We start from the raw sequence: 139,848 nt of genomic DNA, 5'->3' as shown, positions 1-139,848 counted from the left end.
AGAGTGGCTTCCAATTCAAGGTATTTCTCATTTCCATTGTGCGTGGGGATTCTGGGGCAAATGTCTCCCAAGGCCAGTGTTAAACATGCTGGAGCCCAGGACAGACATTTAGGAGGGGGCCAAAAAAGCTCACTAGTAGGTTGTATTTTCTTTACCTTCAGGCAGGCAGGCATGGGCACCCCCCCCCCCCCCCCCCCCCCCGGAGCATGGGGGCCCAGTGCAATTGCCTGGTTTGTCCCTTTTAAAGGCCTGATATCTCCAAAGAGATGTCTGCTGATTTTCGGAAGAAGAGGATCAGATTTTCCTTCCAGTGATAACGTTTCTGCCTGATACTTGCTGGCAATATGAATGGAGAGGGGGGGGTGGGGGGAATCTGATATAGGGAAATGAACCATGAGGCTTACCCCCTGTGCACACGATTGCTCCGGTGCACCTATTCTAGGAGATATCTATCCTGAAAAGTTCAAAGAACAAAATATTTCCATATGGATTTTTATTTCAATGGATCTTAATGGTTGGTGTGAGGGAGAGATTTCAGGCAGGATGCTGGACAAGGAAATGTTTTTGAGAGAGAGAAATATATAGTTGTAAACACAATTTGATTTCATTTCACTAATTCCCCCCTCATGAAATCCCTCCAAATAAAAGAAGAAAAATAATAGAACTGGTATTAAAAGTCGTCTCCACATTTTGTGATCTTAGTGAAAAACAATCACAAGAGAGGCTGAACCCTCTGCACCACTCATTTTTGGTTTTTAGAGAGATGCCTTTTGTCCATTCAGGATCTCAACACATTTTGGAAAATAATCAGAAAGGTGGGTGGTTGCCTCTGGGATGACGGGCCAGGAATCCCCCCCCAACACACACACACACACAAATAGACACTTATTTATCCTAGAGCTATGATTAGAACTGTAGCACAGGGAAATAAAGTGACCCTCACCCCAAGGTCAGTCATAGAGTCTGTGACAGCGCTGACACTACAATTTCTTACATTGTACAATTACAGATCGTTCATTGCGGAGCAGAATAAGAAAACAAAGTACCGTTATTTTCACATAGATAACGCGCACCCGTGTTAAAACGCGCACACGGGTTTATAGCGCGCAAAAAACACAAATGTATGTACAGAAATTTTTATATACCGCGCACACCCGTATACCGCGCATGCTGCCCGACTCTCCCGTCGCCGCCTGACTCTCCTCTGGCCACCCGACTCTCCTTTCGCCCGCCCGACTCTCCTCTCCCCCTTGAAGTCCTGTCCCCCCCCTGAAAGCCTGATGCCCCCCCCCCAACATCCAATTCACCCCCCCACCAGGACCACTCGCACCCCCACCCCAAAGGACCGCGCACACGCACTCCCACTCGCACCCACACCCCCACCCTGAAGGACCGCTCGCACCCCCACAGCCTCCCAACCCCCCCCATCATGTAGAAGCTCCTACCGGTGTCCTGCTGCTTCCTCTTAGCGGTCCCGACTCCCCGACACGATCGGGGCAAGAGGGAGCTCAAGCCCTCTTGCCCCAGCCAACCGCGGCACCCCGACACGATCGGGGCAAGAGGGAGCTCAAGCACTCTTGCCCCAGCCAACCGCGGCACCCCTGACACGATCGGGGCAAGAGGGAGCCCAAGCCCTCTTGCCCCGCCGACTCCCCAACTCCCCAACAATATCGGGCCAGGAGGGAGCCCAAGTCCTCCTGGCTCTTGCGAACCCTCCCCCCCCCCCCCGCTAGTTGTTCGGGCCAGGAGGGAGCCCAAACCCTCCTGGCCACGGCGACCCCCTACCCCCACCCCGCACTTACATTACGGGCAGGAGGGATCCCAGGCCCTCCTGCCCTCGACGCAAACCCCCTCCCCCCAATGACCGCCCCCCCCAAGAACCTCCGACCGCCCCCCCAGCCGACCCGCGACCCCCCTGGCCGACCCCCACGACACCCCCACCCCCCTTCCCCGTACCTTTGTATAGTTGGCCGGATAGATGGGAGCCAAACCCGCCTGTCCGGCAGGCAGCCAACGATGGAATGAGGCTGGATTGGCCCATCCGTCCCAAAGCTCCGCCTACTGGTGGGGCCTAAGGCGCCTGGGCCAATCAGAATAGGCCCAGGATCCTTAGGTCCCTCCTGGGGGCGAGGCCTTGGGCACATGGTCGGGTTGAGCCCATGTGCCTCAGGCCCCGCCCCCAGGTGGGACCTAAGGCTCCCGGGCCTATTCTGATTGGCCCAGGCGCCTTAGGCCCACCAGTAGGTGAGCTTTGGGACGGATGGGCCAATCCGCCCTCATTCCGTCGTTGGCTGCCTGCCGGACAGGCGGGTTTGGCTCCCGTCTGTCCGGCCACTATACAAAGGTACGGGGAAGGGGGGGTGGGGGTGTCATGGGGGTCGGCAGGGGGGTCGCGGGTCGGCTGTGGGGGGCGGTCGGAGGTTCTTGGGGGGGCGGTCGTTGGGGGAGGGGGGTTTGCGTCGAGGGCAGGAGGGCCTGGGATCCCTCCTGCCCGTAATGTAGTGCGGGTTGGGGGTAGGGGGGTCACCGTGGCCAGGAGGGTTTGGGCTCCCTCCTGGCCCGAACAACTAGCGGGGGGGGGGTCGCCAGGGCCAGGAGGACTTGGGCTCCCTCCTGGCCCGATATTGTCGGGGAGTTGGCGGGGAAAGAGGGCTTGGGCTCCCTTTTGCCCCGATCGTGTCGGGGAGTCAGGGGGGCAAGAGGGCTTGAGCTCCCTCTTGCCCCGATCGTGTCGGGGGTGCCGCGGTTGGCTGGGGCAAGAGGGCTTGAACTCCCTCTTGCCCCGATCGTGTCGGGACCGCCAAGAGGAAGCAGCAGGACACCGGTAGGAGCTTCTACATAATGGGGGGGGGGGTCAGGAGGCTGTGGGGGTGCGAGCGGTCCTTTAGGGTGGGGGTGTGGGTGCGGGTGGGAGTGCGTGCGAGCGGTCCTTCGGGGTGGGGGTGCGGGTCCGTGCGAGCGGTCCTTCGGGGTGGGAGTGCGAGCGGTCCTGCGGGGGGGGGGGGGTGAATCAGACGTGGGGGGGAACTATGTAAAAAAAAATTTGTACAACGCGCTCACGCTTATAACGCGCAAGGGTGTGCGCGGTACGTAAAAACCACGTATAACGTGCGCATTATATGCGAGAAAATGCAGTAATTACCAGGAAGAACAGAAATAATAAAAACTGCCTATAAACAGGATGAAATAATATCTCACCGCTGTCATCCACAAATTTTCAAAACAAATATAGCTTTGATTGGTTTTAGAAAAGCTTATGATTTAAGTCTTAACATCTGCTGATTAGCTATTCCACACTAACTGCTTAATTTGGAAAAATTAAAATTAATGTCTTCCTATTTCACACCTCTAAGACTCAGAAAATAAAGAGATAAACAATTTCTCCAATATAATTTGTTTATTAGTAGAAGGGAACATTAATAAGTGATTGTATAATAGCTTATGAATCAAACAGCAAAGTTTAAAAATAGTCTGTGCTTCTTTAGGGAGCCAATGCAATGAAACATAGTAACATAGTAGATGACGGCAGATAAAGACCCGAATGGTCCATCCAGTCTTCCCAAACTGATTCAATTTAAATTTTTTAAATTTTTTCTTCTTAGCTATTTCTGGGCAAGAATCCGAAGCTCTAACCGGTACTGTGCTTGGGTTCCAACTGCCGAAATCTCCGTTAAAACCTACTCCATCCCATCTAAACCATCCCAGCCATTGAAGTTCTCTCCAGCCCATCCTCCCCCAAACGGCCATATACAGACACAGACCGTGTAAGTCTGCCCAGTACTGGCCTTAGTTCAATATTTAATATTATTTTCTAATAGCAATCTTTGTAATAAAGGGGGTAACCTCAAATTTACAGGTGTTACGTAAAAGACAGGCTGCTGTATTATGAACACTTTGCAATCTCTTCCATACATTCTTCATACAACCACCATGCAGTAATCTACATTAAAACAATAACTTACCCCTCCCCCCCCTCTTTTACAAAACTGCGTTAGGCTTTTTTATCGCCAGCCACAGCGGTATTAGCTCCGATGCTTATAGGAATTCTATGAGCGTCAGACCAATACCGCTCTGGCCGGTGATTTTAAAAAAGCCTAATGCAGCTTTGTAAAAGGAGCCCTTAAACAATCAGTTTAAAATGGACAAAATAAAAAAAATGTATAAATTCGATGTAATTGGCTCAGTTTCATCAACACTTTCTTGAACAGTATTTTGGTTGTGTTTTCCAGGAAAAAGACAATTTAATTATTACACCTACATTTTATAGGGAACATTTCACAAGAAAATCTACTCTACTAATAGGTTCTGACTAATCAACAAATTAGGGACCCCTTTTACTAATCTGCAGTAATCACTAACAGGTGCTTACCGCAGCAAAAAAAAAAAAAAAAGCATATACCACAGGGTGTGCTAAGGCGTCTCTCAGTAATTTTGTCATGTGAGCATTGTAGCCCAAATGCTAACAAATAAAATTTTTTGTTTTTTTTCTAGCAAAGAGGGCATGTCTAAGGGACAGGGAGTGGGTGCATCTATGCAAATTGGTTAGTGCATTAGCATTGCCGTGCGCTAACTGATCAGTGCAGGTTTAGCACGTGAGTCAACAAGTCAATGAAGCCGTCCACGCAGTGCACGGTGGTTGCGAAAAGGGCGAACAGAATGCTAGGAATGATTAAAAAGGGGATCACAAACAGATCGGAGAAGATTATCATGCCGCTGTACCAGGCCATGGTACACCCCCACCTGGAATACTGCGTCCAGCACTGGTCGCCGTACATGAAGAAGGACACAATACTACTTGAAAGGGTCCAGAGAAGAGCGACTAAAATGGTTCAGGGGCTGGAGGAGTTGCCATACAGTGAGAAATTAGAGAGACTGGGCCTCTTCTCCCTTGAAAAGAGGAGACTGAGAGGGGACATGATCGAAACATTCAAGATAATGTAGAGAATAGACTTAGTAGATAAAGACAGGTTGTTCACCCTCTCCAAGGTAGAGAGAATGAGAGGGCACTCTCTAAAGTTAAAAGGGGATAGATTCCGTACATACCTAAGGAAGTTCTTCACCCAGAGAGTGGTAGAAAACTGGAACGCTCTTCCGGAGGCTGTTATAGGGGAAAACACCCTCCAGGGATTCAAGCCAAAGCTAGACAAGTTTCTTCTGAACCAGAACGTACGCAGGTAAGGCTAGACTCAGGGCGCTGGTCTTTGACCTACGGGCCGCCGCGGGAGCAGACTGCTGGGCACGATGGACCACTGGTCTGACCCACCAGCGGCAATTCTTATGTTCTTACCACCTACAAAGTAGATAGAAACATGACAGCAGATAAAGGCCAAATGGCCCATCTAGTCTGCCCATCTGTAGTAACATTATCTCTTTCTCAGATCCCACGTGCCTATCCCACACTTTCTTGAATTCAGATAGTCTCTGTCTCTGTCTCCACCACCTCTTCTGGGAGACTGTTCCATGTATCTACCACCCTTTCTGTAAAAAAGTATTTCCTTAGATTACTCCGGAGCCTATCACCTCTTAACTTCATCCTATGTCCTCTCATTCCAGAGCTTCCTTTCAAATTAGACTCGACTCATGCGCATTTTCATTACGCAGGTATTTAAACGTCTCTATCATATCTCCCCTTTCCTCCAAAATATGCATATTGAGATCTTTAAGTCTTGTCCCCAAACACATTATGACGAAGACCACGCACCATTTTAATAGCCTTCCTCTGGACTGACTCCATCCTTTTTATATCTTTTTGAAGGTGTGGCCTCCAGAATTGTACACAAAATTCTAAATGAGGCCTCACCAGAGTCTTATACAGGGGCATCAATACTTCCTTTTCCTACTGGCCATACCTCTCCTTATGCACCATAGCATCCTTCTAGCTTTTGCCGTCACCTTTTTAACCTGTATAATAAATAATAATAACAAAATGAATAATAAGCAATTTTATCGCCCATGGCGAGTGCTTAATATGATGATACAAAATAGTAAAATAATAAAATTAAGGGGTCCTTTTACTAAGGTGCTCTGGCCGTTTTAGTGCGCGTTACAAATTAGTGCACACTAGACGCTAACACGTCCATAGACTATAAAATGGCTGGCGCGCCTTAGTAAAAGGACCCCTAAATGATAACCATAAGATTAAATGAAATGAATGAGTAAATGAATGAATAAATGAATTGAAACTGATGTGCATTGTGTGTGAAATACAAAGCCATGATGAATTATAATAGTGAATAATAATAATAAGTTTATATACCGCAGGACCGTGAAGTTCTATGCGGTTTACAATGAATTAGAAAGATTCTACAAATTGAATGGAACATTCATAGTTGGAGATTAGTGGTTAATGTAATGTAATGTAATGTAATTTATTTCTTATATACCGCTACATCCGTTAGGTTCTAAGCGGTTTACAGAAAATATACATTAAGATTAGAAATAAGAAAGGTACTTGAAAAATTCCCTTACTGTCCCGAAGGCTCACAATCTAACTAAAGTACCTGGAGGGTAATAGAGAAGTGAAAAGTAGAGTTAGAGGAAAAATAAAAATAAAATAAACATTTTAACAAGACAGCATTGATCTAAATACTTTGGAAGGTAGAAGAGAGGAGAGAAAGGAATAGAAGCATCGTGGCAAAGGGTTCCCGGTAGTGGCAGCTGGTCCTATTGCTGCTTAGGTGTAAAAACAGTTGATCTTCTTATCGGATTGTAGGGGGGGCGGATCTCACATTCCTGGCAGGTTCGGGTCTGTGGGTTCTTGGTGGTAGCGGATGGACCCGTTGCTGCTTAGGTGTAAAAGCAGTTGTTTTCCCAATGCTGCTGATATTTAAAAGCAGGCAGATTGATCTCTCCAACAAAATTGTATGGTGAAGAGCACACATGTCTGGCTGGATTGGGACAAAAGCTCTCGATAGTGGCGGCTGGTCTTGGTGCTGCTTAGGTGTAAAAGCAGTTGATCTCCTACTTCTGATAATATTTAAAAGCAAGCATATTGATTTTTCCAACGGAATGCTGGGGGAAGAGCTTACTTGTCTGGCTGGATCTGGGCAAAGGGCTCTCGGTAGTGGTGGCTGGTCCTGTTGCTGCTTAGGTGTAAAAAACAGTTGATCTTCCTACTGGACTGCAGGGGGAGGTGGAGCTCACACTCTTGGCTGGATCGGGTCTGTGGGCTCTTGGTAGTTGCGGATAGTTCCGCTGCTGCTGAGGTGTAAAAGCAGTTGATTTCCCACTGTTGCTGATATTTAAAGCAGGTAGATTGATCTCTCCAATGGACTGCAGAGGGAGGAGCTCATATGCCTGGCTGGATCGGGGCAAAGGGCTCTCGGTAGTGGTGGCTGGTCCTGCTGCTGCTTAGGTGTAAAAGCAGTTGATTTTCCTAGCAGACTGCAGGGAGGGTGGAGCTCATATTTTTGCAGGATCGGGACTGTGGGTTTTTGTTGGGTTGGTCCCGTTGCTGCTTAGATGTAAAAGCAATTGATCTCCCACTGCTGCTGATATTTAAAAGCAGGCAGATTGTCCAGGGAGAGGAGCTCTGCACTCAAACTGCCATCCTCCTCGCCTCCAAGTTCCGGAATCAGTTAACAGTTTACGAGATCAGATTTGGGGGGTGGGATTGTGATGGGGTCTTTTGTACAGATTCGTTACCTAGGTATTTCAAGAACAGGTATGTTTTTAGGTGTTTCCTAAATTCACCATAGTTGTTTGTGTGTGTAATTAGTTTTTCCAGGTCTTTGCCCCATAAGGCTGCTTGATACGATAGAAGTTGTTGATGATGTCTCTTAAATTTGCATCCTCTAGCAGGTGTGTTCTTCTCTTATGTCTATTGGTTGAGAAGGAGAAGAGGTCAGTTATATATTTAGGGGCTAGACCAGATAGTACCTTGAAGCAGAGACATCCCAGCTTGAACTTCGCACGTGCCTCCATTGGCAGCCAGTGCAGGAGTCGGTAGGAAGGGGTTATGTGATCGGACCTCTTCAACTCGAAGATCAACCTGACTGCCGCATTTTGTATCAGTTGTAGTCTTTGCATTTGCTTCTGGGAGATTGCCAGATGGGCAATGTTACAATAATCAAGATGGCTTAGTATTAGGGATTGTACCAGAATTCTGAATGATGAAGCGTCGAAGTATGCTCTAATGGACCTAAGTTTCCAGAGAGTAAAAAACCCCTTTCTGACTAGGGAGTCCACATGGTCTTTCATGGTTAGACCTTGAATGAGTGAGGCTGGATGAAATGTGTAAAACAAATGGAGAAAGGGTGACATAATATGATTAAAAAGTGAAACTGACCCGATGATGATCTTTGACCTAGAATTTGGTTAAAAAAAAGATTGTGCTAAACCTGATTTTGGATTAAATCGTGATATGTGAATGGAAATGGAAATGTTTGGCCCACTTTGTGAGTGTGTGGCCATTAATGGAAAAATCTGAAAATCGTCCACCCCCGCAGTAACAAGGGCCTTTGCTCGTGGGAAAGGCAGACATAAGGACGTGCTTTGGCCACTTTTTTTTGCTGCAGCTTAGGTAAAAGGGCCCCTACGGGCTGGAGACTGAAGTAGGCCGCTGTCTAGGCCTACCTCGGAATGGAGACTCCACACACTATATACTGGTTTCAATAGGTATACATTTATTAACAAATCAGTAACAGCTTACAAGAATAAATCATTCAGCATATAATGGAACAGATGTGATCCTCAGGCCTGAGGGTCCTCTGATGTCTGTTCACCTTACTTCTGCTTATAGGCCTGATTTTATACATTTTTTGGTGGTCAATACCACGTTAGCCTAAATCACATGATACATCTTTATTGGTTGTTTTTCTTATACGTCAATACATAAGTAGATTCATTTATTGGCTTATCTATTTGTGTCATCTTATACGTCTGTCCAGTTTGCCGTAAGGCCTAACCTTTTCCCGCAAATGTCCTTTTCCCTTTACCATATATGCAATTCCGAGTCCAAAATTCCTTCTCTGCTGTGGTAACACATGATATATCTTGCTAAATAATGTTCTTGAGTACTCTGTTTTTCTGACCATGAGCTGTGTTCCTCTTTGCATAATATCCGGCCAGGTGCCATGCATCGGAATTTAAGTCTTGTTTCTTACAAGTTTTTGCTTACCATAGCTAACTCAGAAACAGAACATTTCTCAATCACTATAGGCCAGCTGGCAAGTGGGTTATGAAATATCTTTTACAGTTCATATACTGATTTATTAGAGCAAGAGGGAGGGGAGGGGGTTTTTCTCTTGTGAGGTCTGGTTACTTCACCTTTATCCAAAGGACTTGTTTTGCTTCACCTGTATCACACCAGGTCTTCTTCTTCTTCATCTCATCCTCTTTTACCTCTCATCCCCTCTTCAAAGTCCCTTCAGGTGGCTTTGACATCCGGATATTCGGTCAGAAGGTAGATTGTGTCAGTGATCATACAGCACAGGTATAGGGCCACGTACTTGAAATTGTATATGGTAAAATGAAAAGGACAAGTGCCCACCCATACTATACTAACCCGGAACAGAGCAGCATAACATGTCACAATAAAATTATTAATACAATGTGATAATATGCAATCAATAATTAGGATAATATGCAATGTAAAAGTCAGGTAGGCATGACTGCAGAGCTTACACAAGTGTGTTAGAAATATCAGAATAAAGTACTGACGCAGTGGCGACAGGTGGAGGCTCTTGAGAGGGGAAATCAGCTGTTGGTGTTTCATAGGGAGGTGCATCAAAATCGGCCAAGTCAAGATTATCAAAAATGTTGTGTATGGGTCTCTATTTCGACATTTGGGATAGTTCGAGCAACTAGGCATCTGCAGGGGTTCATAATTTAATCTGATACGTTTTAATATATTCTCCTTTTATGGCTTCATCCTGTTATGAGCATACTACATCCAAAAGGGATGGAGGGATAAATTAACAAGTTAGATTATTTCCATGCTCTTCCAAATAGCTGGGATCAGTGCAGACTCGGCTGGGTCCAGACGCCAGGGGTGAAAGTCCAGGTAACCACATCAAATTTTACGTCATCATCCTTCAGCTGGGCTCATTACTTCTTCTTCACTGCACTTCTCTTCAGCTTAGCAGCAAGAAAGGGGATGGAAAGAATCTGACTGGAAGGGAAAATAACTAGGGAGCTATTGTGGGAGTCAAAACAGGATGAAAATGCATAAAGTCACAATCAAGAAAAACACACAAATCTTGCAATAGGGCTGTTAGAAATAATTATCAACACATGAAAAAATATATATACTAATACTGCATGAGTCCATAAAAGAGTTAAAGTGCCAATTAATAAGTCCATAATTAAAGCTGTAGAAGTTCAAGGTCATAAAGGTCATCCTGTCTTTGGTAGCAACAGTCAGGAAGTCTTTGCTGGTAAGTCTAGGCGCTTTCTCTGGTAGCACGATCCTTCCTTTGGGGCTCATCCGTCATCAGGGTTTCATACGGCTGAAAATTTTTCATCGATGATATTTCAAATAGCATTAGTCCATAATTATGCAAATAAGTCATTAATTAATTAAAAGGGTGTAAACACGGATTCTCATGTAGCATACAGCTTCCTCTGATATGGCAATTGTCTTTGTGAAGTGATCCACAATTAATAAGGCAGAAATATCTGTACTGTATATATCATCTACTTGTTTCCAACAATACCTGAGCAATATTACTAACAGGATAGGTACAGCGTTAAAAGATGACATACAAAAGAAAACAAAAACTTATCTGCTTTAATTCAAATAGACTAAGGTCTAATATATGTAATGGCTGAATTATATTTGTCAGCCTAAGGGAATTATAGTTACAATGGCATATGATGTTCAAAGGACAGGAGTAATATGCTAAACATAAATATGAATTAGCAAAGAGTCAAACCCAAGCCAAAGGATGGCTAAGCTATAGCCTTAGACATATTAACACATAGGTTATATTGAAACATACTAAAATAAAGATGATAAACCCTAAAAATTAAAATAAAATAGGATTTATGGGAGAAATGTCCTTCCCATGGGATTCTATCGAATCATGGGTTCAATTTTGTTTGACTCACTAATATTGACTTTCACTAATATTCAATCAGCAAAAAGACCTAAACTACAATATTTTTGAATTCCAATCAATAGGACTGGACATTTCCTTCAGCAACTTATTAGAAAAGTTCTTAAGCAACAGTTAGAACCATTTTTTTTTTATAAAGCCAAACGCTGATTGTATTGTATTAAACCAGAAAGTATTCCTGTGTGTATCAGAGAATATATAAGAAAAAGAGGAAGTAACATTTCTTTTACAAGTTCCAAGAAAAGGCAGAGAGAGAAAGACTGCTAGAAGTTTTTCAAAACTGTTATGATAAGTAAAGGAACAATAGTTTTTCCTTTTATATTGCTAATTATATTGAGTACTCATAAATAGAAATCTAGCAAAGTCATAGTTGTTTAGCTCATAATATATTTCATTAAGGGAAAAAACCAAACAGAACAATACACATTGCTTAAAGCTAGACAAATAATTTTTCTAACAAGAAGTGAACAACTTTTAATGGGTTAACATTATAGAATATGTTTCTCTGTTGGAACACTCAAAAACTTGGCTTGGGGTTTAAGAAATAAAAAGCAGAAGTTATTCTCACTTCGGTATGTTAGCACAACATTAATTAATATTACCATTTGGGATAGGAGTGGATCATAAGAACCCTATGCAATATGTTCCAATTATTGTAGAGACATGAATAATAAATAAATAAATAAATAAATCTTCTTTCTTTATATTGATAATTATAGAGAGCGCTCATAAATGGAAATCCACTCGTATTTCCAAAAACACTGAAGTTGACATATGTCATAATACAACAAATAATAACTCATGTACTGGAAAACGGACCGACATTAATTGCTAGCATGTATTAAGGTAGCACCCCTCTTGTATAAATTTTTATTTATTTTTTTATTTTTTTAATTTAGAGTACTCATAGAAATCATTCGGTGTTCTCTTCAAATGCACTGTAGTTTTCCCTAACTGTAGAAACCAAATGATCGTTAGTAATGGGAAAAAGTGAGTTGATGGGAAATGCCCATAATAAAAATCCAAGACCTAGAAAGACAAAGGGTACGTTTATTTTTACATTGCCAGTTATCATACTTAATGCCTGTCAGTTATTTGGTTAGACATAATCACTTGTCACGAACCCTTCCTATCTACGTACACAAATCCTTCCTATAAACTTCAATAATCTGCTTATATATTCCCTTCATTGCCAATCTAACATAACACTTTCTATTGACTTCCAGTATTTGTCTCTTATCCCTTCTTTCCAATACTGTTTGTCTTTATATATAAAAACAATAGTGATCTCAAATCTTTTCTGTAATTTTGTTCTTCTCTTTCTCAAAAACAATCCTTTATAATCCAGCAAACTTATATAAATAATTGTTTTAATGAAAGCTTATGGTAACATTGAAACACAGTTAAAATATATACTTCCTCTTTCAGTCTCATTCAATCTCATCCCCCTCACTCCCTGTTTTGTTTTGTTTTTTTTGGTTCGTGACCACAAAAGAACAGGAAACAAGAACCACGAGAGCAGTGCTTTCGCTTTCCCATAAAGTGCCATATATTACACAGGCCAGTACACAAGCGACAGCTAAAATGTAATGCATAAACGGAAGAACAAAGGAAGCCATCAGACAGCATGACAAGCTGAAAATATTACAGTAAAACACAGACTCAGAGCTGTACTAAGGCTAGAAGACCCTCTCTTGTCAGTAGCAAAAAAATGAACCCATAAAAGCAGAACTAATAAGCCAAAACCCATACAAAATAGTGACCACACATGATAATACCACTTACACTAATAAAATCCAGGAAGACAACATATCAAGCGTAAATAAAGAAAGCTTGGCAAAGTAAGATGGTATGTCAGGGAAAGCAACGTCATAAGCAAGCAGTATGGTGACATCATAAGGGGCTAGGTAACACAAAGCACAATGCAGAGAAGAGGTGTATACTTTCGGCTCAACCATGGTAGGAAATATGGGGGCAGAAGGAGGAACAGGATTGTCTAAGCAACGGCTTAACAGAAGATCGGTGAAAAACCAACGGCAGATGGAATCAAGAGGGAACAGGCAAGAGAAAGAAAAACTAGGGCTAGAGGCACAAGACAAATGATCATGGCTAGCACTGGCAGCCAGAGAAGAATAAAACAGGGGGATTCCTAATGTCAGCAAGAGTAGCGGGAGAAATCAGACATAACGGGCATGCCTGTTCAAGATGTGGTTTCCCGAGACAGGAACACTGCAGTTTTCCCTGACTCTAGGAAACAAAATAGTCATTAGTAAAAAGAAAGAAACGTAGGTGGCAATATTAAAATCCTGGACCTATAAAGACAAAAGGGTTTTTTTTTTTTTTTTTTTCCTTGCATTGTCACCTTGTCTATTAATTGGACATATATTTATCTCTTGTGCAAATACAGTTTCTGTTTTCTTCGTGCATTATCTTTCTCTGATCTCCAGTAATCTGTTTATAGTGTATGCGAAATCTGTCTGTGATCAAAAAACAAAAATAATTTCACCTTTATTCACCCCCCCTCTTCACAGCTGTTGAAATGGAGCTCAACAGTTGTGAGTTAGTTTTCTTATACGTCAATACATAAGTAGATTCATTTATTGGCTTATCTATTTGTGTCATCTTATACGTCTGTCCAGTTTGCCGTAAGGCCTAACCTTTTCCCGCAAATGTCCTTTTCCCTTTACCATATATGCAATTCCGAGTCCAAAATTCCTTCTCTGCTGTGGTAACACATGATATATCTTGCTAAATAATGTTCTTGAGTACTCTGTTTTTCTGACCATGAGCTGTGTTCCTCTTTGCATAATATCCGGCCAGGTGCCATGCATCGGAATTTAAGTCTTGTTTCTTACAAGTTTTTGCTTACCATAGCTAACTCAGAAACAGAACATTTCTCAATCACTATAGGCCAGCTGGCAAGTGGGTTATGAAATATCTTTTACAGTTCATATACTGATTTATTAGAGCAAGAGGGAGGGGAGGGGGTTTTTCTCTTGTGAGGTCTGGTTACTTCACCTTTATCCAAAGGACTTGTTTTGCTTCACCTGTATCACACCAGGTCTTCTTCTTCTTCATCTCATCCTCTTTTCCCTCTCAAGACTGAACCATTTAGTCCCTCTTTTGTACAAAGCCATGCAGCCGGGTGCCGTGCGGCAAATGCTCCTCCCCCCATTCAATTCCTATGGGCATCGGAGCATTTACTGTGCCTGCCTGTGCTGCCAGCTTTAGTAACAGAGGGGGTTAATTTTAGTAAATGGGATGAAACCCACATTTTTACTTGATCTAAACACTTTAGCATATTTTTTATCAAAAGAAACCAACAACGTAATATCTGCATAACAATGTAATATCAGAGAGAGACGTACTATGTAATAATAATGTGTATTGTGCTATAAAACTATTAGTATGTGAGATGTATAAGTTATAATATCTGATAAGATAATGAACACTAGCTAATAAATGGGGAGCTAAGACTGAATGGAAACATAATGGAATCGTCCGTGAAAGGAGTGAGAAACTTAGGTAATTGGTTAGACCCAAGCTCTGATATGTCATTACAGGTCCAGCACACAGTTAAAAATGCATATGGGAAACTGTACTCGGTTAGAGGTCAGAAACCTTACCTTTCCTCACAGGCAATGACCGATGTAGTCATTTCACTTGTGCTCTCTGTTTTTGACTACTGCAATGGTATCTTGCTAGGACTTCCGAAGTACATGATCAGACAAATACAAACAGTGCAAAATGCCTTGGCCAGATTTCTGCTAGGAAAAGCCCAGAAGTTAAGTGCCAGCCCATTATTGAAGAAACTACACTGGCTACCAAATCAAGAGCAGGGTAAAATTCAAGATCCTGCTATTGACATTCAAGGTCCTGTACCTATCTGAACCACAATACCTATTAAACAGATTACACAAACGTGCACCAGCATGGCCCCTGCACTCCAGTCAACAGCTCTTATTGGAAGGACTCTCCTTTTGAGGACATGTCCGGTGGTCCAGATGGCTTTTCAAAACCCAGCACTTTGAAAAGCCTTCTGAAATCGCGTCAGGCAGTGAGGAAGTCTACTCTGCGCATGTGCGGATGCCATGCGATGACATCATATGCACGTGCTTTCACTCTTCCCGACAAGAGTGGGGGGCGGGACTAGGACGGGATTAGGGCGTTACTGGGCTGAACTGGGCGGGTCTGGGGGGTGAATCTAGGGGTCCGGGTTTTCCAATTGGAAAATCTGGCAACCCTAGTCTCTCTCCATCCTATGTTGCGTGCCAGACACCCGTGAAAGGTCCTTCTTCCTCTGAGGTCTGAACCAAACTCTCCAAGTACAGATCTGAAGTCCTCCAAGTCCAAACTCTACTGAGTTCAGTTTGCTCACGTCTCCCTCTTGCCATGCACAGGTGACACACATGGGCCAGTGAGGAATAGTGAATAGGCTTATTGATGAATCCTCTGGTGAGACCGAAAGTCCCAGCAAAATGATAATAGAACCAGTGCATGTGAAGCTCGCTCCTCCACATATTCACTGTAACAAATGAGCAGTGGCGTAGTAAGGGCGGGGTGGACCACCCTGGGAGCCATCTTAGTGGGGACGCCAGCACCTGTCCTCCTCTCCGCCCTCCTCCTTCCTTGCATGCACGCTACTTCCCTTCCCCTGTACCTTTTTAGCGTTCCCGGCGCAAGCAGCAACCCCAGCCTGCTGTTCACACTAGCGTCAGCTCTTCTTCTGACATCTCTTCCTGGACCCACGCCTAGGAAGTGACGTTAGAGGAAGAGGCAATGCTGGTGCAAGCAGCAGGTTGGGGTTGCTGCTCGCGTCGCAAACGTTAAAGAGGTACGGGGGAAGGGAAGGGGTATGCACATGTGGCAGGAGGGGGCAGGGAAGGAGCAAATGGGGGAAGGGGTGCCTCTTACCCTCGCTACGCCACTACAAGTGAGGTCCAGTGCCAGTGGATAACTTTAGCTGTGAACTTACATATAGCCTGTAAACAAGCCCAAGGCGGGATCTATAATGCTTCTGGAGAGAAAAGATGGTTCATGGCCTGAGCAAGGCCTAAAGCCTCCAAAAGGTAAAGCAGGGATACCTCTATGGAGTGTCACTTTAAGCTGATCATAGTTTATTGAAATTCTGCACTTTGTTTAGTATACGCTTCAATTGACATCTTGATCTGCAATTGTGTCTGAAGCTCAGATATGTTTCGTAGGCTGATCTATATGACCTGTTGTTTTGACAATCAGCAACATTAATACGTTCCCAACATCCTCCACCATAAATACTTAAGCAAATATTACATTTAGGTTGTCATCTATGGCTTTATCTTCATTGGAGTGTCCTTCTCCTCCCTCCTCCACCAGCTGTCTAATGCCACAGGTTTCTTGTTGAAAAGCATTTTATTACTAGCTTTAGTGTTTTTGCCAAGTCTCTCCTCAAATTCTCTCGGCTTGCTGTATCAATGTTTTACACGTACGAGTTTTGCCAGTGCTTTTTTTTCCCCTCTATGATCCTGCTTTCTGTTTTTTAAGGTGCCCTTTTTGGCTTTAATAATATCTTTTGCAGAACTTGTCACTCTGGCAGACACTTATTTTTCTTCAGTCTTTTTCACTTTGTGAAATTCATTTTGCCTGGGCTTCCAAAATGGTATTTTAAATACTTTTCATGGCTCCTGCAGCCTTTTAATCTTTGTTAAACTGCTCCTTTGAGTTTCCTTCTAACTAGTTACCTCATTGTATTGTAATCTCACCCTTCAATTCAGTTTCATACACTGTTTGACTCTGTCAACTCTGCTCCCTTTGCTAACAGTACAGTAAAAGAAGCTTGAAAGAGGAGGGATAGATATAAAGCAGCAAAGATAATACAACAAATATCTATTGAACCTTAGCAGAAGCGAAACACTGCTGTGTGAGGCAATTATAGTGTTATGGGGAAGCTATTTTGTTTTGTGAATCATTTATAAGTAATTAAATATTCAGCCCTGCTTTTTGAAGTGCCCCACCCTCTGTGCAGCATTTTCACATTAGTAGATATTCAAGGAGCCCTAGAGCAGTACATTTTCTGAAATTAATCACTATATAATTTGACTATAATGCACATCTATCTTGTCACAGTAAAGTCACTGATCAGACTTATTAGATATCTGTTTTCATATGCATTCACTCATCCGTCTGCCTTTGTGTACAAATAACCTAACAGGAATGACTTCCTTTCTCCTACCCAGAAAAGCAGTATTAGAAACTAATAACTATGCAATTTCTGTTCTTTCCTTTTTCTCTTTTGTGTTTAGATTTTCCCAGATTATTGTGGATAAATGAAGTACTATATACCGTTTCCCCGAAAATAAGCCCTAGCATGATTTTTAAAGATGCTCCTAATATAAGCCCTACCCCCAAAATAAGCCCTAGTTAAGATCGACCCCTGCCTCCCAAATGTCCCCGACTCCATCCCTGACACTAGTGCTGCCCAATTTGCCGAAAAAATTGGACTCGATTCAGTGAACCCCACCCTTGCTGCTTTAGGAGGCCTCGGAGCGGAGGTATGTCAGTCTCATGGGGGGAGGGTCGGTAGGGATCTGCTGCACAAGGGGATGGGCGAGAGGGGAGGAATGATGCTGCATATGGAGGGGAGAAAGGAAAGAGGAAGAATTGGGGTAGAGTGGGAGAGATGATTGTTGTACATAAAAAATAAGACATCCCCAGAAAATAAGCCCTAGTGCATTTTTTGGACCCAAAATTAATATGACACTGTCTTATTTTTGGGGAAACACAGTGCCATAGTAGATGACAGCAGATAAAGACCTGTATGGTTAGTCCCATCTAGTCTGTCCAACAAGATAAACACGTAGCATAAGATATGATGTCATTCTTGATCTTGATTTATCCTTGCCATTTTCAGAGCTCAGACTATAGAAGTCTGCCTGGTTCTAGGTGGGCTATTTGGCCTTTATTTGCCATCATGTTTCTAACTATTATTTTACAGTGGATAATATTTTATTTCTTTTTATATTTACTTATTTCCTGAATTACTGTGGTTATGTGACTTTTTAAAAAAGTTCTAATAAAATTTAAAAAATATGCAACATCTGTGTTTTAATCACTGCCACACGTATCAGTTACAATTTCCTCATAGTCATATAGAAATTAGGGACAGAACCATCCTCTCCTAATCTACAGAATCCCCTGAAAACATGGAAAAGGAATTCTATACATTTGGTCATTCTCCATAGCCAGAAAATATACCAGAATTGGGGGGGGGGGGGGAGTGTAAGTTATAAATTCTATATTAACTAATTATAATTACTGTCTTTGTTTATATTCATGTTACAGCAAGGCAAACTAATGGTTGAAAAGGCACAAGTCTATGTTGTTTCTTGCTGCAGATTTTGTTGGGAAGAGAGGCAATGAGATGCCCCAAATGGTTACCCTTCATTTGCGCTCTCTTCATGCTCTTGGCCATGAAACTTTTCATTGACTGGAGCACTGATAACCTACCCCCGTCAGAACTTCCATTTCATCGATCCAAATTGGAGTGGAAGCTTTCTGCCATGAACAGATTGTCTTTCATGGGGACAGAGAAAGATTTGTTAGAAGATGATGGATACAGGACTCTGCTGCTCAACCTTTCCCAGGAACTGAGGAAGAAAATCCCAGTAGTTGATGCCTATTGGAACAGAAAACAGCATGAGATGTTCCAACAGCTGGAGAGTGGAGCCAATGTCTCCATGAGTTGTGGAGCCAACCCAGGCGTGACCAAAGAGATCAGCAACTTTGACTCCTATCCAGACCTATATAAGCAGTTCCTCTTGTACAGTAACTGCCATCAGTTCCCCCTAGTGATTAACCAACCCAAAAAGTGTGCTGGGAACCAAATATTCTTACTACTTGCCATCAAGTCCATGCCCCAAAACTTCATTAATAGACAAGCAGTCAGGGAGACTTGGGGCAGAGAAACTGCATATGGAAATCTCTGGGTCCGAAGAGTCTTTCTTTTGGGAATGAGAAATGGGGACTTTGAGCCAAACTTGCAGCACCTCCTTCTATTTGAGGGCCAGCGGTTCCAGGATATTCTCCAATGGGACTTTCATGACTCTTTCTTCAACTTGACATTGAAGGATAACTTATTTTTGAAGTGGACTACAGAGTACTGCCAAGATGCTCATTTTATCTTTAAAGGTGATGATGACGTCTTTGCCAACACAATGGCCATCGTCAACTACCTGCATTCTCTGACGTATCCAATAGCTGAGGCCCTTTATATGGGGCACATTATTACAAATGCTTTGCCCTTCCGAAAGCGCAACAGCAAATATTACATCCCGGAGTCATATTATTCTGGCCCATATCCAGCCTATGCTGGAGGTGGGGGCTTTATCTTCACCGGGCATTTGGCTAAATTGTTGTATTTAGTTTCCCATTATATAGTCTTTTTCCCTATTGATGATGTCTACTTGGGACTGTGCTTCAAAGCATTAGGTATAGAGCCCTTGGCGCACCCTAAATTTCAGACTTTTGACATATCTGCTAAAGACAGAGATAATGCATGTACACATAAAACGTTACTACTAGTACACCAGAGAAGCCCACAACAAAATCTTCATCTCTGGAGGCTGTTGCAAGACCCAGCCCTTAGTTGCTGAAAGTGCCCTGCAGATATACAGTACTCTGCCCCAGTGGCATAGTTTGGAGTAGTCCACCCCAGGCATCATCTTGGTGGGGGTGCCAGTACCCATCCTCCTCTCTGCCCCCCACTCCTCCCTGAACCCCCTGCCACACACCCCTTCCCTACCCCCGTACCTCTTTTTCCTGGCACGAGCAGCATCACAAACCTGCTGCCCTCCTTCGTGTCGGCTCTCTCCCTGACAACTATTCCAGGTCCCATGTCTAGGAAGTAACATCAGAGGGAGAGCCAACACTGACACGGGCAAGTTCGTGATGGTGTTCGTGGCAGGAAAATTAAAGAGGTACGAGAGAAGGGAAGGAGCGGGGGGAGGGGCAACCCTCACCCTTGCTATGCCACTGCTCTGTCCCTTCCTTTTAATCCCAGTGTGACTGTGCCAGTCCTCTTATTAAAGGGCTGTTTGAGCAGGTGTTAATAAACACTGTAATTTCCACATCCCCATCTCTGTTCCACAGCTGTGTGCTGTTTCTACTTTATGCAAACCTGGAGCTGGTGGAGGACCTGATATATTTTATGTAAGAAGAAAAATAGATCATAAGCAGAAGAGAGATCTCAATGCTGCAATCTCAATGGTAAAAATGCACAGCAGCAGTGAATTCAGTAGTAATTTATTAAAAATCTGCAAACAACCTTATAAACAGTGGACTTGATAAGTCCAAAGTTCTCAAGTTAGTGCATTAGCCCAACATGTTTTGGCAGCTAATGCCCGCATCATAGAAACATAGAAAATGACGGCAGAAAAGGACCATAGCCCATTGAGTCTGTCCACTTTATTAACCCTCCCTAACTACCCTCCTAGAGATCGCACTCTGACGGCAACACATTTACACTACCCTCATAGAGATCCGATGTGGGCATCCCACTTATACTTAAAATCAGGCACGCTGTTGGCCATGATCACCTGCTCTGGGAGCTTGTTCCAATGGTCAACCACTTTCTGTGAAGAAATACTTTCTGGTGTCGCCATGAAATCTCCCGCCCGATTTTCAGCGGATGCCCTCTTGTGGCCGAAGGTCCTTTAAGAAAGAAAATATAATCTTCCACCTCGACACGGCTAGTGATATACTTAAATGTCTCAATCATGTCTCCCCTCTCCCTACGTTCTTCGAGAGAGTATAGCTGCAATTTGTTCAAGCTTTTCCTCGTATGAGAGGCCTTTGAGCCCCGAGCCCATCCTGGTGGCCATTCGCTGAACCTACTCAACTCTCAGCACATCCTTACGGTAATGTGGCCTCCAGAATTGTACACAGTATTCCTGATGAGGTCTCACCATGGCTCTGTACAATGGCATTATGACCTCGGGCTTCCGGCTAACAAAACTTCTATGGATACAACTCAGCATCTGTCTGGCCTTGGATGAAGCTTTCTCCACCTGATTGGCAGTTTTCATGTCTTCACTAATGATCACCCCTAAATCAGGGGTAGATTTCAATAAAAACAGGCATCAGTTGGGCAAATGATCCACCTAGGCGGCTATCTATTAACACTTCAAAGGTTGTGCTCAAGGATCCAATTGATGTACTGTATATTTTTATTGAAATCTATCCCTGATGCAAGCATTAGTCGCTGAAATATGTTGGGCTAATGCACTAGCGTTTTGAGAACTTTGGACTTATCAATTCCACCGTTTATAAAAGTTGTTTACTGATTTTTAATAAATTACCACTAGCTTTTCACTGCTGTTGCCTTTTAACCATTAGAAGAAAAATAGAAACATCGTTATTCGTGAGCTCTGGAAACCCCTTAGGTCCCTTCATCCTATGGAGTAGATCTTTCCAAGCCTATCCTGATGATCTACCAGTTGGGTTGTCAGGTTATCTATATTTAATATATAAGAAAAATTTGCATGAACCAAGTTTCCAAATTTCTCAAGCCTATACTCTGTAACTATTCTGAATGTTCAAATGATGGTGATGGTGTGTCATTAGAGTGGGAAAGCCCTGCTCTACATATCCATTCCTGGAGGCACACCTAGCTACTTGGGTTTTCAGGATTCCTGCAATGTACACACATGAGATGAATTTGCAAAGAAGGGGGGTCTCCTATCTCATGCATACTCATTGTGGGAAAATTGATTGGCTAGCTATGTGCCTTTATGAGAAGGTTAAAAAGCAATAGGATACATAGGAATCAGGGTTAAACAAGTTGTATATGGTTCCCTTTATTATTTTTTTTTATTAGGCTAATTCAATACTACATTTGTGAATAGCTGTTGAGCATTATCCTCTTTATTGGATAAAAAGTAGCGTAACTGCCTTGTTAACCCACTTTAAAGGGAATTATTAGAAATATTTTTTGGATCAGAAAAGCCTTAGTAACCTACAGGGCGAACAGAATGCTAGGAATGATAAAGAAGGGAATCAGATCAGGAGGGTTATCATGCCGCTGTACTGGGCCATGGTGCGCCCTCACCTGGAGTACTGCATCCACCACTGGTCGCCAGTACATGAAGAGGGACACGGTAGTACTCGAAAGGGTCCAGAGAAGAGAGCGACTAAGATGGTTAAGGGAATGGAGGAGTTGCCGTACAGCGAAAGATTAGAGAAACTGGGCCTCTTCTCCCTCGAACAGAGGAGATTGAGGGGACATGATCGAAACATTCAAGGTACTGAAGGGGATAGACTTAGTAGATAAGGACAGGTTGTTCACCCTCTCCAAGGTAGGGAGAACGAGAGGGCACTCTCTAAAGTTGAAAGGGGATAGATTCCGCACAAACGTAAGGAAGTTTTTCTTCACCCAGAGAGTGGTAGAAAACTGGGATGCTCTTCTGGAGTCTGTTATAGGTGAAGACACCCTCCAGTGTTTCAAGACAAAGTTGGACAAGTTCATGCTAAACTGGTGAGACTGGACTCATTTGGAGCACTGGTCTTGACCTTGGGGCCTCCGTGTGAGCGGACTGCTGGGCACGATGGGCCACTGGTCTGACCCAGTAGCGGCAATTCTTATGTACCTTTATACCTCAGTGAAAGGAAAAGAAGAAGGTAGGCTTAATAGAGGTAGCAGAAGTAGAGCTGATAAAAGGACACTGAAAAAACAAATCCTCCTTCTATAAAACTGGGCGCCCAATTTAATGCCCACCGCTTTGAAATGCCAAAGTGACAAAAAGGTAGTATACAAGTCCCCATTCCCTAGAATACTAGTGCTAGGTGCCTAATTGCCAATAGTTAGATGCAAGCACCTATACCAATCTTTGAAATGGCTAAAGTTAGGTGTGAAACTGCTGCCTTAAACTGGTATTCTTACGAGGCAGTTCTACACAGAACTGTCATTATAGAACTGATTATATTCTATATGAGGGGGTGCTGATAGGTTCTCAGCCCAGCGAAGAAGAGAATGATATGGATATGGTTCAATCAATGATCTGAAACACTGTCAAAACATAGAATTTCATTTCAACCAATTGGCACTTAACGAAATAAGAAAACACGCTTTTCAACTACAGTGGCAAAATAACGCTCAGAATTTAAGAAGTTGGTTGGTTGGGCTGAGAACTTTTCAGTGCCCCCTTGTATATGTCTTGTAAAAATTCAGTGTCATTCTATAAAAGGTAGCAGGGTGGATAAAAATCAAGGATTTTGTTTTTTTAATAAAATGCTTTTTTGAGGAAAAAGATAGGTTTCTGTTTAAGATACATTATGGTCCAAAAGTTATTCATCATGAAATAAGGATTAGTTTTTAATTATGCAGCATGAGGCTATATATTCATGAAATGTTTACGTTTTTTTGTAAGTCTTGATGGGTGGAATAATGTCCACAATGTACTTATATAACAACAGAAGAAGGGAGCATTTTTCTTACAGAAATAATTAATGATACTTACAGGAAAGCTAAGCAGGGTCAGGCCTGGCTAGTACCTGGATGGGGGACCACTGGGGAATACTAGGTGCTGTAGGTTACAGGGCCCTATATTGGGTGGCAGCAGCAACTTAGTGCTGTACAGAAGAAGACAATGGCAAACCACAACTGTACTCTTCCTTGAAATATCACAGGGAGGATTCCTCACTATGCGTGTAGCCAAGGGTTGACTTAAAGGCATATACACACAGGAAGTAGCTCCAAAAGCCATAATAAAATGTGAACAAAATGCATGCAGCCAAGGGTTGAATTGAAGGCATACACACACAGGAAGTAGCTCCAAAAGCCATAATAAAATGTGAACAAAAATTCAAGTGTCTAATATGCAGTTTAGTCACAGACAATGTTGCAAATGTATCCAAGATAAGAAGAAATTTAGAAGAGAATACCAAGCCAAATACCTTAGTATCCCAGAAATAAAGACTAATGTCATTGAAATTGCTAAATACTTCCATAATAACAATCATTTTGCAGCAGCAGCTCTGAAAAGAATAGGTGAAACCAAACTAACACTCCCACAGGATGTTAGATGGAACTGTTTTGAACAGTATATTAAGAACTGGCCTACGCTGACATCTGGTTGTAAATATTAAGATTATACCACAAAGAATTAGTCTAAAAAACCACAATTTAAATCAAGTCTTTCTGCCTAGTGATTTAAATTAAATCCACCCTGAAAAGTGCTCTGTTATTTCTCAAGGCTTATTCTCCAGATGTTTGAGCAGAAGTTTTGATCATGCGTATGCTGGTTTTAGAAAGAACATTATGATAACAGAGCAATTTCTGACAATCTGTGTGTAATTTCTGTGAACCGCTGTGAGTGTTAGAGAAGAAGTATACAAATGTATTAAAATCATTTAAAAAAAAAAAAAAAATCAAAACATATCTTATAGAATCGCACTAAGAACCAGTGCGTCATAACTTTTAGGTGCACCCATTTAGGTCAAGGAAAACCAGATCCAAATATCAGCACCTAATTTGGGGCGCATAAATTTTAGGAATGCCCACTTCATCCCCTGGCCACACCTCTTTTCAGATTCACACACTAGAACTGACACAGAGCACTTTATAGAATGCGCCTACTAAGTTGTGCACATAACTTCTAATTAGTGCTAATGTTAATATGAGGTGTTAATTCCCAATTACTGGCACTGATTAGCCTTGTTAAAACAGTAAGTTGTGCACATAGATCAACTGTGTGCACTGATTTTCACGCACAACGTAAGGCGCCATATACAAAATTTGGGAGTTAGTGTGCATCATCCCAGCACTTACAGTTTTAAGTACACTTCCCTCTCCATATTTGTGGGGTTTGGGGCACAGCCCCCTCGCAAACAAGAAAAATTTGTGAATAACTTTAGGGGCACCTCTGAACCATTCCCGCAACCTGGACCTCACCATGCCTTACTTTCAAAGCCTGGTGGTCTAGCGGTGAAGTAGAGCGATCTTCCTACATTCCTGACCCATGCAGAGCCATGAACAAAAATGACTGCCTGAGTTCCTGTGGTTTCGCGAGACTATAGTGAAAACTCAGAGCAGCCATTTTTGTTTGCGGCTCTGCATGGGGCAGGAGCGTAGAAAGATTGCTCCTGTCCCGCTTCACCAGCAGGTTTTAAAAGTAAGGTGTGGAGAGAGGTCCCGGAGGTGGGGCGGTTTAGAGACTCACAAATAACCTAATTCGTGAATCCTAAACCTGCGAATATGGAAGAGTGGGGGGTGTACCCTCATTGTGGGTGTCAAGAAGAGCTTCCTTGACAAATGTTCATCAATCATTCTTTTTCCTCTGTAATAGTTTATGTTAAAGAGGAGTGATTCATTTCTTTAATTTTTGGCTTGTTTCACAGCTTTTGCTTTCTTTTGCATGTTCTCAAACCAAAAAAGGACTATTGCCCCCAAATCATTGCTTCCAAGAAAAATACAACCTCACCTCAAATACCTAAGGGCAATTCCATTATCATAGAAGAAAATGAGAACCCCCAGAGCAGGTACAACTCCTAGTAACACAATCAGAAAACAGAAAACCTAAGGAAAACTGTAACAAACATAAAAGACTCGCAACCACTACTACCACAGTATCCATTAGAAACAAACAGAAAAAACGACAGCAGATAAAGAGCTTATGGTCTACCCGGCTTGTACTTGGGCTCGAGGATCAAAAAGACAACTGCTATAAATTTTAAACAGCTGGTAGTAGCCTAGTAGGGAAAGCACCAAACTGGAAATGCAGACTCTAATCCTGCTCCTACATCTTCTCTCTGTGGGCCTTTTGGCTAGTTTGTAACCGGTTTCATATAGACCAGTGGTCTCAAACTTGCGGCCTAGGGGCCATATGCGACCCACCAGGTACAATTTTGAGGCTCTCGGTATGTTTATCATAATCACAAAAGTAAAATAAAACAGTTTCTTGATCATATGTCTCTTTAACTATAAATTAGAATATTATTATTAAGACTTAGCCAAAAGGAAAGAGATATAAACCATAAAGAGTTTTACCTCATGCAAAATTATCATTTCTTTAATAAGACATTAACTCTTTTTTTCTGAGGCCCTCCAAATACTCGCAAATCCAAAATGTGGCCCTGCAAAGGGTTTGAGTTTGAGACCACTGATCTAGACAGAGAATCCTTTAGAAACAGAGGACAATGATTTTCTTCATGTAGCAATTAATGGTGCCTTTTAAATAAAGTGAAAAAGCTACACAAACACACATCATCATGGTGCGCCCGCATCTGGAATACTGCGTCCAATATTGGTCTCCGTACCTTAGGAAGGATATGGCGTTACTCGAGAGGGTTCAGAGGAGAGCGACACGCTTGATAAAAGGGATGGAAAACCTCTCATACGCTGAGAGATTGGAGAAACTGGGTCTCTTTTCCCTGGAGAAGAGGAGACTTAGAGGGGATATGATAGAGACTTATAAGATCATGAAGGGCATAGAGAGAGTAGAGAAGGACAGATTCTTCAAACTTTCGAAAAATAAAAGAACAAGAGGACACTTGGAAAAGTTGAAAGGGGACAGATTTAAAACGAATGCTAGGAAGTTCTTCTTTACCCAACGAGTGGTGGACACCTGGAATGCGCTTCCAGAGGGCGTAATAGGGCAGAGTACAGTACAGGGGTTTAAGAAAGGATTGGACAATTTCCTGCTGGAAAAGGGGATAGAAGGGTATAGATAGAGGATTCTGCACAGGTCCTGGACCTGTTGGGCCGCCGCGTGTGCAGACTGCTGGGCACGATGGACCTCTGGTCTGACCCAGCAGAGGCATTGCTTATGTTCTTATGTTCTTATCATACAAAAAGCACAGTTACTTACCGTAACAGGTGCTATCCAGGGACAGCAGGCAGATATTCTTAACACATGGGTGACGTCACCGACGGAGCCCTCGGTACGGACCTTTTTAACTAGAAGTTTCTAGTTGGCCGCACCGCGCGTGCGCGAGTGCCTTCCCGCCCGACGGAGGAGTGCGTGGTCCCCAGTTAGTATAAGCCAGCTAAGAAGCCAACCCGGGGAGGTGGGTGGGACGTAAGAATATCTGCCTGCTGTCCCTGGATAACACCTGTTACGGTAAGTAACTGTGCTTTATCCCAGGACAAGCAGGCAGCATATTCTTAACACATGGGTGACCTCCAAGCTAACAAAGAGGGAGGTGGGATGGTTGGCCATTAGGAAAATAAATTTTGTAACACAGATTGGCCGAAGTGTCCATCCCGTCTGGAGAACGCATCCAGACAGTAGTGAGTAGTGAATGTGTGAACTGAGGACCAAGTGGCCGCCTTGCAGATTTCCTCGATGGGCGTGGAACGGAGGAAAGCTACCGAAGCAGCCATAGCTCGGACTCTGTGGGCCGTGACAGTTCCTTCCAGTGAGAGACCGGCCCGAGCATAGCAGAACGCAATACAGGCAGCAAGCCAATTGGAAAGTGTCCGTTTGGAGACAGGACGACCCAAACGGTTGGGATCGAAAGACAAAAATAGCTGATGGAATGTTCGGTGAGCCCTGGTACGGTCAAGATAGTAAGCCAGGGCACGCTTACAATCCAGCGTGTGCAATGCCTGTTCCCCAGGATGCGAGTGAGGTTTAGGGAAGAAGACGGGCAGCACAATGGACTGGTTGAGGTGAAAAGCCGAGACCACCTTGGGAAGGAATTTAGGGTGGGTACGCAGAACAACCTTGTCATGGTGAAAAACAGTGAACGGTGGGTCGGCAACCAGTGCATGTAGTTCGCTAACCCTCCTGGCAGAGGTGATGGCAATCAGGAAAAGCACCTTCCAGGTAAGGAGTCTAAGTGAAGTTGTGGCAAGAGGCTCGAATGGAGGTTTCATGAGGGCTGAGAGAACCACATTCAGGTCCCAGACGACTGGAGGAGGCTTGAGGGGTGGTTTGATATTGAAGAGCCCTCGCATAAATCTGGAAACCAGAGGATGAGCCGTGAGGGGTTTTCCGAGAATGGGCTCATGAAACGCAGTGATGGCACTGAGGTGGACTCTGATGGAGGTAGTTTTGAGGCCAGCATTGGACAGCGAGAGCAAATATTCCAGTACGGTTTCCACCGCTATGGAGGTGGGTTCCTGATGTTGCCGGATACACCACGAGGAGAATCTGGTCCATTTCTGATGGTAACATTGGAGGGTGGCCGGCTTCCTGGAGGCGTCCAAGATGAGGCGGACCGGCTGAGATAGGTTCTCTGGAGAGGTCAGCCCGAGAGAAACCAAGCTGTCAGGTGGAGCGAAGACAGATTGGGATGCAGTAGAGACTGATGCTGCTGCGTAAGTAGAGTAGGAAACACAGGAAGGAGAATGGGTTCCCTGGAGCTGAGTTGGAGCAGGAGTGAGAACCAGTGTTGGCGAGGCCACCGAGGAGCGATAAGAATCATGGTGGCGTTGTCCTTGCGGAGTTTGGACAAGGTCCGCAACATCAGAGGAAGTGGAGGGAAGGCATACAGGAACCGATCCCTCCAATCGAGCAGGAATGCATCCGGAGCCAGACGGTGAGGAGAGAAGAGTCTGGAGCAGAATTGGGGCAGCTGATGATTGTGCGGTGCTGCAAAGAGGTCCACCTGCGGAGTGCCCCATCGAGCAAAGATGGAGAGCAGAGTTGGAGGGTCCAACGTCCATTCGTGAGGTTGAAGGATGCGGCTGAGATTGTCGGCCAGAGAGTTCTGTTCGCCCTGGATATAGACCGCCCTGAGAAAGAGATTGCGGTCCGTGGCCCAGGTCCAGATGCGCAGAGCCTCCAAACAAAGGGGGCGAGATCCGGTGCCGCCTTGCTTGTTTATGTAGTACATGGCGACTTGATTGTCTGTGCACAGGAGGAGGACTTGAGGGCAGAGAAGATGTTGGAAAGCCTTGAGGGCGTAGAACATGGCTCTGAGTTCCAGGAAATTGATGTGATGACGACGCTCCTGTGGGGTCCAAAGTCCCTGGGTGCGTAGATCTCCTAGGTGAGCTCCCCACGCGTAGGGGGACGCATCTGTGGTGATGATCATAGAGTGGGGGGGCAGATGAAAGAGTAGACCCCTGGAAAGATTTGAGGAGTTCAACCACCATTGGAGAGATTGCTGAAGAGATGATGTCACAGAGATGGGATGAGAAAGAGGATCCGTAGTCTGTGACCATTGGTTGGCGAGAGTCCACTGAGGCGTACGAAGGTGGAGACGTGCCAGAGGAAGGACATGCACCGTCGAGGCCATGTGACCCAGGAGGACCATCATCTGTCGGGCAGGAATGGAGGGATGCATGAGCACCTGATGGCAGAGATGGAGCAGGGTCCGCTGGCGATCGGAGGGGAGAAAGGCCCTCATTAGCGTGGTGTCCAGAACTGCTCCAATGAATTGAAGTCGCTGGGTGGGAAGCAGATGCGACTTGGGGTAGTTGATCTCGAACCCCAGGAGGTGGAGGAGAGAGATGGTGTGATGAGTAGCTTGTAGCACGAGTTGAGATGAAGGTGCTTTCACCAACCAATCGTCCAAGTAGGGGAACACCTGGAGGTTGTGAGACCTGAGGAAGGCCGCTACCACTATAAGGCACTTGGTGAAGACCCTGGGGGAGGAAGCGAGGCCGAACAGTAGCACCTTGTACTGATAGTGGTGGTGCAGCACCTGGAACCGCAGGTAGCGGCGAGAATTCTGATTGATGGAGATGTGAGTGTAGGCCTCTTTGAGGTCCAGGGAACATAGCCAGTCGTGTTGAGAAAGAAGAGGGTAAAGCGTGGCAAGGGAGAGCATTCTGAACTTCTCCTTGACCAGACACTTGTTGAGGTCCCTGAGATCGAGAATGGGACGGAGGTCTCCCGTCTTTTTGGGAACCAGGAAGTAGCGGGAGTAGAATCCCTGACCCCTTTGATCTGGAGGTACTTCTTCGATGGCATTGAGAAGGAGGAGGGATTGAACCTCCCTCAGGAGGAGGGGGGTTTGAGATGAGTGTGAAGCAGACTCTACGGGAAGGTTGTCCGGTGGAAGAGTCTGGAAGTTGAGAGAGTAGCCGTGGCGGATGATGTTGAGGACCCACTGGTCCGACGTGATGACTTCCCAACGGCTGGAGAAAATGGTGAGACGACCCCCGATAGGCTGTGGAAGAGGTAGCAAGGGTGGATGACTGGCTATGCCCTGGAGAGAAGAGTCAAAAGGGCTGAGATTGTTTAGCAGGCTGAGGAGGCTTAGAGGGTTGAGTGGCCTGAGATCGAGCCTGGGCATGGTGCTGCTGTTGACGGGGTCGCTGAGATTGTTGGGGAGGTGGATTGAGTGGCCTGGCTGAGAACCTCCGCTGATAAGATGATTGAGGCCGATAGGGTCGGGCAGGCGGAGCCTTCTTTTTCGGCTTGATCAGGGTGTCCCACCTGGTCTCATGGGCAGAGAGTTTCTGGGTGGTGGAATCCAGTGACTCTCCAAAAAGTTCATCCCCGAGACAGGGGGCGTTGGCCAGACGATCTTGGTGGTTGATGTCCAGGTCGGAGACTCTGAGCCAGGCTAAGCGACGCATGGCTACGGCCATGGCAGAGGCCCGAGAGGTGAGCTCGAAGGAGTCGTATATCGAGCGGACCATATACTTGCGCATTTGGAGGAGGCCAGAGATGTGTTGTTGGAATAGCGGGACCTTGCGCTCAGGAAGGTACTTCTGGAGGGCAGACAGTTGTTGGACCAAATGTTTTAGATAGAAAGAAAAATGGAAGGAATAGTTGTTTGCCCTGTTGGCAAGCATGGCATTCTGGTAAAGCCTCTTGCCAAACTTGTCCATGGTCTTACCTTCTCTGCCAGGAGGGGTAGAGGCATAGACACTGGAGCCCTGAGTCTTTTTTAAGGTGGATTCAACCAGAAGGGACTCATGGGGCAATTGAGATTTGTCGAATCCAGGAATAGGGATGACACGGTAAAGGTTGTCCAGTTTACGGGGGGCTCCCGGTACCGTGAGGGGATTTTCCAAGTTTTTGTAAAACGTTTCCCGCAGGATGTCATGCACGGGAAGCTTGAGGAACTCCTTAGGAGGTTGCTCAAAGTCTAAAGCCTCTAGAAAGGCTTGAGACTTTTTTGAGTCAGATTCTAGTGGAAGGGATAGGGCAGCAGACATTTCTCTCAGAAATTTAGAAAATGAGGACTGCTCTGGTTTAGAGGTGGCATCGGGTGCCGATGGTTCCTCATCAGATGAGGAGGGATCCTCCTCGGTACCGAGAGGAGTTTCCTCCCATAAGTCAGGGTCCCTGACCTCTGGTGCATGTCGAGACACCGGGGTGGAGGGTGCGGTATGGCGAGTCTTGGACAAAGACTTTCCAGAGCGCACCGAAACGGTACCAGGAGAGGACGACCGGCGTCGATCTCGGTCCCGGGAAGAATGCCGTACCGTCTGGTGCCGAGGAGGATCCAATGTGGCATGGGAATGAACCACCGGATCGACCTGGAGTTGTTCGGCCGAAAGGATCGGCATGGAGGTGTTTATAGGTACCGAAGGGGTGGACACCGGGGGTTCGGTACGGGGCTCGGGCCGGTCTGGTACCGGAAGGAGCGGTGCCAGGATAGTAGGCAACAGGTGTTCAAGTTGTTGCTTTAACTGCTCCTGGAGTTGAGCTTTTAAGATGGCCGAGATACGGTCATCTAGGGGTGGCATCGGAACCGCTTTCTTTTTCTTCGGTTCCTTGGATGCCGCTCCACGCCCCGGCGATGAGGAGGCCGATGACGAGGCACTCACCGAGATCGGGGCGGAGCGTTTGCGGGACCGGTGCGATGCCGGTAGGGATGGTGTCGCCACCGTAGCTGGAGGGCGCTCGAGGGAAGAGGAAGGCTTCTTAGCCGGCTTACCTGGCGCCAGCGACGCCGATGTGGGGTCGGTCGGTGTCGAGGTCGACGGTGCCGATTTTAGAGGTACCGCCGTTGAAGTGGAGGAGTCCATCGCCGACTCGGTGCCGAAGAGAAGAGTTTGTTGAATTCTTCGGTTTTTAAGGGTTCTCTTTTGAAGAGTGGCACAGCGGGTGCAGGAGTCCGTCCGATGCTCCGGACCCAGACACTGCAAGCACCAATTGTGTGGGTCAGTGATGGAGATCGGGCGTGCACACCGCTGGCACTTCTTAAAACCGACCTGCGGGGGCATGAAGGGGAAGATAGCCGCCGCAAAATCGAATCCCGAGGCCTGTATACTGGCAACAGGCCCCGCCGGGGCAAAAACGAAAAAAGGGGAAAAAAAGCAAAGTTTTTTTTTTTTTTTTTTTTGCAAATCAAAGTAAAATAAACCCGAAGGTAAAGAAAGAAAAATAAGGAAAAAAAGCGCAAGCGGGAAGGCAAAAAGTGGTTTCAACGGCCGTTGAAAAAACACACGCGTCTTCTTCGCTCCGCGGAAACGAAGAAACTGGGGACCACGCACTCCTTCGTCGGGCGGGAAGGCACTCGCGCACGCGCGGTGCGGCCAACTAGAAACTTCTAGTTAAAAAGGTCCGTACCGAGGGCTCCGTCGGTGACGTCACCCATGTGTTAAGAATATGCTGCCTGCTTGTCCTGGGATAAACATATATACAAAAATTATCTATTTTAACTTTGCACACTTATTTTATTATTTTCCGTAAGTGCATTCCCTATCTGTATAATTGCCATATAGTTTTTCTGAAAGTGGTAGTTTTGCCTTATGTCCTAACTATACAGAAGCAACACCCCACCCCACCAGCACTACCATTCCCACTAATGCTTCATGTGGGCACACATTCTCCCTATCAAATGTCACTGCCAGCTGTGTAAGTAGCGACAGGGACCATCCCATGACTTATAGGACATTAGGCCAGGGGCTATTTTGCTAAGTATAATTTTCCCAGCTAAAACTGTTCTTATTTGCGTAACAGCTATTCCATTATTCCACGAACTAAACTATGTGCTTCAGAATGTCAGGGAATCCCTTGCAGGGGGCACAGATGGCTACTAGAAAGGGTCTCCCAAGCCCTGAATATAAACAACACAAACCAGTATTGCCCGAAGTAAGTTTTAATATTACTGCACCTCCAAGGAGTGCATCCAACACAAAAAGGGCAAACAAGGCTTACAAGAGCCAAAGAACTTGACAAGAAACTGGAATTCTGAGGCATCAGGAAGCAAGATAAACCCCACCCCCCAAAAAAACAAAACCCAAATCCCCTCCATAGAAACCAAACGCAGGGCCTCCAGAAAAACACCAGAGAAGAAAACAAGACAGGAATAGGAAGACAAGAACAATGAACCAGGTGGGAACAAATGCAAGGGCAGGACAGAAATTTCCAATCTGCTCTAGGTCATTTGTAACCACAAGAATGAAGATTAGCCAAAAAAAAAAAACCCAACAAAAACAGGAATGGACCAGCTGAGCTATAACCCAGGAAAAGAGAACAGCTACTCTTGGAAGACTGGTGCCCTCCAACCCAAGACCAAACCATGCCTGACAAAATTAGAAATCAGCTTCTTTCTTCAAAAAAAAACCCCTCACAAAACCTCCATATTTTGTGATACAGCAGCATTCTTCCCTTCATTTAGTAACATATTCCAAGCATTTTTTAAAATCCTGGCACTGTCAGCAAAAGATACATCATTCAAAACACAGCTCTGGGTACAGGAAGGGCACCAGCTACAAAATCCTGTAAATAGGACCATAGAGAGCTGTAGATGCAATGAGTGGAAAAGGACGGGCAGCAGCTCCACGATTCCATTCCTCTCTCCACAAAACCTAGTACACTGTGTTTACACTAAGCTCTTGGGGGTGGGAAGATGGTAACTAGGTGAATTTTCTTGTGCAGAACCATGAACCTTTTAAAGGGAAGTAGAATGTGATTGTATAAAACTAACCTTATAATATGTTATTGAATACTGTTGAAAGGAAGACTGGACCAAGCCACTGAAAACACGGTCATACCATAGTTATTCAGTAGACTGAATAAACACTGTGGGCCATAATACCTTTCAGAGAGGATCTGTGGGAACAGGATTAGGAGAGTAGGGTGCTGTAACCATTACCTCTCCCCTGCATGATTCCCATTTTGTGCTTTTTATCTGTGGATTCCTGCACCCTCTAACTGAAAGGCAGGAGCTTAATGTAGCTGGTGAATGAGATACGCTGTAGTGTGTCAATACCCGCACTGCTCTTTAGCCCTTTGTGAAATGGGATGGAACAGATTGTACAGTTCCTATTAATACCATATCTTCCCCTCCAACTTTCTGCTCACCTACTGCTAAAGACTCCAATCTTCTGACTAAAACTGCACCAATTTGTTCATAGAATTCCTGTCCTCCCCCTCCCTGCCTGCTCTCCAGGTTATAAGCTTTTATTCTTCTAAAGAAACAGCTAACAAGAATCCGTAGGATGTGATCCACAAGGTCCCCCTGGAGAGAAGGAAGGAAAGGCTGAGGGAGAGAAGGAAATGATTCATTTTTCATAATGGTCCAGTGGGTAATGCTCTCCGTAAATCTTCAAGTGTCTCCACAAGGATTCACGCTGCTGCATGATGTGAGCTGGCATTTCCATGTACACATCAGAGAACATATTATCTGGGTGCGGCTTCAGCTTCCGCTCGGCCTGCTCAAAGGCTTCCATGACCTAAGGAAAAAGGACATGAGAAGATTACGAAGAGGAAGAGGAGAAAGGAGATGGAACTCTGCTCCAAAAACAAGTACCAGAAAGGGCACATTCCTGAAACCTGGATTTCCCTAATGAATATGCATGAGATCTATTTGCATACAATGGAGGCAATGCATGCAAATACAGTGGTACCTCGGTTTGCGAGTAACCCGGTTTGCAAGTGTTTTGCAAGACGAGCAAAACACTCAGCAAACTTTTGACTCGCAAACCGAGCATTGCCCCAATCAACGAGCACTTACAGGGGATTCCTCTTCCGTCTTCAGGCCAGCCTTTTACATCGGGTGCCTTCCGCAGGTTGCAGGACCTCTGTCTGGGCCTGCGCGGCCAGGTGCTGTCCCGCCTGCACGTTGCATGTGACGCGCACAGCGTCAATCATCGGCGTTGTGCATGTCGTGCGGGTGGGGCGGCACTCGGCTGTGTGGGCTCGGGTGGGGGCTCTCCAGCATGCGAGGGGCATCCGACGAGGAGGGCTGGCCGGCGGTTGGCATCCTCCCCCGAAGCGGCACTGTGAGGTTCTCTGGCAGCTGGCATCCCCCCCCCCCCACCGGAAGCGGCACTGTGGGGTTCTTCATCAGATGACCCACGGAGGAGGCAGACAGAGGAGATGGTGCTGCAGCACCCGGCACCCGACAAGTATAGACCCCGGGTTCTAGAACAAATCATCTGAGTTTCCATTATCCCCAATGGGGAACTTTGTTTTGGTAAACGAGCATTTTGGTTTACAAGCATGCTCCTGGAATGAATTATGCTCGTAATCCAAGGTACCACTGTATATCATTTGCAAAACCTGACTGGGTTGCCATTCCTGCTCAAACAGAATGTCAAAGGCAAGGTTCTCAACCAGGTCCTTGTGTTGCACCTAGCCAGTCAGGTATTCAAGATCTCCACAATGGATATGAATGAGAGATTTGCATAAACTCTCTCCTTTGTATGCAAATCTCTCTCATGCATATTCATTATAGATATTCCGAAAATCTGGTTGATTGGTTGTGCCATGAAGACTGGGTTGAGAACCAATGAAACAATGTCAAAACTCAGAACCACTAAGGTTGAGCCTAAGGAGATACTGCAGCTGCGTGAGTTTCACATCAAGCAGCATTGTGGGGTAAAGAACTAGATCAACTACTTTCGCCCACTACTTATGAGGAATTCAGAAAACGTCTAAAAACCCAACTGTTCCTAAAGTATCTAGACAACTGACCCACTCATCTTCTTTCTCCTCCATAGTGATTCCTCTGTCCTATTAATCTCTTTCTCCTCAACAACGCATTTCCGGTCCTATTAACTCTCCTCTTCCCCCCTCTTAAATTCAATCAATTTGTACCTCGCTTAATCTTTTGTAAACCGCATAGAACTTAACGGTATTGCGGTATATAAACTGTTATTATTATTATTTAATCTGGCATAGCACTGCTAGAATAACAAAAAATATATAAAATGATAAATGTCTTAATGTGCAAAAGCTGCAACAAAACAACTTTACCAGAGCATGTGCCCAGAGGCTGGCTTTAAACACAGTGCTCCACCTTGTACCTTCAAGGAAGAGGATCACAACTCACCATTTTCCGAGACTTTTTTCTCCAGGCCTTCTCCTGCTCCTCATCCCACCAGTGCTTGCTCAACATGTAGTGGCGAAGGCGGGAAATAGGGTGGTCCTGCTTGTCCCAGTAGTTCACCTCATCCACAGAGCGATATGCTGAGCTGTCATCGCTGGTGCTGTGGTGTCCAATCCTGGGAGGCAAATGCAACTGTCAGCGGTGAAGAAAACCTTCACAAAAAGGTTCATGTGGTTCCTGCTTCCCTTTCTGCCTATTCCAGACTTTTAAGCTCTTCAGGGCAGAGAACGCTCTTAACCACTATACCTGTATCATTCATTGGAAAGTGAAAGGGGATGGGACTTAATATACCGACCACCTTTCTATGGTTACAATCAAAGCAGTTTACATATTACATATAGGTACTGAGGGGGAAAGGGGATGAGACTTGTATACCGCCTTTATATGGTTACACATTCAAAGCGGTTTACATATATACAGGTACAGTCAAACCTTGGTTTGCAAGTGTTTTGCAAGACAAGCAAAACACTCGAGCAAACTGTAACTCGCAAACCGAGCATTGACTCGATATGCGAGCCCCCACCTCACCCCGGGAACCGGCTTTGTTGCTCCCCCGAGGCCACCGGCGCTGGCTCAGCACCCTGAGGTTGTGGGATCGATTCCAGCACTGCTCCTTGTGACCCTAGGCAAGTCACTCAATCCTAAATTGCTCAGATACAAAACAAATACAGTGGTACCTTGGTTTGCGAGCATAATTCATTCCAGAAGCATGCTCGCAATCCAAAGTGCTCGTATATCAAAGCAACTTTCCCCATAGGCCATAATGGCAACTCGGATGATTCATTCCACTGATTTAATACCGGTAAGTACATCTCTTCGAGCCGACCCCCAAGCTGACACCCTACCCAACCCCCGACCCTGGGAACCGGCTTTGTTGCTCCCCCAAGTCCACCAGCTTCTCCCTCCCTTCGGGACCGCGATCGCCTCCTCCCCCCACTGACCGGCCCTGTCCTTACCTGTGCGTCGCCGGTGTTGAAAGTGCCTGCCACCGGTTCTCTGCTGGGCCTTGAGCATCTGCGCATGCTCAAGGCTTTCAGGCTCTTACGCTCTCCGAGATTTTCATGAGATTCGATCTCATGAGAATCTCGGAGAGGGTGAAAGCCAGAAGGTCTTGATCATGCGCAGATGCTCAAGGCCCAGCAGCAGCCCAGAAGAACCGGTGGCAGGCACTTTCAATACTGGCAGCGCACGGGTAAGGACAGGGCCGGTCAGTGGGAGGGAGGAGGCGATCGCGGTCGCGAAGGGAGGGAGAAGCTGGTGGACTTGGGGGAGCAACAAAGCCGGTTCCCAGGGTCGGGGGTTGGGTAGGGTGTCAGCTTGGGGGTCGGCTCGAAGAGATGTACTTACCGGTATTAAGTCAGTGGAATGAATCATCCGAGTTGCCATTATGGCCTATGGGGAAAGTTGCTTTGATATACGAGCACTTTGGATTGCGAGCATGCTTCTGGAATGAATTATGCTCGCAAACCAAGGTACCACTGTACTTGTTTTGTATCTGAGCAATTTAGGATTGAGTGACTTGCCTAGGGTCACAAGGAGCAGTGCTGGAATCGATCCCACAACCTCAGGGTGCTGAGCCAGCAGCTCTACCGCTAGGCCACTCCTCACATCTACCACTTACTTTGTACTTGGGGCAATAAAAGGTTAAGTGACTTGCCCAGAGTCACAAGGAGCTACAGTGGGAAATGAACCCAATTCTCATTCATTCATTTAATTGAAATCAATGAAAAAAAATTATAGCCCACAATACCAGGCATGTAACAATGAAAACATGCACAGTAAAAAAACATCAATACTATGCCAACCATCAAAATTTTATAGTTGTATCAATTTTCTTTGTTGTTGGTGAGAAAGTGTGATTAATAGACAAGAGGTAGGAAAAGCCTCAGAAATAACAGTAACCATATTTGGTATATTAAAATAATCCCTGCTCCCCAATCTTTAATCATAGGCATAAAAATCTTCTACCCCCTTTAGTACTACATGGGCTATACTGATATGGAGTTTCCTCTTCTTATAACAGTAAAATTTGCTTTTTTTCGTGCATATTTCTTTGTGACCCTATTGCTAAATCAAATGTTTGATGTAAATTGAAAATTGTTTAAAAATAGAAATTTTTTTTAAAAAAACCTTCTGATCTTTTAAAAAATCTTTAGTGAATGTTCAAAGCTTAAAAAAAAAGGAGAAAAAACTTCCCACAAACCAAACAGTAAAAAGGAGCAGAGATGACCAAGCCAAACACCCCTCAAAGAAGAGGGTTCAATGAGATTCAGCAATGTTTATTGGAATAAAACATGTACATAAGATTCGTGAAGAAAGGACCCAACATGGATTGTGTTTCAGCGTGTCTGCCTGCATCAGGGGTCCACCATCATCTGCAAAAGATAATAACAAAAAGGACACAAACATAATACGAGGAGGGGGATGCTGAAAAGTTATCAGCCCACCCAAGACGAGAATGGCGTGGATATGGTTCAATCAATGATCTGAAACAATGTCAAAACAGAGAATTTTGTTTCTGCAAATTGGCACTTAACAAAATAAGATAACACACTTTTCAACTACAGTGGCAAAATAACACTCAGAATTTAGGAAGTTGGTTGGTTGGGCTGAGAACTTTTCAGCACCTCCTCATATGTAATAAAAGTATGCCAAGCATAGGACAATCAAGCCATTGTGACATCACTGATGAGGTTGGCTCTTATTGGTGGAATGAGGCATTATGACATCACAATCTCAGCTCTGGTTACCAGAGACTGAAAGTCAACACACTATGAGAGGGTGCTGAAAAGTTATCAGCCCAACCAAGACGAGAATGACGTGGATATGGTTCAATCAATGATCTGAAACAATGTCAAAACAGAGAATTTCATTTCTGCCAATTGGCACTTAACGAAATAAGATAACACTCTTTTCAGTTACAGTGGCAAAGTACGTAACACTCAGAATTTAGGAAGTTGGTTGGTTGGGCTGAGAGCTTTCAGCACCCACTTATGTAAATATATAATGTACACCCAAAATTTTAAACTAAATAACTTTGGACTTGAAAATCTGTCCCCAGACCGAGGAGGAATAGTTCACCAAATAGAAATATATGCTCAAATTATCAAGAGTGAAGCAGGAAAAATGTTTGGAGCGATTCAAATGAAACCTTCACCTCTCTACCGGCTAGCCCCCCTCCCCCCCAGTATACCAAGGCCTCAAAAAACTTTTATAAGACAAGATTTGACAGAAAAATACATAAAATACCATATCCATGTTCTAGAGATATCAACATTTTCCTCCCCCCCCCCCCACCCGAGGCAAGAGCAGGGGCAGGGGCTAGGGGAAAATATATCACAGACTACTCTGGTAACTGATGTATCTATTTTCAATCTGTTTAATATCACGTTGACAGATACTGAGGTTCAGGTACTTAAAAAGGGTTTATCCTTCATTCCATTAACTAAATATGATCCTTTTCAAACCCAGGTAGGCAAATATCAGTTTCAACGGAAATTACAAGTTGCACTTTTCTTCTCTGAATACATTACTGCATATATTGATCTTTCTGTGATGAAATGAGATTCTAAATGAGTTCCTCTATGGGCGATTGACCCCCCTCTGATGTCTGCTTTCAACAGCTGTGTCTTAAAAGAGATTGCAGATATAGACTGACTAAAGATGAGAAAAGTGCTGTTGAATCGCTCTCTAATAAATCAACAAACTGTGATTAAGCCCACGGAGAAGGTGGGGGGAATAGAAAAAAAAATATTGATGAAATTGAGAGGCAGATCACAGACAGAAATTATTATGTCCCCCTAGCAGAAGATTCCAAATGCAGATTAAAAAGAGATTATGTACTTACCCTGGTAAGCTCTTTTCCAGTAGATAGGGGAGACATTCTAGATGTGGGTAATATCTCAATGGCTGTGTGCCATCTGCAGAAGGAATCCAATCTGGATTTTCTCTCTTTGACTCTGCTCTACTTCAGTGTGCTCTCTAGCTCCACCTACAGTTAGTACCCAAGCACCGAGAGCCATCTTACAAACATGAAGTAGAGACACCCATGGCAATGAAGACCATAAACAAGAGTTCTGTCAAGAATAAACATGAAAACAAGAAATGTATCAAAGGAGCTCCGAAACAATCCCTGCATAAAACAATGACACATAGACACAGTCTTCCCAGTCCAAGGGCTAACATCCAAGAAGCATCTTGGAGAAACATAAACAGACAGTAGACAGGCGCAGGAAAGACAGGGCAGGAGCCTAGAATGTCTCCCCTTTCTACAGGAAAAGAGCTTACCAGGGTAAGTACATAATCTCTTTTTCCAGTGCAATAGGGGAGACATTCTAGACAAGTGCAATGTACAAAAGCAGTTCCTAAATGCCAGGACGGGCTAATTACGCCGACCCAGAAAACCAAGGACCCAAAGGCAGAGTCCTGTCTCACCACCACGTCCACTCTGTAATAGCTGGCACACAGAAAGGACCATACTGCTGCAATGCAGATTTCCTCAAGGGAGACTGCCCCAACTTCGGCCCACGAAGAAGCAATAGTCCTAGAAGAATGTGCCTTAGCAGAGATGAGAGATTGAGTCCTGGACAGAATATAGGCTGATGAAATGGCCCTATGGATCCATCTGGAAATGGTGGCCTTGGAAGTGGGAGCACTCCACTTAAAAGAATGAGTCAGCACAAACAGATGGTCAGAGACGAAAGTTATCAGTGACCTCCAAGTAGCGAAGAAGAACCCTGCGCACATCAAGTTTCTTCAAAAGACGATCCTGTGGTCTGGAACCAGTAGGCTTAAAAACATGCAAATACACCTCCTGATTAACAATGGAAGCTGAAATCAACTTCGGGAGTTAAGAAGGAACCATGCGCAAGGAAGACCAGACACCGAGAAATGATAGAATGGCTCTCTACAAGAAAGAGCTTGAAGTAACAGCAACCAGAAAGACAATCTAGAAAGTCAAGGCCAAGAGGGAAGCATCCCGAATAGGCTCCTGGTTGAGGTCCAAGAAAGGGAACAGTGGTTCAATCAGCGGTCTAATGCAAAGAGCTCCTTGCAGAAATCTGGCAATGGCAGGGTGAGATGCCCAAGACTAAGGACGGTTCTGGGCTCAGAAACAAGAGAGCTCATGAAGGGATGCCACAAGGGAAGGGGCTTGGTGGACAAACATGGGTAATTTATTCCAGGCATAGGGGCAGCTAAATGAAAGGAACGAAGTCTGGAATTGGTAGTGGAGGAGAAGGGTACAGCTAAGAGCGGCTTATCTGAGGAACTGAGTTCTTGGCGAGGTGTATAAGGAGAGAGAAGGGCGGCTTTGTAAAGGAGGGGGAATTTTTTTCCCCAGTTCTTAGTCCTATTGTGCCTTTTTATGTTATGCTGGCATAGGTTCATGATATGCTTTTCTTTTGCTTTTTAATAAGATACATTCACATCTTTATAATTTTGTTTCCAGAATCAGCACACTCGTATCTTATTATCTCCTTTTTTTACAAAATGAAAATTATCATATTACTAGATGCTTTCATCATACATAATTGCTTTAATTATTATTATTTTTTTTATATTTAAGTATTTTTATTGATTTCAATATTATATCAAGTAAACTTGTACAGAAAGCAATTTTAACCACAACATATTACAATCATATAAATCAGCAGTTTCAAACATGCGGCCCGCATGTGGCTCTCCAGGTTTTATTTGTGGCCCGTGGTCTGGACGCGATCAACAGCATTTCTCTTCCCCTTCCTTTTGGAGCAGCAGCATGTCTGGCCGGCTCGTTCCGTTCAAAGCCGCAGGTTGGCGGCTCCTCGCAATACCCACTCCTGCATCGGAAGCCTCTCTCACGTCACAACATCAGAGAGGCTTCAGACGCAGGCGCGGATCTCGCAAGGAGCCGCCACCCGCGGCTTTGAACAGAATGAGCCGGTCAGACACGCTGCTGCTCCACAAGGAAGAGAACGGAAGGGGAGGGGAAAGAGAAATGCTTCTGCTACATAGGAAAGGGGGACCCTAGGAAAATGCTGCTGCTGCTGTACTGGGAAAGGGAGAGGGAGGGAAAAGGGAAGAGAAATGCCTCTCCTGCACAGGAAAGGGGGAAGGGAAATGCTGCTTCTGTTGCTGCTGCACCCAATTGGGGAAAGAGAGGGAAGGAAGGAGAAGGGAGAGGAGAGGAACAAGAGAAGAAGCCAAGTTCATGAGAGGGAGGGAAGGAAAGGAGATATCAGACCATGGAGGGGGAGGGAGAGATGCCAGGGCATGGGGGAAGGGAAGGAGACAGATGCCAGACCAGGGGAAAGGAAGGAAGGAGGGAGGGAGGGAGGGAGAGAAAGGAAGGAAAGAGATGCCAGACCATGGAAACAGGACGGAAGAAGAGAGAGATAGGAAGGGAAGGTAAGACATGGAAATGTAGATTTTGAAAAGAAAGCAGAAAAATTGAACATTAAGTTAATGCCAAAGATGGATGCAAGGCAGAAAGTGAAGACGGAGAGAAAAACAGTCAAAGGACAAGAAGGCCCTGGAAACATAGTTGAAAGCACAGAAAAACAAAGTCACCAGACAACAAAGGTAGAGAAAATGATTTTATTTTCAATATAGTGATTGAAATGTGCCAGTTTTGAGAAAGAAAAGATATTAAACTTTAAATATGAGGGCTGCAGAAAAAATAGAGTACTTGGAGGGACGCAGAAAAAATAGTTAATGTCTTATTAAAGAAATGACAATTTTGCATGAGGTAAAACTCTTTATAGTTTATATATCTTTCCTTTTAACTGTTAAAGGACAGTTTTATAAACTATAAAGAGTTTTACCTCATGCAAAATTGTCATTTCTTTAATAAGACATTAACTATTTTTTCTGCGGCCCTCCAAGCACCTACAAATCCAAAATGTGTCCCCGCAAAGGGTTTGAGTTTGAGACCACTGATATAAATCCATACTTAACAGTGTTAAGCAGATTACAAAAGAAACTATTATGGTAAAATTAGCTCAAGTCCTCATTGGATCCAAGAATTAATTGTGAGAAAACATTAAGAAAGCAATCAAAGAAGTAATGCTATTCCTATAAATCGGGAAGGAAGTTACTATTTTCTTTAGAGCTTAACCTTGAGTTTTTTCTTTGTCCAGACGGGACATCGCCAGAAAATTAGTCAAATGTTGAGGTTCAAAGAATACATATTTAATTGAATGGTAACCGACAATGCACTTACAAGGATGTCTCAAATAAAATGTAGCCCCTAATGAGATGACCCCCGGTTTCAAAAGAAGGAAATCAAGTCTACGTTTTTGTGTTTCCCTTGTAACATCATGGAACATTGGAATTTTACAACCAAGAAATTCCTTTTGTTTATTCTTTAGAAATAATCTCAATAACCAAGATTTATCAATAGAAAGAGCCAAAGTAGCTACTAATGTTGCTTTAATTATGCTATCTCACATTATCCTATTCTCTTTTACACTGTTTTATTTGAATGCTTCTTGATTACTTATTTCTGTGGCACATTTCTCTCTTTATTTAGAAAGTTTGCACATTAATATTTCACCTTCACTTCCTTTATTTGTTTTAAACAGGCAGGTTCACATATAACTTCCATATAGTAAATATATTGTCCATTGTGTTACATGCTTCATATTATCTCATGAATTGATTTTCACACAGATATGTCAAATTTTAATTTTTAAGTGACTGGCTTTCTTACCATTCCTGTATATTCAGGTCTAGTGTTATTTTGTTAAAAATTTTTGTGTACACTATTTCTTTATATTATGTTTATGTCACTTTTGTTATTATCTTTTGTAGATGATGGTGGACCCCTGATGCAGGCAGACATGCTGAAACACAGTCCATGTTGGGTTGTTTCTTCATGAATCTTATGTACATGTTTTATTCCAATAAACATTGCTGAATTACATTTGAGGGGTATTTGGTTTGGTCATCAAAGCTCCAAAAACCATGTCATTTCATATAAAGGTGTTTATCTGAATCTTAGGGTTGATATACCACTGTCCTCTTTGACTGATTAATAAAAAAAACATTCAAAAATGTATAACAACATACTAATCTGCCTTATCACAATATACAAAAATCAATCATGCTTTTCATCCTAACCATCTTGTTTACTTCATTCAAACACTGCACAAGCTGTACATAAGAACATAAGAATTGCTGCTGCTGGATCAGACCAGTGGTCCATCGTGCCCAGCAGTCTGCTCCCGCGGCGGCCTGTAGGTCAAAGACCAGCGCCCTAAATCTAGCCTTACGTGCGTACGTTCTGGTTCAGAAGAAACTTGTCTAGCTTTGTCTTGAATCCCTGGAGGGTGTTTTCCCCTATAACAGCCTCCGGAAGAGCGTTCCAGTTTTCTACCACTCTCTGGGTGAAGAAGAACTTCCTTACGTTTGTACGGAATCTATCCCCTTTCAACTTTAGAGAACGCCCTCTCATTCTCCCTACCTTGGAGAGGGTGAACAATCTGTCTTTATCTGCTAAGTCTATTCCCTTCAGTATTTTGAATGTTTCGATCATGTCCCCTCTCAGTCTCCTCTTTTCAAGGGAGAAGAGGCCCAATTTCTCTAATTTCTTGCTGTACGGAAATTCCTCCAGCCCCTTAACCATTTTAGTCGCTCTTCTCTGGACCCTTTCAAGTAGTACCTTGTCCTTCTTCATGTACGGCGACCAGAATTACAGAAAAAATAAACACAAAATCAATAACCCTCCCCCACCCCCAAAGGGAATGAAAATACAGGATTTAGGAAGGAAGGTTTGCAGGGTCTTGTGTGAAAAACAATGGCAGCTTCCCCTTCCCATTAACTCAAACAGGTACGAGTGCATTCACTCTGTAGCCCCTCAATCTCTCTCTTCACTTATCTCCCCCCCCCCTTCACAGCATGAACTCTGTTCACAGGGTTCAAGTCCCTCTTATCTGTACCCTTCTCCTCCACCGCAAACTCCAAACTCCATCCCTTCTTTCTTGCCACACCGTATGCCCGGAGCAACCTGCCAGAGTCAATATATTATGCTCTGTCTCTAGCAGTATTCCAACCCAAGCTAAAAGCCCACTTTTTTGAAGTTGCTTTCAACTCAACTCCCCCTCACAGTCAGATACCTATACCCATCGTATCATTCCCTCTGCTAGAAACTCCCCAACCCTGAAATGTCTTGTGTCTGCCAAATTAGACTGAGCAGGGACTCTCTGCTGAATGTTAAATGTATAGTGCTGTGTACGCCTTTCAGTGCTATAGAAATGATAAATAGTAGTAGTACTATGTTTCTCCTGTAAGCCAGGAGACAGAGCTCTCACCTGTATGTCATAGCCTCAATCAGAAAAGGCTGGTTCTCCGCCACCGCTCTGCGTCGTGCCTCCTTCACGGCATTGTATACAGCAAACACATCATTCCCATCCACACGGATGGACTGTAGGCCGTATCCAGGGCCCCTAGCAGCTGTGATATGAGAGAGAAAGAGATGGTAAGTGCTAGAAAAACACACAAAACATCAGCAAAATCACTGGAGTTCACATTTAGGACCGGATTCTCTAACTGATGCCGTTGTTGGCAGACACCGAACACTTCTTTCTTTTCTCGTTCCCAATATACCCCCTCTGAAATCCTAATCAAACCGTATTTTGCAATTCGGGACATTTCTTCTAATATGTCCCCCCTGAAAATTCTTAAACTGTATATTGTAATTTTCGATGTATTTTTTTGTAATTCGCAACCTTTTCCTAACAGGTCCTCTCGGAAATTTCTTAGCGAACTGTACATTTTATATTTTCGCATTCTTAAAGTTGATGTACTCTGTATTTCCTCTATCTGCATATTGTAACTCGCTGAATGTCCAGCTCTCTTGAATGTAAACCGCCTAGAAGTTGCAAGATTGTGGCGGTATAGAAGAATAAAGTTATTATTATTATTATTATTATTAAAAGTGACCGCCACTTGCGTGTCAATAACACAATGGTGCCAGTTAGAGAATTGCGCATCCGGCAAAGGCAAGTGCCAGAAATGTATGCCAGGGTTTTTCAGGCCTATATTTCCGGTGCCAACCTTTGACGAGAATCATATCTCCGTAAGCGCTTTATGGCACCTAATGCCACTTCTGGCATTAGTCAAGGCTACAGTGGTGTCAGGAATTATTAGAAAAGGGATGGTTAACAAGGAATGTTATATTGCCTCTGTATCGCTGCATGGTGCAACCTCACCTGGAGTATTGCATTCAATTCTGGTCTCATCTTAAGAAAGATATAGCGGCACTAGAAAAGGTTCAAAGAAGAGCGACCAAGATGATAAAGGTGATGGAACTCCTCTCGTATGAAGAAAGACTAAAAAGATTAAGGCTCTTCAGCTTGGAAAAGAGATGGCTGAGGGGACATATGATTGAGGTCTACAAAATCCTGAGTGGAGTAGAACAGGTACAAGTGGATCGATTTTTCACTCCGTCAAAAATTACAAAGATTAGGGGACACTCAATGAAGTTACAGGGAAATACTTTTAAAACCAATAGGAGGAAATTTTTTTTCACTCAGAGAATAATTAAGCTCTGGAACGTGTTGCCAGAGGTTGTGGTAAGAGTGGATAGTGTAGCTGGTTTTAAGAAATATTTGGACAAGTTCCTGGAGGAAAAGTCCATAATCTGTTAATGAAAAAGACATGGGGGAAGCCACTACTTGCCTTGGATTGGTAGCATGGAACGTTGCTACCCCTTGGATTTTGACCAGCTAGTGACTTGGATTGGCCACCGTGAGAACGGCTACTGGGATAGATGGACCTTCATTCTGACCCAATAAAGATAATTCTTATGTTCTTAAAGTGCCTACGGAGGTGCAATTCCAGCATCATTTTTTATTTTGGTGCTGGTAAATGCCTTTAAAATCAGTTTAAGACATCATTTAAATAGTGTTTTTCACTGAGTTTGGGTGCCTAAAAAACAGGCACCGTTTAGAGAATCGAGTCTTTAGGGCCCACAGTGATGAGATTGAACAAAATATAGAAACTGGCTAAAATCTGGCAAGCCATTGTTTTGGAGATCTGACCTTTGTAAAATTTCCAGTCCCTTCCCAAAGTGGTACAAATGACGAAAGCTGTGGAACTGATGATTTTGATACACTATTTGATTAAAAAGTCTTCACTTTAAGAGGTGCAGTTCAATAAAACAGTCCGATAATACACAGTAATGACGTGGTGGTATGGACCCAACACGGTCTGTGTTTCGGTCACAGAAGATCTTCTTCTGGGGTCCTATCTGATGATACCACAGAATTTGGTATGTTGTGAGGCATTCAAAATACTGTGTATATGAGAGCGTGATACTTCCTATGGCTCATTTGTTGGCATTGCTTGCATCGGAACTATCACGCTCTCATGTTGCCTCCAGTCCTGTAATCCACAGGATTCCAGAAACTTGACCATTCTCTGTTTTAAAAGTGTTTTCATTAATTTGCTTACCACAGAAGTCAGACTTACCAGCCTGTAATTCCCTACTTCTTCCTTACTTCCACTTTTGTGGAGAGGGACCACATCCTGGCTGGGTAATTACATCAATGGAGCCAGGATGACCTATGGCGCCTTCCGGAGAGCAATTAAAACATAGAAGATGACGGCAGATAAGCCCATCAGGTGTGCCCACTCTACTGACCCACCCCCAAGAATACTATCCTAGGGATCCCACTCCTGGTGACAGGTTCCCTTGGCTTAACCCTCTAAGGGATTCCACATGGGCATCCCATTTGCTCTTAAATTCTTGCACGCTGTTTGCCTCGATCACCTGCACCGGGAGCTCGTTCCAAGGATCAACCACTCTCTCGGTGAAGAAATATTTCCTGGTGTTGCCATGAAATTTCCCGCCCCTGAGTTTGAGCGGATGCCCTCTTGTGGCTGAGGGTCCTTTGAGAAAGAGAATCTCTTCTTCCATCTCGATATGGCCGGTAATATACTTAAACGTCTCAATCATGTCTCCTCTCTCCCTACATTCCTCGAGTGAGTACAGCCGCAAATTTTTCAGCCTTTCCTCGTACGATAGATCCTTGAGCCCCAAGACCATCCTGGTGGCCATCCGTTGCACCAACTCTACTCTCAGCACATCTTTTCGGTAGTGTGGCCTCCAGAATTGCACACAGTATTCCAAATGAGGTCTCACCATGGTTCTGTATAATGGCATTATGACTTCAGGCTTCCGGCTGACGAAAATCCTGCGGATGTAACCTAACAACTGTCTTGCCTTAGATAAAGCCTTCTCCACATGATCAGCAGTTTTCATGTCTGCGCTGATGATCACTCCAAGTCTCGTTCTGTTGAAGTTCTAGATAAGGTCTCACCATTCAAGGTGTAAGTTCTGCACGGATTTCTGCTGCCGAGGTACATGATTTTGCATTTCTTAGCGTTGAAGCCCAGATGCCAGGTCGAGGACCAAAGCTCCAACAAATGTAGGTCCTGTGTCATATTATCAGGTGAATTGCCGTCTCTCACTATATTGCATAGTTTGGCGTCGTCAGCGAATAACGTTATCTTACCTTGAAGCCCCTGAGTTAGGCCCCCTATGAATATGTTGAAAAGGAGCGGGCCCAAGACTGAGCCCTGCGGTACTCCACTGGTCACCTCCGATGTTTTAGAGAGGGTACCGTTAACTACCACCCTCTGAAGTCTGCCACTCAGCCAGTCATTGACCCATGTAGTTAGTGTTTCTCCCAGCCCCATTGATTTCATCTTGCTCAACAGCCTGCGATGCGGGACACTATTGAAAGCTTTGCTGAAGTCTAGGTATACGACGTCCACGGATTCTCCCAAGTCTAGCTGTTTTGTTACCCAGTCAAAGAAGCTGATAAGATTGGATTGGCAGGACCTACCCTTGGTGAATCCGTGTTGACTGGGATCCCGTCGATTCTCCTCATCCAAGATTGCGTCTAATTTACGTTTGATTAGTGTTTCTATGAGTTTGCATACTATTGATGTGAGACTCACCGATCTGTAGTTTGCAGCCTCTGCCCTGCAACCCTTTTTGTGCAGTGGAACGACGTTAGCTGTTTTCCAGTCTATGGAGACTCTCCCCGAACTTAGGGAGAGATTGAAGAGTCCTGATAGCGGTTCTGCCAGGACATCACGCAGCTCACTGAGCACCCTGGGGTGTAGATTGTCCGGTCCCATGGCTTTGTTCACCTTGAGTCTTGCCAGTTCGTAGTAGACAAATTCATCTCCTAAACAGAAGCCTCACTACTTACAAAGTTATATTTTCCCTCTGTCAATTTCTGTGTAATATGTTGTTCCCTCACTTTCTGCATTTTGCAATTCGATGATTGTTCAGCATTATTCCTTGGGTTGCATACATGAGACTTAAATTACATACTTAAGATTCATATTTTCCTTTTAACTATTTCTCGTTAATAAATTGTACCCTCACTACTTGCATTCGGTAATTCGTTGACTGTCCAGTTTTATTCTGTAATTCGCTTTATCCAGTATTTCGTTTTATTCTGTAATCTGCTTTATTCTGAAACTCGCTTTATTCTGCAATTTGCCTTATTGTCCAGCTCTATTCTAAAATTTGCAGATTGTCCAGCTTTATTCCTTGGGTTGCATACAAGAGATCTATACTACATACTTAAGATTCATATTTTCCTTTTATCTATTTCTTATGTAATAAATTGAACCCTCATTTCTTGCATTCTGTAATTTGCTGATTGTCCAGCCTTCTTCAATGTGAACCGCCTAGAAGTCATTAGACTGTGGTGATATAGAAGAATAAAGTTATTATTATTATAAACAGTCTGAATGGCTCACAGCATACCAAATTCTGTGGTATCATTAGATAGGACCCCAGAAGAAAGTCTTCTGTTACCAAAACACAGACCGTGTAGGGGATAAAGAATTTAAATAAGAAGACAAAACAGACAGAAAGCACAGTTACTTACCGTAACAGGTGTTATCCAGGGACAGCAGGCAGATATTCTTTACGCATGGGTGACGTCACCGACGGAGCCCTCGGTACGGACCTTTTTAACTAGAAAGTTCTAGTTGGCCGCACCGCGCGTGCGCGAGTGCCTTCCCGCCCGACGGAGGAGAGCGTGGTCCCCAGTTAGGATAAGCCAGCTAAGAAGCCAACCCGGGGAGGAGGGTGGGACGTAAGAATATCTGCCTGCTGTCCCTGGATAACACCTGTTACGGTAAGTAACTGTGCTTTATCCCAGGACAAGCAGGCAGCATATTCTTTACGCATGGGTGACCTCCAAGCTAACAAAGAGGGAGGAGGGATGGTTGGCCATTAGGAAAATAAATTCTGTAGTACAGACTGGCCGAAGTGCCCATCCCGTCTGGAGAATGCATCCAGGCAGTAGTGAGTAGTGAACGTGTGAACTGAGGACCAGGTGGCAGCCTTGCAGATTTCCTCAATGGGTGTGGAACGGAGGAAAGCAACAGAAGCAGCCATAGCTCTAACCCTGTGGGCCGTGACAGCACCTTCCAGTGACAGACCGGCCCGAGCATAACAGAACGCGATGCAGGCTGCAAGCCAGTTGGACAGCGTCCGTTTAGAGACAGGGCGACCTAGACGGTTAGGATCGAAGGTCAGGAAGAGCTGAGGGGACAAGCGGTGGGCCCTTGTACGATCAAGATTGTAGGCTAGGGCACGCTTGCAATCCAGAGTGTGTAACGCCTGTTCCCCAGGATGTGAATGAGGTTTCGGGAAAAAGACAGGCAACACAATGGACTGGTTGAGGTGAAAAGCTGAGACCACTTTGGGAAGGAACTTAGGGTGGGTACGCAGAACCACTTTGTCATGGTGAAAAATAGTGAACGGTGGATCGGCCACCAGTGCATGCAACTCACTAACCCTCCTGGCAGAGGTGATGGCAATGAGGAAAAGCACCTTCCATGTGAGAAGTTTGAGCGAAGTTGTGGCAAGAGGCTCAAAAGGTGGTTTCATGAGGGCTGATAAAACCACATTCAGGTCCCAGACAACAGGGGGAGGTTTCAGAGGTGGTTTGACATTGAAGAGGCCTCTCATAAGAACATAAGAACATAAGAACTGCCATCTCCGGATCAGACCTTTGGTCCATCAAGTCAGGCGATCCGCGCACGCGGAGGCCCTGCCAGGTGTACCCTGGCGTAATTTATAGTCCATCATATCTTTATATGCCTCTCTTAAGGAGATATGCATCTAGTTTGCTCTTGAAGCCTAGGACGGTCGATTCCGCAATAATCTCCTCTGGGAGGGCATTCCAGGCGTCAACCACTCTCTCAGTGAAGCAGAACTTCCTGACATTAGTCCTGAACCTGTCCCCCCTTAGCTTCATTTCATGTCCTCTAGTCTGTGTCAAATTGGACAATGTAAATAATCTTCTCTGCTCTATTTTGTCGATTCCTTTCAGTATTTTGAAGGTCTCGATCATATCCCCACGCAGTCTCCTTTTCTCTAGGGAGAACAATCCTAGTGTTATAAGTCTATCCTCGTATTCCAGTTTCTCCATACCCTTCACCAGTTTTGTCGCTCGTCTCTGCACCCTCTCCAGCAGTTTTATATCCTTCTTTAGGTAGGGAGACCAATGTTGGACGCAGTATTCCAAGTGTGGTCTGACCATTGCCCTATAAAGCGGCATTATAACTTTCTCCGATCTACTCGAGATTCCTTTCTTTATCATGCCCAACATTCTATTTGCCTTCTTCGCCGCTGCCGCGCATTGTGCCGACGGCTTCAGGGTCCTATCTATCAGTACACCCAGGTCCTTTTCTTGTTCACTCTTCCCCAGAGTTGCACCTGACATTGTATACTCGTATTCCGCATTCTTATTGCCTAAATGCATTACCTTGCATTTCTCCACATTGAACTTCATCTGCCATTTCTCCGCCCATGTTTCTAACCGACACAAGTCGCTCTGGAGTTCCTCTCTATCCTCCTGCGATCTGATTGCCCGGCATAGTTTTGTATCATCTGCAAACTTGATGATCTCACTGGTTGTTCCTTCCTCCAGGTCATTGATATAAATATTAAAAAGGATCGGCCCAAGTACCGAGCCCTGTGGTACACCACTAGTCACTTTCTCCCAGTCGGAGAACTTCCCATTTATGCCCACTCTCTGCTTTCGGTTTTCCAGCCATTTGCCTATCCACCTTTGTATATCCCCCTCTATGCCATGGCTTTGTAGTTTCCCGAGAAGTCTTTCATGTGGAACTTTGTCGAACGCTTTCTGGAAGTCCAAGTATATTATGTCCACCGGCTTCCCACTATCAATTTGCTCGTTCACAGTCTCAAAAAATTGGAGTAAATTCGTCAAACATGATTTCCCTTTCCTGAATCCATGTTGACTGGGTTTCATCAAGTCGTGTGCGTCCAAGTGCCAGACTATGCTATCCTTGATCAGTGCTTCAACCATCTTGCCGGGGACAGACGTAAGACTCACAGGCCTATAGTTGCCCGGTTCCCCTCTCGATCCTTTTTTAAAAATTGGCGTGACGTTCGCTATCCTCCAGTCGTCCGGTATCTGTCCAGTTCTGATTGTCAGGTTTGCAAGTTTTTGCAATAACTCTCCGATTTCAACCTTCAATTCCTTTAAGACTCTCGGGTGAATTCCATCCGGTCCAGGGGATTTGTCACTTTTAAGTTTGTCGATCTGATAGTATATCTGGTCTAAGTCCACTTCAACTGTGGTGAGGCTGTCTTCTATTTCTCCTGCAAACACTTTCTCCGCTTCAGGTATTGTTGAGGTGTCCTCCTTCGTAAAGACGGACGCAAAGAAGGAATTTAGTTTGTCTGCGATTTGTTTATCTTCCTTGATGTACCCTTTTCTTCCCTGGTCGTCCAGGGGTCCCACTGCCTCTTTTGCAGGTTTTTTCCCTTTCACGTATCTAAAGAAGGGCTTGAAGTTTTTGGCCTCCTGGGCTATTTTTTCCTCATACTCCTGTTTGGCATCCCTCACCGCCTTGTGACATTTCTTCTGATCATCTTTATGTTTGTTCCAGGCTTCGGTTGTCTTTATGCATTTCCATTTTTTGAAAGAGTCCTTCTTTTCTTTTATGGCTTCCTTCACCTGTATGGTAAGCCATGCCGGTTCTCTTTTGCTCTTTGTTCTCCGATCTTTGGAAATCCTCGGAATGTAGAGATCTTGTGCTTCTGTGATAGTATTTTTCAGTAGGGACCATGCCTGATCTACCGTTTCAAGTTTGTCCACCATCTTCTCGAGTCGTTTTTCTACCATGGCTCTCATGCGATCGTATTTACCCTTTTTAAAGTTTAAGGTGGTGGTTAAAGTTTTGGCATGTTTCCCTTTCCCGATGTCAAGTTTAAAGTTGATTACATTGTGATCACTCGTTCCCAGTGGAACCACGACTTCCACTTCTGTTATCGGTCCCGTGAGGCCATTTAGGACCAAATCCAAGGTGGCGTTGCCTCTTGTCGGCTCTTTTACCATTTGTTCCAGGAAGCAATCCCCTAGCACCTCCAGGAACTTGGCCTCCTTGCCGCAGTTGGAGGTTGCTAGTTTCCAGTCTATCCCTGGGAAATTGAAGTCTCCCAATATAATTACATTTCCTGTCTTGCATTCTTGTTTGATTTCCTCCATCATTTCTGAGTCAGTTTCCTCCGCCTGTCCTGGGGGACGATAGTAAAGGCCAATTTTCGTATCTGCGCCATATTGACCAGGAATTTTGATCCAGAGTGACTCAAGCTTCTCTTTCATTTCTGTTGTAACCATTTCAACAGAATCTATTCCCTCCTTAACATATAGAGCAATACCTCCACCTTTCTGCCCTACTCGATCTCTTCTATACAGTTTGTATCCTTGTAGTACTGTGTCCCATTTGTTTTCTTCATTCCACCATGTTTCTGTTATGCCAATGATATCCAATATGTCATGTCTTGCTATTGTCTCTAGTTCCCCCATTTTGTTACCTAGACTTCTAGCATTCGTATACATACATCTAAGTTCCCTTCGTGTTACCTTTTTGGACCTTCTACTCTTGGCCGTCCCTATAGTTTCAATTACGGTATCCTTTACTGCTCCTGTGTTATCACCCTTGTTTGCTGTGTGGTCGTCCCCTCCTGTGTCTGAGTTGTCCCTTCCTGCTTTTTCTCCCTTATTGGCTGTGAGGTCGTCTTCTCTTGTGTAGGAGTAGTAGTCCTTGGCTTCTTCGTTGGGGCATCCCGCTATCCGTGCCATCGACCGGTGGTCGACTGTCGGCTTTCCCCTATCTTTCAGTTTAAAGCCTTCTCGATTGCCTTCTTCATGTTGCCTGCCAAAACTCTTGCTCCTTCCTTGTTGAGGTGTAGTCCGTCCCTTCTGTAGTACTTGCTTTTTCCCCAGAACGCCGTCCAGTTGCGCACGAAGTCGAAGCCTTTTTCTTCGCACCATCGTCTCATCCAGGCGTTGATTACTTGCAATTCCCCTTGTCTCTTTCCATCCGCTCTTGGTACTGGGAGGATCTCAGAGAAGGCCACCTTCACCTCCCTGATCTTCAGTTGTCTTCCGAGTGAGCGGAGCTGGCCCTTCAGCTCTTCCCTGTCATACTTCCGCCCGCTCACATCATTTGTTCCCACGTGGATAAGCACAGCGGTGTCCTCTCCCCCTGCGCCATCTATGATCCTGGAGATCCTGTTGGTCACATCCTTCACTCTTGCTCCAGGCACTCATGAATCGGGAGACCAGTGGATGAGCCGTGAGAGGTTTCCCGAGGATAGGCTCATGAAACGCAGTGATGGCACTGAGGTGGACTCTGACTGAGGTAGACTTGAGGCCAGCATTGGACAGAGAGAGCAAATAGTCCAGTATCGTTTCCACCTGTAAAGAGGTGGGATCGTGATGACGCTGTAGGCACCAAGAGGAGAACCTGGTCCACTTCTGATGGTAACATTGGAGGGTGGTCGGTTTCCTGGAGGCGTCTAAAATGAGGCGGACAGGCTGAGACAGATTTCCTGGGGAGGTCAGCCCGAGAGAAACCAAGCTGTCAGGTGGAGCGAAGACAGATTGGGATGCAGTAGAGACTGACGTTGTTATGTAAGTAGAGTAGGAAACACAGGAAGAGGAATGGGCTCCCTGGAGCAGAGCTGAAGCAGGAGGGAAAACCAGTGTTGGCGAGGCCACCGAGGAGCGATGAGAATCATGGTGGCCCTGTCCCTGCGGAGTTTGGATAACGTCCGCAACATCAGAGGTAGTGGAGGAAAAGCATAGAGGAACCAATCCGTCCAGTCGAGCAGGAATGCATCTGGGGTCAGGCGATGAGGAGAGAAGAGTCTGGAACAGAACTGGGGCAGCTGATGGTTGTGAGGAGCTGCAAAGAGGTCCACCTGCAGAGTGCCCCAGCGAGCAAAAATGGAGTGGAGTGTGGAAGGGTCCAGAGTCCACTCGTGAGGTTGAAGGATGCGGCTGAGGTTGTCGGCCAGGGAGTTCTGTTCGCCCTGGATATAGACAGCCTTGAGGAAGAGATTGCGGGCCGTGGCCCAGGTCCAGATGCGGAGAGCCTCCTGACAAAGGAGGCGAGATCCGGTGCCGCCTTGCTTGTTTATGTAGTACATGGCGACTTGATTGTCTGTGCACAGGAGAAGAACCTGAGGGCAGAGAAGGTGCTGGAAGGCCTTGAGAGCATAGAACATGGCTCTGAGTTCTAGGAAATTGATGTGATGCAGACGCTCCTGCGGGGTCCAGAGTCCCTGGGTGCGTAGATCTCCCAGGTGAGCACCCCATGCATAGGGGGAGGCATCCGTGGTGATGATCATGGAGTGAGGGGGTAGATGAAAAAGAAGACCCCTGGAAAGATTTGAGGAGTTCAACCACCATTGAAGAGATTAATGAAGAGACGATGTCACAGAGATGGGATGAGAAAGAAGATCTGTGGTCTGTGACCATTGGTCGGCAAGAGTCCATTGAGGTGTCCTGAGGTGGAGTCGCGCCAGAGGAAGCACATGGACCGTCGAGGCCATGTGGCCCAGGAGGACCATCATCTGACGGGCAGGGATGGAGTGATGAAGGAGCACCTGACGACAGAGGTGGAGCAGTGTCCGTTGACGGTCGGAGGGGAGAAACGCCCTCATTAGTGTGGTGTCGAGAACTGCTCCAATGAATTGAAGTCGCTGTGTGGGAAGCAGATGCGACTTGGGGTAGTTGATCTCGAACCCCAGGAGATGGAGGAGAGAGATGGTGTGATGAGTGGCTTGCAGCACACGTGGAGACGTAGGTGCTTTCACCAACCAATCGTCCAAGTAGGGGAACACCTGGAGGTTGTGAGACCTGAGGAAGGCCGCCACCACAATAAGGCACTTGGTGAACACCCTGGGTGATGAGGCGAGGCCAAAAGGTAGCACTTTGTACTGATAGTGGCGGTGCTGTACCTGGAACCGCAGGTAGCGACGTGAAGTCGGATTGATTGGGATGTGAGTGTAGGCCTCTTTGAGGTCCAGGGAACATAGCCAGTCGTGTTGAGAAAGAAGAGGGTAAAGCGTGGCAAGGGAGAGCATTCTGAACTTCTCCTTGACCAGACACTTGTTGAGGTCCCTGAGATCGAGGATGGGACGAAGGTCTCCTGTCTTCTTGGGAACCAGGAAGTAGCGGGAGTAGAATCCCCGACCTCTTTGTTCCGGAGGCACCTCTTCGATGGCATTGAGAAGAAGGAGGGATTGGACCTCCCTCAGGAGGAGGGGGGTTTGGGAGGAATGAGAAGCAGACTCTACGGGAGGATTGTCTGGTGGAAGAGTCTGGAAGTTGAGAGAGTAGCCGTGGCGGATGATGTTGAGGACCCACTGGTCCGATGTGATGATCTCCCAACGGCTGAAGAAGATGTGGAGATGGCCTCCGATTGGTTGTGGAAGAGGCAATGAAGGTGGGAGACTGGCTATGCCCTGGAGAGAAGAGTCAAAAGGGCTGAGATGGTTTCGAAGGTGGGAGAGGTTTGGCAGGTTGGTTGGACTGAGAACGAACCTGGGTATGGTGTTGTTGCTGACGGGGCTGCCGAGGTTGTTGTGAAGGCGGATTGAGTGGTCTGGCTGAGAACCTGCGCTGATAGGAGGATTGTGTCCTATAAGGTCGAGCAGGTGGGGCCTTTTTCTTTGGTTTAATCAGGGTGTCCCATCTGGTTTCATGGGCCGAGAGTTTTTGGGTGGTGGAATCCAGCAACTCCCCAAAAAGTTCATCCCCGAGACAGGGAGCGTTGGCTAGACGGTCTTGGTGGTTGATGTCCAAACCCGATACTCTCAGCCAGGCCAGGCGGCGCATGGCGACAGCCATGGCAGAGGCACGGGAGGTCAGTTCGAAGGAATCGTAGATAGAGCGGACCATAAATTTTCTCAGCTGAAGGAGACCAGAAATTTGCTGTTGAAAAAGTGGAATCTTTCTCTCTGGAAGATATTTTTGAAGGGCGGACAGCTGTTGGACCAAGTGTTTCATGTAAAATGAAAAATGGAATGAATAATTGTTCGCCCTGTTGGCCAGCATGGCATTCTGATAGAGCCTCTTGCCAAACTTGTCCATAGTTTTGCCCTCTCTGCCAGGAGGGGTGGAGGCATAGACGCTGGAGCCCTGAGTTTTCTTCAAGGTGGATTCAACCAGAACAGACTCATGGGGCAATTGAGATTTATCGAACCCCGGAATCGGGATAACTCGGTAGAGGTTATCCAACTTGCGGGGAGCCTCGGGCACTGTAAGAGGGTTCTCCCAATTTTTGTAAAAAGTTTCCCGTAGGATGTCGTGCACGGGTAACTTGAGGAACTCCTTGGTGGTTGCTCAAAGTCCAGGGCCTCTAGAAAGGCTTGGGATTTTTTGGAGTCTGACTCAAGGGGGAGAGACAAAGCGGCTGACATCTCCCTGAGAAACTTTGAGAACGAGGATTGCTCAGGTTTGGAAGTGGTATCGGGTGCTGAGGGGTCCTCGTCGGATGAGGAGACATCCTCCTCGGTACCGGGGGGGGGGATTCTTCCCATAAGTCCGGGTCCCGGATCTCCGGGTGCGCATGCCGAGAAACCGGGGTGGAAGGCTCGGTATGGTGGGTCTTAGATAGAGATTTACCAGAGCGCACCGAAACGGTACCGGGAGAGGAAGATCGGTGCCGATCCCGGTCCCGGGAAGAACGGTACCCCGCCCGGTCCCGAGGCGGATCCGTAGTGGTATGTGAGTGAACCACAGGATGGGCGTGGAGTTGTTCAGCCGAGAGAATCGGCATGGATGTATTGATTGGTACCGATGGGGTGGATACCGGTTGTTCAGCACGGGGCTCGGGCCGGTCTGGTACCGAAAGGAGCGGTGCCAGGATAGTAGGCAACAGGTGCTGGAGTTGGTGCTGCAGCTGTTCCTGTAGTTGTGTTTGGAGGATGGCCGCGATGCGGTCATCCATGGGTGGCACCGGAACCGCTTTCTTTTGTTTCGGTTCCTTAGGTGCCGCTCCACGCCCCGGCGATGAGGAGGCCGATGACGAGGCACTCACCGAAATCGGGGCGGAGCGTTTCCGGGGCCGGCGTGAAGCCGGTAAAGTCGGTGCCGCCACTGTGGCTGGCGGGCGCTCGAGGGAAGAGGAAGGCTTCTTAGCCGGCTTACCTGGCGCCAGCGGCGCCGATGTCGGGTCGGACGGTGTCGAAGTAGTTGGTGTCGATTTTGATGGCACCGCCGTCGATGCCGAGGAGTCCATCGCAGACCCGGTGCCGAATAAGATGTTCTGTTGAATTTGGCGATTCTTAAGTGTTCGCTTTTTAAGAGTGGCACAGCGGGTGCAGGAGTCTGCCCGATGCTCCGGACCCAAACACTGTAAGCACCAATTGTGTGGGTCAGTGAGGGAGATCGGGCGTGCACACCGCTGGCACTTCTTAAAACCTGGCTGCGGGGGCATGAATGGGAATACGGCCTCCGCAAAATCAAACCCGGAGGCCTGTATAGTGGCAACAGGCCCCGCCGGGGCAAAGTCGAAAAAAGGAAAAGAAAATCAAAAATTTTTTTTTTTTTTTTTTTACAAATTAAAAGAAAAGGCAACCCGAAGGTAAGGAAGTAAAATAATTGGAAAAAAATTCGCGAGCGGGAAGGCAAAAAAGTTAGTTCAACGGCCGTTGAAAAAACACGCGTCTTCTTCGCTCCGCGGAAACGAAGAAACTGGGGACCACACTCTCCTCCGTCGGGCGGGAAGGCACTCGCGCACGCGCGGTGCGGCCAACTAGAACTTTCTAGTTAAAAAGGTCCGTACCGAGGGCTCCGTCGGTGACGTCACCCATGCGTAAAGAATATGCTGCCTGCTTGTCCTGGGATAAAGATCTTACTCCGGTGCCTGGAGAACTGGGCCGACATAGATTCCCAGATCATTAAAAGATGAAATTTATTGCGCCGATACTAGATGGTGGGTGGGGAGTCCTGTAACCAGTGATTCAAAATACACTTCTTCCCCACAGTATAACCTTTGCTAAGGAGCAAATTGTCTCCGGCAGATTGTGCCCCCAAATAACCTTTAGCAAGAAAGCAATGTTACTTACCGTAACAGTTGTTATCCAGGGACAGCAGGCAGCTATTCTCACTAGTGGGTGATGTCATCCGACAGAGCCCCGACACGGACATCTTGAAAGCATGTCTTGCTTGAAGAAACTTAGAAGTTTCGAGATGCCCGCACCGCGCATGCGCCAGTGCCTTCCCGCCCGATGTACCGGGCGTGTCTCCTCAGTTCAGGTAGCTAGCCTGAGAAGCCAACCCAGGGGAGGTGGGTGGGACGTGAGAATAGCTGCCTGCTGTCCCTGGATAACAACTGTTTATCCCAGGACAAGCAGGCAGGTATTCTCACTAGTGGGTGACCTCCAAGCTAACCCCAATGGGATGGTGGGAGAGTTGGCAATTTCAAGAGAACAAATTTTGTAACACTGTTTGGCCAAACTGTCCATCCCGTCTGGAAAAAGTGTCCAGACAATAATGAGAGGTGAATGTATGAACCGAGGACCAAGTGGCAGCCTTACAAATCTCCTCAATCGGTGTCGATCTGAGGAAGGCTACAGAGGCTGCCATTGCTCTGACCTTATGGGCTGTGACTTTACAGGGAAGGGATAATCCAGCCTGGGCATAGCAGGAAGAGATACAAGCCGCCATCCAGTTAGAGATGGTGCGCTTCGATACAGGTCGTCCCAACTTGTTTGGATCAAAGGAGACGAAAAGTTGAGGAGCAGTTCTGTGAGGCTTTGTGCGATCCAAGTAGAAAGCTAAAGCACGTTTACAGTCCAGAGTGTGCAAAGCAGATTCCCCAGGATGAGAATGAGGCTTTGGAAAGAACACTGGAAGCACGATGGATTGGTTGATGTGAAATTCGGATACCACTTTAGGCAAGAATTTGGGATGAGTACGAAGGACCACCTTGTCATGATGGAATACAGTGAATGGTGGATCCGCCACTAGGGCCTGAAGCTCGCTGACCCGGCGAGCTGACGTGAGGGCCACTAGGAAAACCACCTTCCAGGTGAGATACTTAAGTGGAGCCTTGTTGAGAGGTTCAAACGGAGGCTTCATAAGATGAGACAGGACAACATTGAGATCCCAAACCACAGGAGGAGGTTTGATAGGAGGGTTGACATGGAAAAGTCCTTTCATAAATCTGGAAACCACAGGATGAGCAGACAAAGGTTTCCCCTGTAGCGGCTGATGGAAAGCCGCAATAGCACTCAGGTGGACTCGTATAGAGGTAGACTTGAGACCAGACTGAGACAGGTGTAGAAGATAGTCCAATACAGAAGAAAGGGAAGCTCGCTGAGGTTCCGTGGCATTGGAAACACACCAGGAGGAGAATCTAGTCCATTTTTGGGAGTAGCATTGTCGAGTAGCAGGCTTCCTGGAAGCCTCCAAGACCTCCCTCACTGCTTGAGAAAACTGGTGAGGAGTTATGTTGAAAGGAACTAAGCTGTCAGGTGGAGAGACTGCAGATTGGGATGAAGTAATGAACCTTGATGTTGAGTGAGTAGTGAAGGAAACACTGGAAGAAGTACTGGCTCCCTGCTGCTGAGTTGAAGTAGAAGGGAGAACCAAGGTTGTCTGGGCCACCGAGGAGCAATCAGAATCATGGTGGCATGGTCTGATCTCAACTTGACTAGAGTCTTTTGAATGAGAGGGAAAGGAGGAAACGCATATAGGAAGCGATTCCCCCAATCCAGTAGAAAAGCGTCTGCCTCGAGGCGATGGGGAGTGTATATCCTGGAGCAAAACTGAGGCAGTTTGAAGTTGTGGGGGGCTGCAAAGAGGTCTATCTGAGGCGTCCCCCACTGTGCAAATATCTGATGAAGGGGCTTGGAATGGAGAGTCCATTCGTGAGGCTGGAGAAGACGACTCAATTTGTCTGCCAGGACATTGTCTTTCCCCTGAATGTAGACAGCCCTGAGGAAGGTGTTGTGGCAGACCGCCCAATCCCAGACTCGAAGAGCTTCCTGGCAAAGAGGGGCCGAGCCCGTGCCCCCTTGTTTGTTGACATAATACATGGCGACCTGATTGTCGGTGCGAATTAGGACCACCATGTCGTGAAGTAGATGCTGAAAAGCTTGAAGAGCATTGAAGATGGCTCTGAGCTCCAGAAGATTGATTTGATGGAGTCGTTCCACACTGGTCCAGAACCCCTGAGTGCGGAGACCATCCAGATGAGCTCCCCATGCATAGTTCGATGAATCGGTGGTGAGAACTTTCTGGTGGGGAGGAGAGTGAAACAGTAAACCTCTGGATAGATTCGAAGAGGTCATCCACCAGAGAAGAGACTGCCGTAGAGCAGGAGTGACTACAATGTGGCGGGACAACGGGTCGGACACCTGAGTCCACTGAGATGCCAAGGTCCATTGAGGAATTCTGAGATGTAGTCTGGCAAAAGGCGTCACATGAACTGTGGATGCCATGTGACCCAAGAGGACCATCATGTGTCTCGCTGAGATGGACGGGCGAGAAGACACCGACTGGCAGAGCAGAAGAAGAGCATCCATGCGCTGAGGAGGAAGGAACGCTCGAAGTTGGATGGTATCCAGGACCGCCCCGATAAAGGGGAGAGTCTGGGTGGGCTGAAGATGTGACTTGGGAAAGTTGATCTCGAAGCCCAAGTTCTGCAGAAAATAAATTGTCGTCAAGGTCGCCGAAATGACCTCTGGAGCCGATGGGGCCTTGATGAGCCAGTCGTCGAGGTATGGAAACACCTGGAGACCCATGTTCCGGAGTGCAGCGGCCACCACCACCAGACACTTCGTGAAGACTCTGGGCGAAGAGGAAAGGCCGAATGGAAGCACTCGATACTGCAGATGTAGATGTCCCACCCGAAATCTGAGGAACTTGCGGGAGGCCGGATGAATCGGGATGTGAGTGTAGGCCTCCTTGAGGTCCAGAGAGCATAACCAATTGTTCTGCTCGAGGAGGGGATAGAGAGAGGCAAGGGTCAGCATACGGAACCGCTCCTTGACCAAAAATTTGTTGAGGACTCGAAGGTCCAAAATGGGCCGCAGATCGCCCGTCTTCTTCGGAACCAGGAAATATCGGGAGTAAAACCCTTGGTTCTGCTGATCTAACGGGACTGGCTCGACGGCCCGAAGCCGAAGCAAGGCCTGAGCCTCCTGGAGAAGAAGGGCGGTCTGCGTTAAGTTGGAAGGATACTCTCTTGGAGGGTGGTCCGGGGGGACCCGTTGGAAATGAAGAGAGTATCCCTCTCTTACGATGGTAAGGACCCAAAGGTCTGTGGTGATTGACTCCCATCGATGACAAAAATGATGGAGACGACCCCCTATGGGAAAAACAGGGGAAGACAGAACGTTGGTTATGCTCCCTGGAAGAGAGTCAAAAAGGCTGAGTAGCCTTGGGTGCAGCCGGCATCTGAGGCTTCTGCTGAGTCTTTTGTGGAGGCTGTCTCTTCACAGGCTGTCTCGCAGGAGGAGTCTGTCTCGGTTGATAACGCCGTTGGTAAATTTGAGGCGGTCTAGAGGGACGAGACTGCTGAGGCTTCGGTTTAGGACGCAGAATAGACTGAAAAGACTTTTCATGGTCCGACAGCTTTTTAGTAACAGTTTCTATGGACTCATCAAATAGATCAGCTCCTGCACAAGGTACATTTGCAAGTCTGTCTTGGAGGTTCGGATCCATATCGATGGTTCGAAGCCACGCCAGGCGACGCATGGCAACCGAACATGCCGCAGCTCGAGCCGAGAGCTCAAAGGCATCGTAGGAGGATTGCATCAGTTGAAGGCGTAATTGGGACAGGGTCGCCACCACCTCTTCAAACTGGAAACGAGCCTGAGCATCGATGAAAGGAGTGAACTTGCGGAGCACCGGCAAGAAAAAATCCAAGTATGAAGAGAAGAAAAAGTTGTAGTTGAGTACTCAAGTCGCCATCATCGAGTTTTGATAGATACGTCTACCAAACTTATCCATCGTTCTCCCCTCTCTGCCCGGAGGCACAGAAGCATAGACTTGGGAGGGATGAGAACTTTTGAGAGAGGACTCAACTAGAAGGGACTGATGAGAAAGCTGAGCTCCCTCAAACCCCTTGTGGTGAACGATGCGGTATCGAGCATCCAGTTTACTGGGAACTGCAGGCAAGGAATACGGTGTCTCAAAACAGCGCATGAAAGTCTGGTCCAGCAGCTTGTGTAGAGGAAGCCGAAGGGTCTCCGCCGGAGGGTGAGGTAAATGCATGGTGTCCAAATACTCCTTAGAATACTTGGACCCAGTGTCCAAAGTCACATCCAAGTCATCCGCCATCTGTCGGAGAAAGGATGAGAAAGACAGTTGGTCTGCCAAGGCCGGCCGACGAGACGGACTAGAAGACGTGGAAGCCTCCGGGAGAGCTGAGATCGGCATGGAGAATAGGAGGCAGATGGTTCCTCATACTCCGGCCCCTCCGGCTGGGACACATCCGACGAGGAGTAACCCAAACGCTGCATCTTCTTCTGCGGAGACACCTCCGAATGACGTGAGGAGTGCCGAGAAGAGTGCCGAGATCGATGCCCCTCCCGGTGACGGGACGGAGAACGAGATCTTCTATGCATCGATTGATCCTTCGAAGCCTCAAAGGAATGGATAGGGCTCGATGCAGTGGATCGCAGAGGTGGCAGAGATGCGGATTCACGCAGCGCCACCCATGTCTGGTATGGAGTGCGGAAGAACTCCTCCTGCGATGCAGTATGCCCAGGACTACGATTATCAGGAGCCGCCCTAGCACCCTGTTGGCGTGGAGGGGTGATGGGCTCCAAAGGTGGCATCTCAGGAAGGGAAGCCCTCCTGGAGGATTCCGCCACCCTCCGCCGATCCCCCTCATCGAGCAGAGATATCGAACGACGAGGAGGAGGGGGAGGGGGCGGACCGCCCTCTGAAACCGAGGTCGGAATCTCACCTTGAATGTTGGCGATAAGCCGGGGTCCCATAGTGCGCATAAGCTCGACAAACTGAGCTTCTAGCAGGGATCGAAGCGAAGCCGATATGGAGGGATCCGCACCGAAAGGGGGTCCTCCTGCACGGTCTTCGCGTTCCTTCGTGGCCAAGTGCTTCTGCTTGCTAGCTTTAGGCACTTTGATGACCACGGGAGGGACAGTGGAAGGCGGTACCTGAACCGAGGAGACGGAGGCAGGTGCCGATGCTGAACTCGAAGCAGAAGCCGGGACAAACGATGCGGGCTTCACGATGCTCGATGCAGGAGTCGCAGACGCAGGTTTCGAATGGACCGGCGAAACCTCAACAGCCGCAGTAGCAGAGATGTCCTTGGCAGTCTCCATCTTGAACATCGACTCCCAGAGCAAGCAGCGCCGCTTAAACGAGCGCGCAGTGAGCGTGGAACAAGGCCGGCACGATTTCGGAACGTGTTCCGGACCAAGACACTGAAGGCAGCGTCGGTGTGGGTCCGTCAGCGAAATCGCACGCTGGCACTTGCTGCACTTTTTAAAACCGGTGATTGGTCGGGACATAGGCCGGAAAATCGACGCTGCAAGGTCGAAGCCGCTAGGCCGCAGCCACGAGGCCGGCCCGGCTGAACCGCCGGAAGAAATAATTTTAAGTTTTTTGTTTTTTTTTTTTAAAATAAAGTAAAATTGAAATAAAGTCAAAGAAATAAACAGAAACGCGGGTTAAAGAAGGCAAAAAACCTGAAATTCAGTCAGCGCAGAATGAAGTACAAACTTCTCAGCTCCGCGGAAAGTAAAGAACTGAGGAGACACGCCCGGTACATCGGGCGGGAAGGCACTGGCGCATGCGCGGTGCGGGCATCTCGAAACTTCTAAGTTTCTTCAAGCAAGACATGCTTTCAAGATGTCCGTGTCGGGGCTCTGTCGGATGACATCACCCACTAGTGAGAATACCTGCCTGCTTGTCCTGGGATAAAGATAATCCCCTCGACATGACCCAGGAGAGTATAGCCCACCAGTAACTGAGGTACAGACAGACATCTAGCCATGTGCCAGAGAGTTGTCAACCCGGTGACATTTAAGACATTTGGGCATAGTGGCACACCCAAAAACGGAAGGCCTGTTACTGGGAAACATATTCCTTATGAAGCACTCTAAATTGGCATTCCTGGAGCTCCGTACTTTGTACCACCCGGGGATTCAGCCACAGCAGAGGAGACAGAGACACCCAACGAGGGCACCTTCACAGATTCTTTCCACCTTTTTTAATACATGGAACACATCTGGTCTGCTACATAATATTTGATTTGGGTTCTCTGGTTTCACACCTTCTTGCTGGATCTAGTGGCCCCCTCCCCTCTCTTCACCACACATACTTACCAATACCATCCCCTCGGTATTGCTCGGAGGTGGGGGTAGAGATAGCATAACCATTGTTGCGGCAGAAGAATAGAATGGGACAATCCAGTGTGGCAGCAAAGTTGAAACCAGCATGGGCGTCCCCTTCACTGGCTGCGCCCTCCCCAAAATAGCAGATCACTACACGGTCAGCGTTCTCCCGCTTGATGGCATAGGCGGCCCCAACAGCTGTCAGTGGAGAGCAGAGGAGCAAGAAAGGACAGAAAAATACCCATAAAACCTCAACAACTGAAAATTCACTTTCCAACAACAGCCTTTATCATGTAAGATGAAGTGGATGAGTTCCTGATCAGTAACCAAACCTGCTGCAATATAATCTTTACAGTCCCTCTGTACTTGTGCACACAGTTCTGTCCAGAATCTCTTCAAAACAAGGAAGAAAAGGACCTTAGCTCAGCTCTGAACTTGTTCAAGTGTGTATACTACTGCAGGGTGTGTGTGTCTGCACTGGTTGTCATCATTTGGTTTGTCAAAAAAAGTTTTTTAAGTTTTGTTATTTCAAATCTCAGTTCATTCTTAAAGGAAAAACGTTGTATTATCCTTTTATAAATTTTTCTATAAATTGCATCAAGCTGTCTTGTTAAAGAGAATTTTGCGATGTAGAAGATGAAAGGATTGAATTTGTGTGACTAAAGATAGCACTGTGTCAGCTTACATGTCCTCACCTTGTGGGATCTGGGTTGCCAGTGGAGAGGAAATGGTCACAAAGTGTAAATCCTTTGATCCATAATGCACCGGCATCTGACGTCCTTTCCCTGGGTCGCCACTATTCCCATAACACTGTGCCATGAACGAGTCCAGGGGGTAACCACGGTACATAAGGACGCCTGAAGCAAATTTAGGACAGACAGATATGAGCACCCCCTTTCAAAGCAAGACAGACACACCTTTAGGCAATCAACATCAAAATAATTACAGAAAATAATTACAGAAAAATTACAGAAAATTGCATCAAAATAATTACAGAAAAATCACAGCCCAGGACCTGATCCTCCCCCATCTCCAGTAAACAATTACCTGCCTCCCTGTACTGCCCGAACACCAGATCCCTGTCATTCAGTGCAGCAGCACTGCCCACGTGGGTGCCCTCTTCTCCGTAGTTTGTCATGTAGAATGAAATCCTACCCTATAACACATAAGTCATTTTCTAGTCAATGCAAGTATGATATTTAACTCATTTGTCATTCTGTCCCCTCTTTTTTTTTTTTAAATCATTTTTATTATAGTAGTGAGTCAACAAAAGAGAAACAAGCAGAACACAAGAGAACAATAAGCAAACAATGGCAATCAGGGAAAGAGAATAACAAGCAGCACTAAGAAAGAATATACAACATGACACTGCAGAACTGTCCAAGAAACAAAGGCAGCCAATCTCTCCTGTTGGCTCCACCATTTTTCATTTCCCCACAAAACAGGACATCCCCCACCCCCCCAACACCAACAGGAGGGAAAAAGCATGCCCACCAGGCAACACCACCCATACAAACAAACACACTCAGTCCAAGAACACACCACAGTCACACTCCCCCCTCCCTATTCTGTCCCCTTATACCCAGCTTAGTAAATGTAAGGTTTACAATTGCTGTCCCTCAACCAAGTCTCAACCTGCCGTATATACTTGAATATAAGCTGACCCAAATATAAATCGAGGTAATTTCCCCCTCCCCCCCACCCCCCCAAAAAAAGGATGACTCAAATATAAACTGAGGGGGTAATATTCAAGTGCCCTCCCCTGCCCCCTATCCCCCTCCCTCCATCCACTGTACCCTCTCCCTCACAACCTCTTGATGCCTTGCAGACCTCCACCGAGCCTGTTGTAAGACCTGGTGGTTCAGCACTGGGTCAGGCCAGGAGGGATCCCTCCCACCTCCTGTCCTGGCTGTGACAACTTTTGCCTCCCTCCCGCCTCCCCTGCATACCTTTCAATTCCCTGGTGGTCCAGTGGTGAACCGGGACAGGAGCAATCTTCCTGCGCTCCTGCCCCATGCAGAGCCGCTCTCTGAATGGCTGTCACGAGTTCTCGCCACAACTGCGGGAACTCATGAGGTTGTCGCAAGAACTCACGGCAGCCATTCAGAGAGCAGTTCTGCATGGGGCAGGATCGCAGGAAGATCGCTCCTCCCACGGTTCACCGCTGAACCACCAGGGAATTGAAAGGTATGCAGGGAAGATGGGAGGGAGATAAAAAGTTGTCACAGTCAGGCAGGGCAGGAGGGATCGCTCCTGTCCTGGCTCATCAGGTCTTACGTCAGGCCTGATAGAGGCCTGCAACAGGTCCCGGAGGGTGCCCTGACCTGAATATAAGCTGAGACCCCCATTTTTGGGCCATTTTTTTGGCCCAAAAATCTCGGCTTATATGCAAGTATATACGATATATCCCTACAACGGTTTAACAATAGTTAGAATCCAGTTCACTAATGAGGGGGCTCCAAGCCCCTCCCCTCCCACTGAGTATCAGAATGTCTACTTGCCAGCCTAGTCCCTGACTGAAGCACCCACCTGTCTCTGGGACTCATATAGGATCCTGTCCATGGTGTTCAGCTGTGTCATGGTGTGATAGAACTTCAGTACCATCTCCCGTGAAAGCTGCATAGAGCACAGACCACCAAGTCACTGACTGCAGTTTGGTTGCCCTCCTTTAAGTAGAACTTTTACACATTACCAATATGTTGGTGAGAAAAACAGTGTTAAGGTCTTTAATGATTAGGAAAAGTGTGTTACCAGGTGGAAAAACGTCCAGGCGTAGGACCAGTGGACTTCCCTTCCTTGCTATAGATCTTGCTAAATTGGGGGTTTGAAAGGGGACATAGCTGACACCCTGATGGTTTACCTGGGGATCTTCTGCTGGATTTACAATCTGTCCTTGGCGATCCATGACCCTGTAGATAGGGATTCCAGAGATCACATTGGGCAGAATAAAGTCCAGTTTGTCCACAAACTCAGCAGAAGCTCCGGGGAACTGTGGTTTCTCTTCCAGGGACGTGAACTCAGGCTGACAACGAGCATGCTGGAAAGGCAGAGAGAGAGAGAGAGAGAGAGAAATAACAAAAAGCTAACACATATTTCCATACTTCTGCACCTGGTGTTGTGCAAGCTTCAATCTGTGCAAAATATATTTTCCATTTTTCAAAGCAGGATTGGTTTGTTTTATCACTCAATTCTTAAATCTAACCCTCAAAATATTTTTCATTAAACATATCGTAAAAAGAGAATTCACTAACCCACCCCCTCCCTCATTTTACAAAATCAAAGTAGGGTTTTTTAGTGCAGGCCGGCACGCTGAATGCTTTGCGCTGCTCCCGACGCTCATAGGAACTATCATGGTTTTGTAAAAACAGGGGGAGGGGAGTAAAAACTTCAAGATGACTCAAAATATTTCTAGTTCCCTGTTAACTTCTGTTTCAATATTCAAGCACAGAAACCATTTACAAATTTGGATCAACTTCTAACCACAAATAAACAACTCCCCCCACACACACACAATTTTACCAATTTGTGCCCGAGGTTTGATTATAGTAACATAGTAAATAAGAACATAAGAATAGCCTTATAGTCAGACAAATGGTCCATCAAGCCCAGTAGCCCGTTCTCACAGTGGCCAATCCAGGTCACAAGTTCCTGGCAAAAAAACAAAGAGTAGCCGATCCAGGACAAGCAGTGGCTTCCCCCATGTCTGTCTCAATAAAGGACTATGGATTTTTCCTCCAGGAAATTGTCCAAACCTTTCTTAAAACCAGCTACACTATCCGCTCTTACCACAACCTCTGGCAATGCGTACCAGAGCTTAACTATTCTCTAAGTGAAAAAAATATTTCCTCCTATCGGTTTTAAAACTATTTCCCTGCAACTTCATCAAGTGTCCCCTAGTCCTTGTAATTTTTGACGGAGTGAAAAATCGATCCACTTATACCCGTTCTACTCCACTCGAAATTTTGTAGACTTCAATCACATCTCCCCTCAGCCGTCTCTTTTCCAAGCTGAAGAGCCCTAACCGTTTTAGTCTTTCTTCATATGAGAGGAGTTCCATCCCCTTTACCATCTTGGTCGCTCTTCTTTGATACAGAGGCATTATAACATTCTTACCCTGTTTTACTAAGGTGCGCTATGTGTTTTAGTGCACGCTAAATATACGCGCCTGCTAACCGCTAATGCTTCCATAGACTAAAATGAACGCGTTAGCATTTAGCGCATGCTAAAACGCTTAGCGCACCTTAGTAAAAGGAGCCCTTAGTCTAGTTAACCTCCCTTTTTAATAATTCCTAGTATCTTGTTTGCTTTTTTGGCCGCCGCCACATATTGGGCAGAAGGTTTCATCATATTGTCTACAATGATACCCAGATCTTTTTCTTGGGCGCTAACCCCCAAGATGGACACTAGCATCCGGTAATTATGAGTCAGGTTATTTTTCCCAATATGCATCACGTGAGACGCCCTGAGTTCAGTCGGCTTGAGTTGTTCAACGCGCCAACTTCATTCGAATTTTGCTAGCGTCCAAGTATCTTTGGCAGTGTGTTCATTTTTATTCTGTGGTTCTCAAGACTCCTGAGGCAGGCCTGTTGGCCGAAACATGTACGCATCGATTCATTGAATCATTGATTGTACCATGATGATATTGGAAGAATAAAGATCTTTATACCTACAGATGAGGTTATGGACACTTGATTGGTGCACATCATTCTTCTTTGTACATATCCATTTTTTGTTTTTTTGGTATTTTATCTGTGGTTTTGTTTTGTCCCCTATTCTGTGCTCTCACATTGCATTTGTCCACATTGAATTTCATCTGCCATTTGGATGCCCAGTCTTCCAATTTCCTAAGGTCTGCCTACAATTTTTTACAATTTGCATGCATTTTAACAACTCTGAACAAATTTAATCAACTCATTCATCATTCCAATTTCCAGATCATTTATAAGTAAGCTAAAAAAAATTGATAGGAGTTTTTGCCTCTGGCCAGTTTCTCTTCAGATTCTTTTTTAGCTTTCTTCATCAATGATTTGCATCTAACCAAACTCTAACCAACCGGCGTTCATAGATAAACTTTTGATCCCTTACTCATCATCAAGGGCCCTCCAATTAAGTAATCAAAATTTACTCTCTATACCGCTGTTTGGTTCCCTGTCCCTCTTTATCTTCCTAGCTCCTTTCCTATAATCCTTCATTGTAGCTCCTTTTCAACCTAACCCTGTAAACCGTGCCGAGCTCTACGCTTGTGGAGATGGCGCGGTATACAAACCTAAGGTTTAGTTTAGTTAGTTTATACTGTCAATACGGGAATTGTTTTACGATACTACTCGCAAATCCATCTTTTCAGTTACCGCCCCCTCTCTGTGGAATGCCCTTCCACTAGACATTCGATTAGAGAATTCACTCGGAAAATTTAAAACCAAACTTAAAACTTTCCTCTTTAAAGATGCTTTTACTCTTTAGCATCAGCCTCCACCTCTTAATTCCCTGATTCATGTGTAGCTTTGAAACATCTAATACTTCTTTTGAAGTGATTCCCCTCCTAATGTCTTTACCACTCCCCATTTACCATCCTTTTTTATTAATTTTACTTTGATGTATTTTAAATAACCTCTCCCTCCCCTACTTTTTTTTCGTTTCATGTATGTTAATCTGAATTTGTCCAGTATTTTTAATATTTGATAAATTATTGTTTTTATTTACCTATTTTAATTGTTTCCTATAATCTTTTATAATGTACACCATCTAGACATGTGTTTTAATAGACGGTATATCAAAAATAAAGAAACTTGATCTAACTTGCCAGTGCTTGTGTCTTTTCTTATTTTCTTCATTCAGATCCTTTTTCCATTCTTTAAAGGATAGTTTTTTTTGGCTCTAATAGCCTCTTTCACTTCACCTTTTAACCATGCCGGCTCTCATTTCCCTTTCTTTCCATCTTTGTTAATAAGTGGAATACATTTAGTCTGGCTTCCACAATGGTATTTTTAAATAACATCCATGCCTGGTTTACAGTCCGAGCCTTTGCAACTGATCCTTTTAGCTTCTTTTTAACCGTTTTCCTCATTTTATCATAGTCGCCTTTTAAGAATTAAATGCCTCTACAGTAGATTTCTTTTGCAATGTCACTCCAGGCATCGACTCAAATTTGATCATGTTATGATCACGGTTTCCCAGCGGACTCAACAGTTAACTCCTTTACTATGCCTTATATTCCATTAAGGACCAAATCTAAAATAGTCCCCCTCGTCAGTTCCCAGACCAGTTGCTCCAAGAAGCAACATCTAGGAATTTTACCACAAGGTGGCCAAAGTTGAATCTGGCACTCTGCACAGGTTCCACTCCTTTATGATTAAACCCTGGCATATTTAACAGTCTTTCTCTGCCAATTTGGGGCACAGACCATAGGAGTCTACTCAGCATCAGTCCTACTTCCCAAATACTGACGTTGATATCAAAGCCCACTCCAGCCTTGATCCCGATCTATTTATGCCATTTCCAAGACCCAGATCGTAGAAGTCTGCCTGGCGTTGGTCTAACTTCCCAACCTCTGAAACTGCTGTCAAAGCTCACTCCAGCTATGAGATCATTTTCTATACAGTGTTTACTCTATGCATTATTCCATGCATTTTTGAATTTCGTCACTGTTTTTGTCTTCACAATCTCAAGCAAGAGTGTTCCAGGCAACGTAATAGTTTGCAATCATAACTAATATGTTAATTATTACAGCAATCAAAGAGAGAAGTTTAGATCAAATTGCAATACATCAGGATCATTAAAACCAAATAATATTTCATCCTAACAAGCAAAAATCCATTCATACTATTAACTTAGTGTCATTCAATCTATCCATGGTATAATAAATCCATAGCTTCCCCTTTAAAAAGATCAATAAAAGAAATGAGTTAAATATATCAGGAACATTAAAAACATATAATAATTCATCTTAACAAACATAAATCCATTCATGCTATTAATTCATTTTCATTCAAACTCATTCCATCCATCCATACACCAATGTAAGAAGACAAGAGAAAAAAAACCCAAAACAAAGAACTCCCAAAACAAGGAAATTATAATAGTTTCAAAAAGATTTGGGGGCCATTGATTGCATATTCTAATGATTAGACACCTTGGACACCTTTTAATTACATAGGACTATATTTAATGTGGGGATGGGGAGGTATGTTATGTGATTTAATGGGTTTATTCCTGATGAATAAAACATATGGGAGGGGGAGGGGTCTTTTTTATATGCATTTGACAATAATTGTTAGAATGTCAAGTGATTTGTACGAATTATCTGATTGAATATTGTACACTTGTTGCAAGAGTTAAAACTGAATAAAGAATTTAAAAATGAGTGTTCCAGGCATCCAGCACACTTTCCATGAGAAAGCATTTCCCAACATTGCCTCCCATCCTTCAGCCTCAGCTCATGACCTCTAATGCTATCACTTCCCTGTCTCTGAAAAGGATTTAGTTGCATATTACTGTAACACTTTTAAAGCATTTAAACATCTGTATTATATCCCTTCTTCCCTCTAAGGCAGGGGTGTCAAAGTCCCTCCTCGAGGGCTGCAATCCAGTCGGGTTTTCAGGATTTTCCCAATGAATATGAATGAGATCTATTTGCATGCACTGCTTTCATTGTATGCTAATAGATCTCATGCATATTCATTGGGGAAATCCTGAAAACCTGACTAGATTGCGGCCTTCGAGGAGGGATTTTGACACCCCTGCTCTAAGGTATACATATTGAAGTCTTCAAATCTCTTCTCATATGCCTTTTGGTACAAGTCCCAAATCATTTTTGTCACCTTCCTCTAAACTGCCTCAAGTCTTTTGATAGCCTTAGCAAGATACGGCCTCTAAAACTAAACACAATACTCCAAATGGAGCATCACCAAAGACTTGTACAGAGGCATTAACACCTTCTTCCTTCTACTGGATATGTCTTTCTCTACACAAGAAATTATGAAACAAGTTCTCAGCAATCAGTATGTTATCATATATTAATCTTAATTAACAAATATAAATCATTAGATTTATGTCTTATTTTTTTACATAGCAGCTGAAGTTCTTCATTCAACTGGGGTTAAGAGGGAAAGTTTCAAACCAATGTAAGATATTGCACTTTACTGCAACTTTACCACGAGAGTCACTAATCTGCAATAATTCAGTACTCTTCAACCTCTCCCTTAGTACAGGCAGCGTCCCGTTGGACTGGAGGACGGCTAACGTCATTCCACTCCACAAGAAAGGCTCAAAGATGGAGACAGCAAACTACAGACCAGTGAGTCTAACATCGATAGTGAGCAAACTAATGGAAACTCTAATCAAACACCAATTAGATAAGATCCTGGATGAGGAGAATCTACGGGATCCCCAACAACATGGATTTACTAAGGGGAGATCCTGCCAATCCAACCTGATCAGCTTCTTTGACTGGGTAACGGGGAACCTGGATATTGGGGAATCCCTGGACATCGTGTACCTGGACTTTAGCAAAGCATTCGATAGCGTACCATGCTTTAGCAAAGCATTCGATAGCGTACCATACCGCAGGTTACTGAGCAAGATGAGTTCTATAGGATTAGGTAACACATTGACGAAATGGGTTGGGAGCTGGCTTGGAGGTAGGCTCCAAAGGGTGGTGGTGAACGGCACCCCCTCCGAAATGACGGAGGTGATTAGTGGAGTACCACAGGGCTCAGTCTTGGGCCCAATCCTATTCAACATCTTTATAAAAGACTTGGCAGAAGGGCTTCGAGGTAAAATAACATTATTCGCCGATGACGCCAAACTGAGTAATGTAGTGGGCAAATGCACAACAGACGAAGATTCAGTGCCCGACAACATGATGCACGACCTACTCCTACTGGAGCGATGGTCTAGGACATGGCAACTCAACTTCAATGCCAAAAAATGCAAAGTTATGCACCTGGGCAGCCAGAATCCATGCAAGTCTTATACCCTTAATGGCGAGATCCTAGCAAAAACGGTAGCAGAACGAGACTTGGGGGTAATCGTCAGTGAGGACATGAAGTCTGCCAATCAAGTGGAGCAGGCTTCGTCCAAGGCAAGACAAATCATGGGCTGCATACGAAGGGGTTTCGTCAGTCGTAAGGCGGAAGTCATTATGCCATTGTATAGATCCATGGTGAGGCCCCACCTGGAATACTGTGTGCAATTCTGGAGGCCGCATTATCGCAAGGATGTGCTGAGACTGGAGTCGGTGCAAAGAATGGCCACCCGGATGGTCTCAGGACTAGAGAATGACACGGTGGCGGTTTACCCGCGGCCACCGCATTTTAGCCGCGGGTCACCCGCCGAAAACGGGGAAGAAAACTAGCAGTCGCTGCGGCGACGGGGACAAGGCCATTCACCGCCCTCGGGGCGGTGAATGGTCTTGTCTCCGCAGTGAGGTATCAAGGATCGCGCGGTCCCCGCAGCCACCGCCTGCCCGCCCGTAGCATTTAGCCAGCTCCCTCCCTCCACCTCACCTTAAATTTCGAGTTTTCTGGCTTCCTTTTTTCCGAGCCGCACGTGTTCAAAAATCCGTGCACGCGCGGCTGCGCGAGTCAATCAATCTTCTCCTCTGACGCAACCGGAAACAGGAAGTTGCAGGAGAGGAGAAGTTTGATTGACTCGCGCAGCCGCGCGTGCACGGATTTTTGAACACGAGCGGCTCGGAAAAAAGGAAGCCGGAAAACTTGAAATTTAAGGTGAGGTGGAGGGAGGGAGCTGGCTAAATGCACGGCTTTTTGAACGCGTGCGGCTAGGGAAAAAGGAAACCGGCAAACTCGGAACGAATATAAGGTGAGGTGGAGGGAGGGTGGGGGCTGCTGGACCATTCTTCATTACTTTGCCATACTAATTCCATTCTATGTTAGGTGCCACGGATTCAGATTCGAGTCCTAGCGATGATGAGTTAAAGATCCCAAAAGAAGCCAACTTCTAAATCCAGTGGTTAGAGCTACACTACACTCCTTGTGACCCTGGGCAAGTCACTTAATCCCTATTGCTTCTGACACAATGGGCAGTTCCAAAGACCAAGACTGGCCAGTGTCAAAGACAGGATGCTGAGTTTGATAGACCCTTAGTCTCCACTGTTTTTAGTGATCAACAAAGTTCTATGTTTCTATAATCACCCTAATTCTGTTATCATTGGATTAGATATTCAAAATGATTTAAATGGCCAGGACAGGCTCCTGGCTGTTCAAATCATCTGTCCAGGGCTAACCAGGCATTTTCAATCTTCATGTTCAGCCCAAATGGTGTCACACAATTCAGCAAAAATACCCAATTTTGTTCCTCATAATTTAAATATTGCTCATAGAAGGAACAACATTGGGTATTTTTGCAAATGGAAGTTGGAGGGTTAATTCCCTTGAAACAGCCAATTGAGTGAAACATGAATTCATGCTGGGACACAAGATAGGTTGAATTTGTTTTGAATTTAAAAAGAAAAATTATCAATGAAGAATACTATAATGGCAAGAAAATATAATGATAAAACAGCAACTAATTTTGCCTATTTTTATATATTAAAAAAGTACTACATAAGGTGAATGTCCATATTGCTGTCTGTTGTTCTGTTGAGCACTGGCATTGAAACAGCAAAATGCATTTATTGCATACTTGTCCTCTGTCGGAAACATTATGGTGGTATATTAGTTGTGTTAATAAAAATTTATAAACAAAGCCCTGCCAGCTGAACATCTCTTTCTCTAGTTCAGCAGCAGGAACTTTGATTTATAAGAATGGAATACGCTAAATATTAGAGTACTAAGGCTTATATGGATGCTGTGGGGACGGTGACGGGGCGGTGAATGGGATGGCAGTGGCGGTGACGGGGCGGTGAAAGGGATGGCAGTGACGGTGACGGGGCGGTGAATGGAATGGCGGTGACGGGGCGGTGCAGAGGATGGTGGGCCGGGGACGGGGCGGTGACGGGGACAGATTTTTTCCCCGTGTCATTCTCTACTCAGGACTCAAGGATCTACCATACGAAAAATGGCTTGACAAATTACAGCTATACTCGCTCGAGGAGCGCAGAGAGAGGGGGGACATGATCGAGACGTTCAAGTATCTTACGGGCCGCATCGAGGCGGAGGAAGATATCTTCTTTTTCAAGGGTCCCACGACAACAAGAGGGCATCTGTTGAAAATCAGGGGCGGGAAACTACGAGGTGACACCAGGAAATTATTTTTCACTGAAAGAGTGGTTGATCGCTGGAATAGTCTTCCACTACAGGTGATTGAGGCCAGCAGCGTGCCTGATTTTAAGGCCAAATGGGATCGGCACATGGGATCTATTCACAGGGCAAAGGTAGGGGAGGGACATTAAGGTGGGCAGACTAGATGGGCCGTGGGCCCTTATCTGCCGTCTATTTCTATGTTTCTATGTTACTGCAGGTTAGCCACTTGTGAAGTAAATAAGACAACTTGTAATCACTTTTCAAATGCCACTATTTGGGTTTTTGCCAGGCACTTACGACTTGGATTGGCCTCCGTGATGACGGGACACTGGGCAAGAAGGACCATTGGTCTGACCCAGTAAGGCTATTCTCATATTCTTATTTTGATATACTAATCTAATCTAATATTTGTGCATCGCGCAAACCTAAATAGGCTCAAAGCTACTTGCCGTGAGAAAAATGTATCTTGGGGCATAGAGAGGATGGAAGGGGAAGGAAGACAAAAAGAAGAGAAAAGGACCTAATTATACTAAGCAAATGGAAAAGGTACACGTGAAGATCCTGTAAATATTAGTTATCAAAGAGTAGAGTTTTCAGTTTCCTCCAGAATAGGGCATGGTTGGGTTCAGTTTTAACTGTCTCTGTAACTGCCCATCAAATGTCTGAGTGGTGTACAATTAAAAAACAAAGGGGGCATATGAAATCAATCAGAACATAACAAAAAGGAATAAAAATAAAGAGAGGAGATTGAGAATGACACACTGAGGCAAAATTTAAAGTACTTTATTTTAGTATTTATATATCACTTATAGCCTAAATTGTTTACTTTCAGGTACTCAAGCATTTTTTCCTATCTGTCCTGGTGGGTTCACACTCTATCTAATAATGTACCTGGGGCAATGGGGGGATTCTGTGACTTGCCCAGGATCACAAGGAGCAGAGTGGGATTTGAACTCGCAACCTCAGGGTGCCAAGGCTGTAGTTCTAACCACTGCACCACAGTGGGAACAGGGGAGCAACTACAGTGTCATGATAGGAAAGAAAAGGAAATAGCATGCGGAAAGAGGCCAGGGCAGTAGCATAGGCAAGTCGATACTGCAGGCTGGTTTTAGCTTCATTATCTTATATGCACTTAAAGTTGTTGAAAATTTATTTGTATTCCAAATTTATTATAGAGTAGTATGAGTTTATAAGATTACATTAACTGTGTGTTATTCACTGAATGTTCTCAGTTTCACTCTTCTGTGAACTGCATCAAAAATGTACCTCTCCACATCACTTGTATAGCAGGAATTGTCTGTATTTTGTCCCTCTGTACCTTTGTTGTATTTCTTTGTTTTAGTCTGCCGGGAGAGGCTAGTTTCCCTCTGATGCTCTACCGTAACTGTACCATCTCTGTGGACTTCTACAGAGGGTGAAGTTTTTGTATATAACTTGCTATTTTAGTTGCATTGTTGTATTTGCACTTTTGGTATCAGTGTTGTTCCTGTTATCTTGTTGAACCCTTTCTAATAAAAATGATGAAGCCAAATAAATAAATAAATAAATAAATTTTTATATTTATGTTTTTTTCACTTAGGAACACTGGGCTGCTAATGGGCAGTCCAATACTTCTGATGGTCACGTTTAAAGGGCCAGAAGTATCACTAGGGTTCATGCTCTGGCTCCTTTATGGGGTCTCCCAGAAGCATCTGGCTCTGTGTTAGCAGCTGATGCTTCCAGATAGGAAAAATAATGCATCTTGTGAAGTTCAATGGAAGCTGCATTATTTGATTTACAGAATGTGTTCTGCACACATCTGCATGTTTGCATCTTATTATTTTGTAATGTGCATTGAAATAAACTAACATGATTTATGTTCTTATGATTTATGCCATATATCCTGGCTTAGGAGTGAGATTCATATGATCAGTCTCTCAAATTTACTGATAAGGCTTGCCAAAGAGAGCGTCCTTCTGGAGTTCATAAGATGTAATGTGTATAGGCAACATGGTATTTGTACAAGCCCTTATTGAAGGTTATTTTTTGAAACCTGTATTTTCTTCAAGGATTTAAATTTAAATTATACAAGTTATTTCCTTGATGAACATGGTTTAAAATCTAAATAGCAATGGCAGGTGAAGTGACTTGCTCAAGATCACAAGGAACATCAGCAGGAGAAGCAAGGTTTGAACACTGGCTTCCCTGGTTCTTATATTGTTGTTCCAGCCACTAGGATACTCCTTTATCCAAGGTCACAGCCATAAAAAAACAAACAAACCCTGGCCAACATTAAGATAGGTGAAATCAAAAAGATCATAATCTTGACCTGCACATTAAACTCCAGGAAGGTATAAAATATGTACATGGATAGGTCCAGCCCCTCTCCCACCCCCCTAGATAGGCCTATCAGCTGCCAGCAAACTACCAGATTCCTTCCAACCCTTCTCCCAGTGGTACTTATAAAACAGGATGTTTCTCATATTCAGGTGCATTAACATGGTTCTCTCCGTCAATCCATGCAATCGAATCCTATACACGTTAATTAAATACTTCTTGACACTCCAATATGTCAAAGCACCCTAATGATCAAGTCAATCCCTTGCAAAAACAATCATGTAAATTAGACTTCCCATAACAGACGCATGCATTCTCCATCCCAAAAGAACGATTCTAAAAAAAAACCTCAAGCTGCTGTAATTGCATGCTAGTGGATATTTTGATTTTCATCAATGTTTTTGTTAGCCTATATGATAAAAATTCAATAAAAATGTATTGCAATAAAACAAGTTACTGTACTAAGTATCACCACGAATAAAGCCAATTTTCCCTTTCCATTTTGGCAAGTCAGTGAATTATTCTGCAGGGCTTTGCCTTTCTCTTTTTCAAAGCTTTCTGGGGGAATAGATAACAATGTAGATGTCATCCCCAGCCTATAAACTCTCAAAATAAAATAAAAATGCCATTATAAACATAAACTAGAAATGCAGTAATAATCATCGCGAAGAGTAAACGCATCAAGTATAAACACTGAAAATACAGCGTAAGTGCTTAACAAAGCACATAATTGGACTCTAACACTCTTGCTATTAACAGCCCACAATGGAAATCCGTGGGTCTCGGTCTCACACTCAGCATCAGGGTCCTGCAGGAAACAGTGGCCCGGCCCAGCCCCCGGAGCAGAGCTCGCACTGCCGCCATCCCGCACTACCCGCACAAACCCACGGCGCCTTTCCTCGGCAGGCAACGTGTTGGACAGCCAGCGGCCACGCTGGTCCTGCGCGCTTCCGCGTTGCCAGCCAATCCCGACGTGAGAGGGGAGGGACGTGCTTTTCCCGCTCCAGCCAACCGGCACAGGTAGGGGCGTGTTCGTTAACGGCGCGCTCTGCCAATCCCCTAAAAGAAAACCGTATCCCTTGCCGCTGTCTCTACGTGAGGCCTAAAGTGACGTTGACGTGACGTTCTGTGAGGGGGCGGGGTCCTGCTGCCTCTCCAAAACCCGGAAGCATTTTTGGTTGGGATTCAAATCCGTCTGCTTCCCTTCGGGATTTCGGAAGCGGTGTGGAAACCACGTGGCTTTTAACTTGCGGGAGCTGGATGGAGAATGGACCGAGATTGTTGCTTGAGAGTCTTTGCTTGTGAGCAGAATCTGTTGTCCAGGCCCGATGGTTCTGCATCCTTCCTGCAAGGTGAGATGGCGAAGGGTTCTTTTTTTGTACTGTACCTGCTGGTCCCTCAGATGGGGAGAGGCAGTTCATTCCGCTTTTCAGAATAGCCTTGATGAGTCTATATCTTTCCTATGCTACGATATGCAAGGTCATGCATTTGGGGCTCAAAAACCCGAGGGAACTGTACAATTTTTGCATGAAAGAAGAGCAGGACCTGAGTGATAATATGTGATGATCTTAAGGTTGCTAAACAGGTTGAAAAGGCGATGGTGAAAGCTAGAATGATGCTTGGGTGCATAAGGAGAGGAAGCCCCAGTAAGAAAAAGGAAGTATTGATGCCCCTGTATAAGACTGGTGAGACCTCATTTAGAATATTGTGTACAATTTTGGAGGCCACACCTACAAAAGATATAAACAGGATGAAGTCGGTCCAAAGGAAGCTACTAAAATGGCCAGTGGTCTATGCCATAAGGCTTATGGAGACTTAAAGATCTCAATATGTATTCTTTGGAGGAAAGGGGGCAGAGGGGAGAGTTGAGATGTTTAAATACTTACAAGTGGCACAAATATGCATGAGGTGAGTCTCTTTCAACTGAAAAAAAACTTCAGAGTGAAAGAGCATGAAATGAAATTGGGAGTAATCTAAGGAAATACTTTTTTATAGAAAGGGTGGTAGATGTGTAGAATAGTCTACCGGTAGAGGTGGTGGAGAAGACTGTGTCAGAATTCAAGAAAGCATGAGACAGGTATGTAAGATCTCATAGGGAGAGGAGGAGATATTGGAGGAGCAGACTGGATGGGCCATTTGGCCTTTTTTCTGCGGTTGTGATTCTATTTATGGCAGGCATTGTGTGTAGTGCCTCAAGGCTTCTCTCTTTCTCTCCTTTTGTTTAACATCTCTATCTTAGGGTATTGGGTGGGGTCTGTTTCAGATAAGTCATGTCCATATTTACTTATGTAGATGAGATATTTTTTGGTATGTCCCGTTCTGGTAACAAAGCTATGGTGTTTTGTGTTTTTAAAACAAACAATAGCAGAGGTTGACTCATAGGCCCAAATTAATTTTTTGAAATTAAATTGTGCAAAGATTAAGGTAATCTGGTTTGGCAATTATGAGGAGCTATTAGAAAAGGAGCTCCAAAGTATGCATATGTAATATATCATACTTTATGAATTTATCTTTTTGGTCAGACTGGATGGACTGTACAGGTTGTTTTCTGCTGTCATCTACTACGTTGCTATGTTAAGAGTTCCCCTGACAGTAATTTAACAATTGAAAGTAAATTGAGATGTTTTGGGGTTTTGTTGGATTCCATTTGAATTTCAGATTCAGGCTTTGCCAGGTGTTTTTTTAAATTAAGACAGCTGTGACATGTCCCAAAGTTTTAAGTAATTGTACAATCAATTATTCTTCCTCATATGGATTATTGTAATTCACTATATTGTGGTATCGGAGAAATTGAGAGTAATTATTGCAAAATACTGCTGTGAGGCTGATTTTTTTTTTTTTTAATAAAATCAAGTTTGAGAGGGCAGTTCTTATGTTCTTATCTCCACTATTGACCCATTTACACTGGTTAAATATCAGATTAAGAATTAAATTTAAGATCACTGGTATTTAAATCAATCTGCTCACTGTTTAAAAATACCAGTCCAGTTTACAACTGCTCAAGTCACTCATTTATTTAATCTTGATTTTCCTTCCTGTAAAAATATTTGTTGCAAAAAGCAGTTAGGTCTTACTTTGTTTATATAGGAGCTCTAATACAGAATCAGCTTCCACTTGGTTAGACAAATCAGTCATTATTTAAGACTTTGCAAATCCCTTAAAACTTGTTTGGTTTAACTAAGGACACTTTTTACAACACGGCATTAGAGGTTATCTACAGTGGGCCAGCGAGGTTAATGTACAGAATGACACGGGGACACATTTTTCCCTGTCCCCGCGGGAGCTCATTTTCTCATCCCATCCAGTTCTGTTCCTGCCCCTGCCCCATTCCTGCATGCTCTGTCCTCATCTGCACAAGCCTCAAAACATTTTAAAATCATAAGTGTCTGAGGCTTGTGCGGTTAAGGCAGAGCTTACAGGACTGGGACAGAGACAGCGACAAAATTTGCAGGGATGGGGAAGTTGAGTTCCTGTGGGGACGGGAAAAAATTTGTCCCTGTGTCATTCTCTAGGTTAATGCTCTGACGCTCATAGAAATCCTATGTGGTACAGGCCCAGGCTGGCCTGGCTTGATTGGGAACATGGAATTAGAAGCTGACTGAGGATGGCAAGAATGACTGGGGTTTATTTTTATTTAACTTATGTTGGACTTGTTTAATTTTTGCTTTTTTTCCCCCTTGGTTTTATTTTTAGGATTTTTCTTTGGGGTTCTTTGATTTTGAAGTTTTCCCTTCTGTTGTGCCTTGTATTATATAATTTTTTCCCTCTTCCTTCTCTTTATATAGGTAAGTGTAAGTAATTATTTCTTTCATAGGTACTATAGCTAGATTGTGAGCATGTTGGGACAGAGAGGGAAATTCAAAGTACCTGATTAGAGTTTTGGCCATTACTTAAGTCAATTTAATTTGTTTTATATACCGCATCAAATCCTTTGGGAAATTTAGCGCAATACAAGACGCCACATTAAATTAAAACCCTGCATAAATTTGTAATTGTTCCCTTAAATGTAAAGATCTTAATTATTATCCGCACTGGACCTGGTCAGAAAGCTGTGGAATACAAAAACAAGAACTGAATTGAATTGAATTAGAGTTTATCTAATTCATGCATAGTCATTAAGGCTATTCTGAAAAGCAGATCCTCTTGTGGTGCTTGGATGCTGGCGTTGCTCAGGCTTTAGATGATGGGAAGGATCTTTCACCATTATACTTCTCTGTGGGATGAATAAGTAAAATTTTGCTTAACTGTTTTTGCGAGTTAAAGGTTATTCATAGCCAGATAACATTTTGCTAATATTATTGAGAACACATTCACTTTAGGATATATTGATTTGCCAGCCTCTAAAACAGTGGACCGGCGGAAATAAAATAATTATTTTGTGGCCGGCACCGGTCTGCGGACCAGCAGTTGAAGATTACGGGCTACATCGTGCCCATCTCCACCCAATCTTTGCCCCAGACCCCGCCCCCATAATAGTACTAATTGTAACACCATTTTTTCCATCCATTTTTCATATATACACACATACAATATAATCGTATTAACAACACATAATGGTTAACCACAAAATTAAAATACACAAAGCACACTGTATGCTTTTCAACATTCATTCCTACCAGAAAACAGATAACCTCATACAAATGCAGGACCAAAAACTAAAAGTACTAATATTCACAAACAAACCCTAAAATGCAAGACTTTGCAAGCAGTACAACACCTAGAGAAAAACAAACAAATGCATTTCTTCCTAAACAGACAATTAGGGCAGATGTAAAATCACTAAATAAAAAAAATAAAAGCATTTCCCTTACCGTTATTGTCTCTCTCCCTCGATGTGCCTTGCCTTCTGGCCTGCCCCCCGGTGTTAGCTTAAGGCCGGTCCATGGTACGATCAATGCAGGGTCTTTGGGCCAGCTCACTGAGTACTGCATTGCACAAAACTGTGGGAAGCGGCTTCTCGCGCGCGTCCCACGCCTCATCTGGAAGCCTTCCCTCTGACGTTGCAACGCTTCTGGGTCAGGCGCAGGCCGCGGGTAGGAGCCTTTTTCCACAGCTTTGTGCACTGCAGCACTCGGGGAGCCGGCCCGAAGATGCCTTGTTGATCGTACCGAAGACCGGCGGCTACAGAACAATCTCATGGGCCCGATGGACGTGCCGGCCCTGTGGACTGGCACCGATCTAAGGACCGACGGTTGAAGAACACTGCTCTAAAAGATTTGAAGAGGAGTGCTCAAGAAGCCCAGGTTTGGATACCAAGCTGACATAGCTCCATAGACCAAAACCAGAGTTGACTTTATTCCATTTCTGCTGCCTGCTCACAAATTGGATTAGTGAAATAGTTACGTGGGCAGAGAGTGGGTTATTAAATGAGAGTGAGACAGACTGTGAGCAGTGGCTTAGTAGATTAGTGGGAGGTGTTGGTGTATAGGGGTTCTGAGTCATAGTCTTGAAAAGATGGACACCAAGCGGAAGTGTTCAACTCGAGCCACTAGTAAAATGACTTGCGCTTTTAAGAAATAGGGGAGAGGGTAGCCTGCCCAGAGCAGTAGCTGTAACACTAACAGTGTTACTGGGCAAACTAGAGGTCATTTTGATCTTTATTTGCTCCTGTTGCTACATCCCAGATTGGAATCCTGACATACCGTATTTTCGCGGATATAACGCGCACCATTGTAAAACGCGCACAGGGGTATAGCGCGCAGAAATCACGATGATATGTACAAAAACTTTTCTATACCGCGCTCAGGCATATAACGCGCATGCTGCCCGACTCTCCTCTGGCCACCCCGACTCTCCTTTCGCTCTCCCCGACTCTCATCTGGTTGCCCCGACTCACCCTGACTTTCGGTGCACTGCCCCGACTCTCCTCTGGTTGCCCCGACTCACCGTTCACCCGCCCTGACTTTCGGTGCACTGCCCCGCCTCTCCGTGCCTGTCCCCCTTGAAGTCCTGTCCCCCCTTGAAGGTCTGCCTGTCCCCCCTTGAAGTCCTGTCCCCATCCTGAAAGCCTGATGCTCCCCCTCGACGTCCGATTCTTCTCCCCCCTCGGCAGGACCACTCGCACCCCCACCCCGAAGGACCGCCGACTCCCCGACAATATTGGGCCAGGAGGGAGCCCAAATCCTCCTGGCCACGGCGACCCCCTAACCCCACCCCGCACTACATTACGGGCAGGAGGGATCCCAGGCCCTCCTGCCCTCGACGCAAACCCCCTCCCCCCAACGACCGCCCCCCCCCCAAGAACCTCCGCCCGTCCCCCAGCCGACCCGCGACCCCCCTGGCCGACCCCCACGACACCCCCACCCGCCTTCCCCGTACTTTGTGTAGTTGGGCCAGAAGGGAGCCCAAACCCTCCTGGCCACGGCGACCCCCTAACCCCACCCCGCACTACATTACGGGCAGGAGGGATCCCAGGCCCTCCTGCCCTCGACGCAAACCCCCCTCCCTCCAACGACCGCCCCCCCCCCAAGAACCTCCGACCGACCCGCGACCCCCCTGGCCGACCCCCCCACCCCCCTTCCCCGTACCTTTGGAAGTTGGCCGGACAGACGGGAGCCAAACCCGCCTGTCCGGCAGGCAGCCAACGAAGGAATGAGGCCGGATTGGCCCATCCGTTCTAAAGCTCCGCCTACTGGTGGGGCCTAAGGCGCGTGGGCCAATCAGAATAGGCCCTGGAGCCTTAGGTCCCACCTGGGGGCGCGGCCTGAGACACATGGTCGGGTTTGGCCCATGTGCCTCAGGCCGCGCCCCCAGGTGGGACCTAAGGCTCCAGGGCCTATTCTGATTGGCCCACGCGCCTTAGGCCCCACCAGTAGGCGGAGCTTTAGGACGGATGGGCCAATCCGGCCTCATTCCTTCGTTGGCTGCCTGCCGGACAGGCGGGTTTGGCTCCCGTCTGTCCGGCCAACTTCCAAAGGTACGGGGAAGGGGGGTGGGGGGGTCGGCCAGGGGGGTCGCGGGTCGGTCGGAGGTTCTTGGGGGGGGGCGGTCGTTTGAGGGAGGGGGGTTTGCGTCGAGGGCAGGAGGGCCTGGGATCCCTCCTGCCCGTAATGTAGTGCGGGGTGGGGTTAGGGGGTCGCCGTGGCCAGGAGGGTTTGGGCTCCCTTCTGGCCCAACTACACAAAGTACGGGGAAGGCGGGTGGGGGTGTCGTGGGGGTCGGCCAGGGGGGTCGCGGGTCGGCTGGGGGACGGGCGGAGGTTCTTGGGGGGGGCGGTCGTTGGGGGGAGGGGGTTTGCGTCGAGGGCAGGAGGGCCTGGGATCCCTCCTGCCCGTAATGTAGTGCGGGGTGGGGTTAGGGGGTCGCCGTGGCCAGGAGGGTTTGGGCTCCCTCCTGGCCCGATATTGTTGGGGAGTCGGCGGTCCTTCGGGGTGAGGGTGCGAGTGGTCCTGCCGGGGGGGGGATGTATCGGACGTCGGGGAGTCGGCCGGGCAAGAGGGCTTGGGCTCCCTCTTGCTCCGATCGTGGATGCGGGTGCGGGTGGGAGCGCGTGCGAGCGGTCGTTCGGGGTGGGGGTGCGAGCGGTCCTGCTGGGGGGGTGAATCGGGCGTCGGGCGGGGTGGGAACTATGTTTAAAAACTTTTGTATACCGCGCTCAGGCATATAACGCGCGAGGGGTATGCGCGGTACGTAAAATCACGTATAACGCGCGCGTTATATCCGCGAAAATACGGTAAGTCTCTCGTTATACAGTCCTTGCTTTGAAACATTGCAGGTTAAGGAGCTTTGACCAGAGAGCAAGGTGGTCTTCCTGTGTACAATATCTCTTCTTAGTTGGTAGAGGGGGAGAGGAAAAAAGCCTTTTCTAGTTTTATGCACAGTGGTCCTCCTTTTGTGACCTAGCAGTGCTTTCCTACTGCTTTAGCTTTCCAGGAACCTTGCAATCTTTATTCCTAAATCTTGCCATTAGGGGGCACCACTGCATGTTCAAACCTCCCCTACTTCTACTGCATCGCTAATAGGCCCAAGAAGATGACTTGAAAACCAGAAATCAAAACCCATATCTCTCTGCACGGCAGAACCCAGCTCAACTTCCCCCCCCCCCTCCCCTACTGAGGGAGGGTGGTAGCTTTCTGCATCTTTTCTCATGCAACGCACTCTCTAATAAAGTAATACAGATAGCTGGTCCCAAACTAGCACATGTAGTCCAAAGAATCCGTCTGTCACCTTTCCCTAATCCGCAAATACTCTTGACAAGATGTATTTTTTTGACCATGAAACAATGGGGTCTTTTTGCTAAGGCGCGCTAGCCGTTTTAGCGCGCGCTAAACGCCAACGCGTCCATTATATTCTATGGACGCATTAGCGTTTAGCGCACACACTAAAACGTCGGCTAGCGCGCCTTGGTAAAAGGACCCCATAATGAGGATTCTTTGTAAATTGCATAAATAAATATATAGGGAAAGGCTGGTGGAGTAATTTCTATGATTGATGTAAATGCAGTTTTGAAGTTAATTACATGTATATTTTAATGCATTGTTTTTGATTAGAAAATTAATAAAGATGTATAAAAAAAAATTATGGCTAGAAAATTGTATTAGCTAAAACCAAAAGAGGCTGTGTTGTGTTTTCCGCCCCCCCCCCCTCCCCCTTTGTCTACAGGTGATACCTCGGTCCTTGCAGGTATCTACGGTCCAGCAGAGGTTAAAGTTAGTAAAGAAATCTTTGACAAAGCGACACTGGAAGTCATCCTGAAACCAAAAATTGGGTTACCAGGTACAGTGCAGAACTGTGTGGGGTGGAATGGTGACAAGACATGATTTCATTATGTTGGCGTGACAGAAAATAATTGAGCATATCCTTATCTCTTTCTGATGGTGTATGTAGTACGGAACGAGGAGGGGGGCTTATGCGAATGGAACGTATGGGGTACGGCGTGTTTGCATTGGAGATGGTGGAAGAGGCAACAGGTACTGTTCATGTAAGTCTTGGGTCTTCACAGCCTCTCTTCCCTCTCAATCTCAAGCTGTACAGGAGAAGAACCAAGAACAGATAATCCGAAACACATGTGAGGCTGTTGTGCTTGCAACTCTGCATCCCAGGACGTCCATCACTATCGTCCTACAGGTGGTCAGCGATGCAGGCTCTGTATCCTTTCTCTGAAGATAAATAGCTCTTGTCCCTTGATATATCTGATCAGTTGTGCCTTGATATCCCCAAAGTGGAAGTCCCTGTACAGAATAACCCTCCCTCTTGTGAACTTTCACTTTGGAATTAAGCGCATAACCCCCCCAAAAAGCTGACATACCGAAATAATGTTGAATTCTAACACAATAAGGTTAATTGAAACATCTGGAAAGGGAATTTTTTTTAAATAAGGGTAGGCTCCGTGGCGTCGTAAGGGAGGGGATGGCTGTCTGCCCTGGGCGCCGTTTGTTGGCTCCTCCGCTCCTTCCCCACCCCTCAGCACCGCTCGCCCCTTCCCTCGTACCTCTTTAACGTTCACAGTACGAGCAGCAATGCCAATCTACTGTCCACGCCATCATCGGCTCTCTCTTTGACATCACTTCCTGGACTCGCGCCTAAGAAGTGACGTCAGAGGAAGAACTGACGCTGGCACAAGCAGCAGGTTGGGGTTGCTCCTCATGTCGCAAAAGTTAAAGAGGTTCGAGGGAGGAGGAGGGGCCGGGGAAGGAGCGTATGGGTGGGGGGAGGGGCACTGCCTCTCACCCTTACTACGCTACTGGGTAGGCTTTAGGAAATTTTCTTCATGGAATGATTAATAATTAAAACAGCCAGTCAGGGGAGGTCTTATAGTAAAATAGCAATTTTAAGAAAGCATAGGCTAGGTACGGATAGTTTTAGTGGTGGGGAAGCAAAAATATCAAGACTAGGAGAGGTGTCAAACATAAGCACTTGGGGCTGAGAATTTCCAGCAGTGAGGTTGCAGCTGATAAAGCATAGTGGATCCTCAGTGTTAGGAAAATATAGGATAATGCCAAATAGCAGGAGAGATATGTAGTGACTGGATGAGCCTGGGTCTGTCTGCCAGAAGCTAGTCAAAAATGTATTTGTCAGTCCAAAAAAGGTATCGCATTATATGAGAAACAAAAAAAATCCCTATATTCAAGTGGACTAACGTAGCAAGTACACTTTTATTTGTCTTGATAGTATGAGTTTCTATTTGCTTCTTTGTCTGTAAGGAAAGTTAAATAGTTTTGAGAAGGATTTGTCAGGGTGACAAACACTACTTTCAACCCTCTCTTCATGCTAAAACCCAAATATGTTCTGTATATTTTAAGTGTGTTGGAGGAATGGTGGAGGTTTCAGGTGTGTAATATTCTCAAGTGGCCTGAGGAGGACAGTAGTGCACCACACAGTGTGGAAGCTATTGTGGAAGTTAAGAGACTTTGTACTGATCCGAGAGCTTTCGTGCAGCGCACAGCCTTGTGCCCAAATCCCTCCCCTGATCCTTGCTTGCAGTAGTTATAACTTGTATTCTGAACCAGGGTTATGGGAATTAAATGCCTCAAAACTATTGGCTAGGGTAGGATATGTAATTAACTCATCATGCCTGCAGAAAAAATCAACAACAAAATTGCAAACGTACATGAGGGAGAGTAAAAGAGGGGAATCGTTGTAAAAACTAACATGAAATTCCATTCTATCATCTCATTCAGACCTTTGGGTTGGACAGAATTTAGTTTGAAAATCCAAAACTGTTCCTGCAGTTGTAAACGAGCCATCTTGTCACCTCTAAAATTCACAGGGATCTGTTCGATTATAGCCCAAACAGCCTGCATCAGGAGTCTGAAGGCAAATTTGGACCTGAGCCAACCCTCTATTATCATGTCCTTGTTATGTTCAAACTATTTTTATTGATAAAAAGAGAGAACATATACATACATAAAAAAAATAAACAACCATAGTATAAAAAGATCAGCGAGAATGGTACAACGCAGTAAATCCACGAACTTCATCATCAAAAAAAAATTTGTTTTTTCAACTACAGGATATCAAACCAATAACCTAAATCCTCCCCCCCTATAACTCTCCCCCCAAGTATATATCAACGACTGTTATTGATGACAAATACAAACAGAACAGCAACACTTGTCATCCATTTTGTGATCCTAAAGAAACTCCCATCTCCCATCCAGAAAAGTACGAGCTTGGGTTCGAAAGCAGGTCGGATTAAAACAATCAAAGGAACCCAGGTGTAAACCAGCAAGATCATAATACAATGAGGGGAGGGATCGAACTTTGAAGACCCCCTCCCCCAGCCACTGAAAATTAAAAAAAAAAAAAAAAAAACAGCGCCTCTAAAGACATACTAGAGTCTCAAACCTCTTCTGGAAACACTCAAGGAAGACAGAGCCACCCTATCAGGATAAGTCATTGATGCTTAAACTTCTGGCCTGAGGTGATAAATCCTGGAGATATGTGGAAAAAAGGCCTTTGTACGCCTGGCCGACATTTGAGCATCGTGTCTTTGTTAACGCTAACATTTGTGCATGGCCATTAATGTAAAATACAGAAAATCAGCTTTTATATGGCTTTAATAAAATTGCCCTTAGAGTATGAGACCCACATAAGGCTTATTTTTACTGCAGCTTAGTAAAAGGATCTCTTAAAGTGATGTCGCTCATCTGTAACAGATGCTTTCCATAGACGGAAGGATTGAGCAGGCACATACATAAGTGAATGGCAGGGGAATGCAAGACAGGCAGAAAGTCTGCAATGTAAGCACAACAGAAAAAAAATAGCAGACCAACAGATATAAGAGTAAAAAGGCAAGGACTTTAATTAAACCAAAAGATCACATAATGCTTGCTGTGATCATATTTTGCCAGGAGGCTGCATTGGAGGCAAAACTAGGGAGGATAAAATCATAAAAATACACTTCTCTAAGTGTCAATAAAGAGTTTCTCTGGAAGATTTGCTGCAAGGCTTAATTCCTCTTTTGGTGAAACATGGCCATGTTGGGCATATCTGATCTCTTGGTTTAATTAAAGTCCTTGCCTTTTACTCTTTATTTTTATTGGTCTGCCATGTGTTCTACACAAGTGAATGAGATCATTGCTGCAAGTTGTTTCACTACCAGAATAATGCATTTTGCATACAGGAAACCAAGGGAGCACTATATATAGTGGAGTTGAAATACAGGAAAAAGATGTAAGGGTAATTTATATCTTCTTCTTCTTTTTTTTTTTTTTTAGTACAGTAAAACCTTGGTTTGCAAGCATAATTCATTCCGAAAGCATGCTCATAATCCAAAGCACTCATATCAAAGTGATTTTCCCCATAGGAAATAATGAAAACTCAGATAATTCGTTCCACAACCCAAAAACTTTAATGCAAAATACTATATGCTGTGAGCGCTTGAGCTATGGGGTAAATTGAGTGTGACGCTTCTATTACGTTCAGCCGCACTCGGCGTAAGATGCACGTATGGATTCACTAGAGGTAGATCTTGTCGGACAAATGTGATCAATTTCTTTGACTGGGGACCAGAGAATTGGATAGAGGATGTGCGCTAGATGTGGTGTATTTAGATTTTAGCTCATACTGTAAGGCAATGCTCGTTTAAGAACATAAGCATTGCCCTTGCCGGGTCAGACCAGGGGGTCCATCGTGCCCGGCAGTCCGCTCCCGCGGCGACCTCCCAGGCCCATAACCTGTAAGTGCTCCTAACCTAAAACGTTCATACCCTATTAATTTAATATCCTGTAAAGTAACCCTCTATCTGTACCCTGCAATCCCCTTCGCCTCCAGGAAGTCATCCAGTCCCTTTTTGAACCCCAGTATTGTACTCTGTCCTATCTCCTCTCCTGGAAGCGCGTTCCAGGTGTCCACCACCCGCTGAGTGAAGAAGAACAACTTCCTTGCATTCGTTTTTAATCTGTTTATCGTGCTAAAATTGAATAAAATGTTTTGCTCATCTTGCATAGAGATTTAAAGGGCTTCGGGGCCGTTGCTGCGTGGCAGCCGCTAGCGCAGCTTTGTAAAAGAGGCCGTAAATGTAGTGTTTTTGTTCTATGGTCAGATGATCCTGATATGATGCATACTATTCAAAAGTACAGGAAAGAGTTTCTTGCATTGAAAGCACATTTTGCTGTAGGCGGGGGTAAGAAAAAAGGACCCCTGAATGTGTTGAATGTCAAGGGACATTTAGAGGTAGTTTTTCTTTAAGTTGGTGCTTCTTTGCGGGCTCCCTGATGTTATAGAATTGGCTCTGTGTGGCATCTGGGCGTCTAGATTCAGTTATAGAATTACTAGCATTACCTGGTATTAGCACACCTTAAGTTTACACAGCTGCAGTTACACCAGCAAGAACAGTTATAATGTATTCTTTAAGTTGCATGTGGAATGGCAGCTCCGCCCACACGACCTCTCTTGCATTTCGCGTGCCTTCACAGAATAGCGTTTGAGGGGTTTTCTGCCACTTAAATGTGCAACAGTATTCAAATAGCCCATAGATGTGGGTGTTCTGTTTTTAGAATCACCCTGCCTGTTTTTAAGTAGGGGTTGGTTGACTTAGTACTGCTGTGGGCCTGTGAAGGGCTTTCTCTTTGCTGGTTTCATTCATATTTCTCTGCTTTTCAAGTTTATTAGGCACTTGATATACTGGCTATCGATATCGTGTCCATATTTTCCCTCCATTTCTAGAGAAGTTATATAAATATTTTAGTTGCCTGGGGGCTTTGTTCACTCATCCCCTGTGATCCAAGCTTAAAGCCCTCTTCAGTAGGTTAGCTAGTCTTCTGCTGCTGAAGACACTTCATCCTTTATTTGATAAGTGGACTCATCCTTTGGTCCAGGAAGCTGATATTCTGATATAATCTGCACAGCCATATACTCATCTCCAAGATGTGAGCTTCTCTGCCTTGGCTTTTACTGTTGACAGGGAAGATTGATGAGACCACCACCTGCATATCTATCTGCTTCACACTCTTTCCCAGAGCCATAAAGTCTCTCGATATATTTGGAGGGATATCTAGCATATCATTTTGTGCCAATATTGATAGTCAGAGTCATATAATCCTATGATTGATGAGTCTTGTCAAATTCTCCAGAATATTTCATATATTGGCACCAGGCAAATACCACACCTCCTGAGATATGTCTGTTTGGCAAATAGATGCCTCTGTACCTCTCAGAAGCGAGTTACCAGCCACTATTACCCTTTCACTGCTTAGCAGTTGCTGATTATCAATGTTGAGGTTTGACCTTTAGGTCCATCTGTTCTTGGGAGGTTCTTCTCTCCTCCCCTTCCAGGACTGCATACCAATTCTTCAGGGCAAGGTAAAGATCTTCATTTTGCAGACTTTGATGATCTTTGTCCAGTTGTCCTCTTTCAGTACAGTTTCATCTTTCCTTCTGCTGGAGATATCAATGCAACAAGAAGCATCTTGACAAAGTATTTATCTTGTTCATGGATGCTTGTCAGCCTTGCAATGTCTTCTCTCAGTTCCTCCATTTGTTTCAAGAGGGATTCAACCAGCAGACATATCTTGCATCTAGAACCAGTCCCTCATCTTGATTTACTCTGGATGGAGGCAGAAACTGTAATGGAGCAACAGCTTTGGTTGATGTCAGTGTTTCCCAGCCATAGTTCAGTTGTGAGAACAGAAGAAAGACCTACCAAAGCCCCTTGTGTACTTTATCCTCAGCTGTCCTGTAAGTGAGTAGAAGCAGCTAACACTAACACCTCTGTTCTGGTTGCTTGTATGTAGTTCTGCTTGCATGCTCGCTTGTTATGCGGCAGTTTAACTTATCTCTTCAAAACTTAAAATGTATTTTTTTGACTCTGACTTGTGAAACCTAATGTGTTTCCTTTTAAAAGACTGGCTTCAAAAATATTTAATAAAATATTACTAAGGAACCCCCCCCCCCCCCCCCGGAATATAATTAATTACAGTATATTCTTCTAGCAGATAACCAAAATTTAAACTTTCTTGAATTTTTTTTCCCCTTCCAACCAATATCAAATACTCTCTACTGACCCCAGATACAAAATATAGTATGTGAACTATTAAAAATAGACCCAACTAATACTATACTCCATACTGTGCCATACTATAAACTGTTCCAGACAAACTACCGGACATGTGGTAGGCAAATTGTGGGCATACTCTCTTCTGTGTCCTTTGTTCATGCCCTCTCTCTTCAAGTTTATTTGAAATTTCTTAACCCATTATACTACTACCGCCTAATCAGACTTCTAGATGGTGTACAAAAATACTATATAATAAACAGAGAAGATACCATAAAAACAGATTAAAAACAGTGAAGACAATACCAGGGTACATTAGTACAACAAATGACATGACATACAGACTTACTTCAAACCAATGGGAAGGGGGCAAGAACTACAATCTTTGGAGAAAAGAACACAGAGATGGGAAAAACAATAGGAAGGGAACAAGAACAGAAGAGCCTTGTTTTAGGCCTTAGAAGGACAATTATTGTCCAAACACATCCTGGAACAAGAAGGTTTTTAGCTTGGATTTAAATATATGTGGATCGGGATGGTATAAACAAATACTTAAAGGGGGGACTTTTCTTGAAACAGCCTGAGGGCGAAACATGTCGAATGACAGGTCCCTTCCCGATATGATACACAGAAAAAATTCAGATAAGATATAAAGATTCGGATAAGTTATAAAGTTTTTAGAAGCTTTTATATCAAAAATTAGTCATAATGGATTAAGTTATTAATACAGCACTGAGCACTTTATATATAAAAGCATAAAAAAAGCACAGTGGGCTGGTGAAGAAGCCATAGCCAAAGTTGAATGGTGACCCCAGCAATGTGAGGCACCTAATGGCAAATCTGAAGCCCAAAAGAAGTTTGGTTAAACTAGCTTAAAGAATTTGGGACATTGAATAATACTGAGTTGAATTAGAGAATGACGCGGGGACCGTTTACCACGGTAAACTGTGGATCACCGCAGTAAATATGCAGGAATGGAAACATTTGCAACTGGTTTACCACAGGAATAGGGACAAGACCTTTTACCGCCCCATGGGAGTGGTGAAAAGTCTTACTCCTGTGATAAAAAAAATTGCACCTGTGTCAGACTCAGCATCTTCTCCCCAGCTCCTCTTGCGCCTTGAGAAGAGGAGACTACGAGGGGATGTGATCGAGACTTTCAAAATACTGAAAGGATTCGACAAAATGGAGCAGGGAAAGCAGTTATTTACAATGTCCAATGTGACAGGGACAAGAGGACATAGACTGAAGCTGAGGGGGGACAGGTCCAGGACGAATATCAGAAAGTTCTGTTTCATGCAGCGAGTGGTTGTCACCTGGAATGCTCTCCCAGAAGAAGTAATTGCAGAATCCACTGTTATAGGATTTAAGGGTAAACTAGATGCACATCTCCTTAAGAGTGGCATAGAGTGATACGGGTAAGGGTAAATTAGATGCACATCTCCCTTGAGAAGCATACAGTGATATGGGGACTAAAACTATGCCAGGGTACACCTGGCGGGGCCTCCGCGTGTGTGGATCACCAGACTTGATGGACCCAGGGTCTGATCCGGAAATGGAAATTCTTATGTTTTTATATGTTCTTTACCTTCAGGAGCCAGCCATGCCACGATGAAGACAAAAGGAACCTAAAACCAAAGCCTGAGACCAATGTGATTTGAAGAATAAAATTACCAGACAACAAAAAGATAAATTTATTTTATATTTTGTGATTAGAATATTTCAGATTTGAAGTATGTATCCTGCTAGAGCTGGTATTAGACATAACTGGGGACCGCAAAGTCCAGGCTGTGCTTCTTTAGCTTCCAGCTGGCTTAGGGCTCGCTCTCTCTCTCTCTGACCAGGGGGCAGTTGCCCTAGTTGCACTCCCCTGGTGAAACCACGAATAACATGGTGGGAGACCTGGCCTGTTCCTGAAGGAGAGGCAAAACACGGTGAAGAAAGTGCTGGGAATCAGCAATTTTCTCTATAAATGCTTGGAATCAGCGATTTCTCTAAGGAAGCTGGTGTAATTTGGGGGGAGGACCCAGCAAGCTAAAAACCGCGAATGATCGAAACCGCGAATACAGAGGGAGAAGTGTAGTTTTGAAAGAGAGCGAATCATTCTAAGCCGATGAAAGCATTTCTGAACAACTACTAATATGAGTGTGGTACAATTTTTATTGGTAGGGACTCAAGTTTTAAGGGGGCCTGTAAAGCTAATCCATCTTTGAAAGGAAAGATCATTAATTTTGATTTAGTGATATTGAGGGACAGCCTATTTGTGTCTAACCATGTTTTAATTTTTTCCAATTTCTGATTAATGGATGCCACTTCTTCTGGATCATTTAAATCAATTGAATGGATTAATTGCACATTGTCTGCGTAAGCGAATGTGGTGAAGCCAATAGACTTAGGGCTCCTTTTACAAAAGTGCTTTAGGGCCTTAACGCGCGGAATAGCGCACACTAAATTGCCATGCACGCTAGCCGCTACCTCTTCCTTTTAAGCAGACAGTAATTTTTCGGCTAGTGCGCACTAATCTTGTGCATGCGCTAAAAACGCTAGCGCCCTTTAGTAAAAGGAGCCCTTAGAGTTAGAAGAGGGGGCCATAAATATATTAAAGAGCAACGGCAATAGGATGGAGCCTTGCAGAATATGTGTGAAAGACTCAGAAGATATTCTGTTAAATATTACCTTTTGATGACCTTTCTGAAAAAAAAAATGAACCGGTCCATAGCCTGACCCGTTATACCAATTTCATGAAGACGTGTTAATAGCAAGTTATGGTCAAACGCAGAAGAAAGATCTAAAGAGATAAGAAGGGCTGACTGATGGTGATCGAGATGGTAGAGTATTTTTGTAGGAGTGGTGTTGGCGAAAACCAGTTTGATTGGGATGTAAATCCTTTGTTTTTTCCACAAAGTCTGAGATTTGATGGAAAACAATTTTTTTCAGTAAGCTTAGCAGGAAAAGGTATATTAGATATAGGCCGGTAGTTTGAAATTTCTTGCATACTAGTTTTATGGTCCTTAATGATCGGATGAATGATTGCTTGTTTCCAGATTTTAGGTAGGGTTCCTGAGGTTAAACTAGATCTAACCAAGTCCATGATGTATGGACCAAAAATGGAAAAGAATTGTTTCAGGAGGAAAGGTGGAATAACTTCTGTGTTGGTCCCTTTTATATTTAGTGAATTAAGGCATCTTTGAATATCCTGCAGGATATTAGTATTAGTGAAATCTGTGGGGCTGAGAGAAGTAGGATTGTTATTGTTGTGGCCTAACTGTGAAAAAGAATCTCTAATTTTTTGGACTTTATCAATGAAATGGGTGGCAAGGACCTGGGTTGATGGTGCTTGGTTGATCCTATTTGTTTCTTTTTTTTTTTTGCCGTAAGACTTAACTATTGTGTATAACGCAGAGGTGTTTTTGGTCTTGTTAATTTGTTTAGAGTAATATATTCTTTTTTTTGTTCTGTTGATTTTGGACTTGTAGTGTGCAGCATATTCCTTAAATTTATTAAGATTAGTGAGAGTTTTGTGGTGCCTCCATTTTCGCATTGTGTATTCAGACTCCTATATCTGGATTCCCAAGACTTTCTCCAAATCTGTATAAGACTGTATGTCATATCTTGGATCCCTGAAGAAGGCGTGTTTAGCTGAAACACAGCCTGTGTTGGGTCCTTTTATGACACATGTGGAGCAAGTCTTTGTGTTAATATTGTTTTATCAAGGAATTGTTTTTATCAAGGAATTGTTTAATAAATACTACCAAAGGTCCAAGAACATTGAGTTTCTATAGCCTCGTTGTTAGGGAGGGGGCATGAACATGGGACATAGAAGAGAGGGAGGAAGAGGGCACTAACTTGGGACATAGTAGGGAGGGAATAGAAAGGGAGAATTGTTGTGTATGAGTGTGTGAATAAGAGGGAAAGATGGTGGCATATGGGGAAAGGAAAATTGGTCATAGAAGAGAGGGAGATGCAAGGGGGAAAGAAGGATGAGAGGGAGAAATGTTGGATATGGTGGTGGAGAGGAAACAGAGGGACAGATTGAAGGGGAGAGGGAACAGAGGGACAGATTGAAAGGGATTGCAAGGGGGAGAAATGTTAGATATAGTAATGGAAGGAGAGATGTGGCATTATGATATAGAAGGAGAAATGGGCATGGGACTGGTGGGCAGTGGTGAAAAATTCTGCACATGATCCAGGGGGTGGGAGAGATGCCTGGATCTTTCAAGACATATGGACAATGAGGGAGAGAGGGAGACTTGTTGCCAATAGAGGTGGAAGAGAGAGGAAGAAAAGTTGGACTCATGGAGGGACAGAGAAAGATGTTGGTTGGGAAATGGAATGAGGTCTGGAGGAGAGAAAGCATGCAGGAAGTAGAAAGAAATAAATATTGGATGCATAGTCAGAAGGAAGTGCAACCAAAGACTCATGAAGTCACCAGACAACAAGATAGGAAAAATTATTTTATTTTCAGTTTAGTGATTGAAACGTGTCAGTTTTGAGAATATATATCTGCTGTCTATATTTTGCACTATATTTGTCTATTTTTCTATAGTTGTTACTGCGGTGACATCGCATATTTTAAAGTCATCTGCTTTGACCTATTTGAAAAACCCCCAAATATAAATGATAATTAACATTTTCTCTACGTACAGTGTGCTTTGTATTTTTTAAAATTTTGTGGTTGCCATTATGTATTAAGATTATATTGTATGAATATGAAAAATGGACTATTATTATGGGAGTGGGGTCAGGGGCGGAGCTTGGGCGGGGGTACTCGGTTGATATTTATTAGACTTAGGGGGTACTTGGCTTGAAGTTGAGAAACTCTGTAATAACATACCATTTTCTGATCTTAATGACCTACTTGGTCTATATAAAGCTAAGAATTTACTAAAATAAATCTAGGTAAAGTACCATAAGTTCCTTGTTGAATTATCTTCAGAACTTTAAATTGTACATAAAAATGTACTGGTAACCAGTGGAGTTTCTTCAAAATTGGAGTAATATGTTCAAAGCGAGATTTCCCCTTCAAGACACAAATTCTGTACAATCTACAAGGCTTTCATATGAACAGTTGGTAGCCCCAAATAAATATTGTTACAATAATCAAGTTTTGATAGTACCATCTTTTGTAGGGCTTGTCTAAAGTCCCAACCAGTCAATGCATTTCTCAATTGGGACAATTTTCTCATTGCAAAATACGCTTAACTGTACTACTTACTTGCCACTTGCGATTTTTAGTGACAATTTTGCATCAAGATTAACCCCTAACACTATGAGCTCCTCTTTAACCATAGTACTCAATGTTTGGGCTGTATAGATGGGTATCCTCTATATGTAGTGTGTATTTCATGCCTGAGGCAGACAACAACTTTTTCTACAGGCTGGAAAAAAAATTATTTTAATTGGACCTAAGAGTACTAAATCCATCCGACTTGAGGGGCTCCTCTTGGAATGTTGTTTGCCCATTTTCACTTGCTGAAAACTGCATGTCAAAAATGACACGCATTACAAGAACAGAACCATGCCCAGGGCAAAATGACATAATCTAGTGTTTCTGAGACCGGTGTGATGTCTAAGGGCCATTAAAATTGCTCCCTTCCCTGTCTACAAGTTGAGTCTGGGTGCTGTGATGCCCGTGAAATCCATATCGGATGATGTTGAGGACAGCATGAAGATGAGTGAAGACTGTCTGTTCTGTCAGCTTTCCTAAGAAAGGGAGATCTGAGATGATATAATGTTAATTTCAGAAATCCATAGAAGTTTTTATGTTAACAGCTCCTGAACAGTTTGCAAGATGTGCTCTCTTTAAAGAGGGATGAGATATTCTGGTCAGAAACCCTGTCGGAGAGAGAGGCTTAAAAGGCTCTCGCCACCCAGATCTGACAGGACTCCATTATCCATTGAGGAGAAGAGGAATTTAGACATGTCTTATCTCAGGGATTTTCAACTCCAATCCTGGGGACATACCCAGCCTATTGTGGATATCCTGAAATTTTGACTGGCTAGGTGTGTCCCGAGGACCGCAACCCCCTTGTCTTAGACTAATTAGAAATTATTCTAGTCCATAAAACTAGGATTAGATAGAATGTCTGACCCTTCTAATCCTTGGAACCAAAGGATTTATAGAGAATTGGCCACTTTTTTTTTTTTTTTCTTCTAAATTGACATTTGTTCACAATCAGTTTCATGATAAAGGGTAGTGCTGTCTTCCTGAAAATAAATTCACCTCCTTAACTGACCCTCCACACAGCTGCTGGCTTGCTGTCTGAATGCTGCCTGCATGGGGCTGCTAGATGCTGGATTGCCTATGAAGTCATTGTTCTGTGGGGTGACGTGTGCACTGGATTCCGAGAGGGGCATTATACTCGACCCCACGGACAAGCAAGAAAAGGTAGACCTGACACCAGAGATTTGCTGGTGCATGTGGGGAGGTCTGCATTGCTTTGTGGGGGGCAGGGGAGGGAGTGACGAGTAACAAAGCTGGTAAAAGGTATGGAGAACTTGGAATACGAGGAACAACTTAGGAGACTGGGATTGTTCTCCCTTGGGAAGAGGAGACTGCGAGGAGATATGATCGAGACTTTCAAAATACTGAAAGGAATCGACAAAATAGAGCAGGAAAATAAGTTATTTACATTGTCCAATGTGACACGGACAAGAGGACATGGACTAAAGCTAAGGGGGGACAAGTCCAGGACAAATATCGGGAAGTTCTGCTTCACACAACGAGTGGTGGACACCTGGAATGCTCTCTCGGAGGAGATTATAGCGGAATCCACCGTCCTAGGATTTAAAAGCAAACTAGATGCACATCTCCTTACGAGAAGCATAGAGGGATATGGGTGACTAAAATTACACAGATAGATTAGGCAGTGATATGATACTTTTCTAAGGTTATTATCCAATATCAGAAAACACAAGCAACCTTAGGTATTTTCAGTTCAATCCCGCTTTAAGGCCTCAGCGGTGTAGCCTGTGTATAGATTTCATTCACAGTTTCACCAGGGTCTTCATCGGTCCATTTTTTATATATATTTTTATTACGAATAATTGTTTGCTGAGGAAATTTGATGATATAGCACTCATGGAACCGGCATAACTAAGGGGAAATACCTTGATAAAGCCCCCTAGGCGAAACATAGCCTATGTTGGAATGAAGAACCCCTGCTATGCTTCATGAAAGAGATGAGTATTAAAAACAAACAAATATAGAGTTATAGATAAAATAATAAATTATTCATAATAAAAATATATAAAAAAATAGACCGGTGAAGACCCTGGTGAAACTGTGAATGAAATCTATACGCAGGCTGCACCGCTGAGGTCTTAAAGCGGGATTGAACTGAAAATAACCTAAGGTTGCTCATGTTTTCTGACTAAAATTACGCCAGGTGTACACCTGGCTGGGCCTCCACGTGTGCGGATCGCCGGACTTGATGGACCGAAGGTCTGATCCGGAGATGGCGGTTCTTATGTAACTTATATATCAACACGGGCTAACATTAAAACGTGTTAACCCCAGATATTTATTTAGTATTTATACACTATTTATAGCCTAAGCGGTTTACAGTCAGGTACTCAAGTATTTCTCGCTGCATAAAATATGGCCTGCGCTAAAATAGTGCAAGTTGTAATGAAAGGACCTGTCTTAAAACTATGGCAGAAAAAAAAAATGCACAATGGACCTCGAAGAGTAAATTAGTATCAAACCTTTTAATAAAGGACCAGACATGGGCCGTGTTTCAGCAGAACCCTTGTGTCGGAGGGATGTTAAAAAAACATTCATATCCAAACATGCAAAGCATATGTTCCTGGTCTTCTCAACAGATGAATTCAGAGTCAAGTGGATTATAATCATCCACAAGCAGGCGGAGACGGAGAACACCAAAACTGAGCTCCGTCATATATAGAATGGTAAGCTTGCTGGTCAAAACAAAGAAAAAACTGCAGATGCGATGTACAAGGTATAAAAACCTCAATTTATAAAATATATAGGTTCTCGGGTGTGAGTCCACAGGACCCGACACAATCCATGTTTCAGAAAACACTCCTTCCTCAGGAGTCCGGAATTTGCATATGCAAAGATGCAGAGAACCTGACAAAACAAGTAAAGCCTGAAGGGCTTATATGTGGTCTTCCTTTCAGGGATAACGGTGCCAACATGTTTCACCCAAAAGTTTTATCGAGGCCGCTCATCCCTTAAAAAAGCTTATCACCACTCTAACAGACTACTTTAAGGGATGAGTGGCCTTGATAAAACTTTCAGGTGAAACATGTTGGCACCGTTATCCCTTAAAGGAAGACCACATATAAGCTAAGTAAAGATATAAATAAAAAAGCTAAGCATATTTAAACTATTTATAAAATATTTATTAGAACTGCAATAGCAGGATCCAGTGAGCAAGTAGTGCTTAAACCCTGGGGGCAATGAAAATCTTTTGAGCCCTAGGTTGTACTTCTGAGGATTGTGGTGGAAGATTGGGTATATGAGAGGTCAGATAAAGAGTATATAAAAACCATACACTTTTTTATTGGACCCCCTCCTCAAGTCACTGGCTCCTTGTCGGTTTCAAAGTACAGTTCAAACACCTCTTACTGCCTCGATATCTCTCCTCTCTCATTTATCCCCACACTATCCCCCCACTCTACTCATCAGATAAGTTTCTATCTGTACCCTGCTCAGCTACAGTCAACTCCAGACTCCTTCCCTTCTACCTTGCTGCACCATATACCTGGAACAAACTGCTGACTCAATAGCCAGGCTCTGTCTCTGGCAGACTCCAGACTGAAAGGCAACTTCTTTGAACATGTTTTCAGTTCCAAACTCCAACCCCCCTTCTAAGCATCAGTATCTGTCTTATCATTCCTTCTGTAATTCCCCCACTTAAGCACAGTGTATCTGATGCACCACCTTGTCCAGTCTGTCTCGACTGGATTGTAAGCTCTTTTGAGCAGAGAATGTCATAAGAACATAAGAATTGCCGCTGATGGGTCAGACCAGTGGTCCATCGTGCCCGGCAGTCCGCTCACGTGGCGGCCCTTAGGTCAAAGACCAGTGCCCTGAGTCTAGCTTTATCTGCGTACGTTCTGGTTCAGCAGGAACTTGTCTAACTTTGTCTTGAATCCCTGGAGGGTATTTTCCCCTATAACAGCCTCTGGAAGAGTGATCCAGTTTTCTACCACTCTCTGGGTGAAGAAGAACTTCCTTACGTTTGTACGGAATCTATCCCCTTTTAACTTTAGAGAGTGCATTCTCGTTCTCTCTACCTTGAAGAGGGTGAACAACCTGTCTTTATCTACTAAGTCTATTCCCTTCATTATCTTGAATGTTTCGATCATGTCCCCTCTGTCTTCTCTTTTCAAGGGAGTAGAGGCCCAGTTTCTCTAATCTCTCACTGTATGGCAACTCCTCCAGCCCCTTAACCATTTTAGTCGCTCTTCTCTGGACCCTTTCGAGTAGTATCATGTCTTTCTTTGTGTATGGCGACCAGTGCTGGACGCAGTACTCCAGGTGGGGACCTACCATGGCCCAGTACAGCGGCATAATAACCTTCTCCGATCTGTTTGTGATCCTCTTCTTAATCATTCCTAGCATTCTGTGTTTTGATGTGCAGTGCTGCATATGTCTAGTAACACTATAGAAATGATGAGTAGTAATAGTTCCCTTTATTGGCAGCCATTTCTCTTTCCCGTTTCAGCGGGCTCATTGCAAGAGCTGAGTTTGACAGATGCATACTGGGGTCTGGCCTGAGTTTTCTTCGGTCACGTGCGAGGATGGCATGGGAACATGTGGTCCTGTTTTTTGGAGCGTGTCTTCTTTGAGTTTTTGTTTGCTGACATATGTGTTTCCTTGCCATTTTTATTTATGTTTTGTTTTGTTTTTCTTTTCATGCAATTTGCATGCAATTTGTTCATTTAATTTTTGAAAAAATAATAATAATTTTTGATGATTCATTTAGCATATCGTAGGTCCTTTTACTAAGCTGCGGTAAGCACTGACATGTCCTTTTATTAAAGGTTTGAATCTGTGCGTGGTTCCTTGTGCTTTGAATTCCTTTTCTTCTGTCTTAACAGTAAGCCTACTTGATAATTACCATATATACTTGAACATAAACCAAGATTTTTGGGCCAAAAATAGGGCCCAAAAATGGGGGTCTCGGTTTATATTCGAGTCTACACCTGACTACTTCTAACTATAAAAAAAATTTTAAATCAAAATTTAAACCTACCGGGGTTCTGGCTGTGGGGAATGGAGTCATGGGTCTGGGGCAGGCCCAAAGTGTGGGACAGGCATATGATTCCTCCCGGTGGTGGCTGCGGCAGTCATCCATGCTGTTTGCCAGCCGCTGGGGGTGTGTGAGGAGTCGGTGGCGTATCTGAATTGTGATGAGCCCTACCATCAGTCCCGGTCCTGGTCCCGGTAAACCAGCTGGCAATGAAGAAGACAGAAGCTGCGGGGGGCCTTCCCTCTTGTCTAGTCACTACTATAGGCTCTGCTGGTCTCGATCCTGCCTCTCCCTGGTTATTTCCTGATTTTGAGGAGCAGGATCAAGACCAGCAGAGCCTATAGAGACTTTTCAAGAGGGAAGGCCCCCGCGACTTCTGATTTCTTCATTACCAGCCGGTTTAGTGGGACAAGGACCAAAGGCAGGTATCATCGCAATCCAGATGTGCCAATGACTCCTCACTCCCCCCTTCTCCCAGTGGCCAGCAAACAGCATGGACAGCTGGGGGCAGGAGGAATCAGTTGCCTGCCTTGCATTTTGGGCCTGCCCCAGACCCGCGACTCCATTCCCCACAGCCAGAGCCCCAGGTAGGTAGTGCTGAAAGTGGCAAAGGGAAAGGGTGATTAGGAGAGATCTTGGATGGAGGTGGAAGGAGAGAGATGACATGTTTGAGGAAAGAGGGGAGAGGATATGCTGGATGGAGGGGGCAAGACAGTAGATACTGGTTAGAAGAGTGAAAATAAAGGGGGAAAAAGAGCAAGAGAAGATGCTGGAAGGGGGGAGAGAGGGAAGAGTTTGCAAAAAAACTGGAGAATAACAGGATGAGGGAGATGGGAAATCTGTAAATAAAAGCAGATAGAGATGTAGAAAAATAAATGGAGGAAAGCTGAAAGGAAAAGGTTAAAGTCAGAAAAGGATGTAGGAGAGGAAGTGAAGGAGAGTAAAGATAGACTGGGACCCTAAAGAAGATTAAGAAAAGACAGAAGAATGCAGAAACTTGGATAAATATGAATAAATAGCCAGACAACAAAGGTAGAAAAATATTTTTTATTTCATGAACAGAAAATGCAGTTTTACTGTAAATTTACACTGCTTTCTTTGTATTTTCCAAAGTGTAGAGTGCTGTTTCTCTTTCTCTGGTGTTGAACTGCATATGGCTTCTTGAGGTTTAAGTTTGATTTTTGTCTACGTTTATTTAAGTTTGTGGTTGCTTGTAGTTGTGTTTTCCTTTGTAGGGGTCTTGTGAATATGTTAGCTTTGGGATATAATACTGCTTTTTTTCACACACATACCTTATGTATTTTCCAAGACCTTGGCGGTCTGGGGACTAACAATCTCGGCTGCATAAGGGGAATTTTATTGAAAAACCTATGGCAAAACATAGTCCTACGTCGGAATTTTTAAAACCCTGCCGAGTTGATACATAAGATGAGTATTAACTTTAACATAATTTATTGAAGTTATTAAAGTATAAAATATATTTAAATTGAAAAAGAAAAAATGATAATATATATATAAAAAACTGAAGACCAGTGATGATTTGCTTACCAACTCCTGTGCATACAAAACTTGGGTTTTGCGCAGTGGTACCGCCGAGATCTTGGAAGATACATAGAGTATGTGTGTGAAAAAAGTAGTATTTTGACCTGAATAACCTACCCTCTATGACACTACTAGAGTTTTGGGATATATGCATCACAGATATTTGTATTATGTTTAGTGACTTAGGAGATAGCTGATGGGGAGGGAAAGTGAGCAGTCTTTAAAGCAGTGGTTCCCAAACCTGTCCTGGGGGACCCCCAGCCAGTCAGGTTTTCAAGATATCCCTAATGAATATGCATGAGAGAGATTTGCATACCTGTCACTTCCATTATATGTAAATCTCTCTCATGCATATTCATTAGGGATATCTTGAAAACCTGACTGGCTGGGGGTCCCCCAGGACAGGTTTGGGAACCACTGCTTTAAAGGCTCACCGTGATTACCCAAATTTCTAACCTCCAGTTTATATTCGAGTCAACCTTTTTCCCCCCTTTTTGGAGGGGGAAAAATGATACTTCGGTTTTTATTTGAGTATATATGGTACTTCCCCCCTCCCTTATTGGTGAAAATGAAAAGGAGCAAGTTTAAGGCTGATGGTGTTGAGGAGGCCATCAAGTTCTAGAATGTTTTGGAAGTTTTAAGATAGCACTGGGCAGAATGGAAAAAGAGGATGTGTGGCCATCCCTCATTCTGCCCCCAAGCCCCACGCAAACCTCATCTCTTCGGGTCGAGTCTGGAGTGAATCTGCACATGCACAGATGCTACCTGATGGCATCGTACGCATGCACGCATGTGTGTGACGTCGCCACGTCACATGCGCAGATGCACTCCAGACTTGGTCCTGATCTCAACAGCTTTTCAAAAGCCTTTGGGGGGCCTCCTGGCTTCAATGAAGAATACTGCTTTATTTCTTTCAATAGTTCTTTGGTATTTAGTTTTGCATACCTAATGGTTAGACCAGTATGTGTGACGCAGTGGTTAAAGCTACAACCTCAGCACTCTGGGGTTGTGGGTTCAAATCCACGCTGCTCCTTGTGACCCTGGGCAAGTCACTTAATCCCCCCATTGTCCATTAGATAGATTGTGAGTCCACCAGAACAGACATGGAAAAACTGCTTGAGTATCTGAATAAATGCATGTAAACCGTTCTGAGCTCCCCTGGGAGAACGGTATAGAAAATTGAATGAATAAATAAAACTATCCGGAGTAACACCACGCTAAACAGTGGGCCGTGGCTAGAAGGCACCTGGAAGTGCACGGATGTTGACGCGATGATGATGACTGGCATCTGCGCATGCGCAAAGGCCCTGAGCCGCCAGTGAGGTGGGGGGGTGGTTGTTTGCTCATCAGGAGAGGTGCTGGGGAGGAGAAGAGATGCTGGCCCTGGCTGACTGTCTACAGGACTTGCCTCTCTCCGTGAAAGGCACGTTTTATAGGCTGGCGGCCGGCACTGGCGACTCGTGGCACACAGTTTGTGATTCATTTGGTTAGAGCAATGTTGAGACCCAGGGAAGCCAGGTTCAAATCCCCACTGTGGCTCCTGATGTTTGGCAACTTGCGTCATCCTCTGTTAACTAGGCCAGTGGTATTCAACCCAGTCCTCAGAGACCACCTAGCCTGTTGGGTTTTCAGGATATTCACAATGAATATGGATGACAAAGACTTTGAAAACCCAACTGGCCAGGTGGTCCCTGAGGACTGGGTTGAATACCACTGATCTAGGCTACAAACTTTATTTAGTTTTTCAGTTTTCTATACCATTCTCCCCAGGGAGCTCAGAATGGTTTGCATGAATTTTTTCAGGTACTCAAGCATTTTTCCTTAGATTGTGAGCCCTCTAGGGTTAGAAAAATACCTACTGTAACCGAATGCAAAGTACCTTGACCTACTTGAGAAAGGAATGAAAGAGTGAGAACAGATTAGACAGTTCCTTCCTTATGCTGATTGTGGTCTCGCCTTTGTTGCATGTTCTCAGGAGAGCAGAGCTCTGCTGACGTTCGCCATTGACAGCTTGGAGAAGAAAGTCCTCATGATCACATCCAGGGGATCCTACTCCATCGAAGAGGTGGGTCAAAGGGAGGGGAATACTGAGCTCATGAGTGTGTACCTCTGTTCCTGTCCTGGCACCAACAACGCTGTCTGTCATTGGTATTACATCACTGGAGTCTTAGGTTCTAACTCGAGGCCAGATTCTCAAAACTTAAGGTTGCCTTTAATGCGGTCGCTAAACCGGTTCTAGCCAGTTTAGCGGGCACATATTTTAGTGGTGAATTATCAAAACGGCTTACTGTGGTCTTTTCCGAGCTTCCTAGTAGTCTCCGATTCTGCCATGCAAATGGGCTTAACACAAAAGAAGACTGCGAAAATGATATCCATGATGCCAGCATTTATTCAGTCAATCAGATGATGTAGAATCACATATCAATATCAAAATCCATATGTTTTGACATAACTGTCTTCCTCAGGGGTCCTAAGTGTGTATGAAGGTTTTAGAAATTAATTACAGGGTAATTTCATAAATAATACTCTTTTTTTTTAATTTACATGTTTTATTTTTTTCAAGTATTTCTTTACAATCCTTCAATATAGTCTCCCTGCTTTGCAATGACCGAGTCCCAACATCCGGGAAGCTTCATTATTCCATTCAAGACACCGTTTTTGTTCAGTTACCAAACGGCTCGGGTACTGGCGGAAGAAAGCTTTTCCAGAGATGCAAAACGATATCCACGCATAGGTTGTTTCAACTTTGGAGTAAGGTCGAAGTCTGGTGTACTCATGCCTGGACTGTAGGGAGCATGAGGTAACATCTCCCAGCTGTATTTGTGTAGTTTTTCAATGATGAGTGGAGAGCTCCATCTTCCCCACGGCCAAAAAAATTTCAACGAGCTCAATCAAAAGTCAAACAAATGATGATTTTTGCTTATGATCATGAAGGCATCATCATCACAGACAACGAACGATCCATGTGGAAGAAGTGTCACAGCAGTGTATTATCGTGATTTTTTGCAAAAAATGCACAAAACTCGATCTCAGTTGCTCTTGGCAGGGCCACTCATTCTTCACGACAACGCTCGCCCGCATATAGGGAATGTCGTCATTGAAAAACTACGCAAATACAGCTGGGAGGTGTTACCTCATGCTCTTTACAGTACAGGCATGAGTCCACCAGACTTTGACCTTTTTCCAAAGTTGAAACAACCTATGCGTGGACATCATTTTGCATCTCTGGAAGAGCTTTCTTCCGCCAGTACCCAAGCCGTTTGGCAACTGAACAAAAATGGTGTCTTGAATGGAATAATGAAGCTTCCTAGACGTTGGGACTCGGTCGTTATATTATTTCTTGTCTGATACTAATAATTCCCCTACATAGGCCTTGAATCAGGGGTGTCCAATGTCGGTCCTCGAGGGCCGCAATCCAGTCGGGTTTTCAGGATTTCCCCAATGAATATGCATGAGATCTATTAGCATACAATGAAAGCAGTGCATGCAAATAGACCTCATGTATATTCATTGGGGAAATCCTGAAAATCCGACTGGACTGCGGCCCTCGAGGACCGACATTGGACACCCCTGCCTTGAATGAAAAGGCACTTTTGTTTATTTGTTTTCTTTCTAAACGCCTGAGAATGATTAGTCATTTGTTTCTGAATATCGTACCATGTTTTGGAAAATCACCCTCATATGGGCCGCCCTTCCTGTCATTGCAAAATAGGAAGGCTATATTGAAGGATTGTAAAGAAATAATTGGAAAAAAAAAACCAACCAAACATGTAAATTAAAAAAATTAGTGTGCATTATTTATGAAATGACCCTCATATTATGGGCGATGTAAAAATTCTAATAGTGATATCAGTGTATAGAAGTGATTTGTGGAGAGATAAGAATAATGATAATGACATGATGCTGAAAGAGTGGGAGATGTTAATAGTGATGAATACCAAGTATTTAGAAATAGACAGTGAACCAAAATGGGTATTTGTGCAGTGATGTGTGACTTCCAGTATTGTAAGTGAGGTGAAATATAACACGAATTTATAGAAGTGAATTGTGCCTGTGTGGTGATATATGACAAGGAATAATTGGTGTGAGTTTGTGCCTGTGAAAGTATCTTAATAAAGATTATGGTGACAGAGTTGAATGTGAATGACCAAAATGTGTGATTTGGAAAAAGTACGTACCAGAGGTATCTGATTGCGGAAAAAAATGCCAATGTGGATGCACTAAAGATAAAGAAATCCTTCAAAGTAATAAGTGGTTGTAGTAATAAATAAAGATCTATTTATTAATTAAAACCAAGCATATGTTCACTTGCTCAAACCCTTGTTGCTATGGTTTACTGTATTTTTAATAGATCTCCACTACTAGTATATTATCCTATTTCTCTTATTGTCTATAATATATTCTCAAGGACTATTATTGCCAAAATCATGCACCATTTAATTGTTTTATCATTTTATCGTCTTATTCTCATAACAGGTCTTTTAACCTTTTGTGACAAGCTATTATTCCTCTGTGGTCACAATCTCAATACAAATTCAACTTATGATACTTCTATATTAATTCTTCCATTTCTTGGATTAGTTTTAAATTTTAATTAAATTAAATTTCAATTTTAACTAATTAAATTAATATTTTATTTATTACTACAACCATTTCTTACTTTGAAGGATTTCTTCATCTTTAGTACATCCACATTGGCATTTTTTCCACAATCAGATACCTCTGGTACGTACTTTTTTCAAGTTGCACATTTTGGTCAATCACATTCAACTCTGTCACCACAAACGCACACAAATTATTCCATGTCGTACCACCACACAGGCACAATTCACTTCTATAAATTTGTGTCATATTTCACCTCACTTACAATACTGGAAGTCACACACATCACTGCACAAATACCCATTTTGGTTCACTGTATTTCTAAATACTTGGCATTCATCGCTATTAACGTCCTCTCAGCATCATGGCATTATTATTCTTATCTCCACACAAATCACTTCTATAACACTGATATCACTATTGGAATTTTTACATCGCCCATAATTCATTTCTAAAACCTTCATGCACACTTAGAACCCCAGAGGAAGATGGTTGTGTCGAAACACGGACCGTGTAGGGTCCCCAACTCTCAATGCATATGTGGATTTTATGGGAGGGTTTATTTATAATCCGCGTTTTACAACACACATGCACTAAGGGCTCCTTTTACAAAGATATGCTAGTGTTTTTAGCGCACACAACGGATTAGCGTGCTACCCGAAAAACTTCCGCCTGCTCAAGAGGAGGTGGTAGTGGCTAGCGCTTGCGGCAATTTAGCGCGCGCTATTCCGCGCCTTAAGGCCCTAACGCACCTTTGTAAAAGGAGCCCTAAATCTTTGATATTGATATGCGATTCTACATCATCTGATTGACTGAATAAACACTGGCATCACGGACATCACTTCTGCAGTCTTCATTTGTGTTTTGCTCTAAATGATCTACTGCTGATCCATTGGGTTTCTTTTTGTTTTCATGCAAATGGGCTTATTAGTATTTAAACGAGCACTCCGGTGGATTCTTCAACATCACTGAGTGATTCTCCAAGCGCGGCATTGACTTTTGGCAACCAAAAATCAGCGATTGGTCCGGGGGTGCCATTACTGTGAAAGGCGAATCTCTGGCATGTGTTTTGACTAGGACTCAAGAACCCCTCCCCCACACACATGATTCACATAAATTATAGTTTTGGGGGGTTTTTTTTTTAGACAAAAGCATGATTCTTGAGCCGTGTGCATTATAGCCATGTCTTATGTGTTTCTGGCTGTGGTTCATGACAAAATATGACATTAAAAACAAATTACAAGATTTACATGAATTAAAGCAGTTTTGGGGGGGGGAAGTTTTGTCTTATGTGTGCTTGTTGAAACCATTGTCGCATCGCTTCTCGTTTCCCTTTATCCAGTAGCTCTGGCACACCTATGATTGATACATCGTTAATGGCGTTGCTTTTCCTATCAAATGCACACATTTACGTCTCTTTCATAGTGTATTCTGCCAATCACTATCACCAGCGACTCGTCTCACGTAAATTTAGCGAACCTTCATTACTCTCCACCAGCCTCATTTGCATGCACTTTTTTGATTTATAATTCTTTATTCATTTTTGTATGTTACAAGTGTATCAAATAAACTCATATAAAACTTAAAGATACACACTTGATTAACTCACATATTAGCATCAAATTTAACATTTCATTAGAAAATTAGTATTCTATAATGTTAAAATATTATGTAAGAAATCTAAATTTATATCATTCTTATTGAATATAATAATCCCTCTATCCGGCAGTAATGAAAGTTACTCTTGCAAATAAAACTCAAAATTTTTCGGACCCTAAAAAATTACAAGAATTTCTGGAGCGATATGAACAACCAATGACCTCTTAAAAGATATCTAAAGGAAATTTTTCCAGTTAATATCGATTATCTACTTATTATTTATTTATATTTTATTCATAACTATTGATTTTTATTAGCAGGATTACAGATGAACTTCCGTTAAAACTTAGAACTTTTATGCTTTTTAAATTGCAACGGAATAAAATCGCACGAGCGTGGAACTATAATATGAACAACATTGAATATTCTCAGAAGCGCTGGAAGAATTGCATGCACTTTTTAAATAACTACTCGCCTTTTTGAAATAGCTACAATAACAGCTGTGACCGCAAAGTTTTGAGAATCTGGCCTTCAGTATTCCTACTGGAATCAGATTGGATTTCAATGTTCTTAAGAAGACCACTCCCCATCCCCTGGTAATTGGCCAAGTGCTCTGAAGGTTTATTGCCTGTTCTTGATGGTCACCCACCTGTCTGCATTTGGCCCTGGGGCCTTAATTCTCTTCTGGTCTGGGACATGTCAGCTGCTGTAGGTGGAAGGAGAGACTGAATTGCAGGAGGCTTAGAGAGTGAAACTTGACAAGGGATGGAGGAAATGCAGTGGTAACTAGTGAAGAGTTTTAACTAGAGCAAAATGTGCAAAACAAGAAAATAAAAAACCCCCCAAAGCCCTTCTCTAAACTAGAATTAGCTTTTATTTTTCATTTCTTTTTTGGAAATCATATTGGCACAGGGTTGTATTCGCATATTTCCTGTTAAATGGCTCAGAACGAGAAGATGCACAGAAGGGATTAGACACGTTTGACGTGTTAAAACCAGGGCTGGTGGAGAGGGCTGTTAATGAGAAAAGAGCAGCTGTGACAGGAGCAGTGATTTTCCCCTCCTCTCCTTCCACTTTATTCTTCGAATTATAATTAGAGCCAAAACAAAGCACTCTTTTTGTTTTCATCTGGAATGTTCCAGCTCCTCGATGCTTCCCATAGGATGTTCCATTCAACAGGAGCACGAGAAGATGGAACATATTTAGCATTGCTCTGACCCTAGTCCCATCCTCAATGACTACAGCATCTGTTTGATACCCATGCCTTTCCCTTTTCTTCTTAGCAGCAGTTACCAGTTCGGGGGGGGGGGGGGGGGGAAGAGGGGATGGGGAAGGAGGTTTAGGGGAGGGGGAGGGATGGGGAGAAGAGAGGTTGGGGGGTCCCCCTTTCTCAACAGTTTCTTGGGTCTGTCTAGAATCACAGCCTGCCCCTCTTACTGAGGTTTGGCTGTCTTTCATAGGCCTCTAATTTGGTAACACTAACATTAATTTTGAGCTGAAAACCAAATTCCACCACCCTGTGGCAGGATGCGCAGTCCATGAAGGAAACACAAAGCTGAAAAGTACCAATTTAAGGAGACATTCCGTGAAAACTGAGGCTTAAGAGAATACATTTTCCCACCACTTAATTGTAATTCCTCTGGGCCTGTGTTATACTGAAATCACTGAAACAGAAGCAGCCATTGTTGGATTCCTTCCCCGCTACCTCCTTCCCACTGCCCTTTCATCCACACACATTTGGAGACCCACGGGGGGGGGGGGGGGGTGCATGTTAATACAATCACAGTAATTGTGGAGCTCTGACACTGATCCTGCCCCCTGCAACCTCGAGGAAGCTTTTAATCCAGTCACTTGCCTTTGAATGGTCATTCCCCAGTTAGAAAATGAGATTAATTTTTGTTTTCTTCATATAATATTTTGTTTTCTGCTTACCTTTTTTTTAAAGAGGTTTTGTGCAAACAGATTGCAAAACTACAAAAGGGATGTTTGCACTGCCACTCCCTTGAGCGGTACCTGTTTTGCGGCTAACGGAGGACTTCAGATTATGGCCGTGATGATCTGTGCTTTTAGCCATCACTAAATTAACAAGGAATGAAAATAAAACCTTTAAAAACAGAAGTAATTGCCTTGGCTCTTTGCCACCGGTTCAGCACCAAAAGAAATGAGTCAGGATAAGGCAATTAAAGCCTGGAGATTAGAGAAATTTTCCGTGCTTTAGGCAGACAGAGGGACACTGATTAATTTGAGGTAGTAAATTTTGCTGGGTGGTGTTTTGGAATTGAATGTTCTCTGTTAATTGGGTTTAAGCGATGGTGATAAAGTGGTGTAGTGTGTGTTTGGTAGCTTCCTGCAGGGAATGAATAAGGCAGAGCTTTGAGAGGGAGAGGCCGGTAGCTGATGTGCAGTTAAAGGGCTAGATTCACTAAGCCCACCGATCAAGTCCCGACCACTTAGCGACCCAATTTTCCTTTCACCCGATTCACTAACCTCTGTCCCGATCATCCTCCTATCTGTGCATGCAAATGAGGGGGAACGGCATTCAAATGTAGGCAGGCAGCGATTCACTAAACAAATCTGGAACACCGACTGGGCTGGACGATGAACAAAAGAAGCGACTGCTGGGGACCAGTTGCTCACTACTTTCCAACTAGAGGTCTGCATGGGGACGGGGATCGCGGGAATCCTGCGGGGGTCCCGCGGGAATCCCCCCTAACCCACGGGACTCCCACGGGGACCCCCCTCTGGCCCACAGGACTCCCACGGGGACCCCCTTCTAGCCAACGGGACTCCCACGGGGATGGAAGGCTTTGGAAGCAGGGTTCATCCATATAATATAATGGACACGTCAGCCTTAGTAAAAGAGGGGGTTTTAAGTTAATTACCTGAACAGAAAACAAAAAAAGGGTTCCACCAAAGAGATTCCACAAGGAAAACAGCAGCGGAAACACAAAAGAAACTGTGGAATTGATGATCCTGTCAGAAGTAATTGCTGCTTTTTATGGGGACGGGCAGGGATGGAGGTAATTCCTTGCGGGGACGGATGGGGACGGAGAGGATCCTGACGGGGACGGGTGGGGATGGAGAGGATCCTGGTGGGGATGGGTCAGATTTCTGTCCCCGCGCAACTCTCTATTTCCAACTGCATCTCCTGCTCTCCTGCCCTGAGTCTCCTCTCGCCGCCCTGCTCTCTGCTCCGATTTGCTGCCCTGCTCTCGCCCCGAATCTCTCCTACCTGCCGCCCCGACTCACCACCCTGCTCTCGCCCCGAATCTCTCCTGCCTGCCGCCTCGACTTTCCTGTCCTTCCCTGCACTGCGAGTTTGTGGTTTTAACCTGCGGGTTAAAACCACGGGCTCGCAAAGAAAAAGAGAAGTAAAGTAAAAAAAAAAAAAAAAGGTCATTGCTCTGTAAGCATGCGCAGACCATCTATAGATGGTCTGCGCATGTGTCGGGATCGCTATTCAGCGATCCCTGCGGTCGGTTTGGGGCGTGATTCTGAGCATCCTCGTTTGCATGAGGATGCATTGTGAATCAGCCCCTTGGACCCGGATCGGATCGGTAGGTCCGTTTAGTGAATCCCCCCCAAAATATTCCTAGGGTCTGAGTTGGAGAGGCTGACGGTAACTGTTTAAGGGTGTTGATTACTATTGGCCTATATGAGGGAGGTGGGCTTGAAGGGTCAGGTATGGTGGGAAATGTCATGCCTTTTTAAAAGTGTGGGGGGGGAGTTAAGGAGCCAGGCTTAGATTTTAAAATGGACTGGCCACAGTAGTGTTTCTTGACTAGTGCTGGACAGAAACTGCCCCCCCCCACCTCTGAACCCCATTCAGCTTTGCAAATGCATAACACTCCTGTCCTGCATCACCCTCTGCTATTTCAGCACAGAGGATTCCCCCACCTAAAGTCTGCCTCTCTACGTCCTGGCTGTAGCGCCCCTTGCTATTCTAGTTCAGAGAACTATCCACTTCCTTTCTGCTAGTGCACCTCACTCCTGCCCTGCAGCCCTCTTGTAATTCCAATACTGGGCCTCTCGCATAGTGCTTTATGGTTTCTCCTCAATCTTTCCTCGGGGTACACTCTCTCACAGACCTGCTGTTGCACCTCACTTCAGTCCTGCAACCCTGTTTGTTTATTGGAATTTGCTGCACCCCCTCATCGTGGAAACATTGAAACGGTTTACAAAGCTAATCTAAAATGGAGACATGGAAAGGAACTCCAAAGGTGATGGAATTGAGGGGAGAAGAGAAAGCAGATGACCTCTAAAAAGAATAGAGAATGCACAAAGGGATGGGGAAAACAAGGTCTGAGAGAGCTGGATTTCTCCTATCCGTCAACCTCATGTCTATGAAGCGTCCGCCAGAATCGTTCTACTAATTTTCATTGTTGTCTGTTCTCAGAACCCGCTGCCGTTCTCATGTTCAACTACATGTACCTCAGTGACCTACTGTTGGTCTGCTGCTGTTCCAGTACTGAGATTTTCACATAGTACTCTGTGGTTTTTCCTCACTCCTGCCCTGCAGTACCGTCTGCTGTTGCAGTACTGAGACTCTCACCCAGAGTTCTGCCACTACACCTCACTCCTGCCTTAGGGTCCAGTTTTTACCTGAATCTGTGCTCATTTTAGTCACTTCTATAGGAAACTATTTTCCGCAGTGGTGACTCGGTTAAGGTTCCCTCACATCAAAGGAATGCTCCTCCTTCATATCTCTTACCGTAGACTTTGACATTAAAATGCTGTTTCAAGCATCCACCTTGGGTTTTGTGTGGGAGGGGGAGAGCAAAGAGACCCTCGTGGACCAGGGCTGGAATTGCATTTGCTTAATTTCCAAGCCGAGCAGCAAATTGATTTTTAATGAGATTTTTATAGCGTTTGTGTGGGGGATGAGACATTGAGGTTGGAAGTTAGTGCCGACGCTTCAAGCTGATTGGGTGGTAGAAGCGAGGAGGGAAATAAAACTTGGTTGGTGGGGGTGGGGGTGAAGCAGCCTCCGCAGCAGGCGGGAACTAATTGAGTTGAAAAGTACCAAAGTCTCTGCCTGACAGCAGTTGACACTTTTCATGTAAATTGCTTCAATTTGGAAGCACAATGAATCTTTATCCCTGTTTTTTTGCTTCTCTCTTCAAGCTGGTATCATTCCATGGAATATAAATTGGCTTATTAGAGGTGCACTTGGAAGTGGGAGAAAAGGAGTGATATGGCGGTGATCTCTATTCGACATATTTATACTCTTTGAGGGGTGATGATGGACCAATTTGTGTTCCATCCCCTGGTGTCTGAGTGCAGAGAAACCCTGGAGACCTATGAGTTCTGGGCCCTGGCTCTTGTCACTGAGCTCCTGTGTATGACCTTGGGGTGAGTCGGTCGTGCTCTGGCTTACTTGAAAGGTGACATTGTGAATGCAGGGCATTGAAGCCACTAAGGGTGGAGGAGTGGCCTAGTGGTTAGAACAGCTGTCTCAGCGCCCTGAGGTTGTAAATTCAATTCCTGCTGCAGCTCGTTGGACTCTGGGCAAGTCACTTACCAATTCATTGCCCCAGTTACAAAATAAGTACCTGTCTAAAATATGTAAACTGCTTTGACAGTAGTATATCAAGTCCCTTTTACCAAACTAGTCCAGGTTTGTATGATTTGCTTATCCACTTAAGGGTACAAAGTCCATACAAGCGGGTTATAATTAAAAATGCAGACTATAGAAAAGAACGCCATGATACGATAGGAAAGAAGAAAAAAAATATATAATGAAGAAGAAAAAAACGTTTGAATCCCAATGTTCTCCCTGGCTCCCAGCTCAAAGACCATCGTCAGAACCTAGCTCTCTGTTGCAGTTAATTCCGGAAAAGCTTCTCAGAATAAATGTGCTTTAAGCTGTTACTTCAACAGTAATGTTGGAACAATACGCAAGGCCTCAGGCAAACGCTTCCAAAGCATAGGACCCACCACCGACCACAAAACATCTCTAAAAGTAGCAGTAGGGACTTGGAAAACCGGTAAAGAGTGCGCTAAGACCATTTTTGCCACTGGGGTAAAATGGCCGAACTTCCTATTTCTTGTATTAATGGTTAGGCACTAACCCCCTCTTTAACAAATGCATAGCGTGGGTTTTAGTGCCGGCAGCGGCAGTAACTGCTCCGATGCTCATAGAATTCGTATGAGCGTCGGAGCAGTTACCATCGCTGCCGGCATTAAAACCCAGGCTATGCGTTCATAAAAGAGGGGATAAATGTGCTTTAAGCTCGTGGCCATTAAAACATTAGCATGTGAGCCCTTCCACCACCCATTTTCTCAACTTTAAAGGCTTAGGTGCTAAATTGTTAGCCTGCAGCAACGTATTAGAGCATGCCCACTCTTTACCCCCAGACCACCCCCCACCTCCCACTGTAAAAAAAATATTTTATGATTTAGCCCGTGGGTATTGCACACATCCCGAAATGACCATGAGACATCTCAGTGCACCCTGTGGTATGTCATTTTTTTTTCTGCGCTAAGCACATGTTAGCGCTTACTATAACTTTGTCAAAAGGCCTCTAAGTGAGCTGTGAATAGTGGATATCAACTGGGGGACCAGGCAGCTGCCTTCCAGATATCACTAGAGCTGTAGGAGGTGGGAAGGATGTGAAGGATAGAAGCACCTCCTCTCTGGTGCTGGCTGTGCCACTCTGCAGCATAGAAGAGAAGGGATAAAACATAAGGCAAGTTAATAGAAAGGCTTTTAAAGAGAGCGATTAGATTAGAGCATACAAGCGGCATCTCCTGGGTATCCAATAAGGCTGGAAGAGGAGCCCTGGAGAGAATCCGAGTATTTAATCTGTTCTAGCATCTTTGCTGTGCTAATGTGCTACACTGAGTTTTTTCAGGGCCTCTTCTGTAATATTTGTCGCAAATCTCAGCGCAATGCCCTGCTTTTACCCTCAGTGCTCAGGGATTTGTGGCACGGTAGAAGCTCCACTGGTGTGTGCGTCATCTCACATTACCGTGGTTTTGCAGCCCTTCATAGGCTGACAGGACAGAAGCTGATTCGGGCCCCTGCTTGTGTGTTTAAAACCTCTCTCACCTGGGGCAAGCCACGGTATGGGTGGGGGAAGCAAAAGGTAAGGAAGTCATTGGTAGTACAAGGAAGGAGACTAGTTCACAGTGTTTTTGGAGTCTACTGCCTCCCTTTCTTTTCCCATGTCCACCTCAAACTGGACCTGTGAAGATAACTAAGAACAAACAGCACACTAGCAAGCTCAATTTTATAAACACAATTGATCTGACAGTAATTGATCCATCTCCTGTAATAAAATCAATGTCAAGCCTTTCACTCGTGCACTGAATTTTCCAGTGCTCTTCAGCCTGGTTTTGTGCAGAGAGCCAGGTAAAGTTCAGGCCCCCTGACAGCCGAGGTCTCCTCTAGCCAAGTCCATTCACACACAGACATGGTCTCCTTTGGTCCCCATTGTCGGCTTACGATACAATCATTAACTAATCTATTTGAGTTCTTTTTTTGTGATGGTTTATGTACATTGTTTGGCTTTTGCTTTTTTATTCCTTTCCTCTGTGGTTTTGTTTCTTCCATTCTGGTTTATTTCTTTTTTTAATTTGTCTTCCCCTGTTTTCTCTTGTAGCTCCAGCAGTGCATCGCCACATCGCAGAAGGCAGCCGATAAGCTTTTCCAATTCTACAGAGACTCTGTCAGTCGCAAATATTCCAAGTCCTGATGTCTCTGGGGGGAGGAGGCCTAGCATCTTTCCTGATGTATCGCTCCAGGCCTCCCTTCCTCCTGTCGTGGCTGGAAATCCTATCTCCTAATTGATTGCAGAATAGAAAGTTGTCTTGGCTATGGAAATACTCTTTTGTTTTCTCACGTGGAAGGGGGGAAATGCCTCCTGCTGTCTTTTTCACCACGTCATGGGTGATTTTGGAAGCCAGAAAGTTCAGCTCAGTGGGCCTTTATGGAACTATGATGCTTGCTTGAATCACTCACTCTCACCAGTAAGCACTAACCAGTCGCTGGGGAAATGTGGAGGACATGTTAATCCTAGGTATCTCTGCTAATGAGCATCATTCTCAAACCTCAACCAACAGAGGGCTAGGGGATTAGGATAGGATTGAGTTAGTACAAATACATACATAGCGGTGGTAGATAAGGTCACAAGGCTGGTCATTAATCCAGTGTATCGCAAACTCTATGCTGTGGCTGATTCCAGGTGTGCCACGAGATGACGGTGAAGAGGAGAGGCGCCAGCTGCCTGCTTACAGAATGTGCCTCTCACGGCGAGAGGCATGTCCTGTAGTCAGTCAGCCTGCGCCGCTCCTTCTCCTCACCTCTCCTTCTGCAGCACTCCCTTCTGGCGATAGTAGGAGGCTCAGGGCCGCGGCTAGAGGACATCCACGCATGCACAGATGTCAATGTGATGACATCACACATGTGCGTGACATCATCACGTCATCCTATAGTTTCTTGAATTCTTGTCTCTGGGAGGTTGTCCCAAGTCTGAGCATCCAGTGGGAGGCCAGTCACGGAGATACTGGGTCAGTCTGTTCCTGAGAACCTGCAGACCACTCTTCAGATTAGGTACGAGTTACTTGCCCCCTCCCCCCTTCCCCCTTTGAAAAAGATTGAGGCTCAAGAGCTTTGGAGCAAATTCTTTAATTTTATAGCCTGTTCATGGAATACTCTATAATTGCCCTGTGTAGAAATGTTTTCCCAAACTGTACTATTACATATTTTCTTTGTAAATTTTAATCTGTTTTGCCACCTGTTTTCTTCCTTTGTGTGTTGGAGTAAAGGATTTTCTCATGTTTGCACATACTGTATTTAGGAGCTTAAGGATGCAGACCTTTCCCTTCTATTCAGCCCTGACTGGGACCAGCCTCCACTCCCTCCTTCTTTCTTCTCTGCTGCTGTTGCAAACCGCACCCCCCCCCCCAAACTCCCTCTTCCTCCCTCCCCAAAACAGAAGAAGCCTCCCGGACCCACCCCTAGGCCTACCTTATCGCCCTGGTGGTTCAGTGGCTAACTGGGGAAGGCGTGACTGGAAATTGTACACACCAGGACCACCAAGGTGGTAAGCTAGGCACAAGGGGATAAGGTGTTGTGGTCACGGCTTATGGGTGGGTCCAGGGGGAAAGGACAGAGGAGAGCCAGGGGACATAGAACAAAAAGTTTATTTCAATCAAAAATGCCCTAGCATTTTCAATTGAAACCGAAATAAAGCCAGTACGGATTCCGGGCTGGTTTCAGCTCTGAAGCCAAAACTGAACCCAAAATTTGGTTGGTCTCTGCTTCAGGACAGGTCGCAGAAGCACTGCAAGAGGGGATAGCCTAAAAACCAGGCTGGTTATGGAGAATCCTAAGCACTGTATTTGAAATCTTGTGCCAGGTATTAATGGATTATTTGTGGTTTTTTACATTTGTTTGATCTTGATAAAAAATGATCAAATCCTTCGAAGACTTTGGTTCTAGAGATTACTGTGCATCCCTAAGCCATCCAGTCCAAGAGGTGACAGACTGTGTGCCAATCCACCCCTCTTCCCTCCCTCCCCCCTCCCCCCCCCAGGCCATTCTGTGCTCCCTCCTACTGATTCTCTCTGTTTTCATCTTGAATCTCTGCACGTTCCCTTCCACCGTCTCATGTACTTTTGATAAAGCGAAATTGAAGGAGCCCCATTAACTCGGTGTGAAGCAGTCCTTTCACACTTCTAACCAGACGTTTCCCCTTGTTCCTACTATGCATTATGTATTCTTTTCCAGCTCTGGACGAGCTCCTAGAACAGCTATTTGAAAGCTGGCTTGTGGGCGGTGGTGAAGGGGTGATGCTGAGTGCTTTTCGGCAAATAATTATTTCCGTGTTGGGGGCTGCAATGTTGACAGTATGTCAGCTCAGGGCTACTCACAGTAGGCAAATACTGTTCACAGCAAGAGAAGGGGCTCTATGGTGTAAAGACTTAAGTACGTGGCTCAAGGAGAGGGGAGGCATGCCCCGGAGAAAATTACCTAGCTGGGAAAGTAAAGCGAAAACAGGAGGGGTTGAATAATTCATTAAGCACTGTGAAACCTTGATAGGCTTTGCATGTTCTTTGGAGTTCTGTGATTCATTCCCCATGCTGATTCTTTGAAATAGCTGACTTTGTGTCCTTTCCTGGTGGGGACACAAAGTCAGCTATTATGTCTTTTCTTTCTTTGCTTTTTTTAATTGGAGAAGGAAGGGATTTAATTGGAGAAGGAAGGGATTGCATTTAGGTCTTGCTGTGCTGTTCATTTTCAGGAGGCTCTCTCAGGTCTGCCTGCTTTTTCTCCATTTGTGATGTCATAACCACTGGATTGTGACATCACATCCCTCACCTAGCCACTTGGGGACATGTGCTTATCAGGCCTAAAATGGGTATGGGTGGTTTGTTGGTATTTCTGTTTCTGTATCTAGTCAACTGAAAATGCTATCTTTCCTGTTATATTGGTTTGGTCTTTCTCATTTAATAAACTGTTTTGCAAAAAAAAAAGCAACAGCACCATGCAGAATGCCCAACTTTGGTTGCATGTGATTGCAACAAAGAGTGTTTTTTACCTTTCTGGTTATATAGTGGTACTTGAGACCCTCAGCTTAATGTGCGGTGGTGGCTAAGAAAGCAAATAGAATGTTAGGATTTATCAGGAAAAAAAATAGAAAACAAAGATGAAAATGCTATAATGTCCTTGTATCGCTCTATAGTACGGCCGCACCTCGAATACTATGTGCAGTTCTAGTTGCTGTATCTCCAAAAGGATATAGCAGAATTAGAAAAGGTACAGAGAAGGGTGACAAAAATGATAAAAGGGATAAACTAAACTAAACCTTAGGTTTGTATACCGCGCCATCTCCACAAGTGATAAGACTACTTCTCTGAGGAAAGGCTAAAGCAGTTAGGGCTCTTCAGCTTGGAGAAGAGACGGCTTAGGAGTGATACGATAGAGGTCTATAAAATCATGAGTGGAGTGGAAAAGGTAGATGTGAATCGCTTGTTCACTCTTTCCAAAAATACTAAGACTAGGGGGCTTGTGATGACGCTACTAAGCAATAGAGTTAAAACAAACTAGAGAAAATATTTCTTCACACAATGTCTACTTAAACTCTGGAATTCGTTGCCGGAGAATGTAGTGAAATCAGCTTAGCGGGGTTTAAAAAAGGTTTGGATAATTTCTTATAAGAGAAGTTCATAGGCCATTATTTAGATAGCTTGGGAAAATCCACTGCTTATTTCTAGGATAAGCAGCATAAAATCTGTTTTACTACTTATGATACTGGGCTTGATGGACCTTTTGGTCTGTCCCAGTATGGAAATTCTTATGATCTTTTGCCTCAACATTTCTGAAATACAGATTGAAAGGTTTTTCTTTTTAAAAGCATATTATTAGAGGATCTCCATTATACCTGGCTGCTAATATACTGCAGTTTATAGCTGTGGTCCCTTTTTATTTTTGTATCTTCAATTTTTTATTAGTTTTTTTGGCAATATAAAATACAAAGTGCAGATACTAAAAATCCACACATGAGTGAGAGACCGTACAAAGTCAATCTGTATTATTTTGTAGTATCCCCTCAGATTCCATCTGGATGATTATAGAGTGGGATTATAAATAGTGTAACAAAGGGGAGATAATGCTATATTAAATAGTAACACATCAAAATAAGAGGAGGTAAGAGAGAGAGAGCACATCAGATGTATCGTTTTTCATAGAAAAACACTTCAGAATGGAAACCTTTCTGTTGAGGAGCAAAAACAGGTTGTTTGTGATATCTGTCGAGGAAAGGTTTCCCAGGTTCTTCTTCACCCAGAGAGTGGTAAAAAACTGGAACACTCTTCTGGAGTCTGTCATAGGGGAAAACATCCTCCAGGGATTCAAGACAAAGTTAGACAAGTTCCTGCTGAACCAGAACGTACGCAGGTAAGGCTAGACTCAGGGCACTGGTCTATGACCTAAGGGCAGCCGCGTGAGCGGACTGCTGGGCATGATGGACCACTGGTCTGACCCAGCAGCGGCAATTCTTATGTTCTTATGTATTTTGTTCTTTCAGCTTAGAGCAAGCACTAGGATTTTGGCACCATACACCTTTATTCCTAGCTATCTGGGGTGAGGGATAATTTTCCTCTTTGAATGGAGCTTCTCCCACTGCGCCAAGGCTGTTCATTGCAGCAACAGCTTTACAGTCAGGAAGCTATAAAGCAGAGCCCCTTCTTAAGAGGCCTCCATGGTGGGCTCTATATCCAGCTGCCAGGGTTCACCCTAATCTGTAACCATGATTTCATGTCCTCCCCCCCACCCCAGTAGTACTGAGAGCTCTGCCTTTTTTAGCTTCCCCTGCAGAGCTGAAGTGCAACAGACCTGATCTGGCCCTTAAATTTATCTATTTGGCTATTAATTATTTATTTAATAGCTCTTAATTTTTTTGCATTGTCGGACAGTTCCAAACTCCACTTAACCATTCATTGACCACTGGTTCTTATATCAACTTCCCTTTGACATCTGTTGATAACCTGGCTACAATTAACGATTAATATAATCAGCCCTTGAATGAGACCTACAAGACCAACGGATGGATAAAATGGAACAACCCTATCTTTAATCTAAGTAACATGCCACAAAATTTTATTTTACTACTACATCATTTCTATAGCGCTTTCTGACATGCGCATTGCTGTGCATTAAAAACGTAAGAGACAATCCCTGCTCAGTACAGCTTATAATTTAATTAAAACAGACAAATAGGACAAGTAGGGTTAGGGAATTTCTCACAGAGGGAATAACACAGACATAGGTACTTTACAGGTTAGAAGCAGTTAGAAGTTAAAAGCAGCCTCGAAAGTGGCCTTTTAGCTTAGCTTTGAGCGCTGCCAGAGACGGAGCTTGACGTTCTGACTCGGACAGTCTGTTCCAGGCATTCAGTGATTTCTATTTAAGCAAGTCCTTTCCTAGAAACAGAAAAATGAGGCCAGTTAGCCCATATGGCCTATCTAGTCTGCCTAACCATACCTTCTTCTTCCTTAGAGATCCAGTGCCCTTATCCCATATTTATTTATTCAATTTTCTATACTGTGCTCCCAGGGGGGCTCAGAACGGTATACATGAATTTATTCAGGTACTTGAGCATTTTTCCTGTCTGTTCTGGTGGGCTCAAAATTTACCTAATGTACCTGGGGCAATGGGGTGATTAAGTGTCCAGGGTCCCAAGGAGCAGCATGACTTTGAACCCATAACCTCAAGGTGCTGAGGCTGTAGTTTTAACCACTGTGCCACACTCTCCTCCACTGGGTGGCAGTACCACACGTTCACCACCCTTTCCATGAAAAAGTATTTTCTGAGAATAACTTCTGAATCTGTTCGCTTTCACCTTCATCCTATGCCCCCTCATTCCAGAGTTTCCATTCGATTGAAAGAGACTTGCCTTATGTGCCACATAGGTATTTAAACGACTTTATCATATCTCCCCTCTTCTGCCTTTCCTCTCAAGTATACCTTTGCCTGTCTTCATACATTTTATGATGAAGACCATTTTAGTAGGCATCCTCTGGACTGACTCCATCCTGTTTATATCTTATTGAAGGTGCAGTCTCCTGAATTGCATCCAATATTCTAAATGAGGTCTCGCCAGAGTCTTATACAGTGGCATCATCAGCTCCTCTTTCCTACTGGCTATTCCTCTCTCTATGCATCCATTTATCCTTCTACCTTTTGCTGTCTCCTTTTCTTCCTCAAAATTACACCAGCAAATATTTGCAGAAATGTTATCAAATATTCAGGTGCCTTTTAGGCCATCTAGCTCTTTTTCCAATATCAAATCTCAACCTCTCTTGCTCAATGAAACCCAGCTTATCATATCAAATAGAGCAAGATTCAGGAGCATCTTGTTAATAGCTGATACAAGCAGGGAATTACTCCGTTGCTAGATGTGGATTGCTTCAGTTCTTTGCCTCAGACTCTCCATCTTGTTTTCTAAGGTAATTAGATAAATTCCTGTACTTGCAGCCCCCAGTTTCTTTTAGCAGCGCGAGAGTAGATTTATGTGACAAAGGCTCAAATTCTGCAGCACAGACGAAGACCCATTTTAGAGAGAATGTAGAACTTGGAAAGGATATGTTCAATAATGTGTAAAATTTTAATGGTTTTAGAGAAAAGGATGTGCCCCATTCAGCAGGAGGAGCGTGTGGTGCGGTGGTTGGAGTTACAGCCTTAGCACCCTGGGGTTGTGGGTTCAAAGCCCGCGCTGCTCCTTGGGACCCTGGGCAAGTCACTCAGTCCTCCATAGCCCCAGGTACGTTAGATAGATTGTGAGCCCACCGGAACAGATAGGGAAAATGCTTGAGAACCTGATCGTAAAACCGCTTAGATAACCTTGATAGGCGGTATATAAAAACCAAATAAACTTGAAACTTGATTTTACAATTATAAATGTGGAAAACAGCAACAGCTACAAGTCAACATGTACACATGTGAGTTGTAAAATGCCGACCTACACGTAAGTGTTGGCATTTACATGTGTAAATCGCAAAACCAAAGCACAGTGGGCCACAGATGGGCTAAAAAAAAGGTGGAACTCTTAAAGGAGAAAGTAATATTTATTAGAACTAATACACTGCTTATAGCCTAAGCCACAGGTGTCAAACCGAAGACCCGCGTGCCAAATTTGGCCCGCAGTGCAATGTCCCCGGTGTTATCTTCTGGCCGGCTCACTATTGCGACGTCGGAGAGAAGGCTTCAGGCACAGCCTGTGGCTTTGTGCACACTGCGGCAGTGAGGAGGAGGGAGCCAGCCAGAAGATAACACTGGGGGCATTGTACCGTGGGCCACATAAAACGGCCAGACGAGAGCTGGTCAGAAAGTAAGACACCTGCCGGAGGGAGGAACCTAGTTGAGGCATAGCATGGAGGGAGGGAGACAACAAAGGTAGGAGGGAATGATTTTATTTTTGAATTTAGTGATTGAATTGTGTCAATTCAGAGAATTTCCATCTGCTGTCTGTATTTTGCACTGTTCAGGAAGAAATGCATTTGTTTCTATTTCTCTGGGGTTGTACTGCATGCAGAGTCTTGCATCTTAGGGTTTGTTTGTATATATTAGTACTTTTAGTTTTTGGTCCCGTATTTGCATGGGGGTTATCTGTGTTCTGGTAGGAATGAATATTGAGAAGCATACTGTGTGCTTTGTGTACTTTAACTTTGTGGTTAACCATTATGGGCTCCTTTTACAAAGGTGCGTTAGGGCTTTAACGCGCGGAATAGCGCGCTGAATTGCCCCGCACGCTAGACCTTAACGCAAGCATTGAGCTGGCGTTAGTTCTAGAACTGTAGTGCGGTTTTAGCGTGCGCTAAAATCCTGCATGCGCTAAAAACGCTAGCGCACCTTAGTAAAAGGAGCCCTATGTGTTGTTAATATATATATAGTTAATATATATATATTGTGTGTGTATATATGAAAAATGAATGGAAAAAATGTTGTTACAATTAATACTACAGTATTATGGGGGCAGGGTCTGGGGCGGAGATTGGGTGGGGTCTGGCCCACGACTTAGCCTGTGTTTTGGATTTTGGCCCCTTAATGTGATTGAGTTTGACACCCCTGGCCTAAGCGGTTTGTACTCAGTCACTCAGTAATTTCTCCCTATCTGTCCCAGTGAGCTTACAATCTGACTAATGTATCTGGGGCAATGGAGTGTTAAGTGACTTGCCCAGGGTCACAAGGAGCAGCGCTGGGCTTGAACCTGCAACCTCAGGGTGCTGAGGCTGCAGCCTTGGCCACTCCTACACTCCACTCGGGTTGTGGCGGAATGCCTGTGTCAGGGGTCATATGCTTGTCTTGTATGTTGAAATGTTTCCTGTATAAAAATGCTGGCAGCATCAATCAAATAACCACATTAAAATCACAAGGTTGCTGTACCGGCACTCATTCTAAAACTTCTGCAAACACAACCAGCATATGACGCCTGATCTGGCATTCTGCTGAAACACAAGCTGTGTGGGTCCTGAACTAAAAACTGCTTCCCCCATTTAAGAGTCTTGGTTTCTTTTATCTTATCTGTTGCCTACTGCGCTTTGGTTTTGTCTGCTCTGCTTGGTCATTTACACTTTAATGTCAGCCATTTTACAAACCTAAGTGTATGCCTGCTGCAAATTACAGAATTTGCAGTATTTATTTTCTTACTACTTGGAGGGGGAAATTGACAAAGGGAATTGAGGAGGCTATCTCCTTTATTCCTTCCTGTGAAAGGTTGGCTGAAATTAACACTTTTTAAAAACCTAGGTGTTTTATATACTTTGGAGTGAATGTCAATCCTGATGTGCAGTCTTCCCCCCCACCCCCCAAAAAAAAACCCCAACAACCGTACACACATATTCTCATTCTGAAATAGGAACTACAAGTGTTAATTTTACTTCCCCCCCCCCTTGAAATACCTGCGTACTATAGATTTGCATGTCTAGATGTTTGGCTGTCTGACATGAGGTTTTTATATATGTGCATTTTACTTTATAGAGAGAGTTTTATGTTTTGGCATTTTCTGTGTATGTTTAGTTATTAGATTTTGTTAGGATTTTTTTGGCGGGGGTGGGGGTGTGTGGGTGAGTGGATTGTTCTGGGACTAGAGGAGGAAGATAGAGAGTAGGAGAGGAGGTCTTTAGGGAGAAATGGCAGGGAGGAGGCGAGAGAGAGCTGGGGAGTACAGAGTAGGGACAAAGAAGGAATCCAAGATCATGGAGAGGGAAGATCCACTCACTCCCTTCTTCTGAGGCTGATTCTCCGGCTCCCATCCACTCGCTGTCACCTCAAGAAGAGAATGACCAGTGGATGAATTTGTCCCTATGGAAACTCAATTTTCCCTGTCCCGGCAAATTTTTTTCCTGTCCTTGCCCTTTTCCTGCAAGCTCTGCCCACATCTGCACAAGTTTCAAACACTTAAAAGCCATAAGTGTTTGAGGCTTGTGCGGTTAAGACAGAGCTTACTGCCAATCAAGTGGAGAAGGCTTCATCCAAGGCTAGGCAAATGCTGGGTTGTATCCGGAGAAGCTTTGTTAGTCGGAAGCCCAATGCCATAATGCCATTGTACAGAACCATGGTGAGGCCTCATCTGGAGTACTGCGTACAATTCTGGAGGCCACATTACCGTAAGGATGTGCTGAGGGTTGAGTCGGTTCAGCGAATGGCCACCAGGATGGTCTCGGGACTCAAGGATCTATCGTACAAAGAAAGGATAAACAAATTGTGGCTATACTCTCGAAGAACGTAGGGAGAGGGGAGACATGATTGAGATGTTTAAGTATATCACTGGTCGTATTGAGGTAGAAGATGATATTTTCTTTCTAAGAGGACCCTCGGCCACAAGAGGGTACCCGCTGAAAATAAAGGGCGGGAAGTTTCATGGCGACACCAGGAAGTACTTCTTCACCGAAAGAGTGGTTGACAATTGGAATGAGCTTCCAGCACAGGTGATCGAGGCCAGTAGCGTGCCAGATTTTAAGAACAGATGGGATGCTCATGTCGGATCTCTAAGAGGGAATAGGACATCAGAGTGCGATCTCTCAAAGGGTAGCTAGGAGGGTGGGTGGGTCAATAGAGTGGGCAGACTTGATGGGCCTTGGCCCTTTTCTGCCGTCACTTTTCTATGTTTCTATGAATGGAACAGGGATAGCAACAAAACGGGGGAAGTTGAGTTCCCGTGGGTACGGGGACAAATTTGTCCCCGTGTCATTCTCTAGCCTCATCTATCCTCCATCTATGCTCTCACATGGCCCCTCTTCCCTCCAATCATGGCTTGGCAATAGGAGGAGGATCACAGCAGCACTGCATTTCAGGCATATTTTAATTTGTCTTTTTCAGTAGCAGATATTCTCCTATCTCTCAAGGTTATGATGTCACATTTTCTACCATATGATGTTACAGTATGAGGCACGGTTTAAAGTACAACACTCCAGTACTCAAGCAACAGAGGAGGACAACATGGACCAATGTACACTACATTGCTGCTCTTCTGGGATCTGATCTTTGAGGAAGGGCAAGAGTACCACCCGCTAGATCTTCATCTTTCATCTCACCCCAGCTTTGCAAGGAAAATATGGGAATCCCACAATAAGGGCGATAATTTTTTGGGTCACTTTTGTATGGGCATGGGGCAAGGGCCCTATCTATAAGGAAAAGAAAATCCTGCAGGACTAAACCTAATTTCTGCATTTGGGATTTATTTTATTTTGGATATGATTATGCCTTTCAAAATCCAACGTCAAGTTGAGCTTCATTTGGATATATTAGGTATTTCCCTGCCCCGGAGGACTTACAGTCTAAGGCAGGAGTGGGCATCCTCAGTCCTTACAGTCCACAACTCAGTCTGGTTTTCAGGGTTTCCCCAATGACTAGGAACACAAACAAAAAATTGACCCTAAATTCCAAGTTTCCAAGTTTATTCAAGTATTTGATTAAACGCTTATCCTATGGTACAAAGTGTTGTACAATAATAATTAAAATAAATTTTTAGGATTACAAGAAGACAAACAACTTAACTAATTTTGACGTACGTGGCTATTTGTGCCTTAAAGATACAATAGGAAGGGGGGAAGAACTACAAAAAATGCAGGTCCTGCAAAAAACAAACTCTGTGGAGATAGTGATGTTCAAGATGCAGGCTTTATTTAAAAGTACAATTTAATAATCCACATAAAATGTATCTAGGACCCAAAACATTGGGAGCTGCGGACCCAATATGGTCTGTGTTTCAACAATGCTGTCTTCCTCGGAGATCCTGATATAAATACTTGAGGATTAATAACAAAAAGCAAACTCTGTAATTTGCTGCATTTAGTTCAATGGCATCGCCTGTCAACTTAAAAGCTCTGTCACTTTTTTTCTTCCCGCTGTAGGACAGCTCGAAAGTAATCATACACATCCTGAAATTTTTCACTGTAAATTATTTGAACTACTGGGTTTGGTCCATCATCTTGAGGTACTGGATCAATATCAGTCCATTCTTTTCTATCCCTGTATAGCACATAAGAACATAAGAAGTTGCCCCCGCTGAGTCAGATCAGAGGTTCATCTTGCTCAGCGGTCCGCTCCCGCAGCGGCCCATCAGGCCTATTGCCTGAACAGTGGTCCCTGATTAATTTTGTAACTTACCTCTAATCCCATCCCTATAATCTACCTTTACTCTTATCTGTACCCCTCAATCCCTTTGTCTTCCAAGTACCTATCCAAAGCTTCTTTGAACCCCTGTAGCATGCTCCTGTTTATCACATCCTCTGGTAGCGCGTTCCATGTATCCACCACCCTCTGTGTGAAAAAGAACTTCCTGGTGTTTGTTCTAAACCTCTCCCCTTTCAATTTCTCTGAGTGCCCCCTTGTACTTATTGATCCCCTTAATTTGAAAAATCTGTTCCTGTCTATTTTTTCTATGACCTTCATGATCTTGAAGGTTTCTATCATGTCTCCTGTAAGTCTCCGCTTTTCCAGGGAGAAAAGCCCTAGCTTTTTCAGTCTGTCAGTATATGAGAGGTCCTCCATGCCCTTTATTAGCTTAGTTGCTCTTCTCTGGACCCTCTCAAGTATCTCCATGTCCTTCTTGAGGTACGGTGACCAGAACTGAACACAGTACTCCAGGTGCAGGCGCACCATAGCATGATACAGTGGCAGGATGACTTCCTTTGTCCTGGTCGTGATACCCTTCTTAATGATACCCAACATTCTGTTTGCTTTCCTTGAGGCCGTGGCACACTGCGCCGACGCCTTCAATGTTGTGTCTACCATCACTCCCAGGTCTCTTTCAAGGTCGCTCACCCCTAGTGCTGATCCCCCCATTTTGTAAGCCGCAGATTCAGAGCCAAGCGACTCGTCCTTTTCCTCTTGTGCTTCCTCTCTATTGGGCTCGAGACTCCCCAGACTCTCCGCGTTGCTTCTCGCAAGATGATGGACCAAATCCAGTAGTTCAAATAATTTACAGTGAAAAATTCCGGGATGTGTATGATTACTTTCGGGCTGTCTTGCAGCGGGATGAAAAAAGTGACAGCTCTTTAAGTTGACAGGCGATGCCATTGAACTAAATGTAGCAAATTACACAGTTCGCTTTTCCCCAATGAATATGCACGACTGCACGAGATCCGTTTGCACACAATTGAGAGAGTGCGTTCAAACAGATTTCCTGCATATTCATTGGGGAAATCCTGAAAACTCAACTGGGTTGCAGCTTTTGAGGACCGAGGTTGTCCATCCCTGATTTGAGACCTAGATTTACTAATATGTAGTAAATATATAAGCCCAGTTGACAATAGTGGGATCTGTGTTGAGGAACCAGTTACATCAGTTGGCCATCTGGGAAGCTAGAGATGCTGGAAGGGCTAGGAAGCGAAAAATGCTGGGATCTGGGATCCATATTTACAAACATTACATCCTAAAGGTCAAAGTGCAGTTTTAAGTTGGGTATCCTAATTGGGTTTTTATTTAGTAGGATTGGTGTTTTGACGAGATGGGGTAGAGAGTACCATTGGGTGGTGAAGGGAGGGGGGGGTTTGGGGAGGGAATGTAGAGAGTATTTATATGTGTTTGTTATATTATATTTGATGCATCATTATTGTATTTAGCATTTGTGTCTTCAACTGTATTTGATGTTGTTTGCATCAGTAAAAATTGTTTAAACCTAAACTGCATTAACATGTTAACACACTTTAGTAAGTCTAACACACTGTATCAGAAACATGGATGGTGAAGTGATTTGCCCAAGCAGTGGAAGACAGCTGCGAACCACTGCAGCTCCTTGTGACCCTGGACAGGTCACTTAACCCTTCATTGCCCCAGGTACAACCTCCCCTCTCAAACACCCCCCAAAAACCATTACATTGTGAGCCTACTGGGGACAGAGAAGTATATTTGAGGTCCTCAAATCCAGTCCTCGAGGTGCAAACCCAGCCTGGTTTTCAGGATTTTCACAATGAATATGTATGAGATCTATTTGCATTCACTGCTTCCATTGTTTGCAAATAGATCTCATACATATTCATTATGGAATACCAGCCTGAAAACCAGGTTTGACTGTGGACCTTGACACCTACTGAATATAATATGTACAGTACTCCCACCGCGAATTTGCAGTTCAGAGTTTGTGGCCTCAGTCATTCATGGGGTTTTTTTCTTTGTCCTGCTTTTGAGAAGGGCGGCGCTCAGGTGAAGGACCCGTGAGGAGAAGCAGCAGCTTGCGTCCGTGTGGGAGGTGACTCGGAGGACACAGTTCCCAGTGCTGGTGCCCATCTGCCCCCCACCACCACTCCTCGCACTGTGGAATCTGGCCCGCCAGCTGCTGCAGCAGCAGCGGCACTTACTACTTCTAGCGCGGATGAGATTGGGGAGGGGGGAGAGAGAGAGAGAGGAGATCGGTGGCATTTGCAGCAGTAGAGCGCGCATGAGCGTTGGATTACGTCGTCTGCAGCTCATCCAAAATACGGCAATTAAACTTATTCATAAGGTAGGGAAATATGATCATGTTACTCCTCTTCTGAAAGAAGCCCACTGGCTACCCATTACACACCGTATCACTTATAAAACCTTAATGCTGGTCTTTAAAATCAAACTCTCACGTCTTCCACCTTTTCTGGACAAACTCGTCATCCCTCTCTGCCCTTCTCAGACCCTTAGATCATAATTTACTGACTGTCCCTTCCATCAAAGAATTCTACTACACTAGGAAAACTAACTTCTCCGTAGTCGCTCCAACTTTATGGAACGCCATGCCACCTCAACTCCGCCATGAAAATCTTCTCGACAAATTCAAGACTAAACTGAAAACTTTCTTATTTCAAGACGCATACCACAGCCTTTAAATACTTCCTCTTCAACAGCTAGCAAACTTAATCTCAAACGCTTTTAAGAAGCGACCCCCATTCCTTATGTTATATCCCCCCCTCCCTTTTCTTTTAACTTTGTTTTTAATGATGTAACTATTGACCCCCTTTTCCCCTTTTTACCCTCAAGTTCATGTATGTATTTGTAAATTGTCTTTAATGTTCACTCTTCCCCCACCTATAATTATTATTTTACCTTTTATTTTTAGCATTGTAAACCGGCTAGATACATGTTGATGGTCGGTATATTAAAACTAATAAAACTTGAAACTTGAGCCTTCCAGCCAACGGCGACCAATGGTAGCAGCCAAAAATGGAGTCGGGAGCGTATTTTTGTACCACATCCATTTTTTGCGGTTTTTCACTTTTCGCGGTCACTCCAATAACCTAACCCCTGCGAATTTTGGGGGAGTACTGTAAATCATTTTGGTTGTACCACAGAAAGGTGGTATATGAAATGTTAATCATTATCATTAGGTCACAAGCAGCGTTGTTGAAAGAAGCAGGATTTGAACGTTGGCTTCCCTTGTTTTCAGTCTGCTCTAACCACTAGGCCACTCCATCTTATTTTTGTGACGTACAACCATTCCACTGTTTTGCCACAGCCTTTCAGAAACTTTGGCACAGAATTCTCTTAACTCTTGTGCTGCAGAACATATCCTCAAGCTACCGCAAAAGCAGTAGCTATGATTATAGGCAATTATATCATTATATTAATTCTTCTTTGTTCATTTTCATTTGCGTTTAGTTGGGTTTTTTTCTTTCGGGGTTTGTTCCTGTGCTTCTGTTTGCGATTTAGTTTTAATGTTGCATTTTTATAAGCTGCCTGAATCCACTTGAGTTGAATAAGTGGTGAATATAGAAGATGCAGCACTTAACTTGCTTTGAAAAGTGGAAAGGTCAGATCGATCCTCACCATCTGCTTCCACATGATTTTTGCTGAATCTAGGTTTTACCATTTCATATTTATAAAGGAGGGTAAACACATAGAAAAACACCATGCAAACACTCAGCATGATCTCATAAGCCTCTCGGTTCTGTTGAAGTGAGGCTAAAAAAAGACAATAATTATAGGACTTGATACTTAGGTACTAGCAGAGACCAAATTGCTGTTGCCACTGTCAGAAGAGGTCAGGGTTTTGCAGTGGACGTTTGAGAGGGATGAAAAGTCACAAGCCATTACACCTCTCTTCCAGAAAGCATATTGGCTAAAGCACCAATATTTCTAGAAAGATATCTAAATCCATATACATTACTCCCCCGATATTCGCAGGGGTTCCGTTCCAGGAACCCCCCGCAAATGTTGAAAAACCGCGAATATGGTTTCTAGCAGGGGAGACAGGAGAGGACAGCCGGAGCACCGGCGAGTGAAGGAAATCACTCGCAGTATGCTCCTACCGCCTCTTCCTGCACTAAAGTCGGTCCTCACCAATCAGGAGCTGCCTTGGGAATGCAGCTCCTGATTGGTGAGGCCAGACTTTAGTGCAGGAAGAGGCGGTCAGAGCATACCATGAGTGATTTCCTTCACGCTCCGGCTGCCCTCTCCTGCCCGGTCATTTGCAGTCAGAAAATACCGCGAATGACGGGGACCGCGAATCGCCGACTGTGAATTCACGGGGGAGCACTGTACTCCCATAAGAACCTTAAGATCAGAGGATAAAAATCTTTCTATTCCGTCTTTGAGAATCATATATACATAACGGGATACTATTTCGGTTACAACACCACAAATATGGAACTCGTTACCAGCTTATATTAGAGAAGAAAGGATCCTTAATAGATTCAAAGGAACACTAAAATGTTGGCTGTATAAAGATGCATTTGAAACCGGAAACTAGGAGGCTAGCTTATTTTTAACGGATAAAGATATCCCTTCCCTTTCTGTTTTTATCTTTTTTGTCTTTCTTTTCTTTAATTAATTTGTAGTTGCACCGTTTCTCCTTTTGTACCTGTGTTTTGTCCATGTCTTATTGTAATGAATGTAGTCGGTTTTCCCTATATTTTTATATTGTACATTGCTTTGAAGTATGAAATTGCGATTTAATCAAATTTTTTTTTTTTTGTTAAATTAAACCTGAAACTTGTATGATGAGGAGGAAGAGGCATAGAGATTGTGGCACTGAGGCAACTGATGGCAGCTGCTCGAGTCTGAGCAACAATCGCATTTCACTGTTGTGTCGGTGAACTGGAGACTACCTCTGGACATTGAGCAGGGATGGAAGCAGAAGTCCAGTTTTGGAAGGTCCTGGGTACCGTATTTTCACTCATATACCGCGCACCTGTATAAAACGCGCACACGGGTATAGTGCGCGGGAAACTAATTTATGTAAAGAAATTTTTATATACCGCGCACACCCGTATACTGCGCATGCCGCCCCGACTCTCCTTTTGCCCGTCCCGACTCTCCTCTGACCCGCCCCAACTCTCCTCTGGCCACCCCGACTCTCCTTTCGCCCGCCCCGACTCTGACGTCAGAGAAAGGGCGGGACCACCGGAAGAGGAAGCAGCAAAGACGCAGGGCTCACAGAAGGGCCGGGACCGCCGGCAGAGGAAGCAGCAGGACAACGGTAGGAGCTTCTCCATGATGGGGGGGGTGGGGAGGCCGTGGGGATGGAAGCGGTCCTTCGGGGTGGGGGTGTGGGTGCGAGTGTGAGTGCGAGCAGTCCTGCAGGGTGAATCGGACGTCGGGGGGGGGGGGGGGGGGGGGCGAACTATGTAAAAAAAAAAAGTTGTAAAACGCATGGTTATGCACGGTTTGTAAAATCGTGTATAACGCGCGTGTTATATGCATGAAAATACGGTAGACTAGGGTGGAAGGCCACACATTTCTTCTCTTTTTCTCCCTCCTGCCTCACCGGTGTTAAATCCTTTTGCTAGTGGGGATCCTTAAGCCCCACTAGCCAAGTGATCTATTCCCTGAGCCCCCTCCCCTGCTTCAGGCATAGGTGATGACACGCCCACTCGTGCTGCTGAATTGAGCTTGCAGAGGAATGTTAGCATTAAGGACATAAGATTTGCCATACTGGGATAGACCAAAGGTCCATCAAGCCCAGTATCCTATTCCCAATAGTGGCCAGCCCAGGTCACAAGTAGCTGGCAAAAACCCAAAGTGCAGCAACGTTCCAGAGCCGAGATTGTGATGTCATAATGCCTAGGAACCAACCTCATCAGTGATGTCACAATGGCTTCATTATCCTGTACTTGGCTCACATAAGAACAAAAGGGCTGCCCCTACCAGTATCCTGTTTCCAACTGACCAATCCTGGTCACAAGTACCTGGCAAGATCCTAAAAGAGTAAAACAGATTTTATGTTGCTTATCCTAGGAATAAGCAGACCGCCAAAACCTGCCATTTCTTTCGCTATAATATCACCAAATTCCAACCCTTCCAAAACCTTTATCACCTCTTGCCTAGACTGCTGCAACCTGCTTCTCACTGGTCTTAGACCACCTCTCTCACCTTCAGTCCGTTCAAAATGCTGCTGCATGACTTATATTCTGCCAGAGTAGCTATGCTCGCATCAACCCCCCCCCCCCCTCACATTTCATTGGATCCCTATCTTTTTTTTCTCCGCATATAATTCCAACTCCTCTTGACCTACAAATGCTTCATGCAGTAGCTCCTTAGTATCTTTTCTCCCTTATTTTTCCCTGTATTCCTCCCCAGGAACTCCAATCATTCGGGCAAGGCTCTCTTGTTTGTGCCCTACTCCTCCACTGCTAACTCCAGACTATGTCCCTTCTCTCTTGCTGCACTATATGCCTGGAATATACTGCCTGAGTTGGTACATCAAGTTCCGCCAAGCCCACTTTTTCAAGGTTGCTTTTAAATCATAACCCCCTTGTCCCAAAGCAACCCACTATAGCCTCCTTGTGACCCCAGCCAGGCAGGTCACTTGGCACTCCATTGGCCCAAATACAAATCTTTGATTGTGAGCCTGCTAGGGACAGACATAGTACCTGCATATAATGTGGTCAGTGCTGTGTACACTTAGTAGCGCTATAGAAATGATTAATGCTAGTAGATTTCCCCAAGTACATCTTAATAATGGCTTAGGAATTCTGTTTCAGGAAGTTATCCAAACCTTTTTTAAACACTGCTAAGCTAACAGCTTTTACCACATAGCACAGTTACTTACCGTAACAGGTGTTATCCAGGGACAGCAGGCAGATATTCTTTACGCATGGGTGACGTCACCGACGGAGCCCTCGGTACGGACCTTTTTAACTAGAAAGTTATAGTTGGCCGCACCGCGCGTGCGCGAGTGCCTTCCCGCCCGACGGAGGAGTGCGTGGTCCCCAGTTAAGATAAGCCAGCTAAGAAGCCAACCCGGGGAGGTGGGTGGGACGTAAGAATATCTGCCTGCTGTCCCTGGATAACACCTGTTACGGTAAGTAACTGTGCTTTATCCCAGGACAAGCAGGCAGCATATTCTTTACGCATGGGTGACCTCCAAGCTAACAAAGAGGGAGGAGGGATGGTTGGCCATTAGGAAAATAAATTCTGAAGTACAGATTGGCCGAAGTGCCCATCCCGTCTGGAGAAAGTATCCAGACAGTAGTGAGTAGTGAATGTGTGAACTGAGGACCAGGTGGCAGCTTTGCAGATTTCCTCAATGGGTGTGGAACGGAGGAAAGCAACAGAAGCGGCCATAGCTCTCACCCTGTGGGCAGTGACAGCACCGTCCAGGGACAGACCGGCCCGAGCATAACAGAACGCGATGCAGGCTGCAAGCCAGTTGGATAGCGTCCGTTTAGAGACCGGGTGACCTAGACGATTAGGGTCGAAGGTCAGGAAGAGCTGAGGGGACAAGCGGTGAGCCCTTGTACGATCAAGATAGTAGGCCAGGGCACGCTTGCAATCAAGACTGTGTAATGCCTGTTCCCCAGGATGTGAATGAGGTTTCGGGAAAAAGACAGGCAACACAATGGACTGGTTGAGGTGAAAAGCCGAGACTACCTTGGGAAGGAATTTAGGATGGGTACGCAGAACCACCTTGTCATGGTGAAAAACAGTGAACGGTGGATCGGCGACCAGTGCATGCATCTCACTAACCCTCCTGGCAGAGGTGATGGCAATGAGGAAAAGCACCTTCCATGTGAGAAGTTTGAGCGAAGTTGTGGCAAGAGGCTCAAAAGGAGGTTTCATGAGGGCTGATAAAACCACATTCAGGTCCCAGACGACCGGAGGAGGCTTTAGAGGTGGTTTGACATTGAAGAGGCCTCTCATGAATCGGGAAACCAGTGGATGAGCCGTGAGAGGTTTTCCGAGGATAGGCTCATGAAACGCAGTGATGGCACTGAGGTGGACTCTGATTGAGGTAGACTTGAGGCCCGCATTGGACAGAGAGAGAGCAAATAGTCCAGAACAGTTTCCACCGCTAAAGAGGTGGGATCGTGATGATGACGGAGGCACGAAGAGGAGAACCTGGTCCACTTCTGATGGTAACATTGGAGGGTGGCTGGTTTCCTGGAGGCGTCCAAAATGAGACGGACAGGCTGAGATAGATTTCCTGGAGAGGTCAGCCCGAGAGAAACCAAGCTGTCAGGTGGAGCGAAGACAGATTGGGATGCAGCAGAGACTGACGCTGTTGCTTAAGTAGAGTAGGAAACACAGGAAGAGGAATGGGCTCCCTGGAGCTGAGCTGGAGCATGAGGGAGAACCAGTGTTGTC

At 44.7% G+C, this 139,848-nt stretch overlaps 3 protein-coding genes across 3 annotated transcripts; 2 read left to right on the top strand and 1 right to left on the bottom strand.

The window, feature by feature from the left end:
- Window positions 1–18,690: 18,690 nt before the first annotated feature.
- Window positions 18,691–19,760, top strand: B3GNT8 (UDP-GlcNAc:betaGal beta-1,3-N-acetylglucosaminyltransferase 8). The gene has a single exon (XM_033953712.1). The coding sequence runs from the start codon at window positions 18,737–18,739 to the stop codon at window positions 19,685–19,687; it is 951 nt and encodes a 316-aa protein (XP_033809603.1). The 5' UTR covers window positions 18,691–18,736; the 3' UTR covers window positions 19,688–19,760.
- Window positions 19,761–33,020: 13,260 nt separating this feature from the next.
- BCKDHA (branched chain keto acid dehydrogenase E1 subunit alpha) lies at window positions 33,021–80,457 on the bottom strand. The gene is made up of 9 exons (XM_033954965.1): window positions 80,241–80,457; window positions 68,792–68,968; window positions 68,461–68,547; window positions 66,979–67,087; window positions 66,627–66,788; window positions 65,923–66,129; window positions 45,566–45,707; window positions 36,219–36,390; window positions 33,021–34,617 (listed from the first exon to the last, which is right to left on the bottom strand). Exons 1-9 carry the CDS (start codon window positions 80,310–80,312, stop codon window positions 34,447–34,449), a joined length of 1,299 nt encoding a protein of 432 aa, XP_033810856.1. The 5' UTR covers window positions 80,313–80,457; the 3' UTR covers window positions 33,021–34,446.
- A 114-nt stretch (window positions 80,458–80,571) lies between these two features.
- On the top strand, window positions 80,572–120,623 carry EXOSC5 (exosome component 5). Its single transcript, XM_033954966.1, has 6 exons — window positions 80,572–80,800; window positions 88,050–88,163; window positions 88,414–88,535; window positions 100,631–100,771; window positions 108,124–108,213; window positions 119,954–120,623. Exons 1-6 carry the CDS (start codon window positions 80,716–80,718, stop codon window positions 120,044–120,046), a joined length of 645 nt encoding a protein of 214 aa, XP_033810857.1. The 5' UTR covers window positions 80,572–80,715; the 3' UTR covers window positions 120,047–120,623.
- The last annotated feature ends 19,225 nt before the right edge of the window (window positions 120,624–139,848 follow it).

Source organism: Geotrypetes seraphini, chromosome 8 (assembly GCF_902459505.1).
Source record: "Geotrypetes seraphini chromosome 8, aGeoSer1.1, whole genome shotgun sequence".
Classification (NCBI taxonomy): domain Eukaryota; kingdom Metazoa; phylum Chordata; class Amphibia; order Gymnophiona; family Dermophiidae; genus Geotrypetes; species Geotrypetes seraphini.
The sequence above is the reverse complement of the archived record's forward strand: the minus strand, read 5'-3'. Positions and strand labels throughout refer to the sequence as shown.

Coding starts and splice junctions, on each gene's coding strand:
- B3GNT8 (XM_033953712.1), top strand. CDS start 18,737: ATGTTCCAACAGCTGGAGAGTGGAGCCAATGTCTCCATGAGTTGTGGA.
- BCKDHA (XM_033954965.1), bottom strand. CDS start 80,312: ATGGCGGCAGTGCGAGCTCTGCTCCGGGGGCTGGGCCGGGCCACTGTT. Junction 68,548..68,791: donor ATCCAGCAGAAGATCCCCAG/GTAAACCATCAG, acceptor TGCTCTATGCAG/CTTTCACGGGAGATGGTACT. Junction 36,391..45,565: donor ATTGAGGCTATGACATACAG/GTGAGAGCTCTG, acceptor TTTGCCTCCCAG/GATTGGACACCACAGCACCA.
- EXOSC5 (XM_033954966.1), top strand. CDS start 80,716: ATGGACCGAGATTGTTGCTTGAGAGTCTTTGCTTGTGAGCAGAATCTG. Junction 88,536..100,630: donor TGGTCAGCGATGCAGGCTCT/GTATCCTTTCTC, acceptor CCCTCCACACAG/CTGCTGGCTTGCTGTCTGAA. Junction 100,772..108,123: donor CCACGGACAAGCAAGAAAAG/GTAGACCTGACA, acceptor GCATGTTCTCAG/GAGAGCAGAGCTCTGCTGAC.